The sequence below is a fragment of the Pelodiscus sinensis genome, chromosome 2 (assembly GCF_049634645.1).
Source record: "Pelodiscus sinensis isolate JC-2024 chromosome 2, ASM4963464v1, whole genome shotgun sequence".
NCBI classification, from domain to species: domain Eukaryota; kingdom Metazoa; phylum Chordata; order Testudines; family Trionychidae; genus Pelodiscus; species Pelodiscus sinensis.
The window spans coordinates 255226295-255353065 of record NC_134712.1 but is presented as its reverse complement, the minus strand read 5'-3'; the positions used below and the strand labels follow the sequence as shown (position 1 = coordinate 255353065).

Sequence of the window (126771 nt, the reverse complement as noted above, 5' to 3'; positions counted from 1 at the left end):
TAGCAGAACAGGGCCCTGGGCTCAGCCGGAGTCTCTGGGCCGCTGCCCCACAACGAACAGGAATCTGAAAACTCTGGGCCTGGCTTCAAAGGCCCCATGGTGCTATCTCCCGCTGCAGCGTAGGCATATCCTGAGGCAGAGAGGACCAAGCGGGTGAGCTGAGCATGTCTAAATGAGGAGCCTTAAGAGCAGCGAAGCCTTAGAAGTCGGGCCACACGTTGGCTACGTCCACACAGCTTCCCTCTTCCGCAAAAGCTTATGCAAATGAAGTGCAGATTAGCATAGTGCCACGCTTCATTTGCATAATTCATTAGGAGCGGTGTTTGCGCAAGAGGTTTTTGCGCAAAAACCGTTCTTCCTCATTTTTTCAGGAAGAACGGCTTTTGCGCAAGAGGGGGGTTTTGCGCAATAATGGATCCTAATTCATTATGCAAACGAAGCTTGGCAATATGCTAATTCACACTTCATTTGCATAGGCTTTTGCGGACCAGGGAAGCTATGTAGACATAGCCTTTGTGTTGTCTTGTGCGTTTGTTAACAGAGTCAGACCCCAGGAACTTTGACCCAACACAGCGCATATCGACTACACTTTGGAGCGGGGCATGGGGGAAAGTTAACTGTTCTCACAAACACTTTGGCTTTATCTAAATACCAGGAGGGTTTCATTGATTCAGCGTGTTTTGAGCAATGATTTTAATAACATCTGTTTGGTCCAATTACTCTCCACGCAGCATTACTGCCAGAAGAAAATGAACAGAATAAAATGCTGAGGCATCTACAACAGCTTTATAGCTTTGTATGTGTGTGTGTGTGTGTGTGGCGGGGGGAGAGGGAGATTGCAACTTGTACCCTGGATACTGTATTTTGAAGGCCGGCTTGTCAGCCAGAAAGTTCTCATGCATTTGTGCATGTGCAATTGTGTGCCTACTGCAGCTGTGTACTGTTGCATGAGCACGTGGGCAGTTTTGTGTATGCATAACCCAGTGGTGAGTGCACGTTACAGCCAACCTGTGCCAATCTGCAGAGGATAAAAGTCACAACAGTGACCTGTAACAGCTTGCCTCTTTAGCTCATGCTCCAGTTGTTCATATTTTTTGCTCTTAAAGTCCCTGGTTCAACCCATGGGGTGTTGGCCAGGAGGGCGGCTGTCACAGGTGGAAAGACTGGTGCTGGCCTAGATTTCTGTTTGTATAAATCTCCAGGCACAACGTGCGGTGGTGTAGGTGCAATTGTGCATGCCACCAGCAATACTGCCGTGCTAGCTGAATGCGGTATTGCAGCTGTCTTGGTCCCAGGCTGTATCCATTCATGAGTGTTCACCCGAGGATCTTAACAAATACTAATTAATTAACTGTTTTGCAGGTAGGTGTTAGCTCTGTTTTACAGGTGGAGAAAATGAGACGAGGAGCTGTGACTAAAATGAGGTGAGCTGGGAGTAGAAGCCAGGATCCTGGGCTCTCCGTCCCAGGGCAGTGGGGATTCCTACACAACAAATGAAATGGGATGAGAGATTAACAGAGACGTGTAGATTGCAACAATGAGAATACGGCTTTATTATCTTTACACGCCTGCAATATAGTGCCTGCAAAATCCCACGTCCATTTAAAACAATGCTGGTACTTCGACGGACCAAGTACACATTCTGAAAAGAACTATACGCGTCATCGCAAGCAAACATGTTTACAAAGGCATTTGATGAAATGTAAACTTCAAAATAGGTCTCCTCTCCTTCTGGCTATTTGCCAAAGATGTCTGAGCAGACAAGCAATATGCTAATGAGATGCGTCCGTTCCTGCCCTTCACCCATTCTGACACTGACCCGGCAGATCTTTTTGTCCGATGTCTTATTATGCATTTTCTTGCTGCTGACAGTGCTACTTCCATACGCTTGCCCTGATGGCTGCTTGACAGAACCGCTTCTCGAGTCTTGAAAGTGCAAACATCTGGTTTAAGCAAACCCCAGACGTGCGCACCGATCTTGCACAGGGGAGCGTTGCACGTTTTAGACATAATAATATACCTTATATCTATTTGGCGCCAACCTGTTCCCTTTGCACTGCTGGGTCAGAACAATAGACCCATCTAGTCTCATATCCTCCCCCCACTGCTTTTCATGCTGGGTCAGATGCCCACCCCCATTCCTTGTTCCACTCGGTCAGATCAATGGGCCAATCATCTAGCTTAGGGCTTGTCTACACTGCCACTTTACGGCACTGTAACTTCCTCAATAAGTGGTGTGAAAAAACATCCCCCTTCCCTGCCCACTACAGTGCTGTAAAGTGCCAGTGTAAATAGGCTCCCAACTCTTGTGGAAGTGGTTTACCTGGAGTACTGAGAGAACTCTCTCCCAATGCTGGAGCCAGGACCACACTGTTGTATTATGTTCTGAGTGTAGACAAAGCCTTAGTATCATCCCCAAGGCCTTTTATTGCTCACAACCAGCACCCTGATACCCGAATCTACCTACAGAGCCTCTAGCTTTGTTTATCTTTAGCCAGAAGCCATCTAAAATGTGGATTCAGGAGGCCTTAACATAACAATACTCAAAAGGAGAACCAGTTGTTTGTGTGGGATCTTTTCCCTTCCAAAACAGCCTGCCTCATATCTGTGGCCTGGGGCTCTAGGAAGTTCTAAACGTGTAATAGGCCATGTTTTGAACCGATTAATTCTTCTTTGATTTTGTCTTTAGCTATTTTTAACAGCAGGATTTCCTGTTAACTGATAGAAGCTGTTGTTGGGCTGATTTTCTCTTGAAAACAGCTAGTGACAATAACGCAATTTGGACAAGCCTAGAGGCGCATTCATGTTGTACATAAAGAAATACTAACACCTAACTTGAGAGAGGTGTTTTCTAGTGGCCTGATTACGGGTCTGTGAGTCAGGAACCCTGGAGCTCTCACTTGTCTGTTACAGTGACTCTCTGTATACCTTTGGGCACGTCACTTAACCATTCCATGTCTCAGTTTCTCCATCTGTAAAATGGGGATTATACTTTCCTTCCTGTTAATTTTAATAGGCAGTCGATCAGGGCTGAAAGCCGATGAGAATTTCTCTTAGTCAGACATAAGTGTCTGTCTGGGAACCTAGCCAACTATGCTTCTGTTCAGTCCGGCGGACAAGAAGTAAGAACAGCTGCCACCCGAGAAACGCAGAACTTGCAAATATGCGCTGTCATTAGCAGGCAAGGTAGCTTGCTGCACAAAGTCATATTCATTGCAGAGGCAGTGGGTGTATAAATGGTTGAGTTGAACCAGGGCTCTTCTCTGGGTTTGAAGATTGTGAGTCATCAGATCTGTTATTTGTGGTCCCAGTCATCCTATCTGATCTTTGCTCAGTGGATGGAGCTGTTAATGGTTCCCTCCCAAGTAACAAAAAAGTAAAGCAGCTTACCTTTGGTTGGCAGATGCCCTGGCAAGTTATTAATTAAAGGCTAAATTAAGTGAGTGTAACTTACTGGCTTCTAAAATGTTACTTTTTTACTGATGGGTTCTTTGGTGGAATAAATGTGGTGGTCTCAAATATCCACATCCCAGAGACCACTAGAATATTCAATACTAAGTGGGCTGACGGACCCATTCTTCCTGCTGTTGGCCTCATCAATACTAGTGGTCAGCGAAACAGACCTCTGGTCTGCCACGTTGCTGAAATACTGGGAGAGCTGCAGCCGGTGCAGAAATTGACTCCTTTGGTACAAACCCAACAGGAAGGCCCCTTTCATAAGGGGAATTCTCCTCTGGTTGTTTTTGCCCATGGCTGTCACTCTCAGCAGGGTCATGGAGACTCAGCTGACCTCTGGCGGGTTAGGATCCATCTAGACTCATAATCACACCTCTCTCTAGTTACTATCTCTGAAGACAGGGCTGAAAGAGGAGTTGTGTAAGCATTATCTTCTCTTTGCACTATACATTAGAAAATCCACCTGAGCCAATTATATTCCTGCCCTGCATCTGTTGGATCAGTTTAATGTGGGACACTTTTCTTTGCCTGTACTAAACTGTTGTACAGGGTTACAGATTCCTAGGGTCAGACTATCCTTCTCCTGTGGATGGAGACCTAGGGTGCAGGGGGAGTTACTTGGTGACAGGAATCCCAGGCAGCACACGGAGATGGAGAGACAGGATAGGAGCCTGGCAAGCCCAGACTATCACAGGAGAGGCCTGCTCCTGAAGGCAACAGTGCTGTCCTGTCTCCCACTCTCCCCTGCCACCTCCTCTTACCCTCCCTTCCATTTCCCACTCTCCACTCGGTCCTTCCTCCTTCTCAGTCCTTTTACCCCCCTCCTCCAGCCTCCACCCTCCACCCTCAACCTACTCATGCCTCCCGGCCCATCCACCCTGCTCGCCCCTCCTGCCCCACTCCCTCTGCTCCCCTCCCCCCTGCTCGCCCCTCCTGCCCCACTCCCTCTGCTCCCCTCCCCCACCCTGCTCATCCCTCCTGCCCCAGCCCCTCTGCTCCCCCCCTGCTCACCCCTCCTGCCCCAGTCCCTCTGATCCCCTCCCCCACCCTGCTCACCCTCCTGCCGCAGCCCCTCCCCCACCCTGCTCTCACCCCAGCCCCTCTTACAGTTGCCAGGTGTCCGGTTTTGAACTGGACAGTCCAGTATTTGAGCTTTCTGTTCGGGAAACAAATTGAGAAAATAGAAATGTCGGGTATTTTCTAAATCGGATGTGATGTAGATTGTGATGTCATGTCAAGTGTGTGCAGTATTTTTGTTGAAACCATCTGGTAACCCTAGCCCCTCTGCTCCCCTCCCCCACCCTCCTGCCCCAGCCCCCTCTGCTCCCCTCCCCCAGCCCCTCTGCTCCCCTCCCCCACCCTCCTGCCCCAGCCCCCTCTGCTCCCCTCCCCCACCCTCCTGCCCCAGCCCCCTCTGCTCCCCTCCCCCAGCCCCTCTGCTCCCCTCCCCCACCCTCCTGCCCCAGCCCCCTCTGCTCCCCTCCCCCAGCCCCCTCTGCTCCCCTCCCCCACCCTCCTGCCCCAGCCCCAGCCCCCTCTGCTCCCCTCCCCCACCCTCCTGCCCCAGCCCCCTCTGCTCCCCTCCCCCACCCTCCTGCCCCAGCCCCCTCTGCTCCCCTCCCCCACCCTCCTGCCCCAGCCTCCTCTGCTCCCCTCCCCCACCCTCTGTTCCCTTTCCCCACCCCCTCTGCTCCCCTCCCCCACCCTCCTGCCCCAGCCCCCTCTGCTCCCCTCCCCCACCCTCCTGCCCCGCCCCCTCTGTTCCCCTCCCCCACTCTCCTGCCCCACCCCCCTCTGCTCCCTCCTCCCGGCTCCATCGATGCGCTCGTGGCTCCTCCTGCCCCGCGGGGCCGCTCGATTGGCCGGGCCTGTCCCCCCGCGCGGTGGCTGCCGGGCCGTGGGGAAGATGGCGGCCCCCGTGAGCGGCGCGGGCCCGGGTCCCGGCGTGGGGCGGCTGCAGGAGGCGGCGCTGCGGCGCAGGGAGCGGCTCAAGGCCCTGCGCTGCCGGACCGCGCCGCACAAGGTGAGCCCGCCGCGCCGGGGGGAGGGGCTGGGGGCCCTGAGGGGGAGGGGCTGGGCTCTTTGTGGGGGAGGGGCTGGGCTGGGGCCCTGAGGGGGAGGAGCTGGGGGCCCTGAGGGGGAGGGGCTGGGCTCTTTGTGGGGGAGGGGAGGAGCTGGGGGCCCTGAGGGGGAGGGGCTGGGCTCTTTGTGGGGGAGGGGAGGAGCTGGGGGCCCTGAGGGGGAGGGGCTGGGCTCTTTGTGGGGGAGGGGAGGAGCTGGGGGCCCTGAGGGGGAGGGGCTGGGCTCTTTGTGGGGGAGGGGAGGAGCTGGGGGCCCTGAGGGGGAGGGGCTGGGCTCTTTGTGGGGGAGGGGAGGAGCTGGGGGCCCTGAGGGGGAGGGGCTGGGGGCCTGAGGGGGAGGGGCTGGGCTCTCTGAGGGGGAGGGGGAGGGGGAGGAGCTGGGCTCTTTGTGGGGGAGGGGAGGGGCTGGGGGCCTGAGGGGGAGGGGCTGGGCTCTCTGAGGGGGAGGGGCTGGGCTCTTTGTGGGGGAGGGGAGGAGCTGGGGGCCCTGAGGGGGAGGGGCCGGGCTCTTTGTGGGGGAGGGGCTGGGCTCTCTGAGGGGGAGGGGCTGGGCTCTCTGAGGGGGAGGGGCTGGGCTCTTTGTGGGGGAGGGGAGGAGCTGGGGGCCCTGAGGGGGAGGGGCTGGGCTCTTTGTGGGGGAGGGGAGGAGCTGGGGGCCCTGAGGGGGAGGGGCCGGGCTCTTTGTGGGGGAGGGGCTGGGCTCTCTGAGGGGGAGGGGCTGGGCTCTTTGTGGGGGAGGGGAGGAGCTGGGGGCCCTGAGGGGGAGGGGCTGGGCTCTTTGTGGGGGAGGGGAGGAGCTGGGGGCCCTGAGGGGGAGGGGCTGGGCTCTTTGTGGGGAAGGGGAGGAGCTGGGGGGCCTGAGGGGGAGGGGCTGGGCTCTTTGTGGGGGAGGGGAGGAGCTGGGGGCACTGAGGGGGAGGGGCTGGGCTCTTTGTGGGGGAGGGGAGGAGCTGGGGGCCCTGAGGGGGAGGGATCCTGGTAGGAGGCAGGAGGAGCCAGGCTGAGGAGGGAGCCCCGGGTGTAAGGGGGTGTGGGGAGCACTGCTGGTGACTCTGGGGTGGGAGCTGCCGGCGTTGGGGGAATGTGGAGGAGTTTCTGGGGTGGGGTGAGTGTCCCCTGGGGGTTGGAGTTGTGGGAGTGTCTGGGGTTGGGAGGGGGGGGGTTGAGGCCACACGGGAGAGAGGCGCTGAGGGAGGCAGGTGCTGTCAGCATGCGTATGGGGCACAGGAACGGGGGGGGGCACAGATGGCCTGGTGGGGATTGGGGTGGGCATAGGGGAGCAGGGTCTTGGGTAGTGTGGATGGGAGTTGGGAGAAGTTTGGGGGTGTCTGGGAAGTGGCAGGAAGGGCCCCAGCAGGACTTGAGCATGGCACTCAACCTACCAGTAACCTGCTGATTGTGCCCTGGTCTGTAACTGGATTTCTGTGGGAGTCATCTCCCTCTGTGTAGGGTTCCCATTGGCTTCATAAAAGCTCTACTATGGTTTCAGGGCATCCCTGTGTGGATCCAATTGCAGAATCAGGGCCCTGGTCTCCTACTTGATTTTTCATTGTTATTTTTGCTTCATTGTGCTGAGTAATCGCATAACCTTGTTGATGTTACCTTTGTTCTTCTCTCTCTACTCTTCTCTTGTGCTTGGTTGTGGTCTTGTCATCCAAATTGTTTGCCTTGTTACTTTAGTTTGTAAGCTCTGTACGGTCATGTCTGCTGTCTATATTGGATGGCATCTAGCACATATAGTTTTGCGCGATGTTAAAATAATAATAAGCTGTAAAATGAGGTGCACAAATGGGGATCAGAGTTAACTATAAACTGGGGATTAATACTGTCATATTCAAATATTTTGTATTTCATAGCAGTTTCTGACTTATTGGAGGTTAAAAATCTTAATTAATCCTCAAAGTACAGGCAGTCCCCGACTTACGCGGATCCGACTTACGTTGGATCCGCACTTACGAACGGGGCTTTCTCGCCCCGGAGGTCGAGGTGGCGGATTGCTACCTGCGAGCTCCGGGGTGAGAAAGCCCCCTTCGTAAGCTGCTCCGGTGCCCCTGGTCTGCTGGAGACCGTCTCCAGCAGACCAGGGGCACCGGGTGTGTTCCCGTGCTTCTGAGGCTTTGCTCTGGCAAAGCCTCAGAAGCGTGGGGAACCGCCGCTGCTGCCCCTTCAGTCCGGGTGCCTGTGGTCTGCTGGGGACCGTCCCCAGCAGACCACAGGCACCGGGACTGAAGCTGCAGCCACGGCGGGGTCCCGCACCTCTGAGACTTTGCCAGAGCAAAGCCTCAGAGGCGCGGCACCCCGCTGCCGCTGCGGCTCTGCTCCCCGTGTCCCTGGTCTGCTGGGGGAGGGGGGGCGCAGCTAGTGTGCCCCCCCCAGCAGACCAGGCTTTTGTTTTGGACCCTGGGGCAGAGCAGCTGGGGCGCTGCCGATTGGTCCTGCAGCGCCGCTCTGGGCACTACTGGACCAACCCAGCAGCACCCCAGCTGCTCTGCCCCAGGTCCTGATTCAGCCGCTGCTGGTCAGTTTCAGCAGCGGCTGAATCAGGACGCCTGGGGCAGAGCAGATGGGGTGCTGCTGGGTTGGTCCAGTAGCACCGAGGAGCGGCACTACTGGAGCAACCCAGCAGCACCCCAGCTGCTCTGCCCCAGGCGTCCCCAAGTCAGCGTCTGCTGAAACTGACCAGTGGCTGACTACAGGAAGCCCGAGGCAGAGTTGCTCTGCCCCCGGCTTCCTGGAATTAGCTGCTGATCAGTTTCAGCTGCAGCTGACTTGGGGACGCCTGGGGTTCTTAAGTTGATTCTGTATGTAAGTCAGAACTGGCGGTCAGTTTCAGCAGCGGCTGAATCTGGACGCCAGTTCCGACTTACATACAGATTCAACTTAAGAACAAACCTACAGTCCCTATCTTGTACGTAACCCGGGGACTGCCTGTAATCTATCTGGAGGCTGTTACCTCCATGATACTAATGAGGAAACTGAGACTCTGTGTCTGATTGGCTCAGACCATGCATATGTCAGCATCAGACCCATGATTATGACTTGGGAGTTTCACAGCTCTCAGTTCTGTGTTTATTGCCTGTCAACTTAGTTTCCTAACTTAGTGTTTTGTGATGGTAAATTTGCAATGATAAATGACAGACTACAAGTTCTACATCAGGTGCATGGACACATTTAGTATGAGGACAATAAAGAAAGGACGGGTTGGATAGGGTGAGTGGGGAAAGAGTCCTGTGAAGGAGGAGGAAAGATGGATACAAATTCTGTGGAGAGAGAAAAAGAGTGTGAGCTCCAGTGTGGAGCTGAGGATAAGAGCTTTGGGGTAAAGGAGGGGGCTTTGGTTTGGGGGGGGGGAGGGGTTCAGGGCTTGGGCTTACCTTGAGTGGCTCCTAGTAGGAATGTTAAATATGACCAGCAGCCAATGTGCTCAGGTCCCACTCCAGAGGAGCCCCCTGCCACTCCACGCTGCTGCCTCTGTACCGGCTGCTTGTCGCCCCACAGGGTGGCAGCAGCTCCTGTCTGGGAGGGGTGTGAGCTCCCAGACTTGGTGCAAGCCAGAACTGAGCAGGGCTGCCTACCCACCTGGCTCGTAATACATTTTAAATGCAGAGCGGCAGCAGGGGTAGGTCCCAGCCCCCAGCACAAGCCAGGACTTAGCCAGGCTGCTTGCCAGCCTGCTAAAAAATTTACTGGAGGGAAGGGGAAGAAGGCACATAGTCTACAGCATTAACCTATAAGCTTTTGCTTAATTGGTTAATTGACTACACTATTGACTACATCCCTAGCTCCTAGTCAGGGGTGCTAAGGCAGTTTCCTGCCTCTCCTATCACCACAGACCATGCTGGGCCCCAGAAGCAGCTTCCCAGACAATGGGGCTGTCTCTACATTGGCAAGATTTTGTGCAAAATCTTGCTGCCTGTCTACACTGGCCGCGAGTATTTGCACAAGAGCACTGATGTTCTACTGTATGAAATCAGTGCTTCTTGCGCAAATATTCTGACGCTCCCGCTCAGGGATAAGTTGCGCAAGAGGCCAGTGTAGACAGGTAACATCAATTTCTTGCTCAAGAAAGCCCGATGGCTAAAATGGTCATTGGAGCTTTCTTGCGCAAGAGAGCGTCTATACTGGCACGGATGCTTTTGTGCAAAAGCAAATCTTTTGCGCAAAGGCACATTCCAGTATAGATGCTCTCTTGCACAAATACTTTTAACGGAAAAACTTTCCCGTTAAAAGTATTTGCGCAAAATCATGCCAGTGTAGATGCAGCCTGGGAGTGTGGCGCTAGTACTCAGGGCAGGGGCAGTGCACGGAGCCCTGTGCTCTCTCCCTCCCCACTCCCCCCCAACCTAGAAGCCAGACCTGTTGCCAGCCACTTCTGAGATGCAGAGCAGTCTGCAGTGCCAGGACAGGCGGTGGTTTGCCTTAGCATCCCCCTGAATCCCCCTGCAGCAAGGAAACCCAGTGCCTGACATTCTATGACCCAGAACTGGTCCGCGACCCATAGTTTGAACACCACTGCCCTAACCCCCTTGTTGGAGATGGAAGTATTTTGTCAACAAAAGTGCCAATAAACAGCATTCACACACACTGACTTTTAATAGCAGGGCTGTGTTGACCCTTAGTTATCAGGAGACATTGATTACACTTTTGGAGTCTTGTCATGTCTCTAGGCATTGTTAGCTACAACTGTAGTGTTCACCTAGAGAGAAAGAGGCTAAATTTGAGACTTTCACTTTGTTTCCTCAGGGGTATTGAGTTCCTTCAGGATCTAGGGTCTTTGGAAGTCCAGAAGAAATTTATGCAGTTCAGAATTTGGGCTTTTCTTGGAAAACCTGTAATGCACTACACATCTACAGGGCTGTTGACAGCATAGGCTTTACACCAGGTGTGAACTTGGTGCACATTTTCATTCAGTTGCTGACTTAGACTTCAAGATGCAAATATATGTCTCAGGCAAACTGCAGAGCGAAAGCTTCCGTTGTTGTGCTGCTCAGGAACATACAAACTAAGTGTGCTGCTAACTTCTTTTGGGGTAGAAACAGCTGCTTCATGCTGGGGGACTGTGAAGTTGAGATGTTAAATATTGGTTACTTGAATAGTCGAGTAACCTCATGAATTCTTATTGGTTAGCCGCCTATTCTGTAGTCCCTGGGGGCGGGGCTGGCAGCCAGTGTGCTCCGACCCCACTCCCAAGGAGCTCTGTGCCACACTGCACTGCTGCCTCTGTATCAGAGGCAGCAGCACAGAGTGCCAGGCCGGAGCTGGTCCACGAGGGAAGCCAGTTTAAAAACCAGCTCCCCTTGTGGACTGGCTGCCTGTCACCCTGTGCTACTGTCTCTGATAAAGAGACAAGAGTGCAAGGTGACTGCAGCCCCTGTCTGGTGTTGGGGGTCTGAGTTCCCGGACCCGGCGTGAGCTGGAACTGAGCCGGCTTGCCTGCCTGCCGGCTCCTAATACACTTCAAATGCAGTGTCACAGCAGGGGTAGTTTCCGGACCTGGCGTGAGCCAGGACTGAGCCGGGCTGTTGGCAAGAGGGAGGGAGGGAAATGCCTGTAGTCTATATCAATAACCTGTAAGCTTTTGCTTATTGGTTATTCGGTTAATTGACTACACTATTACATCCCTACTGCGACGGGTGGCTTCCTTCGTTTCTTCATTTGGATAGATTTTAAAATTAAGTAAACAAATGCAATGCGTGACCAGATTACATTTTTGGCTTCCTGTTGGATCCCACTTAATTGTGGTGCTGCACCTCAACAAGAGATACATACGTTCCTTGAAAAATGAAGAGATGTATTTTTACGTTTTCTGTGTTGGTGGCCTTAAAGATTCCTCTGAGTTGGGTTATATCAGGGCTTGACTTAGTTTCTTCGGTTTGTTCGTAATAAGAGTGAACCAAATGATGACTTACCATTGTTGTCAGTATTGGGGCTTGACCAAAAGTTGACTGTGCATAGTAGCTCATAGGAGAATCAATGTCATCAGCCAGAGCTTGTTATTTGGCACTTGAAATTGTAGAATTGGAAAATATTCCAGAACAAACTCGCTCTTAAAGAAAGAACTAGCCTTTGTTGAGATTGGTGCAGTGCACAGGATAATCACCTGACGTAAACTCGGCCTGTACAACATTTGAAAAGCCCGCAATCATTACTGTGCAACTTGAATTTTGGTTTAAGTTCCTCGGACTCAATCCGTACCTGCTAAAATGTATTTTCTTCCCTGCGTGGCACTGTATTCTGTCCCAGATTCCTAGTGTACTATCTTACAAAGATAGTACAAGGTTTCCATCCTACACACAACTCATCTAGGCAGACGCTTGGCTTGGATACAGACCTGTCAGTGGATCCATCAGCAAGCACAGTAATAAAGTTTAGCTTTCTAAATGTATTTCTGAAAATCTTTTCCAAGAATGAAGACCCTGTATTTTGTCTTGGTACAGCATTTCCCTCCATGGATGTTAAATACAGGCAGTCCCCGGGTTACATGGATCCGACTTACATCGGATCCCTACTTACAAACAGGGTGAGGCAACCCCGCACTAGCTGCTTCCCCCGAGCAGACTAGGGAGACGCAAAGCTAGCGCCCCCCCCCCCCCCCCCCCAGCAGACTAGGGAGATGCAGAGCGGCTTTTCTCAGCAGACACCTCAGCTTGAGAATAAAGGACTGAGGGAAGTGAGATGTGGGAGAATAAAACTGAGCTCTGGAGAAATGTTTGGCTAGAGTTTCCCCTACAATATGTACCATTCCGACTTACGTACAAATTCAACTTAAGAACAAACCTACAGTCCCTATCTTGTACGTAACCTGGGGACTGCCTGTACAGCTTGCTCCCAAATTAAGGCAGTCTTTAGCTTGCAGGTTGGAAGCGTGTTTCAAAATCTCCAACTGAAGTCATGTTTAACAGCTTGATAGCAAGGGTCCAACAAGGTAGCCAACTTTAAGATCTTCTCATGGAGCATTTTTTGGAGCAATCAGTAATGGGAGCTTCTTGGGGACAAAGTGATACATTTCCTGGCTGCTTCCATGCCTTTTGCATGAACACCAGAGTGATTGTGCATGTTTAGGCAGCCAGTTCTGCTACAAGCAGTGTGTCCGGATGACACAGCTGCTCGTGCTTTCTGCAAAGCACATAATGTTTTATCTTTCTGACATAATCACAATAGCCACTTTCTGCCTGTGACCTTTAGCTTGGAAGCTTTATTCTCCCTCTTAAAATTCTGCCTGGCCAAAGCTTTAATATGTACTTCAATTTGGCTGGAAAATCAAACAGCTGCTGATCTTGGAACTACCCGACTGTAGCTCAAAAGCCTAAACCAGGGCTGGGGAATCTTTTTTGGGGTGGGGACCACTGATCCACAGAAAAATCTCTTGCAAGCCACACACAAGTGAGAAGCAAAGCAAAAAAACCCCAAACCAAACCCTCATGAACGTGGCCTCCAACTGAGGAGGAGAAAGATGCCCCCCATGTTCCCCTCGTGCACCAGAACCTGAGGGGGCACTGGCTAATACATTTTGTGCACTCCAGGCCTGCGATGGGGAGCTGGGGCGCCGATGCTGGCTCTCCAATGCTGAGGGAGCCCTGAGCCTCCGGGGTTGGATCCAGGCACGCCCAGGGCCGCATTCAGCTCCAGGGCTTTAAGTTCCCCACCTCGGCCTAAACCACATCTCTTGGTTCTCCATTCCCCACAAACCCCTGCTCAGTGCACTAACAAACATGTTCCAGCTGAGGCCCGGCAGAGGTTCTTTGGAGAGTGCTCGGCTCTGCCCCCCAGGCGTTGCATGTCATGGCACCAGCAAGGTCATTCGTCACCTCCCTGACTGGCAGCTCAAGGTCTGCTCTGCTCAGCCTCCCCTCCCTTCACCACAAAGTTTTTTGGTCCTCTGCCACGCAACCCTCTTCTCTAACTGGCAGCTGAGGATTGCTGTTCCTCAAATGCTGCAACCCTCCTCCCCAGTTCTGTGGGCAGGAAGCCTGGTACTTTTATTTACTCAGATGTCGCTACTTCCCGGCTTGGGCTTGCAGAAAAGGGTTTTTTCCTCAGCTCGGCTGGAAGATTGCTTCCAGCTAAGTGACTAGCATGCAATGGAAGCCTCGGTCATGGACTAGGGATGTTAAAGGTGAACTGGTTAACCAGTTAACTGGTAAGCATCACCCTTACTGGTTCTAGTTAACCGGTGGGGACTGGAGCAGCTCCCTGCCTGCTGCAGGCAGGGGTGCTCTAGCCCAGCCGGAGCAGTCTCTGTCTGCAGTGAGCACGCCTGGAGCAGCCTCTGGCCATGGCGGCCTGGGAGTGATGCAGGCAGGGGCTGCTCCAGCTGGGCGGGGAAGAGCATTCTAGTCCAGCTGGGCTGGACCAGTTCCTCTGCTCTCTGCCTTTAATCAGTTGAACAGGCGTTTACATCCCTTTCATAGGCCGGGACCTGATTGTACTGTTAGAATACTCCACCTCATTTTCCTCCAAATGTATGGACTTGTGAGTAAATGGAGACGGTGCAAAACTGGCAAAAGTTCCAATTGCCTTTTACGTGGTACCCATCAGAAATCCGTCTGAAAGGCCAACCGGGGAGCAGTGCTTTCTGAAGAACCAACTTCCCTCTTCCTGTTTCTTTCTAGAAGAGGAAGTGTGCTTGGCAGTGTTGTAATGTTTAACATGGCCTTACCCATTTTTCTGCAGGCTTTGGACAGTTACATAGCTTGGAAAGAGGTTGGCTCTGTAATTGGCACGTAGCTGGTGTTTTTGGTACCACCTCCAGTTAAAAGGAAAGCAGCACGGTTTCTCTGATGCCAGCCTTGGTGACATTCATCTAATGACGTCGAGTGTTCTTTTCAATGTCAAGAATTTTAATTTTGAAACAGGGAAGGAGAAGTTGTTCCAGTTCTTGGGAGCCTGGGATGGAAAAAGCAAGGGTAGTTTTCTCATAAATAACCAAGTGTATGTCCTGTGATAGATGCAGGCCTCTTCCAAAGTGTGCACGTGAGACAGAGCAGTTGGGGAGAAGTTTAGCACTTCGTCATTCTGCACAGCGGTAGGGTGGAAGAACCTGACATTTCATGCATTATGTACACAAGTGTAAAGCCACATGCTAAGTACTAGAAGCAGCAGCTGCATTTGTAGTTTAATTGCATCATAATTTTCTCAGTTCGCTGAAAGCTTATTGTGTTGCTAGCAGATGTACCCAGCGTAGCTCAGGTCTTTAACTGAAGTCTTTTTTTTTTTTTCCCAAATAAATGACAAATTTACATGCCATATTTCAATGATTGTGTTTTTTTTAAAAAATGAAGGAAAATGAAGGCTGGAGTGAGGGTTTGGGGTACAGAGAGGCAGAGGATGGGTGGCGTAGGGTGGAGGTTTGGGAAGTGTGGAGGGCTCAAGGCAGGGGGTAGGGGCCTCAGGGTGGGGGGAAGGAGGTTGGAGGTGTGTGTGCAGAAGTTCATGCTGGTGGGGGGTGCACGATTCAGAGCAAGGGGCTCAGGATAGGGGATTGGGAAGTGGAGGGGGAGGAGCTGCCTGTGGTGGTGAGGATGGTGCAGCTCCAGTGGCGGTTCCTCCCAGGGGACTGTGGTAATGCTCCCCGGATAGCAACCCCTCCTGAGGACCCATGGGTGCGCTGCCCAGAGGGCGGCTCCTCTCAGGAGTAGGAGAGGATCCGGGTCTGTGTGCTTGTCAGGTGGGGGTTGGGATCTGTGGGCTGGCCCTGGCCTCCAGCTGACCCCCTGCCCTGCAGCAGGTCAAGGCGGGGTGGTGCTTCAGGGGCTACCCCTGGCCTCCAGTACCCTCCTCCATCCTGCAGCCTGTTTTGGAGAGGTGCTCTGGGAAGCTGGCCAGGCTCTGTGGGCTGCCCCCGGCCTTCAGGGCCACCCCGTGCCTGTAGACTGGGGGGGGGGAGTCTAGGCTCTGGGGACTGCCCCCCTCCAGTTGCCTTTGTCCAGTGGCCTGCTGTGGCCTTCAGGCTGTCTGGGGGAGTGTGGCTCCGGTGGCTGCCCTTGGTCTCCAGAGGCTCCCCTGTGGCCTGTAGGCTTTTGGGGGGGGCGAGGCTCTGAGGGCTGCCCCCCTCCAGCAGTCTCCCCATGACTTGTAAGCTGTCTGGGGAGAGGCCAGGCTCTGGGTACTGCCCCCTCCTCCACCTCCCCCGCCACTCCCCACATCCTGTAGGCTCTTCAAGTGGGGGGGCAGGCTCTGGGTTTGGGGCTGTGGGGCTACTTAATTGGTTTGGTGTCAGGCAAGTGGTGGTTTTTGATGTTGCGATGGAAACCAGGCCTGGTTGTTTTTAGTGGTCATCAATTAGTGCAGCATCACGAAATAAATAATAACAAATATCCTGGAGCACAATTTAAGAATGTGGTCTCTTCAATTTATTTAAAGCTTTCAATTTATGATTAAAATGATGACCTGACTTTTAGTGACTCCTAGCTTGCTTAGGCTTTGATCCTTCCAACACTTAAACACAAGCTTATCGTCGTGCGCTTTTAGCGATCTCATCCGTGGACTACGTGCCTCTAAGTGTTTGCAAGATTGGGACCATAAAGCATAAGCCTCAACATCATTTGTTTACAGTAAATTAAAAGAAAATGGAGAGTAATTGCATCATCCCACATGGAAAACTCGTAACTCCGGTCATCTGAAGAAGTGGGCTGTGCCCCCGAAAGCTCATGACACCATCTACATGTTTTGTTAGTCTACCAGACCATTTGTTATTTTTTCTGTAACAGACTAACTCTGCTACCCCCTGGAGCACATGGAAAACTGAAAACCAGCCTGCTCTATAGGCCTCAGTTGACTCTTAGATCCCAGTATTGCAACTCCTGGTTTATGTTTCTGGGGAGCTTTGCCTACATAAGGAGTGCAGGGTTGAGGTAACAGTTCTCTTGGTGTGGTTATGATCTCTGTCCGGATAGGTGTGGTGATCTGGAGGTTTCTTGTTGTATAGTTGTTTGCAGGGCTTGCCGAACCGCGGCGAGCCCCGCTCGCCAGCCGCACTTCCCAGCGATCTGTGCATGCGCAGATCACCCGAAGCTGGCTCTTCCGTGTTGCATTCTACTCGCCACAGGTGAGTAGATTGCATTATTTGTCGAACCCTGGTTGGTTGTAAGGTTCTGTTGTTAAGGCTGATCACGCTGCCCAGGAACTTAGTGCTAATGTGGGAGTGTTTTGGGGAGCTTCACCGATAAGTGGTGGTTCTTGAAGTTGTGGTGGAAACTTATAAGGGAGTTTTAGTTGTTTGTCTACAGCATGAAACTATCATTGGTGGGTCTCAATTATATCATTGGTTTGGGATGCATTCCTCAAGGTGGCCCATGAAGAGGTTGGCATACTGGGGAGCCATGGTTTGGTTCCCAGGGTTTGGACAAGGTGTGTGTGGTTGAATGTACAAATGTAATGGGTGAGGATGAAGTGGATGAGTTGGACCATGTGTTTGGGGAGGATATCTGAAGGTTACTCATCTGTTCTCTCGTAAATATTTGAGTTAGGCAATGCTGCCCTCTTTGTAAAGGAGGGGAATTCCATAGTGGTGAAGGATAGTGTCCAAGAGTTTTGCTCTTGAGGAGACCACCTTATTGGTTCCTCTGAATTTGACTGTTTTAGGATTTTGACCTCCCGTCCATCACTGGAATAGTTTTTCTTTGTGAAACATAGCGTTTCAAAACCAGGAAAAGTCGTGTGATATGGATTCTGCAAAGAGATATGTTACGGGCATGGTCTCTGGTACATAGGTAAATAAATGAAAACACCAGCAGGGCGGACAGATGCTGTGGGCCCCAGGGCACCGGGGGGGGGGGGGGGAGAGATAGCTGTGTAGCCCCTGAAGGGGCGGGGCTTCAGGTGGAAGGGTGTGGACCTGTGGACAGTCAGCCCTTAGTACTGCCCATACCGTGACACACCTCCAGCTCTTAGAGCTAACCCAGAATTCAAAGTGGCCAGCTCCAGCTGCTTCAGGAGAAGCGGTGGTGGCTGGAAGCTCCGGGCCCCTTTCGATCACTGCGCCCTGGGGCAATTTCTCTCTTTGCCCCCTTGTCAGCAGGCTTGGAAAAAAACACCATATAACTTGGAGCGTGCATTGGTTAAAATTGCTGAGGCCTCAGTGTATTCCATGCAGAGTCTTTGGAATCCATCTATCATGCACTGTTTTAAAAACCAAGCATGTAAAGTGGGGGAAAACCTAGTTTTCCTCAGTTGCTGTTGGATACCACAAATGTCACAATGCGTGACCCAAATAGTTAGTTTCACTGTCGGGAGGCATTTTGGTTTTAATTAAAAAAAACATAGCAAAGTATTCTTTAGCTCCTTCCTCACGGCTAATACCATAGCGAAGCAGTTCCTCTGTGAATTATCTACATAAAAGAATTCTTGTGAGCTGAGTCCTTTTCACACCATCAGTAATATTTTTAGCAGTCTGTTTTCGAACAGTGCTGTTGTCTTAAATGCTGCTTTGTTACCTGGAATTTGATTCTTCAGCTCTAATGTTGCCATAAAGTTGTGTGCAACTTTTAAGTGTTGAAATGAGGGAAGAAATGTTCATTGGTTGCCGCTGGTGTGGTAAAGTCTGTGCCTTTCTCTTGCTAGAGGAAGAAACTATACCATATTGTTAATTCAGACTACTTGAGAGAGGGAGGATGTTTATTTAACAACAAAATGTGAGCATTAAAATTGAGCATAGAAAACCATGATGCCTCACTGTGTGGTGAATTACTGAGCATTTTCATCTGCTTTCTGTTTTCCAAATCTCTTAGAAGGAAGCTGACAGCAGGGTTGGAATAGAGGCCAAACACTTTATTAGTGGAGAGGTCAGAGTCGCCATACAAATGTACAGAAACACAGCATGTGCAGTGCAGTGCAAATGCTAAGCACGGAAGTAGTACGTCTGTTTTTAAAGGATACTGTTAATTTATAAGCGGATCTGTTTAAAACAAAGTTAAAACCAGTCTTAGGTCCTACACCGCTTCAGTTTCCCCTGCCGGTCCTTGTGGTTTTGCATCTTTTTTTCCATTTTCTAAACTGAGTCACACACTGCCATCGCTGTGTGAAAGACCCACACAAAAGGGAAAATGACTATACAGGGGAACGAGTGAAAATGACTAGATGAGATGCTCCTCAGTGCACAAAGTAAATAAACAGGGAATATTTTGCAGTGGCCTGTCAATTTATACTATTCTTGGGTGTTACTTTAATAATTGTAGGTAAAATGTCAGATGTTAGTGGGTTTTTTTGTTTTGATCTGTATTTACCTGTTTCTTTGTGTAGCTTGTATGGTGTGTTTTCCACATGGGAAGACATAGTCAAACTAGGTCAAGGAAGAGGTGGGGCTTTATCACTTCCTTTGGGCGACTAATGCGGTGTACAAATGTGTCTCTTGGAAAACCAAAGAGAGGCAAGTTCGTACCCTCTTCTCCTATTGATGGGCAAAACTGAAGCTGAGAGCTTAAGTCACTTGCTAGTGATCATGTGACAAGTGAGTGGAGAACTGAGAAGTCCCTGGTGCCTAGTTCTGTGTTTCAACTGCAATTCCATGCTTCTCCAAGATGGCTGTCTAATTTCCTTATGCATGGCAGCACGTGACCACATTTCATTCCCATTTCTTGCGCCTGATGTTTCCACAATCTTGGCTTTTTAATTTTTAAAGCAGCGTTGTTGTTAGTTGAGGTGAACATGACTAGATCTAGGTCGGGTACAAATAGATGCTAAGTGCAAACTAGGCATGACTGGCACTTCTCCTGCGTTGTTGCTTTTTCCATTTTCCTTAAGATGCTAATTTGCTTTGCTGCTTTATGCAAAAATGCAAATCAACACACTAGTATTTGGAGGTAAATCTTGGAAAACTGCTGCAAACTCACTTGGGCTCCTTCTATTTCCCTGTATAAAAACATTGTAATAATATAATAAAACCCTGGTGAAATCCCATATTTATCTTAGAAATACGGATTGATTTTCACATGAGAAACTGGCATTACATTTATGAGTTCTGGTTTTCATGATTCTCATTAACTTGACTTATTTTTACATTGTCATGGCAATGAGCAGAGGGCTTTTACATAATTTTTCCTTTTTTCCATCTGTATCCATGAAAAAGATTAACGGCTCCTTTTCAACACAAACTGGTGCGCTAAAACCTTGGCTCCTTTAATCTGCTGCTTAGCGGTCCCAGCTGTGCAGTCTGACTCGTCTTTCTGCCGGATCTTTTGAGTGGGCTCCATGGAAATAGATGACTGACATGAAGCATCTTTTCATCCGTAGCTGGTCATATGCTTGTCTTGAATGGAGACAAGCTCCAGAGGGTAGTTCAAAGACAGACAAGTCATGATACTAAACATGGGGGCGAGGGGAGGAATGTGATAGCTCTCCTTGGGTCCACATCCTCCACTCCCTTTGCTTCCAATTAAACCGTGTATGTCACCTGCCTCCGCCCATCAGCAATTTTTGTTCCGTTTGTTTAAATGGTCCACCGTGGGAAAATCAGGGCATCTTTTTCCCACTGGAATTTGGGCAAGCATCAGTTGTTTGTGAAGGAAGTGAGCAATGAATCTGGAGGAGGCATCAATCTGGTCTTGATCTCTTGCTCTCCGTCGCCTGAAGTTGACTCACTTAAATTGAATAGTTTGCTGTGTGTTGGAGAAGAATCTGGCGAAAACGCGATCTGCGCCCCTCCCCTCCCACACACTTACTCAAGTCGCTTTTTCTCACACTTTATTTGAAACTTGAAAATCCGTTTGCCTGCCGATCGGGTTGTGTTCCGTTTGACAACCCACTCTCTCTTTTTACTGGGGCTTGAAATCTGTTTTCTGTAAGGTTTTAGTGCCCTAACTACAGCCAACCTACATCATTCTGCTTTTGAAAATGTCTCGCACACAGCGTGAACTGTTCAAAGGTGAAGCAAAATAAAATGAAACACAGGTATTCAGTGTCTGGCAGTGTTTCCCCCTTTTTTTTGCATCCATATGTAGAATACATTTTGTTATGTGCACTGGGGCATATGTGGGTGTGCACCACCAGTAGAAACACATGCTGTTGGCACCTGCCCAAGCGCTTAGCTTACAGGGAACACTGCATGGAAGGAGTGTGTGTGTGTGTGTGTGCGTGTAAGTGTGAGAGAGCGCGCGCGCGAGAGAGAGAGCTTTCAAAAGATTGTCAGTGTGAAAGAGCTACCAAAAACTGGGAACCAATACTAATTAGCCTAAGTGGTGAGTACTATCGAAATGGATTTAGGAATCTTATAGAGGGTGTTCCATAGAAAAATTATGCTTGTTGGATAAAGTGATGTGAGGTAGGTTAAGGGGGAGCAAAGCGATTTAACTAAGGGGTGTAATGGAGTAGGGATGTTAACTAACGGTTAAGTAGCTCGCCGAGTAGTCGATGGAATTTCTATGGATTGCTCAGTTAGTCGATAAGGGGCAGCACTTGCTACAGCTGCTGTGGCTCTGCATTTGAATTGTAGTAAGAGCTGCTGGCTTCTTACTACGGTTAAAGCACAGAGCTGCAGTGGGGTTAGCTTCCAGGGGCATTGAGAGCTGGGACTGAAGACTCACAGCTCATGCCAGCTCCGGACCTGCTGCAGCCCTGCCCTTTAAATGTAGTAAGAGCCCACCGGGGGTTAGCTCCTGGGACTGAACAGTGCCAGCTCTGGGACTGCTGCGGCTCTGCCTCGCCTACCCCCTCGCATCGTGGAGATGGTGCTGGGGGAAACTGGCTTTTAAGATGGCTCCCTCCAGCATCAGTGCCTGCTCCCTCCCCCTTACTGCCTCTGATACACAGGCCTGGGGGGAAGAGGGGGAGTGAGTAGTTGAGTAGTCACTTGACTAGTCACTTAGGGTACGTCTGCACTTGCTCCCTAGTTTGAACTAGGGATGCAAATGTAGCCAACCAAAATCGCTAATGAAGCGGGGATTTAAATATCCCGCGCTTCATTAGCATAATCTCGCCCACACGTTATTTCGCTGAACAGCTGATTCGAACCAGGAAGTGCGCTCCAGGACGCGTTAGTTCGAATCAAACCCCTTGGTTCGAACTAACGTTACTGTTCATTTTTTGAGGAGTAACGTTAGTTTGAACCAAGGGGTTTGATTCGAACCAAAGGGTTTGATTCAAACTGACGCGTCCCGGAGTGCACTTCCTGGTTCGAATCAGGAATAACGTGCAAGTGAGATTATGCTAATGAAGCACAGGATATTTAAATCCCCGCTTCATTAGCAATTTCGGTTGGCTAAATTTGCATCCCTAGCTCAAACTAGGGAGCAAGTGTAGACGTACCCTTACATCCCTATAATGGCGTGGCCACAGAGAAATCCAGTGGATATAGAGTGTATTTCGATTTCCAGAAAGCCGGCATTGGCCGCTGTTGGAAGACAGGATATTGGGCTAGATGGATCTTTGATTTGAACCAGTCTGGCTCTTCTTATGTAAATCCCATGAGAATGACATGAGATTCCTGACACCAGAGGCTGGGTCTTGAGATGTGGCACTTTGTACTGGGTTACAGTGGAAGGGACAATCTGGAATAGGAGGTTTCATTCTCTAAAAGTATAAGTTTATCTGCTGCTGTAACACAGGTGGTGTGGTACCTGTCTAGGCTGGCTTTTGCAGCAGTTAAGATGCATTGCTTTCATTCTTTTCTGTGTCATGGCCACTCATGGATTTTTCTTCTTGCAACTCCTCGGTGAGGCATTATCCCTCTTGTATGCATGAGGAATTGAGCTGGGAGACTCAGAGGTAAGTCACACAAGAAGTGTCTATGGCAGAGCTAATAAAACGTGGACCTCCTGAGTCCTAATTCAGTACTTTAACTCCTAGACCTTCCTTTTTCTAGTAAGATTTTTCTCTTGTTAAATACATCTTGTCTGACTAAACTCTGGGTGACTTGAGGCTGACTAGGAATGTCATGCTTGCAGTGTCAGAGGTGAAACAGCTGTCAGCCTCTAAGAAAAGATAAGGAAATAAGGCTGTTTGTCACCAGCCCTCAAAAGCACAGGCTAAGGATTCCTTTCCAGATATGTCCATTTCAGGGTCCTCTTCCACAGGCTTAGAGGATGTGCTCAGTGACAGAGACCAGAGCTGAGTTTAAGGAAGTCATGTGACAGGGGTACCGACAACTAGGAGAAAACAGAATGGGGGGGAGTTAATATCAGGAAAAAACCCCTTCTGTACAATGCAGTATTTTAAATATTTATAAGAGGTTGTTGCTTTGATACCTCTCCCCTGGCTGTGGAATCCTCTTCACTTGTCCCATCTGGTTTTAAATGTATCATGATAATAGTGGAAGTGGGAACAATTCTGGCCTGGCAGGGCACAGGGCTCGATAACTTATTACAGGAGTGTCCAACCTTTTGAAGCACAAGGTCACTTTTTGAATTGAAGTGCAATTCAAGATTTACCCCAAACCTAAATACTCTTGCCCCGCCTCCCTCCCACCCTTTCTCCAAGGCCCCGCCCACGCTTACTCCATCCTCCCTCGCTCCCCCACCCTCCCTCATTTTCACCAGGCAGGGGCAGTGGGTTGGGGCGCAGGCTCTGGTGTTGGATTAAGGGATTTGGAGTGTGAGAGGGGCTCTGAGCTGAGCCTGGGGTAGGCCGTTAGGTTGCTGGAGGGGGTTCATGCCTGGGGTAGGGTTTCGGGATGTGGGTTCCAGCTGGACACTGCTTACCTCAGGTGGCTCCTGGGTGGTGGTGCAGTGGGGCTAAGGCAAGCTTGCCCTGGCCTTGCACCACTCCCAAAAGCAGCCAGCAAACTCCATCCCAGTTCCTGCTGTGCCCGCTCTCTGCTCTGTGGAGATAGGGTACAGGGTGGGAGAGGGGGCATGCTGACATCAGCACCCTCCTTGCCCTCCTCTGCCCTGCACAGAAAGCAGAGGCTCCTGTGGGGACAGCTCCAAATCCGAGGGCAGGAGATGCGCAGCAGTCTTTGTGTGTGTGTGTGTGGGGGGGGGGGGGCTGGATAACCTCTTGGCCATACCAGTCAGGATCCCCTGTCAGAGGCTCCAAGATCTACCAGTAGGTCCCGATCGACTGGTTGGTGACCACTGACTTAATAGATCCCTTCCATCTGCAGCATGTGATTCAGTTTCCAAGTGAGTGCTGTGAGCGTATATACAATAGTATGCCTAGAGAGACACATTTTAAGTCCTGAGAGACGTGAGCTAGAGAACTATGCCTGTGAGCCGGGAGTTGCCGGGTTCAAATTCCAGCTCTGGCTTGCAGCAAACTGCCCAGCTCGTTTCCCCCACCAGTAAAATGGAGACGAGGCGGCTTTCTTCGTAGTCACTGAGCGTACGTTGGTGTGGAAGATGCTGTGTCAATGCTATGTCACTGACACAACAGGGTAGTGCATTCTAAAGGGACACTTCTCATGCAGGGAGATTCCAAATACAGCTTTTTTTTATTTACAGCACCAACACCGCTCCCATCCAACCCTCCTGGAGCCACGTTAAACTGTTCGTCACCAAGCTGGCTGAATACTAGAGTGCATAGTGTGTGCAGCAAACAAACCCCATGCTCTGAACTTGTTAGAGGTAGAAGGAGCTGGCTTATTGGGTAGAGAAGTCTCCCAGTTCCAGGCTAAAAGCTGTTGTGGCTGGTGTTGCAGACAGAGGTTTGATTATAAAGGTGGGGATCGAATCGCAGGAATATGTATGTTCTTTGTCTATTCTTCCCTTGGCGCTGGTCATGGTGTTACAGCTGGCGGAGCCGAATTCTCAGCACTGAGTGCTAGTAATGTAAGAATGCAAAGAACACACATGGGAGAAACATGGTACTAGCTAGCAGATTGGTGCTATCTTGTTTTTGTCTACAAAATACTAAACAGCAAAGGGAAGTAGGACCTGTCCATGTTCTGTGACAGGTTTCTCTAGCTACCTTTATTGAAGTATACCTCACTCACTGCAGTTCTAAACAGACAGCAAATCTGCCGGAGCTGCAAACCCTCACTCAGCCTGACCTGGGATCTCTCTACATTGAAGAGAGATGCATAGCACGGCGACTGGCAGCCTGCCTTCTTCAAATGGGTTTTTTCTCCTTCGTTTTATTTTCGAAGGATTGTAGCGGGAGCTTGTGTTCTTGAGAGCAGAGAACAAAGAGGCCGAGAAAACAGTTGCTGTGGTAACAACACTGCATAGTAAAGTTACGTTACATGGAGACAAAAATGTACTCTTAAGGGCTAGCCAAAGCTATTTCTAGTTAGGGCTTATCAAGAAAATAATATGCTCTTGCTGCAAAGCTCAAGTGTTTGGATGTGGAACCTGCAGACTAAATGATTTCACCCGCAATGTACAACATGACAGTTTGCAAGGAAAAATGGTTCGTCATCTAATCCATGAAGGAACGTTCCATCTCGCTAGTCAATTTAGATAACGCTATTTGCAGGCGTAGTGTTTATCGTTGTTAATCCTTTTCAAGACTGAGCATGTCTGCCAAAGCATTTATTTGACAGTTAAGCAAATGTCCATATTCCAAGAGTTCAAACACAACACAACCTGGCGCAAGAGCTAACTGAAAAAGGACTGTTCTAAGTAAATCATATTTTGCATGTCTGCAGCGCCTTTGACCTAAAGCTTTCAAAGTCCTTTGCAAATACTGCATTTCAGGACATCCTGGTGATGTAAGTGGCATTCCCAGTTATAGACTGGCAAACTGAGCCACGGGGAAGTTGTTCGATCTCTCCAAGGTCATGCTCTACCCGTGGCAGAATTGGGGGTAGAACCTCAAAGGCCTAACTCCAAGCCCCCTGGAGTAACCAGTAGACCAGTGGCTCTCAGCCTTTTCAAGCTTCTGTATCCTTTTCAGAAGTCTTTGGGTTGTGTACCCCCAGCCTTCATCTCATTTAAAAACAACTTGCTTACAAAATCGGATCTAAAAATACAAAAGTGTCTCAGCACACTACTACTGAAAAATGACATGCATCTGACGAAGTGGGTCTTTGCCCACGAAAGCTTATGCTCCAACACTTCAGCTAGTCTATAAGGTGCCACAGGACTCCTCGCCGCTTTTGCAGATTCAGACTAACACGGCTCCCCCTCTGATACTTGAAATATGGTTTGCAGTCTCATTTTTACCATATCATGATCAATCAATTGGAATATAATTATTGCGCTTACATTTCAGTGTTTAGTTGATAGAGCAGGGTATCAACAAGACATTGTGTGACATGTTAGGTTGGACTGACTTCGCTAGTGCTTTTTATGAATTCTGTCGTAAAACGAGGCAGATTATCTACAGGATTTGCTGTGCTGCCTGGAAAACCTCTGTGTACCCCTGGGGGTACATGTATCTCTGGTTGAGAACCCTACACTAGATTACACTCCAGCACTGGTGGCTTCATAACCATGCAGGTAAAGGTCTGTGAAATGGAACCAGATGAATAGAAGAGCACTACTTGATGAGCGTAAAGGGCTAAGGTGAACAGTGTTCCCTGTAAGCTGAGCGCTTGGGTGGCTGCCCAAGAGAGATTCAGGTGCCACCCAGCTGACTGGCAGAGTGCTCACAGCCAGCAGCATGTGTTCATATTGGTGGTGCACATCTGCACATGCCTTGGTGCACCTAACAAAATTTATTCTGTGCATGGATGAAAAAACTTGGAGGGAACACTGAAGGTGAAGTGAGGTTTTAAGAACATAAATACCAAAGGGGACCTAAACCTGGATAAAATCTCCCACATAATTCAGAGCTACCGACAAGAACCCCACAAAAGTAATTGAATCTTTAACCAGATGTTCTATTCTCTCCAGAAGACAGCAGTAAGCGGATGGCATAATTGTCGTCTGCAAAACTTAAACATTCCAGAATTTAAATTAACCAGTGATAGTTTTACTCTGGATGGAAGCTGGATTCTTCATTAATATGTCAGATTCTGTAAAATAATGGACTTTAAAAAACTTCCTTTAAATCTGTGTAACAGTTGTAATGGATGCCTGGTGAAGAAATCAATCAAATCTACTGCCACTTCCTTTTGAGAATACACTCATGCTATTTACTAATTCTTTCTGCTAAAATTCACTTTTAGATTCCTTTCCCATCTGCTTTAGCATTTGTAAAAACACAGTTATAAATCCTTTCCCCGTTCCTTCCTATTATAACGCTGCCATTTGTCTAGTTGGTCCAGAAGTTTTGCTAAAGATACGCATTTTCTGGGGTAGCCCTGTCTTATTACTTAAATTATTTCTTTTCACATGGGACCTGCACTACTTCATCTTCATTCAAAACAAAACTACGTTCAGATCTTCCCTCCTCAAGACTTACAATTGGTGAAATCCCCCCCCCCCAGTCTGAAGAAATTGAGGTCAGAGCTCTAGAGCCTTCACCCAAACCTAGATTTCTTCAGTCGATAAGGAAGCACTGTCAATGTAGGGCTATGTACACCCGCATTTTTGTTGGTGGAACTTATGTTGGTCAAGGGTTTGGTTTTCGTCATGCCCTTGACATAAGTTTTACCAACAGAAGTACAGTAAACTTCCAATAATCCGGCACCTGTAGGACCCAGGGGGTGCCAGATTATCAGATATGCCGGACTATCGGAAGGGGGGGCTATGACGGGTCTGGGGTGGGGTGGGGGGGATGCCACCCCAGACCCCTCATAGCCCCCCCTTCCAATAGTCCAGCTCTGCCCCAGGCATCCCCGATTCAGCCGCTGCTGGTCAGTTTCAGCAGCGGCTGAATCGGGGATGCCTGTGGCAGAGCAATCCGGCAGCATCCCAGCTGCTCTTGAGGGCACCTGGAACAGAGCAGCTGGGGTGCTGCCGGGTTGGTCCCGCAGCAACGAGGGGCGGCGCTATGGGACCAACCTGGCAGCACCCCAGCTGCTCTGTCCCAGGCGTCCCCAAGTCAGACGCTGCTGATACTGATCAGCGGCTGACTCCAGGAAGCCTGGGGCAGAGCTGCTCTGCCTCCGGCTTCCTGGAATCAGCTGCTGGTCAGTTTCAGCAGTGGCTGAATGGGGACGCCTGGGGCAGAGCAGCTGGGGTGCTGCTGGGTTGGTCCCGTAGCGCCGCCCCTTGGTGCTGCAGGATCAACCCGGCAGCACCCCAGCTGCTCTGCCCTAGGCGTCCCCAAGTCAGCTGCTGGTCAGTTTCCCAATTATCACCTCTAATACCATTAACTCACAAACATCCCACTCTCCCCACCTCTAATATCGTCAATTCACAGACACTTACCTTCCTTCCTCCCCCCCCCCCCCGCATCCCCCTCCTGTTCTGAAATGTGATTTGTCCTTTTCATGTGTGTTCATTTTTTTTAATTGTATCCTTTGGTATATATGGTTGTGACTATTTTCTTCCACTATTTGATCTGAGGAAGTGGGTCTGGCCCACGAAAGCTCATCATCTAATAAACCATCTTGTTAGTCTTTAAAGTGCTACATTGTCCTGCATTTTGCTTCAGTTGGTAAAGTGATTTGAGATTGGTTTTAGGGGTGTAATCGTGTAGTCGATTTACTGATTAATCAATAAGCAAAAGCTTATCGGTTAATGCTTTAGACTACGCGCATTCTCCCTTCCCCCACCCAGATTACTTGCCAGTACATTTTTTAGCAGGCTGGCCAGCAGCCCGGCTCAGTTCTGGCTTGCGCCAGGCCTAGGACCTACCAGCTCTGCATTTAATGTGTATTAGGAGCCAGGCAGGCAGGCATCCCAGCTCAGTTCCGGCTCATGCTGGGTCTGAGAGCCCAGGGACTGTATCAGAGGCAGCAGCGTGGGGCAACAGGCAGCTGATCCCACCTGGCACCTCTGATACAGAGGCAGCAGCGTGCGGTGGTAGGGGGCTCCTTGGAAGTGGGGCCGGAGCGCACTGGCTGCCAGCCCCACCCCCAGGGACTATGGAATCGTTTTGTAACCAATAAGAATTCATGAGGTTAATTGAGTATTCAATTTACTGATATTTAATATCCCTAGTTCATTTAGCTTGATAACTATTAGGTGGTTCTCATTATAGGCTTTTCAATTTCAGTTTAGTTCCTTCAGTGCTTACTGTCATTTATAGATAATGACAAGATGAGATGATCTTAGCTCTCTTTGTGAGCCAACAGGTTTCTCCAGGAATTTTCTGCCTGGAAGAAGAAAATGGAGAAATGTGAGTTTAAGGCAAAGAAAAACTCAGGGCTGAGTAGCCGGGGAAGTCAGCTCATGTTCTTGCATGGCTGACTGGTGCTGTCTTTCAGGAGACTTTTTTGTTTAATTTATGAAGGGAAAAAGAAACTCCAGAAAATAGGTTAATCATCAGCTCCAGAAACGCAGAATTAGATCTGTCTTGCACCCAAGTAGCACTGCTTAATTAGCATGTGCAAAGCTGTGAAACTCTCCTTCTTATAGCTTGAGACTAACCTGTTTGGTAAATACAGGGGTGGGAAGAGTAAAGTTCGTCTTGGGAGAGAAGTTTCTGCTTGCTTCTAGCTAAATATTTTACCTCTCAACAGGTCCTTGCATGTAAAAACAAACCTCCCTGGTTTTTTTTTCTGATGGGGAATTGAAACTGGCCATGTGTGGCATTTATTTTTGTTTTTGTCCTAAGATAGTAAAGGCAATAGTCTAGGTGAAATGATTATAAAAGTGGTACAGGCTGTCTAATCTTTTCCTCCGGCTCTAGGAAAGAACCGTTTTTAGTATTCAAGTTCATTTAAAAAGTTAAAATTTAGTTTAGTCAAATTTGCCAAGGGGTTCTTGGCTGGGGTATAACTGTTTCTTATGGCTTGTTTACTGAGTAAAACGCAAGGGAGAGTTTCTATTCTGGGTGAGAGAAAGGAAATGTGCAGCTGTCTGGTTGGTAGAAAGTGATCTGCGGCTACAGCAAGCAAATTGTTTCCAAATTCTTTAAAATGCAGCACTGAGGATTATTTCATGGTTTTATAAATTCTGCTGAAAGATTCAGAGATTGTCACAGCGCACGGTGTACTGTAATTTGGATACCGTATAGTGGAAGGGGTGCATCTTGCAAGTTATCAGTTTGTCAAACTCCCAGGAGAAGTCTTCACTTTCTGTATGACAAGCGACTTTCGTTTTTCCCTCCCACGGTGTCTGTGTGCCCCTTCCCCCCTCCTCTCCCCATCGGATAGAAGGTCAGGCCTGCTTAAATACGGGAACATGTTTCTAGTTAGTGGCTGCAGTCTATAGAGAACATACCACTTAGTACCTGTATTGCTATGCTAGCGTGAATGTATTTCAGGAGCCCATGCTGTTTGCATTTTTAGAGAGCTGATGCATCTTCTCAATTGCATATAAATCATTGTGAGATGATTGTTTCTACGTGCCAGATTCTCCTTTCATCCAGGGTTTATGAATGAAGGATAGTTTTCGGCTACTTGCGGATGTCAAGAGTATCAGGTAGTCCTTTATGGGTGTTTGTTTCGTTAAGGCATTAGCCATGACAGAGGGGATTTCCTTGGGGAAAATTTCCAGACTCAGATACAAGACAAATACCAATTTACCTCTCAAATATTACAAACTTATTTGTGATACTATTGCAAGTTGGAAACTGGGTTCATGTTCATGTGAGAGCATTCTCCTAACAACAAAGTTGAGGTTCCCTTCTTGCTCCTGCTGTGAAGGGCGCATCATATTTCTCAGGAGCAGTGTGTGTCAACCTGAAAAAAGGTGTTTCGCTACAGGACCGTGATTCCCCTCTGAAGATGTTGAACACCCTCCTGAGAACACTTTTTGCAGGAATAAGGAAAGAGCATACTACAAACACCTGCCGAAGAGATTCTGTTAATGAAAGTCCTCTCTCAACACACTTGAAAGAAGTGCCACATTCTAATGCCAGAGAATAATACATCAGTATTGATCAATAAAGTGAGAGCTATACAAATCACTTGCTGGAAAAGAGAACTGAGGCAGAGTTGCATCCAACACGTTCGGGAACTTTAGAGGTTCCGTACTAACTGGATCTGGGAGCTTGGCAGTTGGAAAAACATATTTTAAAAGAATTTAAACTACATAAAATAAAAAACTGTAAGGGGATCGTTAAGGACTTTGCTTAAGATGATAACGCCAGTTTGGAATTAAAATTGTGGATTGGTTCTCAACTAATCCATTATACCAAAATCTTAATCGATTACAGAGAGATTATAGCCTCTGTGTAGTTAAATTGGAACCATTATGATACCTTTTTTGCCTGCTACCCCTTTACAACTTTGGTTTGTCCTAGATTATGCCACCCTTTCTTGGAAGGTAAAGGATAATGTTTCTGGAGCATTCGTGTAAAGTTCATTAATGTATTGAAATAAAAGATCCCTAGTTTTAAATCTTCCCTTTTTTGTTTCTCTCCCTCTAGCTCAAAAGGGACTTGTTCTGCCCTATCAGTTTTTTTTCCACAGAGTTAAAGCTCTTTGAAATATCCTGTGAGTGGACCATGGCTTCTTTAGCTATAGCTATTAAATAAAGCCATTAAGCTCTGTGTATACTTTTGGTTTCTGTGTAGCTTCTATGATGCTAATTTAATTTGTGATAGCAACTGTATTGTCAGTTGCAAAATAATAGCCACTGATATTCAATAGTAGTTTCTGAAACAGTATACTTCGGTACTGACATTCAGATAATACAGGTATATTTAAAATAGCAAAACCATCAATCCAGGAATGTAAGGTTATTGTGACTGGAAAAAGTGTTGTTCTTTCTCTGCTAATATGTTCATGGTGATTAGATAGGAAGTGTAAGAATTGGTGCTTGTGGTTATTTGCTTAGGATTTTTGGAAGCATTGGTGTGAAAACAGGATATTTAGTTTTCAGAGCTTATTCCGATCCTTCTGATTGTTCCTTATGTGAAGTCACAATGTTCTGTCTGTGATTTAATCATTTCCATAGCAACCAACTGTGACTGAACAGGGTTTATGTCTTAAATAAGGAATATAAGCATCAGGAACACAGAGGTTCTTAAAAATAGTCATGTTTTCATACTCGAATAAGTAGGGTGGACATAAGCAAATTGTTTGTAAATAGTAGTTGTCACAAAATGTATGGGTCTGTAAGCCCTGAATATATATTTATGAATTTCTATGCTCTCCTGGCTCTCTTTTGTAAATAATACAATGAAGCTTTTTTGCTACTTGCTTTTATTCATATTAACTGCCCAGTTAGGGAAGTAAAACTCCTTGATCCTTTGGTAATTATGTAAAAATTATGGTCGCTAATGGAAACTCAGGTGCCTGATGATATCAAGTAGATGGCATTTAACAATCCTCTTGAGTTTTCTGTTCATGGTACTAAGAGAATTAAATGCTCCAAAATGTTTGTTAACACTGAGGTAAGCCCAGCCATGAAAACCAGGAAATACAAAGTTAAGAGTGCATGTCACCTCCTTCAATGCAAGCCCCATCATGCTGGTAATACATAGAGTACCGTTCTACCCTCATAAACAGCTGCAAAGCACTCTGGGAACAAGAGCCTGGAAGCCCTGTAGGACATAGTCTCATTGTAACACCTTCTCTTTGTTAAAGCAAAACGTGGGTCAGCTGTAGCACACAGGAGCTGCCTACACCCAGACTCTGGCCTACTCCATATAAACCCCACCCTAGTCCTGTTAATTGTTGTCAAATCTTCAACCTCAGCGAGAGATCTTCTGAGACATTACCTTCGCTATGCCCCAGACATCTGTCATCTGTGCCCCCAGATTGTGACTATTCCTATGGCAAGAAGAAACCCCCTCATACGCCTCCAGTGAGATGGCCTACAAAATTCAGACCAGAAACGAGGCATAGTTGCTCGAGCGGTACACATTCCCCTCTTCTCATATCACAGAGGCAGTTTTGCCACACTGTTCCAAGCAATCCTTCCTCCTTCCTCTCTTCAAGACAGCACCAGCTAACACAGTGAATGCAACTGGAATGCATGGAGAATTTGTGGAATTCAAATGATGACACATCCTCATAGCCCTTTATTATGGATTCATATATTCTAATACAAGAAGGGACCATTAGATCACGTAGTTTGCCCTCTCGTGTAACACAGGCCAGAGAATTTCACCTGGTTACTCCTCTATTGAGCATAATAACTTTTGATTGACTAAAGCATCTTCTGATAGGGCACCCGGTCTTGACAAGAAATGGAAAACCTGCCACTTTTCTTGGTCGTTTAATATTTGCACTGCACTTGCTGAACCGTTCCTAGCTCAAAGGGTCTGGTCTAGGGGCGCAGGAAATGTTGAATTGAAGAGCGGGCTTGTTGCTCTTGTTTACTTTGTATCTCTTAGTTTTTTGAGACTTAAAATTAGGCATGTGTTTTAATGAAGTTTTAGAGCATTTGATTTCCTTTGTTTGTTAAAAACAAAAAATTCTCTGCATCCCCATGAATAACTCACTGCTTGTGAATTACCATGTTCCTTTTTGCTTATGATCTTCCTTTTTGCTTATTCAGTTAAGAACCAAATTTTTATCTTAAGTTCCTCATTGAAACAGCTTCTTGAATGTATATTCCAGCAAGTTGCTCTTAGCCTTAAGCCAAAATAGTGAAATCTACATTGATTGCTGCTGGACAAATGGCTCTGCGCCCCTGTATACTCTTATGTTGGTGTATTTAAATAGATAATGCACCGTTTAAATTGGTGTCTGGTCACTAACAGAACTATGTAAGCAAAATTCTACCTGGGGGATTTGTGTTCTCCACCATTCCACTGAGACGCCAAGGAAAGGAAGTTCATATTGGTTTGGAGATGGAGGAGGTGCCATCTGCCCCGTTTTGAAGATGCTGTTGGAAAAGAAGTAGTTGTTTGTCTAGGGAACAGTGATTATGACCGGATTGCAATAGGATGGGCAAACAGAGGGTGGTCCCAACCAGTAATGCATAGTGGTGCTTCAAAAGTGCTGATTTATCAAAGCTAAAGAAAATTCTGAGTGGAATTGATTGGGAGGAAATATTTAGATGGAAAAATGTGAATGAAAATTCACAGTTTATTACAGGTTCAAAGAATCACGATTTCGCAGTTAAGAAAGAGGACAACTTTGGGTGAAGGCCCAGCTGGGTTTAGAAGGGAAGTAAAAGCTGCAATAAGGAAAAAAGGGAAACAAAAAAAAAAAAAAAAGGAAAAAATGGAAAAAAAGGAGTCTGACAAGTCAGCATAAATTATAAGTAGAAAAATTAATAAGGGAAGCTAAAGATATCATCAAAACTCTATGATTAGCAGAGCCAAAGATAAAAATGAGGTTTTTATTACGAACATAAAAATCCTAAAAATGGGGGAATGGTTAATGATGACACGGAAAAGGAAGACGTGCTCAATAATTCTATTTGGAAAGAAAAAAGGGGGTGGTTCTAGTTAGGGATGTTAAAATTAGATTGATCAACTAATCTAATAGTCGATGGAATTTGCATTGACTATTCGATTACTTGATAAGGGCGCTTCTGCTTTGTAACGTAGCAAGAGCCCGCCCGGCTGTTGCTACATTTCAAAGGTGGAAGTGCCGGGCTCTTGCACATTTCAAAGAATGAAACACTAGTGTGGAGCCCGGGGAACTCCCTGAGTCCCCCGCTGGCCCCACGCTCCATGGGCGCTTCCACTTTGAAATGTACAAGAGCCCCAGCTGGGACTCTTGTACATTTCAAAGTTGGAACACCACCACTGCGCCCTCTACCCCCTCCCACAGATCTGGAGCTGGGGGGAACCAGCTTTGCCTCCTCCTGATAGGTGTAGCAAGGCGGGGGGTGGGTGGGCAATGACTAGTCGACCAGTGTGTCGACTGTCTGATAAGCTTTTGCTTATCAGATAGTCGATTAGTCACTTACATCCCTAGTTCTAGTATTACATGAGAAGGAATTACTTTCCAGGCCATTAGTAGCTAAGGAGGATGTTAGACAACACTTATCAATGATAAACATTTTAAAATCTGAAGGCCCAGATGACTTGCATGCAAGTGTCTTCAGTGAGTTGATTGAACAGATCAGTGACCTGCTGAACTTAGATTTATTAAAATCTCGGAATACTGGGGAAATTCCAGAACACTGAGTGTGCTATTATTAATAATGAATAATCTTTTCATTATTCTAGAACGATAAGCAGGATGTCTTGGGTAATTGTAGTCTGTGATTAGTCTGGTGTTGATCAAAATGTCAGAAAAGCTGATCTAGTCAATAAAGAATCAAAGGATGGGAACATAATTGGTGCCAGTCATCATGGCTTTACAGAAAACAGGTCTTGTCAAACAAACCTGATATAATTGCTTAGTTGATAACATTAGCGGCGTAGATAGAACCAGCCAAGACTTTTGTGGAGCATTTGACATAGTACTGTACAACAGTCTCACTAGCAAATTAGCCCAATGCAATATCAAAGAAGTTAAATGAGCCTGAAAACTGGCTGACTGACAGATCTCAAAGTAGTTGTGGGGATTTATCAAACGGGCATATTTCTACTCGGGCTCTGCAACAATCAGTCCTGGCTCTGTCACTGTTGAATATTATCAGTGATTTGGTAGTAAATATAAAATCACTGCTGGTATTTAGAAAATTGTGGATAGCACAAGATCGGTGGGGTGGTCAATGAGTTCAGTCCTACAGAGTAATCTGGCTTGCTTGGTACAATGGGCCATTCAAACAAAATATATTTTAATACAGCCAAATGCAAAGTTACACATCCAGGAGCAAGGGATGCAGGCTGTATGTACAAAACATTGGACTATATCCTGGAAAGCAGGGACTCAAAGGATTTAGGAGTCCTAGTAGTTAAAGTCAGCATGACCTTGCCTTGGTAAAAAGGGCCCATTTGATCTTTGGATGTATAAATAGGGAGGGGTGAGAAAGAGGAGAGAGGTAAGTTTTTCTCTCTGTCTGGCACTGGTGGGATCAGTAATGCAGTACTGCCTCTGATTCTGGGGGGCCACCTTTTAAAATGGAGGTTGAAAAACTGGATAAGTGCCGAAAAGAGCACCACACAAATGATTCAAACGTGGAGAAAAAGCTTTGCAGCAAGGGACATAGAGCTGTGTCATCTTAGTTTATCAAAAAGAAGACGGAGAGGTGACTTAGAATCATAGAACCATAGAGCTGGAAGAGACCTCAGGAGGTCATCAAGTCCAGGCCCTGCTCTAGGCAGGACCAATTCCAACTAAATCCACCCGGCCAGGGCTTTGTCAAGCCGAGACTTAAACACCTCTAGGGATGGAGACTCCACTACTTCCCTTGGGAACCCATTCCAGTGCTTCACCACCCTCCTTGTGAAATACTTTTTCCTAATATCCAACCTGGACCTCTCCCACCACAACTTGACCGGGGGGAGAAAATACCAGACCCTTACATGCTCTTTACACTAACAGAGAAAGGTATATCAAGAAGTAATGGCTGGAAATTTAAACCAGACACATTGGCTACGTCTGCACTGGCCCCTTTTCCGGAAGGGGCATGTAAATTTCACTAGTCGTCGTAGGGAAATCCGTGGGGGATTTAAATATCCCCCGCGGCATTTAAATAAAAATGTCCGCCGCTTTTTTCCGGCTTTTAAAAAAGCCGGAAAAGAGCGTCTAGACTGGCCCCGATCCTCCAGAAAAAGTGCCCTTTTCCGGAGGCTTTTATTCCTACTTCAAAGTACTAAGGAATAAGAGCCTCCGGAAAAGGGCACTTTTTCCGGAGGATCGGGGCCAGTCTATAGACGCTCTTTTCCGGCTTTTTTAAAAGCCGGAAAAAAGCGGCGGACATTTTTATTTAAATGCCGCGGGGGATATTTAAATCCCCCGCGGATTTCCCTACGACGACTAGTGAAATTTACATGCCCCTTCCGGAAAAGGGGCCAGTGTAGACGTAGCCATTTAGATTAAAAAATTAAGCCCAAATTTTTACCAGGGTGGGTGATTAACCATTGGAACAAACTACCAAGAGAAGTGGTGGATTCTTCATTTCCTTGACACCTTTATATCAAGACTAGATGTCTTTCGGAAAGGTCTGCTTTAGTCCTACAGAAGCTATTGGGCTCAATTCAGGGGTATCCGGATGACATTCTGTGTTCTGTGACTGACAAGAGTGTCACACTACGTGATCTAATATAGGGTCCCCAAACTTCTTACCTTGCCACCCCTCTTACTCCTATGCGCGCACCCCCCCCCATTCACGGAGCTGAGGCTGGGAGAAGGCTGCAACTTTGGGAGGGAGGGACTCAAACAGGCCTAAGGGGATCAAGGCTGGGACCACAGCTTGGGGCTAGGTTAGGAACAGAGCCTTGGGAAGGGGCCAAGATTGGTGATCACGTGGCTGGCAGCCAGGGCATGGTGTGGAGTGCTGGGTATGGGACTGGCTGCTGGGGCCCGGAGTGTGGGATCGGGACCTGGAGTAGAGCTTCATGGCCTGCTCCTCTGAAGCCCTTGTAGATTGGGACCAGGACACTGAAATGCCTTGGTACTGAACAGTGACCCAGAGAAACACGTGGAGCCCGGTAGTGATGTGCTCTGTTACTCTGCCCTACTTGGAAGGTGCATGGCTGTGTACTGAACTAAATGGAGCTGGTGTGTAGCCTTCACCTCCTCCCAATTTTAGGATATTTCCATAATGCAGCCTGGAGGTGATAAACCCACAGATCATTGATGTGTCCGACAGGACTGGATTCAGCTGCGAATAGGGACCTGTGTTGTATGGTGCATGATCTCAGATGGCCCACTGCACTGTACAAAGGGGAAAACAAGGAAGCTGAAATACTTTCGGTAGCAACATTCCCTGCGGCTGCCCAACAGGGCTGACTCTTCCCTACCGTCCATGCTTGCATTCAGGATGCTGCTGTAGCACAGAACCTGGTGGTTTCCCCCAAAATGCTGTGGGCATTTATGGCACTGATACTGCGATGAAGGGTGTCAGATGGGGATGGAAGTGACTAGTTGACTATACGATAAGCAAAAGCTTATCGGAGAGTCGACTAGTCCCTTGACTAGTCACTTCCCCCTCGGCAGCAAGGGGGGGGGAGCAGGCACCGGTGCTGGGGGGGGGGGGGAGAGGGAGCTGGCTTAAAAGCCGGTTCCTCCCAGCACCATCTTGGCGGGGGGGCAGAGATGTTAGCAGGGACCTGGCGCAAGCCGGGAATCAGCTGATTCACGGCTTGCACCCAGTCCCAGACACTGTGGTTCTGCTTTTTAAATGTATTAAGAGCCTGCCAGCTCTTAATACATTTAAAAAGCAGAAGCGCAGTGGGGAACCCGGCGTGAGCTAGGACAGCTGATTCCCAGCTCACACAGGGTCCCCCTGCTGAGCTCCAGCCTTTTTACGTTTAAGGCTGGTGTGTAGTGGGGGGACCAGGCATGAGCTGGGAATCAGTTGACCTGGCTTGCATTGGTTCTCTCCCCCTCCCTCCCACTGTGCTTCAGTTCAGCTCTGCTGAACATTTAAAAGCCAGAGCTGCAGTGTGGTATCCTTGGTATCAGATGGAGGGTATCGACCTTGTGATCTGGAAAGGCAGCTCTTTGGGCATACAGGGGGAGTGGTGGGACAGCGATTGCTTACGGGCTGAAAGAAAAGCAGAAGGAGGTTTCTTGCTGACATTTGGCTATACCCACGATGTGTAGTTTTCTGCAGTGTCGCCATCTGGTATTTGCTTAGCTCATTGCGGCCAAATGTGTCTTTATTGCTCTCTGGCACTTTGTGAGAGACTAAGAAGGTACCACATGGACACTGACTGTACCTCGCTTGCAGCAAAGGGTTTGGAAGGGTCCACATTCTGCAGTCTTACGTGTCTGCACATATTCTGTTAATAACTTGGGCTATTGCCAGTTCATTGTGACTCTGCCACTGGCATTGCATAGCATCGGATGCCGGTTGTAGAATCACAGAAGATTAGGGTTGCAAGAGACCTCAGGAGATTGCCTAGTCCTGCCGCGAGCTGGAACCAGGACCAACCCCCAACTAAGTCATCTCAGCTGGAGCTGAGTCAAGTCTGGCCTTAAAAACCTCTGAGGATGGAGTTCCCACCACCTCCTCAGGTAACACAGTCCAGTGTGTCACCATCCTCCTGGTGAAATAGGTTTTCTTAATATCCAACCTAGATCCCCTTCCTCCCCCGCAACTTGAGACCATTGCTCCTCGTTCTGCTATCTGTCACTGCTGAGAATAGCCTCTCTCCATCCTCTTTGGAACCTCCCTTCAGGAAGTTGAAGGCTGCTCTCAAATCCCCCCTCACTCTTCTCTTCTGCAGACTAAATAAACCCAGTTCTCTCAGCCTCTCCTCATAAGTCATGTGCCTCAGCCCCCTCATAACTTTTGTTGCCTTCTGCTGGACTCTTTCCAGTGTGTGTCCACATCCTTTCTGGTGTGTGGGTGGGTGGGTGGGTGGGTGGGTGGAGGGGGGGGGGGGCAGAACTTTAGATGTGGCCTTACCAGTGCTGAGTAGAGCGGAATAATCACTTCTTTAGATCTGCTGGCAATGCTCCTCTTAATACACCTCAATGTGCCATTTAGCTTTCTTGGCTACAAGGGCACCCTGTTGACTCATGTCCAGCTTCTCATCCACTCATCCTCTGGTCCTTTTCTGTACAACTGTTGCTTAGCCATCGGTCCCCAGCCTGTAGCCATGCTTGGGATTCTTCTAGCCTAAGTGCAGGACTCTGAGCTTGTCCGTGTTGAATCTCACCAGATTTCTTTTAGCCCAGTCCTCCAATTTGTCTAGTCCTCTGAATAATTCCGTGTCAGCCTTTGGGGTATGGTGGGGGTGGGGTTGTATCCGCAACAGGAAATCGTCTAAGTCCTCTATAGCAATTCTGTAAAACAAAATTTTTATTTGAAACCTCTTTGCTTTAACTTCCTGCCTTCTCCTCCTCCCCCCCCAGTCATATTGGTGGCTTCAAGCCAAAAGCAATGGATGAGGTTTGCGATGGTTGAGACCTAAGTAACTCCCAGATTCTACATGAGCAGATCATGTGTTTCTGTGACAGTTCATCTGAGGGCTGTCTGGTCCCAGCAGGGTGAGAGATGGGAAAGACTTCAATTTGCAGGCAGCTGGCATGCGGTTTTGTAGGCCTTCGCTATACAGCTACCTTCAGTGACGTGACTTACTATTGCTAATAATCAGCAGGTCTGGAGTCTCAGAACACGGATGTGCTAGAACCGAGAGCAGGGCAAGTCAACGTTGTTTTCAGCTCCCCCTGCTGCTTTCAATTTAAATACAAGAAAACAAAGCTGGGAGCTGGCTGGGTAGAGCCTGGAATTGATTTACAGATCTGCAGACCTGTGGAAACTGACCAGCTCCAAAGAGGGAAAACCCCTGACGCGTATGAAGTGTGGAGCTGTTGCTAGACTCAGAAGCCAGTCCCTGGGCAGTGCAGGGTGGCAAAGGGAAATGTTTCCTCTCCTGGAGCTTGAGAAACGAAAGGTGTTGTCCATGGCCATGCAGCAGAAGTGGAGAAGATGTTGGCGGAAGGCAGCTTGCCAAGGAAGAAGTGGATGGGAAGGCAGAGTGGGGAAGGAGCAGAGAATCGAGCTATAATGAATGGTACGGTATTATTTCTAGGATAGCTGTGTTAGAAAGCGCACATGTGCAGTTAGCAAGCCCAGATGGCTGGCGGAACGCGCACTGTGCCGGAAAGGACAGAGACGTGGCTGCCAAAGCAAAACAGTATCATAAGCTGGGCTGAAATGACCCAGCGGAGGGTTCCTTTCTCAGTATCGCGAATGGGTCAGGATTGTGTGGGCTGGTGATTCTAGCTCAGCACTGCTGGGAGTGAACAGCCGCATTGGTCTCCTCCCTCCAGCTCGCTGCAGCCTGGCCGTGGGCTCTTTACGGGTAACGAAACTAGAGCACAGTGTGCGGCTATTGCCACCCACCCGACAAGCTCAGCTAGGCAAAGTATCATCACTGTAAACTCTCCATCCTCCATCCGGGTTCTGTCTTGCAGTGCATCCGATCCCTGCTGGAAAAGCTCACAGGAAAACTTTCTTCCACATTCCCGTGGTCTGCAGCAGACTCCAGCATTGCTACCTAGAAATACTGGTTAAGCAGCTCCTATTGGTACATAAGCAAAACCAAATGTTGTCAACGTTTAAAAAGACAGCGGCTCCCACCTTCAGAAATGTGAAAGACTCTTGCCGTTCCTGAAAGACTCTTCTGGTGTTTCACTTTCTCATAGAACCATGGAAGATAAGGCTTGGAAGAGATCTCGGGAGGCATATAGTCCAACCCACCCACTCAAAAGAAGGACCAGCCCCAACTCAATCACCCCAGCCAGGGCTTTGTTGAGCCTGGCCTTAAAAACTTTGAAAAATGGAGATTCCGCCACCTCCTAGGGAACCCATTCCAGTGCTTCACCATCCTCCTATTGATCTAGTTTTCCCTGATACCCAACCGAGACCTCCCTAACTGCACTTTGAGATGATTGGTCCTTGCTCCGTCATCTGCCACCAAAGAGAATAGCCTGGCTCCGTCCTCTTACGAACCCCCGACAGATTTTTGAAGCCTGCTATCATATCCTCCCCCCTCATCTCTCATGCAGAGTAAAAGCACCCAGTGCTCTCAACCTCAACTCGTAAATCATGACCTCAGCTGTTGTGTAGGTAGGTCCCAACTTGTCCTGCATGTGTGACGTGATTTTTCTGTATGGAAGGAGAGATGTCGTGTGAGGAACCGTGATGTGCTAAGAGGGTTCTGTATGCAGTTAAACACGACGACAGACACAAACACCTACAGGATCTATAGAGAGCATTCTTAAAACTGAAATATCCACCTGGAGAAGTGAAAAAACAGATGGACAGAGCCAGAAGAGTACCCAGACATGAACTACGTCAAGACAGGCCAAGACAAGAAAACAACAGTATTCTGCTTGTCATCACCTGCAGTCCGTGAGCTTTTGTGGGCACAACCCACTTCCTCAGATAACTGGAGTATTAAAAGTCCAGATCCAAAATAAACAGGGAATAGAGGGGAGAAGGAAGGGGAGAAAATAGTGAATTGGAGTGTTCATGTTACATGACGCGGCTAGAGAAGGTGCAAACTCTTCTTAAGTACCTATTGGTTAGTTTTTTAAGTCATTAGGATATGGAAAGTAGTGTGCTAGCCAGGTGATGTCCTTATTCATACTTATGTGATGGGTCCCAAACCTGTAAATGAAGTCAAGTTCCAACCCTTCCCTGTATATTTGGCTTGTGGAATTGTCCTGAAACAAGACCGTGACCTTGAGATCCATTAATGAGTATCTGGGCAAGTTAAAATGTTCTCCAACAGGTTTCTGTGTGTTGCCTTTTCAGATATCTGATTTGTGTCCGTTAATTCTTTCCCGTAGAGACTGTCCAGTTTGGCCAATATACATGGCAGAGCGGCATTGCTGGCATTTGAGGGCATAGATCACATTAGTGGATCTTAAGCCCCTCCAACACGTTATCAACAATTCACAATCTGTCTTGGAAAAGGACCTCTCAGATCCAGGGGGAAAGGCCAATCCTCACCCACAGACCTCAAACAAATTATTGCCAGTAACCACGCAGCACACCTCCATCATAATCATCCAGGAACCCACCCCTGCCATCAGCCCTGGTGCCAGCTCTGTCTACACACCTACACAAGTGATTTCATCGCTGGACCCAACCACATCAGCCACTACATCTGAGGCTCATTTAACTGCACATCCGCTAAAGAATGGCTCAGGTGTGGGAATCTCCCCAAAATCCTCAGCCAAGAAGACCGAAGCAAACAATTAATTTAGTTTCTTCGCAATGACCGTATCATCTCTGAGTGCTCCTTTAGCATCTCGATCATCCACTGGCCCCACTGGTTGTTTAACAGGCTTCCTGTTTCTGATGTACTTAAACACGTTTTTGCTATTTTTTAATTTTTGGCTAGCTGTTCTTCAGGTTCCTTTTTGGCCTTCCTAATCTTATTTTTACACTTCATTTGACAGAGTTTATGCTCCTTTCTATTTTCCTCTCTAGGGTTTCATGTCCACTTTTTAAACGACACCCTTTTATTTCGCTGCTTCTTTTACTTGGCTAAGCCAAGCCACGGTGGCACTTTTTTGTTTTGTTACTTGCAAAGATTTTTCTGTCACTCCCAAACTTCAGGGACACCCACTTTTACCCAATTCCTAGGGCACATGATATAACCCTGCTAATTTAAATACCCATCCTTACCCAATGCCTAGGATTTAGGGCAGGGGTGGGCAATAATTTTTGACGGAGGGCCACTCCAAGATTTTGGAAAGTGGTCGAGGGTCGTACTCTTCCATGATATTAATGGAGGAGGTGTGGGGTCTTTGATGGAGGTTGGGTGCAGAAGGGAGCTTAGGGTAAAGGTCTAAGGTGCAGGAGGGAGACTGGAGTCTGGGAGGGAGTTGGGATGAAGCAGGCGGTCGTGCCCTAGTGCTTGGGATCTGACTTAGGGTAGGAGGGGATTGTGATCTGATGCAGGAGATTGGGTTGCCAGATCTGGGAGCGGGAGTGGGTGTAAGAGGGGGACAGAGGGTTTGGGTATGTTGGGGGGGGGGCAGAGAGTTGGGGCAGGAAAGGTCTGGGTGCCAGAAGCAGGCTGTGGCCAAGAGACTGACTTACCAGCTGCTAAACTAGCCTGCCCGCCCGCAGAGCTAGAAATGTTTCCCAGCCAGCCTGCCTGCCTGGCTACGTGCTTCATGAATAACTGAGCCCAGGAGAGGGGGTGTGGTTCTTCTTGGCTGCCTGTTACTCCAACACGCAGCTCCCATTAGCTGGTTTCTGCCAGAAACCGGCCAATGAGAATGTGCTGGGGGTGGGATGGCTCCTAAAAAGTCCCCCCCCCCCAGTTTCAAAACGGAAACAGAGCTCTTCAGCCGTGTTTCTGCATGGGGCTCCCCACTGCCTCCGCGGGCTGGATCCGGTGACTTGGTGGGCCGGATCCAGCCCAAGTCTGGTTCAGGGCATAACTTCCTGTGGGTTCGCATGATCTTTTACCACTGAAGGAGCCTTACATAGTAATATACTACTTAATCTCTATTGATTAATTACCAAAACCAGAGTGCACACACCAGGCATATAGTGCTCGCCTCTCCCAATGAAACAGATCAACTTCTCTTGCTGGCTAGTCAGGAGCAGGTCCATCTGGGGGGCTCCAGTTTCAGCACAGTGTCATTGGTGCAGGGTTGAGGTCTGGCAGCTCTGATCTTGGAGCTGTGTCCTGGAGTTGGTTCCCTGGTTCTCTTACTGTGTTTTTGTTTTTTTTATTAATTTGGAGTATACATTTAAGTTGAGCCTCTACTATATGGTGTGTTTGAAGAGTTTCCATGCAGCTTGCGGGGAATTCACTTTTGGGACTATAGCTTTTAATTTCTGTTTAACTAGTCTCCTCATTTTGGTGTAGTTCCCCTTTCTGAAATTAAATGCCACAGTGTTGATTGGCAGCAGTTTTGCACAGCTTCACCATACCGCAAGGCTGGGGAAGGGATCCGAGCATGGACCCTGAGCTCCCCTGGCTAGGAGAGAAGGCAGAATTCTAGTTTGGCCAACAACTGAAGTGATGATGCCTGGATTTGGTTGACATGGAGAGTCTTATGACATCCATTTCCCTGTGAGTGCAGGATTATTCCCAGGCATATTTTCTTTACTCAGCGCACAGTCAACCTGTGGAACTCCTTGCCAGAGGATGTGGTGAAGCTAGGATTTTAACAGGGTTCAACAAAGAGCTAGATAGATTCATAAAGGTTAGGTCCATCAATGGCTATTAGCCAGGATGGGTAGGAATGGTGTCCCTAGCCTCTGTTTGTCTGGAGATGGGTGATGGGAGGGATCATGCGAGGATGTGATCCCTCCCTCTGGGGCATCTGGCATTGGCCCCTGTTGGCAGACAGGACACTGGGCTAAATGGACCTTTAGTCTGACCCAGTCTGGCTGTTCTTATGTTCATACAACCGGGTTATGTTTTACAGTAACTGACTTTCTGAAACACAACCCCTGGTTGCGAGCAGTGGTTCACCTACTAATATATGTCAGTCTTCATTGATGACTTTCCTAGCAAAGAATTATCCACATATGCATAAAGAAAAAAGGATTTGAGCAGACAAATTACCCCATTGGAATTGACTTTCATCTGGGGGAAAAAGTCAGCAGCCTGTTTGTAGCAAAATAAAACAAAATTCCTTCATATCTATGTCAGTGATGTCTCCCATAGTCAGGTTTAAAAAAGAGTGAGTGAGTGAATGGGGGATAAAAGTTGGTGGTGTTATGGTTAAAGAGGTATGGGACACCTGTCCAGTTATTATGGTTAAAGAGGTATGGATACCTGTCCGGTTATTAGAGAAGTTTGGAATATGCTTCATAATGAAATATTATATATGGTTGGCTATTTATTACCAAATGATCCTTTGATGATAATCCTGGCAGAATTGTCCAGGTTCAAAGGATTAATTTAATATTTGCTAATGGATGCTGGGTTGCTGACAGCGTCTCATTGGAGGGGGAAAACAGCCCCACATTAGCGGAAAGGCTCCAAAAATATGGGGTGTCGATACGGAAAGAATAATGCATCAGATACATGCTCAACAAAACAGAGGGCCGATAAATATTTAGATGTTGGTTACCATTTATTCATTATTCCAAGTACATTCACCTGCAAATTAGGGAAGTTAAATTGTGAGTAATTGGCTTATCAAATAGTCGATGCATTTTACATATTCGATGAGTCGATAGGGCGCCTCCACTTTTGAAGTGTAGCAACTGCCCTAGGGCTGTTTGTACGCTTCGAAGGCAAAAGCGCTGCGTGGAGCCTGCGGTCAGCTGGGGACTCGCCTGCGGTCAGCTGGGGACTCTCCCGCTGGCCTGGGCTCCTTGTGGTGCTGCCACTTTGAAACGCCGCAGGGACCCTGGCCTCAGGCACCACATGGCGTTTCAAAGCAGCAGCGCCACCTGGGGTCAGTGGGAAAATCCCCATCTGATTCTGGACTCCACGTGACGCTGCCTCTGAAACGCCACGTGTAGCCTGGTGACACCCCAGCGGCTTTCTGATAGAGGCAGCAAGGGGGAAGGGAAGCGACTAGTCCTTCACATCCCCACTGCAAATCAATCCTAGCCCATCTCGCCAACCTGTTGAATATTAAAGATTGCTGGACATGCCTGATTCGATACATCAGTAGTGTCAGGAGTTCAGCTCAGTACAAGCACCAGAAATAACCCAGCGTGGAGAGTGGGAAGTGGCTTGCCGTAATATGGTAACACCCTACTCGATAGAGGCTTAGATTATTCTATTACTGGGTTTGTTTCTCGGAGAAAAGATAAGCCCGGTGTTGTAATCCTGAGTGCCTTGTTTGGTGATTTCTGTAGCAATGATTTTCAGACCTGTTCAAACTTCCTATGTGGTTATTTGAAATGATGAAGAAGTCATTAGCTGCCCGGGGACCTTGGCTAAAAGCCGTGCACTCCCACTGTTGCTGGTGTAGCTGACCCATTGCTAGCAAACAGGAGCTGTGTTTCAGAAAGCAGTGTAAACTCAAACCGACTGTAAGCTTGGGAACAGTTCTGCACTCGCAGGGGCATGGGTGTCCTAGGACTCTCCATATTAACCCCATCCAGTCGTTATCACGTCAGTTATTGGCCAAACTAGAATTCTGCCTTCCCTCCTAGCCAGGGAAGCTCAGGGTCCAAGCTCGGATTCTTTCCCCAACTTAGTGACGCAGGGAAGCTGTACACAGCTGTCGCCAATCTACTGCGCTGTGCTCTGCCCTACAATGCCCTGCTATCCACAGCCCTCCGTCCTTTGAAACAAGGTGTAATTATTCTGCAGACCCGGCCTCTTAGCTTAGTTTTTTCCATGCTTCCCTCACTGAATTGGCTTGGACATCCAGAAATGAGGAGAATATTAGTTCCGGATGTGTCAGATGCCTTTAAGGAGAAGATGTAATTTTCCTTGTCATCGGTACAAGCGAGAAACCGTGAAAAGTGCAGCGATTTTTGCCTAAAAGCCAGTCACGTTTAAACTGTACAGAATCCCGGTTTCCCGGTGCCCCTTCGTTCTTCGTTTGCTCTGTATAACTCTGGAAAGTAGAGACCTGACAAACTTTTTCGATTTGCAGAATGAGGACAACGGGGAACCTGAGAATAAGCAGTTGAGAGAAGATGACGAAGAGGACGCCGTCAAGCACAAGTAATTTGTTTGATCTTCAGACGGATGTGACTGACCATGTGCTGCTTTCGTGCTACTTTCCATGGTTTGCTAATTGGGATCTTCTCTTGGCTTCCAGTGCCTGGATAGCTCAGTGAAGATGACCCACCCTAGAGGGAATACAGTGAAAAAACCACGGGCTGTTAAGTGGGCAAAAAGGGAAATAGTTAAGAAATGGTCCATTTCAGACATTTTAGGAAAGGCACACGGCCCTTCTGTTTGGGAAGGTGTACAATGCAAAGGCAAACCTGTTGCTGGCCAGTGTTTCCTGCTTATTTCATGGAGCTGGAGCTCTGGGACTTTCCCGCTTTTTAGGGACTTAGAGTCTTAGTACCAACCTGAGCCCAGACATCTGTCCAGCAGTGAAATAATGCCGCAGACCGAGCCTTATGGGTCCGAGTCAGCTAACCTGGGCCAGCCATGGGTGTCTCGTTTCTGGGTAGACCAGTGCTCACCAACCAGTCGATCGGGATCGACCGGTAGATCTTGGAGCCTCTGACGGGGATTCTAACTGGTTTGGCCAAGAGGTTATGAAGCCCAGCACTTCCCCCACTGCTGTGCATCTCCTGCCTTGGAGCTGTCCCCTCAGGAGCTTCCTGCTTTCTGTGCAGGGCAGGGGAGGAGAGGAGGGTGCTGATGTCAGGGTGCCCCCTTCTCCTCCTCTGTGTCCTATCTCCACAGAGCAGAGAGGGGGCACAGCAGGGCTTGGGATGGAGTTTGCTGGCTGCTTTTGGGAATGGTGCAGGGCCAGGGTAGAGGTGTCTGCCTTAGCCCCACTGCACCCCCACCCAGGAGCCACCTGAGGTCAGCAGTGCCCAGCTGGTGCCCACATCCCGAACCCCTACACCAGGCATGAACCCCCTCCTGCATCCTGAGCCCCTGCCCTAGCCCCGAGCCATCCTGTATCCAAACAACCTCCCAGAACCTGCACCTAGAACCCCCTCCAGCACCCCAACGGCCTGCCCCAGGCTCAGCTCAGAGCCCCTCTCACACTCCAAATCCCTTAAACTAAGACCAGAGCCCGCTGCCCCTGCCTGATGAAAGTGGGGGGAGGGGGGAGAGAGAGGACGTAGTGAGCATGGGCGGGGCCTTGGAGAAGGGGGCGGGGCCTCGGAGAAGGAGGCGGGGCAAGAGTATTTGGGTTGGAGGTAGATCTTGGATTGCACTTCAATTCAAATAGTGACCTCGTGCTTAAAAAGGTTGGCGATCACTGGTGTGTGGACATTCCCTTCAGCACCGACAAACAAGAGGAAGGCCACTCCAGGCACTGGATTATCGCAATCTACACGGAGTTTAGCCTTCTTCCAAATTGAAATCCAGCAGCTGTGGTTGTTAGAGCTTTGTCTCCTCCTGATGCTCCTTAAGCAGGGAGTTACTTTGGGCATCTCTGAACGATGGCTCAAAGACCTAACGGGGCTTCGGTTAATTGTGGCCAGATGCTGGGCTTCCCTTGTATCTGCAAGGTGTAAAGACAAAGGCGGGTTTTTCTTGCTGGCAGAACCAACCCTTTAGCTGATTTGGCCGCCAATAAATATTTGCAGGTCCTAAATACTCCCAGAGGACTTGGGGGCATTGAATTCCGTGTACGATCACAGGAATTTCACAGTCTCCCTCGCCATCTGGCAGCGTAGAAATCCCCCTGCCGGAGAGCTGCATTTGAGTGGCTGCTTCTGCACGAGCGCTCGCTCAGTGGTGCTGATCGGAGCAGAATGAAACTGTTGTGTCCCTGGTCTATTTCAATTCTGCTGTGCACAGGGACTGCCCATGTGGCATTCTGCGCTGGGGCTGAGGGCGGCTCTCGGGATGAAGCGTAAAGAGGCCAACTTGTGTCTCCCGCTGCCTGTTCTTGGGCCTGAAAGGGTAGGGAGGCCCCGCGGAAGAGAAGTGAGCCGAAATGCCAAGTATACAACGTGATAAATAAGGAATGAGCTGCTATTACATTCCAGCCCTCTGCCACTTGATATACTGAGTCAGCCACGAGGCAGTGCAGGGTAGCGCTGTGGGACGAGATGTGCCAGACCGGTGGCACCTCTGCCCTACCATGAGTGGCACTGATGTGCCATCAGTGATGTATTCTCATATCCACTCTAGAGATGTAATGGTGGAGTCGATTAACTGATAAGCAAAAGCTTATAGGTTAAGTCTATAGACTGCACACATCCTCCTTCCCCCCCTCCAGTACATTTTTAGCAGGCTGGCCAGCAGCCCAGCTCAGTCCTGGCTCATGCCGGGTCCAGGACCTACCCCCGCTGCTGCTCTGCATTTAAAGTGTATTAGGAACTAGGCAAGAAGGCAGCCCAGCTCAGTCCTGGCTCATGCTGGGTCCAGGACCTACCCCCGCTGCTGCTCTGCATTTAAAGTGTATTAGGAACTAGGCAAGCAGGCAGCCCGGCTCAGTCCTGGTCCATGCTGGGCCTGGAAGCTCAGACACCCCTGGGCAGGGGCTGCTGCCACCCCACGCTGCGCTGTCTATCAGAGGCAGCAGCGCAGGATGACAGGCAGCTGGTCCGCAAGGGGAGCTGGTTTTTAAACTGGCTCCCCTTGCGGACCAGCTCCCACCTGGCGCCCCATGCTGCTGCCCAGGATACAGAGGCAGCAGTGCAGGATGGCAGGGGGCTCCTCGGAGCTCCGGTGACTATCGAATAGTCGAGTAACCAACAAGAATTCATGTGGTTACTCGACTATTCAATTGACCAATATTTAACATCCCTACTCCACACCGTGGTTTATAACAATGGCGCTGGCCACGTTCTCTTTGGAGAGGCCTGATGGTGATGTGAAAACCCCTCTCTTGACTTTCAGCCTCATGGTTCCTTCTGGCTTGAACCGTGCCAGAAGTCACATTGTTTCATACCATGTCTTCAGCCTGTACGCTCTGGAGTCGGCCAATCACCCCCTTCTCCGGGACTGTTGGAAACTCATCATCTCCTGGCCTCTGGCAGCTGCCAGAAAGGCCAAAGGGTTTTCCACTTGTGTGCCGTCTCCTTGAAACATCACAGCAGCTGTATGAGAGCAGAAAGCTTTAAGCATGGCGCCAGCTGCTCCCTGTCAGAATTCAGGTTTGTATCCGTGGGGCTAACTCTGCCCACAGATGTAGGCTTAGGCCGTCTAGAGAGGCCTGTGGGAGCTGCATGCTTCTGGGTTCCTTGTAAAAAGAGTAAAGTTTGCTTTCAGTAGCAATTACTTCCCAGCAGCTTGCAAGACCCCTGAGTGCATCTGTCCAGCTACTCTCTGTGTTGTCAGGGTAACTTTGCAAGGCAAATCAGACTAGCCTCTCCTCTGTAGGGGATGTTTGAATTGCACATTCCCCTTTAACTGTTCAGCTGTTAGAGATATTCACATTGCACTTAAACATCTTTCATTTACTCAGGAGTTTTGCTTAGCAGCCCCCTCGCTTACGAGACAGATTATTCTTTTAAAAAGGGAGCGACTTACACCTACAGGACACTGACACTTTGCTTTGACACACCTGTTCTTAAATATCTCCAGAGTGGGAGATTTCACCACCTCCCTTGGCAATTTATTCCAATATTTGACCACCCTGACAGTTAGGAATTTTTTCCTAATGTCCAATCTAAACCTCCCCTGCTGCACTTTAAGCCCATTACTCCTTGTCCTGTCCTCAGAAACCAAGAGGAACAAATTTTCTCCTTCCTCCTTTAAAGCTTGTGGCATTGGTCACTGTTTGAAGCTGGAACGCTGGGCCGCATGGACCATTGATCTGACCAGCATGATTGTTCTTAAGTACCACACCTAATGTGATAATCACTTTTTGTTGAATAACTCAGGTTAAGATCCAGGGGATCGTGAGATAAGTTGCCTTAAAGAGAATTTTTCTATCCCATCAGATAACTGGTGCACAGAAATTCTCCCTGTCTGCCTGAATATGCTCCAAACCTTAGAGAGTCATTGGAAATGAGCAGACAGTTCTTGGGCCACAAGGAGCCTAGGATTTGGGTGATCCGAGTTCAAGTCCCCACTTTGCCACAGACTTCCTTCCTTGTGACCTTGAGCAAGTCACTTAGTTTTTGGGTCTCAGTTCCCTGTCTATAAACTTGGAGGTGGCAGCCACGCTCTACCTGATGGGTACTGTGCGGATAAAGACACTGAAGATACTGATGTGCTCAGAGGGCCTGGGGGTCAGATAAATTCCTAAGGGAAAGACATACTTCTGTCAGTCTACGACTCCCACGACGCAGACCCTCCTGGATTTGTCACCAGGGTTTAAACAGTATGCAAGACTTTTTTATATCTATCTAATCTGATCTAATCTAATCTAAAAAAGCTGCACATAGTAGCACTTGAAACCTTGGTGAATTTTTGCTGGGTTTTCTTTGTTAGTTGGGGGGCTGCTTTCCAAGAAGTTATGCCAGTGGCTGCAACTTCTGAGCCAGCCTGCGAATTGGCGCAGTTCTTTCTCTGTTATCGAACATCTGTTTAAACAGCTGTGCTTTAAAGCAGGGGTCTCAGACTCTTGGCCACAGGGCCATCTGCGGCCAGTTTCACAAACCGGCCCGCACATGCCTTGATGGCACCTGAGTCCTGGGGGGACAGCCCGTACCCTTCGCCTAAGTCCAGCTGCTCCTCCACCCCCTTCCCCTTGTTCCATCTCCCCCCCTCCTCCTGATACACACATCACACTCCTTCCTTCAAGTCCTCAAGAGATGTGGCCTCAAGGATTACCAGGGAGAGGGGCAGTTGGTGTGGGTTGGATCCACCTAGCGGTGGCAGAAGCCACGGACCCTGCTCTGCCGCTGCTCTCTCCCTGAGCTGCCCAGTCACGGCGCTTCACTGCAGCTGCAGGAATCGGAGCGCCCTAGACCCAACGTGGGCTGGCTTGGGAGATGGCAGCAGGATGGAACAGGCTGCTGCGTAGCTTTCCTTCCCCATGGCTCCCACTGCTGCGGTGAGTGTGTGGGGGAGGGACGTGGATGATCCCTGCAGCCAGCCCCAGCCCACTCAGGGCCCCACAGACTAGCCTGAGTTTGGGGGACTATCCCATCCATAGGGCAGTAGGGGTTGCCACTGCGGGGTCTCCCACAGTGCAATGGCAGCAAGGGGGTTAAATCGCCTGGAGGTGGCAGGCAGGGCTGGGGGATACAAAAGGAGGAGCACATGGGCCAGCAGATGCATGGGAGTGGGATCACATGGAGACCCTCTTCCCTCCCCATCCTCCCCGGACTCCTGCCAGGGAGGGGTGCCTGCTGGTCCACTAGGAGGATTTTAGGACTGGCACTGGCCCTAAGGTGAATTGAGTTTGTGGCAACCCTAAGCTTCAGAAATATTAGTGTCTGTAGCCAGGAAAGCATTCAAGACGCACTGTTCTGATGGTAGCTAGTTGTCCCTGGCCGTATCCATTGGGTGTTTCCCATTTTGCTGACCATCTCTCGCTTAAGAAACCTTCTCTTCGTCCCCTTTCCTCGAGCGTTTGTGCTGCCGACACACAAGTGAGTGCTGAGTAGGCCTCTCTACAAAGGTGTTAACCCCGGCGCGTCTTGCTCCCACCGAACCTGGCTTCTGGGAGGAATTTTCACTGTGGCCATAGCTGCAAGGAGCTTGTGTGTATGTTTATTTACCACTTTCCCCAGGCTATTGATCAGGAAGCAGCTGTTTGGCTCAGTTATGTGCTGTCACTCGCATGATCGATATCCTACCGTTGCAAAGGATGGGTGTGGGCGGACTTTGGTCTTGCCTATCTGTTCGTTTCTGCGATTTGGACAAAGTAGGTTACTTATGTGTTAAGTCTGTTCCTGCGGCTATTGATCTGATTCCCATAAAACCACCCCGCACCGATGATTTAAGCCTCCACCCCATGAAGGAAATGCTCTACATTGTAGGACTGCAGCCTGGGCTTTCGGTTTGCAGGGAATGTCAAAAACTGCATGGCAGGGGTGAGGGCGGGAGAAAGGAGTGACCTGTGACTTAACCAGCCATGCTAGCAATTACACTTCACAAGGCTGCAATTAATCCGCTGCTGGCATTTCAGCATTTAGTCATCCCGAAGAATTACAACACCCCACAGAGCCGCTTGAGCGAATTGTTTCCTGGGAGGAGCTGCTGGAAGCGGGGGCTGTGACATGCCCTCTCCCCTGGTTTATGGCAGGATGTGTCACGGATCAGGTTGAAACAACCCGTCTTCAGATCCTGTAGGCACAAAATAAGATGGCAAACCCGCCTGACAAGAGATTGAGAAGGTGAAACAGTGACGGCAGTGCCCAGAACATCATCTGTGCAGAGACGGTTGCTTTGCAAGGTGGGACCAGTTTCTTGTCTCTTGGGAGCACCTTTTCTACAGAGGCCACTGTACTAAACATCTGACCCATAGTGATGTGCGTGGGGGGACACGTTGGTAGCGGCCCATTGTCTTGGACATGAGAGTCGGGCCTCTTGATATCCTGGTGTAGGGTCCTGGATCCACTTTCTTCATCATTTTGTTGCCAGGCTCTGAGCATGTGCCTCTTCCGTGGTTGCCGCCACGCCCCCTTCTCTTCCTGGAAGCGAGTCTAAATCTCATTGATGCAGTTGCCCTAACACCTGTGGGGCTAGACAGGGGGATGAAAAGTAGCTGGCTCTGGTCAATCTGGGTAAAACCGAAGTGACGCTGGTAGAAAGGAGAAGCATTTCTAGGACCTGGCAGGAATTATTAGGAAAGGGATAGAAAATAAGACCCAGAATATCTTACTGCCCCTGTATAAAACTATGGTACGCCCACATCTGGAATACTGTGTACAGATGTGGTCTCCTCACCTCAAAAAAGATATTTTGGCCTTGGAAAGGGTTCAGAAAAGGGCAACTAAAATGATGAGGGGTTTGGAACGGGTCCCGTATGAGGAGAGGTTAAAGCGACTGGGACTTTTCAGTTTAGAAAAGAGGAGACTGGGGGGATATGATAGAGGTCTATAAAATCATGAGTGGTGTGAGGGTGAATAAAGAAAAGTTATTTATTAGTTCCCATAATAGAAGAACTAGAGGACACCAAATGAAATGAATGGGTAGCAGGTTTAAAACTAAAAAAAGAAAGTTCTTCACACAGCGTGTAGTCAACCTGTGGAACTCCTTGCCAGAGGAGGCTGTGAAGGCTAGGACTATAATAGAGTTTAAAGAGAAGCTGGATAATTTCATGGAGGTTAGGTCCATAAAAGGCTATTAGCCAGGGGATAAAATGGTGTCCTTGGCCTCTGTTTGTCAGAGGCTGGAGAGGGATGGCAGGAGACAAATCGCTTGATCATTGTCTTCGGTCCACCCTCTCTGGGGCACCTGGTGCTGGCCACTGTCGGCAGACAGGATACTGGGCTAGATGGACCTTTGGTCTGACCTAGTACGGCCGTTCTTATGTTCTTATGTTCAGGAGCTTTGATCGTTCCCACTAAGGACACCCATCCCCCTTCATGTCCTGCCGGAGTCAGCAGCGCTACTCCTTTTTGCTCCAGTAGCAGTAAGCAGTAGTGCTGCTGCACTTCCCAGACTAGCTGGGATGGTGTGTCCCCTTACTTCAGCTTGAGCACGGGGTCATAGCAATGCAGACCTGTGTCCAGGATACTATAGCAACAGGCTCTGCCTGGCTTTTGTGGGGAAGGCCTCATGGGTGTATTAGCCCGTACAACACCCCGTGGTTCTCCTGCTGAACAGTGCCGGAGCGCACATCACATTAGCTCCCCGTGCAATTCCAAACCTGCCCTCGTTGTGCCAAGACAGTCTGCCTTAGAGCCCTCTCGCCACTATCTACCACGGCGTCTGCCGGCCACGGGGCCGATGCACCTGAAAGGCCCGGGCGTGAAACCAGGGCAGCCAAGGCTGCAAATTCCTGACTCTGGGCTGTGGAGTTCCCCAGCGGCACAGTTCCTGAGCTGCCCGTCTTGCACAGCTCGGGTGCTACTCAAGCCCTCCTCAGGCAGTCGCTTTGCTCAACATTTCCCTCCCTCCCTGCAGAATATCTGGTAGCGTGTGGCTGAGACGGCCAAGCAAGGAAGCCATCGGAAGGGATGGAAAATATGTGGTCCTTTCAGGGGAGAATGGTGGCAGTTCATAACTGGGCAATATGGCCAGTGCGGAGGTGTGCTTTATCTAGGATCTGGTTTTGGATCATGTCTATCAGGGCAGCTCCTTAAGCTTACACTGCCGGGCGGGTCCCGTCCTGTGATTTTTTTGGGTAGTTCTGCATCTGCTTTGCATTTGGTGCTTAGCTTATTTGTAGCTGGTTGGATGATTATGCCACCCTGGAGCCCGTTGGGGTGCACCCCGGGGAATGAGGGGTGTCCCCCTTGGAGTCTGTAGGTGGCCTCTCCAACCCACAACAGGCTGCGGTCCCTGAGCAGTTAGGAGCCCGGCCCTAACACAGAGCAAGGGCTGCAGTCATTAAACAGTTAGGCTGTGTCCAGACTCAGGGGTTTTTTCGAAAAAAGTAGCCTTTTTTCGAAAAAACTTCCCCTGCGTCCAGACTCAAGCCGCGTTCTTTCGAAATTAATTCGAAAGAACGCGGCTTTTCTTTCGATGGCGGTAAACCTCAATTTACGAGGAAGAACGCCTTCTTTCGAAAGTTCCTCTTTCGAAAGAAGGCGTTCTTCAATGTAAATAGGGCTTCTTCGAAAGAGAGCATCCAGACTCACTGGATGCTTTCTTTCGAAAAAGCAAGCCGCTTTTTCGAAATTTCTCCGTGCAGTCTAGACGCTCTCTTTCGAAAGAGGCTCTTTCGAAAGATGCTTTCGAAAAAGGCTCTTGCGAAAGAAGCCTGCAGTCTAGACATAGCCTTAGGGAGCCAGGCCCCAATTGCAGGGGAGGCTAGCACATTTAAACAGTCAGTAATTAAACAGCTAGAGGCCCAGCCCTAGGGCAGGGCAAGATCCTCCCATTCACAACCAGTAAGCCCCGGTGCAGTCTGTCTCCTTGTTCAGGAGGGATTCAGGCACTTTGCCTGTGGCTGCAAACCGCAGGAGGGGAGACGGCCACCCAATCAAGGAGTGGCAGAGGGGCCATGGGCCCTCCTTACACCACCACATCCCAGCCCAGGGCCCTAACAGCAGCCGAGCAGTCGGCTACTGGGTCAGCAGAGATCCTGGTCCAAAACACACTGACTTGTTATGTCGGGGTCAGCGGGGGTTCACACCACAGCCCGCTGACCCTCGGCCAGACCAAGGTCGGCTATCCCTGGGCCGGCTCCATTTCTCCCCTCTCCGTATGGTACCGCTAGTAGGGGCAGGTCCTCAGGGCTGCACGGGTTGAAGTCCTTCGGCCAGATACGCAGGGCCTCTAGGTAATCATCCAGGAGAGGGCCCGGTGGCCCTGACTAGCCGTCTGCTTCCCCCAGGTGCGGTTCCTCGCTGGGTTGAACTGAGCAGGCTTCTGGCTCCCTGTCAGTCTGGGGCGAGAAGGCCGCTGGCTCCCTGGCTGGCTGGAGAGAGAAGGCTTCTGGCTACCTCCCTGGCAGGGCCCCCAACTAACCTTGCAGGCTGACCCTTTATATCCCTGGCCCCGCCCCTGGCTTCCTCCCAGGTGAGTCATCCAGGTGAGCCCACCATGGCTCAGGGAGGCGCGTTTCCCCCTCCGGGTCTGTGGGTGGTCACTCCAACCCACTACACATCCGATGCCACTTCTACCTCAGTCGTACTCAGCAGCATCTCGAAAGGGCCATCTCCCCCCTTGCTCACGTGGTCTCTGAGGAGTCCATCTGGAGAAGCCAGGCACCTCTCCAGTGTGGGCTGTTCAGACAGAGCAATGATGCGTGGATTTTTTTTGGGGAAGGGGCGACATTCCACAGGTGTCTGGAGAAAGCCCTAGGCAGATGCTTGGAGAAGAGGGAATGTGCTTCAGTTATTTAGTGAAAGCAGCCAAGCTACAGTGCTTGGCCACTAGGGTTGTAAAAAGTGGGTAATTGGGTAACCATATGACCACTGAAAATTTCAGCACTTACGTGGTTGCATGGGGTGTCAGCCAGCTCCTTAGGAGCCGGTGTGCACCAGGCGCCAGCTTTTAAGCTGGCTCCTGGTTCAAGCTGGATCTGCCAGCCCTGCTACCAGGGAGTTGGCGGCCACCCTGCGCTGCTGCCTCTGATACAGGCCGGCTTCTGCATGTCACCCCACTCCTGGTGAATTGGCTGCTTCCTGCGCTGCTGCCTCTGATCCAGAGGCAGCAGCATGCACTGGCTTCTGCCTGCCGGCCCCACTCCCAGGGAGCCTTCATGTAATCGTGCACGGTAATAATCGTTAACTGTGTAAACAGATAGGCTATGTCTGCACTGGCAGGTTGTTGTGGCAGAAGTATGCAAATGAGGCTAAGCATGGAAGATCGACGAGCCTCATTTGCATACCTAATGAGCCGCCATTTTTGCGGAAGAGGCTCTTGCGCTAAAAGGAGCTGTCTACACTGCCCCTTCCTGCACAAGAAAAACCCTCTTATGCAGTGCTGTTCTTCCTGAAAATAATCAGCGTAGCGGCATTGCGCAAGAGGGTTTTTCTTGCACAAGAAGGGGCAGTGTAGACAGCTCCTTCTAGCGCAAGAGCCTCTCCTGCAAAAATGGCAGCTCATTAGGTATGCAAATGAGGCTCGGCGATATTCCACACCTAGCCTCATTTGCATACTTCTGGTGCAACAACCCGCCAGTGTAGACATAGCCTTATCCTATTACATCCCTAGTGGCAACATGACAATTCTGAAGCTAACCTTTGTGAAGAAGGCAGTAGAGAGCTATTCCTCCTTCTCTGTGTTTCTCTTTCCTTTGCTTCCCCTCCTGGGGCAAGGCATCCAGGCATGTTGGAAAAGTACTGGATCATTTTAAGCAGACATAGTTTCTGGACTTTTGGGTTGGTAAGGCCTTCAGAGGTGCATCTGCCGCCTGCCCCAGGATGGAGTACTGTGGTATAGCTCTTCTTTCGGTGACTAGACAGAGAGGTGATCTCAGCTGAAATACCAGCTGAGAGATTTTTTTATTTTATTTTTAACAGCGGTGTGATACCCTCTTAGAAAACAATTCTCGGTTGCTATGTCAACCACAGAGCAAATACAGCAAATTCCCTGCATGAGGATATGAAGGATGAATAAATAAAGTAGCTTGAAAATGTTAAGAACCCTTCATTCCAAGTCATTTCACTGAGAACGAGGGTCAAGGAGAGATGGATGGCTGCTCGACCCAGAAATGCTGCAGGAAGTAGATGGTGGTAGATATGAAAGCATAATCTTGAAAACGATGTGGGAAATGAGTTATTAAATCAGGCTGAATACGAAAGTTCAACGGCAGGTAGAGTGGAAAATCTTAGCAACTTCCCTATGAGGACCTACAAATCTGTACAAATAATTTTAACAGAGTCCCAAGAGATAGGAACATAACATTCCGATTTGATATGTGGGTAAGCTGAACCAGAGAGAGGGAAATTGATTTGCCCAAGATTATTCAGCAACTTAGGGTACGGCTACACTGTGGGTTTGTTTTTTTCTGGAAGAGATATGCAATAGCGCTCGCATTTGCATACTTTTTTCCGTTTTTTTCCCAGAAGAAGCTTTTCTATCATTTGGCCCCATCTACACGGGGCCCAATGTCAGAAAACACCCTCTTTCAAAAGCCTCCTTCTTCCTTGTAAAATGAGGTTTACAGGGGCTTTCGAAAGAGGGGGCTTTTCCCTCGACATTTGGCCCCGTTTACACAGGACAAAATGGCAGAAAAGCGTCGTCTTCCATTTTTTCCCCCGGAAGGTATGCAAACGCCAGCGCTATTTGCATACCTTTTCCGAAACCCCCCCACCGTGTAGCCGTACCCTTAGTGGACTACGAATGGGATGCATCCAGCCCACTTAATTAGCCTCATTAACAGGGTCCTACACTTGACAGGTACTGCTTCTGCTGTTCTCTCTCTTGATTTCTGTTATTTCCACTCCAACTCCTCCAATGAAGTGGCTTTTGCTCACAAAAGCTCACGGTTCTATATATATTTTGTTTGTCTGTAAGGTGCCACAGGACTACTGGTTTTTTAAGTGACCGACTAATGCAGCTACCCCTCTGAGACAGAGATTGGTGGACATGGAAGTGGCAGAGGAATATTTCTATCGCTTTCTCGTTAGAGGACAATGAGGCGTTTCCATTTCAAGGGCATTTTTTCAAAAGCCCACTGGAGTCTTTCTAATAGAATTTGAAGGTGATGAAGCTGTGGAGTAGCTTGAGGAGTGAAAGTGCAGTGAATAATCAAAACCAGGTGGTATTTCTCTGAGGGAAATGGCCTGGAACAGCTGAGATACTTAAGAGGGCATGGAGGACTTGTTTAAGCATGGCAGTTGTTTCCCAAGAACAGAATCCACTAACATAGCCCCTGTGCTTCCAAATAGGAGCCAGTTGGAATCGTGAGCATCATGAACCACTGAGCTTTGGCTGGGGCTTGGGACAGACAGTGTACCATCTCATTCGGCATCTTCCGCTGGCATCTAGCGCAGGAAGACTTGAGGGAGTGACTGTGTGGATAGTATGTAGAACTGTCTAACGCTTGGGATCCTTCCGATTTGGAGGAGGATGGGTGACCTGGCAGGGAGACGAGCCTGTTGGGGAGGACTTCTGAATTCTGCAAGATTGGAGCCCTTGTAAGGTTTGGAAAGTCCATACAATTGCTACCTCCTACTGCAAGCTTTCCGCTGGCCGTCCCTCCAGTAAAATGCGCTTCAGCACCACATGCCTATGAAGAATTGCTCCTCACCTAGGAGAATGCTCTTGCGAGTTCTGGACGGTTGTTCCTTGGTACTAAGCTTCTCCTCCCCAAGACCGGAATGTCTTGCCTTTTTAAGCATTCTAGTTCATGCGCGTTCAAGTGGCTGCTCTGTAATAGCAACTGGAGCCGTGGTCGCTGCGTCTGGAGAAGTTGCTCTCCCGAGAGTTCCTGGCACCGTGAATTGTACTTCAGGCAGACACGAGGAGACCGTGTGCAAAAGACTTGGACGGCCCATTTATTAATATGGGGGGGGACACAACGTTCACGTCGTGACACACTCCACTCTCTTAGGGTACGTCTAGACTACAGGGTTTTGTCGACAGAAGTTTTGTCGACAGATACTGTCGACAAAGCTTCTGTCGACAAAGAGCGTCTAGACTACAGCTAGTTCTGTCGACAAAGCAAGCCGCTTTGTCGACATAACAGTGTGGATGCAAAGGACAGTGTAGATGCAATAATGCCTTCTATCGACAGAACTCTGTCAACAAAAGGCGTTATTCCTCGTAGAATGAGGTTTACATACGTCGACAAATCTGCTGAGTTTTGTCGACGTTATGTCAACATAACTCAAAGGCAGTGTGGACGCAGGTATAGTTTTGTCGACAAAAGTCCACTTTTGTCGACAAAACCCTGTAGTCTAGACACACCCTTAGTATGAAAAGCAAATGCGCGGAAGAAAGTTTAAAGCGCCTTAAGTATCCTGTTTTGCAGCAAGATAGTTCTTCACCTCTGTCGCGGTGCGTTGGGGGGTGGTCCCTGAGCCTACACCCCCATCCACAGCCAGATGATTCAGTCAGCAGGTAGAACCGACGGTTTTATTGGTTCCCAAGGTCACAGGGTAGCATAGGATATGTGTTCGCCCAGATCCCGAGAGCAGGCAGCATTATTCCTCTTGGGGGGGAAGAGGCTTCTGGGCCCCTCACCCCCTTTCCTGCTCCCAGCCTCCTCACTCCTCCTAGCCCAGACTGACACTTCTCACCAGCCCTGCCCCCCCAGTCTGGTGCAGCCCCGCCTATCCTGTCTCCCTTCCTGGCCAAGAGTTGTGATCTCCTGTGTCTGGGCCCAACACACATCTGCAGTGAGTCACGAGGAATTACACACCCCACCATACAGCAAAGAGCGAACACAGGATTATGGTAATTCTGGCCCCTGCATCTGCTCTCTCCAGCCCAAGAGAAAACCGGCTGAAGGCATATATTTACATTTCAGCGTTGTCTCCCATTGGTTCGTTTGGCTCCCTGCCAGCAATGCCCTTAGCTACCTGAGTTTAACCCTTTAGGAGGCCAGCACTCTTCCTATCCATCACATGCGTGATCACGTTTATTAAAGGCATCGCAGTGCCCGACATATGGGGAAACGGGGAAAGGTAAGGTGGTGCAGGCAGTCTGCACGTTCTTATTCTTGGACTTGGATTCCTTATGGCGGCAGCCGTAATGTTGCGTTGACAGGGTTTTTTGTTGTTTTTTTGTGACTGACTGAATGACTTTTGTCACATGTCAATGGTCAATGGACGGTGCTGGGGCAGGGGACAGAGTGCCAGTGGGGGCAGAGTGCTGGGGTGGGAACAGGGGGTAGGGGACCGGGTTCTGTGTCAGGGGACAGGGTGCCCGTGGGGACAGGGTGTTGGTGGGGACAGCAAGTGATGGAGAGGAGGAGAACAGAAATTAGACATGCTCTAATACCGTGGTCACCAACCCGTCGATCGTGATCGACTGGTCGATGGGGAGGGGCGTTCAGGGCCCCCAAGCCCCCAAGAAGCCCCACTACCTACCTCCAGCGACAATCCCAGTCTTCAAGGATGGGGTGGGGATTTGGGGGAAGGATGGGGCGATAGATCTTGGCTTGTTCTGACATTTAAAAAGTGATCTTGTAAAAAGGTTGGAGACCACTGCTCAAATATATATATATATGTATAGAGAGAGGGAGAGACAGACTGATTTATAGAGAATAAGATGGAGAATATCTTATTGCCCTTATATAAATCCATGGTATGCCCACATCTGGAATACTGCATACAGATGTGGTCTCCTGCTCCTCAAAAAAGATATACTGACATTAGAAAAGGTTCAGAAAAGGGCAACTAAAATGATCAGGGGTTTGGAACAGGTCCCAGTGAGGAGAGATTAAAGAGACTGGGACTTTTCAGCTTGGAAAAGAGGAGACTAAGGGGGATATGATAGAGGTCCATGAAATCATGAATGGGTGGAGAAAGTGAATAGGGAAAAGTTATTTACTTGTTCCCATAATATAAGAACTAGGAGCCACCAAATGAAACTAATGGGTAGCAGGTTTAAAACAAATAAAAGGAAGTTCTTCTTCACACTACACACAGGCAACCTGTGGAACTCCTTGCCTGAGGAGGTTGTGAAGGCTAGAACTTTTAACAGGGTTCAAAAGAGAACTAGATAAATTCATGGAGGTTAAGTCCCTCAATGGCTATTAGTAGGGTTTGCCAAGCGGCAGCAAGCCCCGCTTGCCAGCCGCATGGTTCTGCGAGCTGCGCATGCACAGATCGCGCTGTGCTGGTTTATAATCTACTTGCCATGGGCGAGTAGATTACATTATTTATTGAGCCCTGGCTATTAGCCAGGCTGGGTAAGGAATGGTGTCCCTAGCCTCTGTTTGTCAGAGGATGCAGATGGATGGCAGGAGAGAGGTCGCTTGATCATTGCCTGTTCTGTTCACTCCCTCTGGGACACCTGGCATTGGCCGCTGTCAGTAGACAGGGTACTGGGCTGGATTGGCCTTGTTCTGACCCAGTATGGCCATTCTTATGTTCTTATGACAGACAGAGACTACACTGCATCCCTGCCTGTTGGGGAATTGGATTTGAACCTGCCTCTCCATTGTGCTACAGCTTCATCCCTGCCTGGTCCACATGCTGCGTATCCCCAAATGGAGAGTGGCTTTAAGGGTGACAAAGCCTTACACTGCCAAAGGTTGCAGGAACAACGTGCCAGCGGCCCGAGTGGCTCTGCTTGTCTGCAGATCAACCCCACGGCCCAGGGATGCTAACGGTGTCATCCCCGAAGTGGCCAGTGTAAACTTCCCTAGCAGTAAAACCCTACTGGGTGACCATCTTGGCCCTCACTCTGTGCATACAAGTCATGGGGTAACTATAGGCCAAGCTGAGATGTTTCTGGGCATAATTGTGAACCACTAGCCGGCCAAAATACCTGTTTCCTCCAGGATTTTCCCTCTTACCTCAGGTATCAAACTCCTGTGTTGGAGAGGGCCAAGTTAGGGTTTTAACAGCCTTAAGTGGACTGTGTGCATGAGGGGTATGAAATCAGGGTCATGTAGGCCCCTTGAAATGTAGGGGTGAATAGGAGGATTGCACAAAGATCGTAGAACGTGGCCTTTGTGTAGCTTTTGTAAGTTGCTCCCTGTGCTGACCCCTGCGTTTGCCCGGAGAAGCTTGCAGAATCAGAGCCTTTGGACATGACGCACTGGGACTAATATGCTGTGTGCTTGTGGGAGGGCTGCTGCTCTCTGCCCTCTGGCTGTTTGTCCAAGCCAGAGCACCCACATACACAAGGAGGCACATAATGGTTATCTGGCTTGTCAAGTTTCACAGTTAAGCTTCACGGTAACACCCGCTTGGCTTGTTTGCTCGGCGCTATTGTTTCGGAGCGGCTGCGCTCCGGAAGTCTGTGCTAGGTTACAGTCATTAACAGGAAAACCTCCTTGACATGACCTCCAGCCCCTAGAAACTTTGAAAGGAAAGCTTCCATCCCGCAGAGTCCGACTGCACTGTGTGAGTCCGATAAACCCCTTCAGCAGGCCAGATCCGGCCTGCCGGCCAAGTATCTAGCAGCACTGCCTGACAGGCTGTTTGTTACCTTCTCTTTTCTCCAGGCTGGCAACCAAACTCTGCTTTGTGGGGACTGTTAATAAAAACATAGAGACCCCTGTCAGGTTTGTGTGGGGCCCGGTTCTGTAAAACCCAATGGTGGATCAGTCATTTGGGATCCGAAGGAATGAAAGGAGCGTGCCAGCTAGCAGTTGGCTCTCTTGGTAGCATTCAGTGGTAGTAAATTAACCTCCCTTGGTTAAATTCTTCCTCCCACTTTTCCGTAGAGGGTGATGGGGCTCCGTGGGCTGCGAATAAGATTGGAAGCGAGGTGCTGTTGGTTCCTGTTCCGATGTCTGACACCACCTCTGTGACCTTGGTTTCACCTCTGCCTCGGTTTCCCCGCCTAGACACACTCCATCTGAACCTAGGCATTGTTCGAATCTCTGCACCCCCCCCAAACCTCTGCCTGTGTGCCCCCCGCCCAGCGACGGGCATGGAACCCCCAGGGAGCCCTCTGCTGTTTGTGCAAGCACATCTCGGCTGGCTGCCCCCTCGCCTCCTCCCCGCACTTTTGCCAGGGAGTTACTTCACCCTAGCGCTGGCCTTAGCTGATGCAGCACCGAGTCCATGCTTAGCCCTGCTGGTGGGGGAAGGGCAGGTGCTCCAGAGCCCAGTGTTTCAAAGGGGCTTGTAGCTCCTGTGGAGCCCCAGGCCTCTTTGAATTGCCACAGGAGTCGGCTCTGCCGCTCCACACGGCTCTGTGGAATTGGGGGGCAGCGCTGTGTTCTGCATGGCTCTGAAGACTGACTGCCCATGGCCCTTCTGTGGTGACTGTCAGCCCCGCTGTCCATGCTGCTCCAGAGGACCAATATTGGGCCACACACGAGCCGATCAGCTGCAGAGGCCGGGTGTAGGGGGGCCTGCTGCCGTGCTCTCACTGTGCATGCCTAATGGCTACCACTGCGTCTGCATCCTGCTCAGCCGCAAGGGAGAGGACGTGGGTGAGAGGATCCCTCCTCGAGTATCCGAACAGGATCCAAGCTCCCGGTGCTGTTTGGAGAAATAGAAACCTGCTGTCGCGGGGGCAGCAGAAGGCTGGAAAGGCCTCTGGGAGGCGACCAGTGTTGCTGTACTGTGGTGGTAACTCTGCAGAATGAACGGCTGGCTCTTGTGAGACTTGGCACGCTTGGCGACTCGCTGATTTCATTCAGTACTGAGTGGTCTGAGCATTCTGTCCCAGAGTGGTCAGCCACACGGCTTTCCTTTTAACCCTAGAAATCTTGGCAAGTCCACTCACGGCCCTGGGACAACACCCTTTGGCTCAGAAAGCATTCCCGGAGGGGCAGTTCCTGTCCACAGACAATCAGTTGCTTCCGATCCCCCCCTCCGCTGAGTGAAAGATTTCTCTCCAGCGCCAAGAGCAGGCTGTGCAAGGAGCACAGCAGTCATGCTGAAAGGCGAATTCCATAACCTCCGACCTGTCCTGGACACAGGGAGAAATGTTTGACCTCCGCTTGTAGTTCAGTCCCAAGCTAAGCTCCACCGGAATCTGTTTCTTTTAATCAGCCTCGATCCAACCGCTTCTGCCCACTGGTGGGAAACGTGGCCTGTTCCTTGGTGTTATGTTTGGGTGGGGAGGGACACCACCTGGGATCTGTCCCAAGCTCTGACACAAAGTTCTCGGGCAAGTCACCACAGCTGTGTCTAGACTACACCTCTCTGTCGACAGAGAGATGTAGATTAGACACGTCGAAATTGCTAATGAAGCAGGAATTTAAATATCCCACGCTTCATTAGCATAAACATGGCCGCCGCTTTTTTCGACATGGAGTTTTTTCGGAAGAAAAAAGCAGCAGTCTAGACAGGGATCTGTCGAAAAGTAAACCCTTTTTCGACAGATCCTCATTTTTTGAGGAATACAGGATCTGTTGAAAAAGGGTTTATTTTTCAACAGATTCCCATCTAGACTACTGGAGTTTTTTCGAAAAAGCTCCATGTCGAAAAAAGTGGCAGCCATATTAATCCTAATGAGGTGCAGGATATTTAAATCCCTGCTTCATTAGCAATTTCGACATGTCTAATCTACATCTCTCTGTCGACAGAGAGGTGTAGTCTAGATGTACCCTAAGTCACTCTGGGACTGGGTTCCCACTCTTCCGCTTCTGTTATATTAGCTGTTTCTGTGGCCCCATGGTCATAATATCTGAGCACCACAAGCTTTAATTTAGCCCCCCAATCTCCTTGCAAGTACAGGGGAAACAGAGGCACGAAAACCTAGCAACACCCATGATGTCTGTGACAGAGCAAGGGATTGAGCTGCAGTCTCCTACATCTCAGGCTCGCACCCTAAATCCTGGGCCATCTTTCCTGTAGCGGGGTGGGTAACACTGCACCCCTTTCTCTTGCCTTCTTCCTGCTGTCTTTACATGGACTGTAAACTCTTTGGGGGCAGAGACTGGCTTTCACGATATGTACTGTCCCCAATGCTGCCAGGCCTTGATCTCGATAGAGGGCTCCCGGTGCTACCAAAATATGAACAAAAGTAGAAGTGAGATTGCAAAGAGCTAATGCTTTGAATCTGGGCAGTGCCACTAATTTAGTGGGACTTGATTTGTTTCTACTAAACACACAGGCAAACCAGTGTCAGGACTGACAGCCCAGTGCTGTTGACTGTTAGCGGGGTGGAGGAATTGGTACAGTATCAAGTGAAATGCTGCCCCTTGTTTTTGTGACCAGGATGACTTTGGATTCAGACGGACAGCGGTGTCATACTTCACACACCACTTACCCTTTGTCCAGGGGCCATTAAAAATGGAAACATGTCAAATTACAGGTTGTCCCTCTATAAACTGGGACTCTCTTCCAAATAAAAGGAAGTTCTTCACACAGCGCATAGTCAATCTGTGGAACTCCTTGCCTGAGGAAGTTGTGAAGGTTAGGACTATAACAGGGTTTAAAAGAGAACTAGATAAATTCATGGAGGTTAAGTCCATCAATGGCTATTAGCCAGGATGGGTAAGGAATGGTGTCCCTGGCTTCTGTTTGACAGAGGGTAGAGGTGGATGGCAGGAGAGAGATCGCTTGATGATTACCTGTTCGATTCACTCCCTCTGGGGCACCTGGCATTGGCCACTGTCGGCAGATAGGACACTGGGCTGGATGGACCTTTGGTCTGACCCAGTCTGGCCGTTCTTAAGTTCTTTGGTCCGGTAACATCCGTGGTCCAGGAGGGCCATGGACAATCCAGGGTCCGGGCTCGCTGCAGAGGTGGGAACCCCCCGTGCTGCAGAAGGGTGAGAGCCTGGCACAATGCAGCTGAACTGCCCCGGGAAGGGGAGGGGGGCAGGAGCCCAGTGTGCAGCCCAGCTGGGCAGGTGGGGGTAGAAGCTGAACTGGGCCACCCAGGGGAGCCAGGAAGCTTGGTGGGGAGGCCCGCAGCAGGGGGACCAGACATGGTCCAGCAAAATCCCTCATTTGGGCCGAGTCCAGAGCTCCAACCTGTATTCTGTCACGGATTTTTTTTTTAAAGGGAAAACCCCAGTTTTCAGTGTTTACGTAGGATCTCGATGAAAATGTTTTGTCGTCCGATGTGCTGCACAGCAGCAGTCCAACGCTGTTTCAGGGCAGTTCTGACAGTTGATGCAAGTGCAAAACCAAAACGGGAGTTAATTTCAAGGTCCATTACAAGCAGAAGCGCCTGCAGCCCTTTTGGCATCGCAGGGGAAGTGCGAATGTCTAGGTTTGAATGACCCTCCGGTGCATCATTTAAGAAATGGGTTTTAGAACAATGTGATTGGTTCCCCCTTGGCTTTGTCTTCACCCCTCGTGTCCGTCTCTGCCCTCCCCCTCTCATTTGTAATGTATTTTGCATTAAACTGAGAGCCTTACAGATGCATTAACAGCTTAACCAATTGAAAGCTTTGGAGCATCTTGAGCGCATAAACCAATCTAAAGTGTTAGATTGGTTTAATCTTCTTTAATTTGCCTTATGGGCTACAATACTATTAGATTGCACCAGCTGTTACTTAGCATTGTTTACAGGCACAGGAGACAAGCTCCCTGCTCTGAGATCTTGCCATCCAAGGCCTCGATCTCGCAAAAGCATTTGCAGATGCTTCTTTTTGATTATTATTTGCCTGACTCTGGCACCAGGGAGCCCTAGTCCTGGATCCCTGCTGTGTGAGGTGATGTACAGTGAGCCCGCTGAAGTAATAAAGTTACAAGTCAAGTTACGTATGTGCAGAGTCAGGCTTATAAGAGACTTAAACTTGGGGGGAGGGGAGGCTTATACAAAGAACAAAAAAAGGCCCCAACAGGAGAGGGGTTCATCAGCATCTCTGGAATTCATCACGCCCTGGCCTGGAAAGAACTGGGAAGGGGTTCAGGAATGCTTGGCCTATGCTGAAGGTGGTCTCTCTCCTCCCCTGCAGCTTGTTGAGTGGATGAGCTCTGCCCAGAAACCCACACTGCGTTCTCCTTGCTTTGCCGTTTGCCTTCCGTAAGCCGCTGGGTCTGAACCCCTTGGCTATGAGGCCGACAAGGGCTGTTCGGCTCTAATTCACCTTTCACTTCTCTCGACTTGAAAAACACCCTTCCCGTCTGCACCTTGACCGGACGCCAGAGTTTCCGCTCTGGGGGGCCCTTCGTTGGCTTCAGTCCCATCAGCACTCGAGTGAATGGGACCCTGCATTAGGGACGTTGAATGGCGTTTAAGCAGCTGATCAATGAGGCGATGGAATTTCCATCGACTAGTCGCTTCGTCGATAAGAGGGGGAACGCGGAGCTATAGCGGGGGGAGCTCCTGGCCCCGGGAGCTAACCCCGCTGCGGCTCTGCCTTTTAAATGTAGTAAGAGCCTGGCGGCTCCTGATATGTTTAAAAAGCACAAGCCGCAGCAGGGGGACTGGGCGCGAGCCGGGAATCAGCTGATGCCCGGCTCAAGCCTGGTCCCCTGCTACGCCTCTTGGCTCCCCGCAGAGATAATGCTGGGGGAGAACCAGCTCCTGTCGTCCCCCCCCGCCTCTCTCTGATAAAGGCAGCAAGGTGGGGGAGGAGCAACTTGTCAAGTCAGTAGTCAACTATTCAATAAGCAAATGCTTCACGTGGAGGAGCAAGCAGCCTGGGTTGTGCCTGCTTAGTTCAGAATCTCCCCCTAATGTATTGAGGGGAGGAGGTGGGAACTGGGGCGGCCGCCTCTCTGTCCCGTTCCTGCGCATGTCCGGTACGGCGCTGGCGGCCTGGCGAGAGGAACGGGCACGTGCTTACACTCGTCTCGCCTTCTCCCCTTGCTTTCTAGGGAGCTCAAGTTGCGAAACTATGTTCCTGAGGATGAAGAGCTCAAGAAAAGGAAGGTGCCTCAGGCCAAGCCAGCCTCAGGTAGGTGCTAGAGCAGGGGAGGGGAAGCTTTTGTGGGTCGGGTGCTGCTGACTCCCAGAAAAATCAGTCGGGGGCCGAACACAAATACATAAGAACGGCCGTACTGGGTCAGACCAAAGGTCCATCTAGCCCAGTAGCCTGTCTGCCGACGGTGGCCAGCATCAGATGCCTCGGAGGGGGTGGACCAAAGACAATGGTCAAGCAATTTGTCTCCTGCCATCTGTCCCCAGCCTCTGACAAACAGAGGCCAGGGAAACCATTCCTACCTCCTGGCTAATAACCTTTTATGGACCTAACCTCCATGAATTTATCTAACTTCTCTTTAAACTCTGTTATAGTTCTAGCTTTCACAGCCTCCTCTGGCAGGGAGTTCCACAGGTTGACTACACGCTGTGTGAAGAAGAACTTTTGCTTATTAGTTTGAAACCTGCTACCCAGTAGTTTCATTTGGTGTCCTCTAGTCCTTATATTATGGGAACTAATGAATAACTTTTCTTTATGCACCCTCTCCACACCAGTCATGATTGTATAGACCTCTATCCTATCCCCCCTCAGTCTCCTCTTTTCCAAACTGAAATGTCCCAGTCGCTTTGAAAAGCAAAACCACGGCAACAACAAAACCCTGATATGGTCCCTGACTGAGGAGGGGAAAGAGACTCCCCACGTTCCCCCCCGCTCCTCAGAGCCTAGGGAGGCTCAGGCTAGTAGAGTTTGTGTGATCCAACCCCGCACTAGGGTGGAGGGGAGGCTGGAGCGCCCCCAATGCTGGAGGGGAGCCCTAAGCCTGGGGGGCCGGATCCAGGCAAGCCGGGCCCCTGGGCCTGAGGTTCCCCACCTCCGTGCTAGAGAGAGAGCTTTTGAGAAGCAGGGAAGGTCAAAATCATTCCCACCCCCTTTCAAAACAAAAAAGAACAAGGAGGAAGACAGCATGAAAGTAGCTAGACTGAACATCCTGGAGAGTGAAGTCCTCTGCCTCTAGTACAGGGTCAGCAGCAGGCCCCATTGCCTCCATGTTGCCCTGTTTGGAGAGATGGCTTTGGCTAGGACTGTAACAGGAACATCTTAATCATGGTCTATTAAATCACGACTGGTGTGGAGAAAGTGACTAAGGGAAAAGTTTTTTACTTGCTCCCATAACACTAGGACTAGGGGTCAACAAATTAAATGAATAGGTCGTGGGTTCAAAACAAACCAAAGGAAATTTTTCTTCATGCAGCGCAGTCAACCTGTGGAACTCCTTGCCAGAGGATGTTGTGAAGGCCAGGGTTTTAACAGGGTTCAAAAAAGAGCTAGATACATTCACGGAGGGTAGGTCCATCAGTGGCTATTAGCCAGGATGGGATGGGATGGTGTCCCTAGCCTGTGTTTGTCAGAAGCTGGGAATGGGCAGTAGGGGATGGATCACTTTCGAATGGGTGGGTGCCCCAGCCAAGGAACCGCCTGTCTGCGTCAGCGAGGCCAGGCAGGGCTGGGGAATCCCCAATGGCAGAGTGGCTATGCGGGGCCGGGTGGCCCTGGCTTGGGAACCCCCTGGAGGCAGCTGGGACAGGCAGCAACTGGGAAGCCCCGGGGAACCCCCAGCGGCAGCAGGCCAGGCTGGTGGCGGCTGGGCAGCTTGGTAGGGGAACCCCAGGGAACTGTGGTGGCAGAGGGGTGGGAGCCAAGGAGCGGGGCATGGACCTCTCTTGGTCTGGCAAACTCCCTGCTTTGGGACAGCTCAGATCTCCTGGGTGCCGGACCAGAGAGGTCCAACCCGTAGTTTTGTGTCATCTTCAAATGTGGCCACCTCACCAGGCCTGCTGACGGGAACGGAGGGCGGGAGCGCTGCCCCAGATCCAGTGATCCCAAAGGGCCTGGGGTTCCCGGCTGCCACCAGATGCTGCTATAGTTGCTGGAGCCAGGGGTCCTTTAAATAACAGCGGGAGCCCCATGCGGCGTGCTCCGGAACCTGGGCGGTGCTGAAGGGCTGGTGGGGGGAGGCTAGCCCTGCCCCTTCCGGGACTGCGGAGCTCCCCCCCACCTGGCAATCAGTCTGCCCTCTGCATCTTACTGTCTACCTCGTTTTCCAGATCACAGGTTGACTAGGAGATGTCCCAGAACAAACCCCTCCCACCATTCTAGAAACTAGTTAGACCTATCCTTTGTTTTCTATCTTTTAACCACCTGCCACACCACGAGAGGATCTTCCCCCTTATCCCCAGGGTACTTTGCTTCTGAGCCTCCGGTGAAAGACCTTGTCAAAGACTTTCTGGAAATCGAAGTACAACAGATCCACTGGATTCCTCTTGTCCCCATACATGTTGACCCACACTTGGGGGGCCTCTAGTTTGGCCTGGAAAGCCATATTCAGGCCCCTGTGTTCATCTCTTGGACGTCAGTGGAAACCGTAGGCACTTAGCACCTCTGAAAACCAAGCCACTTTTACTTTTTATTAACTTTAAGCAGCCACATTAGAACATGTTACCCACAAATTCAGGGCTTTCTATCAGGCACCATTCTGCGGCTGGAAAATTCACTTATACTTAAATAATGTAAAGCAAAAATCTTTAAAATGTGTGCTAAGGATCAGGAGTGGCAGAAATTAGTTTTGAAAGTTTGCAGAAAAAATACCCTGTAGTACAGGAACGGTGGCTTTGATTAGAAAGTTGCGGGGGCTCCGTGGATCTCATCTGTGTGTAGAATCTCGTGGTTTGCCCTCCTGTGAAGCGTGAATGGCGTTTTCCCTCCGTTGCAATGATGGGAAGCGGACACAGCTGCCTCGAGTGATTGGTCAATGATTTAGACCAATTGGTGCTCCGTGGAATTCTCCCACCCTCCTCTTAAAGAGACAGAAGGTTTGGGGGGGGGGGCTTTTTTTTCCCGACAAATCACAAGGCAACCCTACGGTCAACCCCACGAGGTTCCATGGTCAAATAAAATTGGCAAACACTGATCTAGATAGTGGCATGATGAGTACCTCATAAAGTTAGTGGATGATGGCAAGCTGGGAGGGGTGGCAAGTTCTTTGGAGGAGAGGGTCACCATTCAAAATATTCTGGACAAACTGGAGAAATAGTCTGAGGTAAACAGGATGAAATTCAATAAGGAGAAATGCAAAGTACTCCACTTAGGAAGAATCAATCTGTTGTGCACACACAGAATGGGAAACGGCTGCCTAGGAAGGAGAACTGGGAGTGACTGTGGACCACAAGCGAAATACGAGTGAATGGTGTAATGCTCTTGCAAAAAAAAGAGAACGTTCTGTGATGTTTTTGCAGAAGTGTCATCAGCAGTACACAAGAAGTAATTATTCTGCTGAACTCGGTGCTGACGTATAGGCATCAACTAGAATATTGTGTCCAGTTCTGGGCACCACATTTCAGGAAAGATGTGGAGAAAGTCCAGAGACGAGCAACCTAAGTGATAAAAGGTCTAGAAAACATGAACTATGAGGGAAGGATGAAGGAATCAGGCTTGTTTATTGTGGAAAAGAGAAGACTGAGAGGAGACACGATAGCAGCTTTCAAGAAACTAAAAGGGTGCTTTAAGGCTGAGGGAGGAAAATTGTTCTCCTTGGCCTCTGCTGATAGCACAAGAAGCAATGGGTTTAACTTGCAGCAAGGGAGGTTTAGGTTGGACATTAGGGAAAAATTCCTACCTGTCAGGGTGGTTAAACACTGGGATAAATTGCCTAGAGAGGTTGTGGAATCTCCATCCCTGGAGATATTTAAGAGCAGGTTAGACAGACATCTATTAGGGGGCGATCTAAATCAGTGTTTCTCAACCAGAGAGAAGTTTGGGGGGATACGTCAACACAACTGAAATTTGGAGAAAATGGAATTTTTGTTTTAAGTTTTACAGCGCTTGATTATTTTTATAATACCAAAAATACACCCAAAAATTTCATCGCTTGCCTGGCTACGATTAAGTTGTTTAAACACATGTGTTGCAATGGTAGAAAAAAAATTGTGTCTGAAAACTGTAGGTACTGGGGGTACTTATAATTATTTTATTTTTTTTGAAAAAGGGGTCCTTGATTTAAAAAAAAAAAAGGTTGAGAAACACTAATCTACATGGTGCTTGGTCCTGCCATAAGGGCAGGGACTGGACTTGATGACTTCTTGTGGTCCTTTACAGTCTTATGATTCTATGATAATGTTCAGTGATGTCCAAGAACTGGTTTTCTTTGTAGCTCTATCATCTCCTTTAAAGAGAACGCCAGTGGCTTGTCCTAGCCCAATTCTGCTGCCATGAGGAGCCTGGCCTCTGGCTGTGTTGTGTGCTACTCTCTGCCTTGGGAGAGGAGTTGCTCTGTAGCTGAATCCTGGCAGTGTTGGGTGTAGGCTTGTTTAAAATCAGCGACGGGGGCAGGGGGAAGAGGAGAGACAAGTCAGGAAGCCTCATATGTATCAAACCGGGGTGTATTAACTCACAGCCTCATAGGAAGTAAAATAGTTTGACGTAGAGGCCAGGTAAGAAAATGCAGATCTCGCCCTTTTGATCTTGCGAGAGAGAGAGTGACTTCCCTTCTGTATCTACAACTGAACCACACTCTAAGCAGAATTTGGGACTAACCATATTATCCTAGCCTGGACTGAGTTTCCATGGAAGTGGACCAGGCTGTGTCCTGCCTGTGGTTCCACCACTCAGCTCCGTTTTCCTAACCACAGTGCATCTTTTCCTTGTCTCTGAGTTTTTATTTCCATCATTCAAAGCCATTTCCTCCCCCAGGGAAGCACAAAACAGACCCGAATTAAACCAAAAGGGTAATGTGTTTCCCACTCTGCAGCGGTTATCTGCAGTAGGGCATTTCTAACACCGGGGGAGGGGGCTGTGTGTGATAGAAATAGTGCACTCAAGCGCAGAATCGGGTCCGCTGGTCAGTACTGCTTTGCTCAGCCTCCCCTCGTTGCAATGTCTGGGCAGACAGTAAGAGGGAACTCCACCACTGTCTCTTGTTCCATTTGGAGCTTTACATTAGTTTTCATGTAGGGATTTTAATAGCGTTCAGGTACTTCTCTGAATGCAGAGATCTTCCAGTCAGAGTGACCATCACAGGAAGGAAGGAGCTAGCATATGCTGTGTGGAAGTCTGAATTCTGGGGTGGCTAATGTAAGGAGAGATTAGAACATTAAAAGTAATTTGCCACAGAACTGCAGAGTGGGAAGTCTCCCATGAATACAGCAATCACAGGGAACCATGTTTACCAATCATCCTTTCAGTGCTTCTGCTTGTGGGACTTTGTCCTAGCTCTCAGACAGTGTTTCTTTGGGACCAGTCTGTGGACTGGTGCCTGTCCCTGAGATCTTCCTGATGGAGGTTTGGAAGGCAGCAAGCCCGTGCCGGATATCGAAATGATCAAGAACCACTGTTGTAGGAAATACTGCTCCTTCAGGAAAACTCAGTCCTCTGCATCGTTGCTTGCTTTGAATTAACATTGCCAACTTAAGTCATGTACTATAAGCAAATCCAAGTTCCTTTCCAGTGGTACAGCAGCAGAGGTTAACATGTAGAGTCCAGCTGACTTCAGTTCTGCCGCTGCTCCCTTCTTGCATTTCTCTCCATTCAGACAATGGATGTCCGTTCCACTTCTGGGCTATGTCTACACTGGCAGCTTCTTGCACAAGAACATCTTGCACAAGAAAACGTCCACACTGCCGTGTGCGAGCTGTGCTTTTGCGCAAGAGCATCCATGGCCGTGTGGACACTCTCTCGTGCAAGAAAGCTCTGATGGCCATTTTAGCCATAGGGCTTTCTTGCACAAGAAATCCCTGCCAAGTGTCCACACTGCCCTCTTGTGCAAGAGCTCCTGTGCAAGAGAGCTTACACCTGTTAAAAAAGAGCGTAGCTCTTGCGCAAGAAGCCCTCTCTTACCACGCACTACAGGCAGTCCCCGGGTTACGTACAAGATAGGGACTGTAGGTTTGTTCTTAAGTTGAATTTGTATGTAAGTCGGAACTGGTACATATTGTAGGGGAAACTCTAGCCAAACATTTCTCCAGAGCTCAGTTTTATTCTCCCACACCTCACTTCCCTCAGTCCTTTATTCTCAAGCTGAGGTGTCTGCTGAGAAAAGCCGCTCCGCGTCTCCCTGGTCTGCTGGGGGGGGGGGGGGGCGCTAGCTTCGCGTCTCCCTGGTCTGCTTGGGGGAAGCAGCTAGTGCGGGGTTGCCTCACCCCGTTTGTAAGTAGGGATCCAATGTAAGTCGGATCCATGTAACCCGGGGACTGCCTGTACTGTAAATTTCCTTGCGCAAGAGCAGGCGGGCAGTGTGGATGCTCTGCGGATTCTTGCGCAAGAACCGCCATACTCGCGCAAGGAGCCGCGAGTGTAGACATAGCCCTGGAGTGCCATGTTTGAGCATGGGAATGGTTCTGTACTGAAGTAGTTGCTAAAGCATGTCTGTTAGGGTTAGCATTTGTACACGCCCCAGAAGGACCAGTTGCCAGTACCCCTTCAAAGTGAAGCACCCGTCAGCTCTGTCCTCACGCTGGCTTTCTTGTAAGAGCCACTCGGTCCACACATCCACACAAGTGGCGCCATCACAAGACTGACCACATACGCCACAACATCAGGGACTCATACCACTGCACGTCCTGTAATGTGATGTGTGCCGGCAATGCCCCTTGGCCTTGGAGAATGGCCAAACTGGACAGTCTCGACAACAAAGGGGTAAATGGATGCAAATCAGACATCAGAAATGGTATCACACGGAAACCCGGAGGGGAGCATTTTAACCTGCCTGGTCACTCAAACATGGATTTAAAAGTAGCCATTCTTCTACAAAGGAATTTCACAAGCCAATTAGAGAGAGAGTACGGAACTGGAATTCATCTGTAGATTTGACACCATTACCCTGGGCTTGAATAAAGACATTAACAGGGTTGGTACATTACAAAGCCAATTTCTATCGCCTTTAATAGCTGCATTTCCACATCAAAAGCTATGCATGGGACACAATCAGCCCACTTAATTAGCCTCATTAACACGAGCCTGCAATTGACAGGTACTACTTCTACTGTTATAGCTCTCTCTTGGTTTCTGTTATTTCCGCTCTAGTTCAGCTGAGGAAGTGGATTTTGCCCACGAAAGCGCACGATTCTGTATATTTTGGTTAGTCTCTACGGCGCCACAGGACCGCTCGTTTTTTCGCTAACATTTGTTCTGTTGCTCCCTCTAGTGGAAGATAAAGTAAAAGACCAACTACAAGCAGCGAAACCAGAGCCTATCATTGAAGAAGTGGTACGTGTCTGCTTTGCAATACCCGGTTTGAAATAGAATTGTGCTCGCTGGTAAATGCCCTGTTTCCCATTTGTATTACTTTAGCTCCTTTTAATGAGAATCCCTTTGTTCCTTTCCTCTAGGATTTGGCAAACCTCGCCCCCAGGAAACCAGATTGGTAAGTGTGATCTTAGGATCACACACCGCTTTCGTGTGTTTCCATGGTAGCCGGGTCACTCTCTAGCAATTTCCATAACTTTAACCCTGGTACGGTTACACTAGCTGGGATAGGACAAGAAGTTGGGAAACGCATGTTGAATGTCGAGGGAAACTTCCCAGCAGTGAGAGCTGAGTGTAGAACAATCTCCAAGGGGGAGAACTAAAATCCCCACAGCACCACGAACGCTAGACTGCAGCAAATCTCCATAAACGTCCTGTAGAAGAGTATGAACAGGCTCTGGCTCTTGGGATTGGCTACGTGGGCGGTGGTGCTAAACTCCACTTTTTGAGAATTTCTAGGACGGGGCACACTTTGGCTTGCTTATCATTTGCCCAGTGACAAAGGGCTCTGGTGATGCTTGTACTGGGGTCGAGGCCCTAGTGTGCTAGGCACTGTACAAACGCATGATGAGCAATGGTCCCACAGCATCTTCAGTTCAGGACGTGGGCAGGTGTGGGCATCCGTGCGACACACCCCCAGCAGGGAACGGCGTGCGCAGGATAATAAGCAAAAGAACGTGTTACTGCCGGGCCTCCGAAGCTAAGGAGAGAGACGTTTCTGATGGAAATGAGGGGCATGGAAGTGCTCCTCCACCTCCTGTTCTGAACCTCGATAGATACATCACAAATCGCACAGGCCTGCAGGTGGAGCAGTAGACCTTTACTGCCCCAGGCTCCCGGTGGGTTGGGTGTTTTGTGCTTGCTTGGGGAGTTGGCTTCTCTGTGAGTTTGACTATCGCCGTGCCACACGGGTCCCTGGGTGCGGGTGTGGGGGAGGGACTAGTGGGAGTTGTGGGGTTCACGTGTCAGGAGGCAGATCAGAAGGAGTATCATGGAGCCCTTGGTGTCACTGAGGGTGCTGCTGTTCTCAAACTACAGGGAGGGCAAGGATTGCTGGGTGGGGAGGGGCAGAGGCGGAGGGTTTCTTCATTCCCCTTCCTCCCCCAAGGAAGTGACACGCACCCTCCCCCATGAAGCTGGCACTTCCTGTACCCTCCCCATCCAATTCCAGTTTGAAGGGAATGCTGCTCCGCCCCCACTCCGGGGGTGGTGTGTGGGTTCAAGGGATGGTTTGTGGTGGTTCCCCCGAGCCCCGTATGTCAGTGGGACATGGGGGCCTGGTTGATGCAGGGGCTGGCATCAGCATGACTGGCCCCTCTTCACCCCACCATCGTTTGGGAGAGGAGGAGCTGGGGGCTTTAAGGAAGGGTTGTAATGGATGCAGAGCAGGGCCAGAAAGAGGTGGGGTGGGGCAGAGCCTGGGGGGGGAGGAGAAGCTGTCCCACACCCTGCACTCTGTCTAGGGATGGCCCTGTGTCTAGGGAATGCAAGTGGCAGGGATATCCCCATAAGACTGGCCTGCAAGGTCCCTTTGCCCTGGCTCTGAGGATGGTGAGGATGACGGTGCCAGTCTCTGCCCCAAGGAGCTTACAAGGCAGAGGCCGTGCGTCTGTGGCTGGACTTCCTCTGAGGCCCCAGGCTGGCTCTGAATAGACCCCTGGCCCCTTTCATCTGAGCTCCTTGGCTGCCCGTGCGGGTCTGTGTGCTGGTGTGTTGGGCTTTCCCGCTAATTACCATCCTCTCCCCCAGGGATTTAAAGCGAGACGTGGCCAAGAAGCTGGAAAAGCTGGAGAAGAGAACGCAAAGGGCAATTGCTGAATTGATAAGTAAGTGCCCGGCCGCCGTTGGCCTGCCCGGCAGGAGAATATTACCGACTTGGAAGGAGTGAGGCCAAGATTTTCCAAAGGCAGGAGACAAAAGTTAGGCTCTAACCTGCTAGCTATGCACCCGCCTCGGGGCTCCCAGCAGCTGTGCCGGAGGGATCTGTGGGGAGCTCAGCCCTTTGAGAAGCAGACAATGTAGTTAGGCACCTCCATATTTATCTTTGAAAGTCATGGCCGTGTTGATGAGCAGCGACGTGCTTCGGGCTGCCACACAGACACCCCGGGCAGAGGCTGTAACGGTGTCCTGTTCCATGATGGAGCTGGACTTCTCCCGCCATCGGACAGCTCAGGGATCCCAGTGCGAGCTCGGGGGCGCTCGGTAGCACTTTGTACACGGGAAAGCCTTGGCAGAGTGTCAGGAATCAGCTGTCCCAGCTGCCCCCTCTCTAGGGGCGCCTTCTGGAGTGAAGGCCAAGACTACAACAGGGCTCAAAAAGGAACAAGATCTGTTCATGGAGGTTAAGTCCATCAATGGCTAATAGCCAGGATGGGTGGGAACGGTGTCCCTGGCCTCTGTTTGTCTGGGGCTGGGAATGGGCGACGGGATGATTCCCTGTTGTGTTCACCCCCCCTGGGGCATCTGGCATTGGCCACAGTCGGCAGACGGGACACTGGGCAAGATGGACCTTTGGTCTGACCCAGTCTGGCTGCTCTGATGAGTGATGCTGCCCCCTTCTGGCAGCCAGCCACTGATCCCCAGAGCCTGGTCTAAGTAGGGCTCTTCCTTCCAGCCAAGAATTTACAGGGTAGCGCTAAACCCTGGAGGAGAGGGATAGCTCGGTGGTTTGAGCATTGGCCTGCTCAACCCAGGGTTGTGAGTTCAACCTTTGAGGGGGCCATTTAGGGATCTGAGGTAAATCTCTCAGGGATGGTACCGGGTCCTGCCGTGACATGTTGTACAGTAGAAGCCAGATTGGCCTAGCCATTTGGGTGACAGCCACTCTAGAAATAACTGGATGGAGCCAATCCAGGGTCAGTGGAGCAGGTGGACGTGCTGGCCGTTTGGGTAGCCTGGTTCAGATCACGCCCTCTTCCCGTGCCGTTCTGAACTCCAGTTACACAGTGATGGCTTTTCTCTTCCCGCGCAGGGGAGCGGCTGAGAGGCCAAGAGGAAGAGCTGGCATCAGCTGTTGGATTGGCAAAGCAGGAAGGAAGTGATTCTGACTAAGGAGGTCTGGCGGGCTGCCCTGGCACAGAGACTCGCTACCGTCTTGTCCCTCTGCTCGCAGAATCCGTCCCTCCCTCCGACTTCGGGAGAAGGGAATCTCTCTCGGAGCCCTGAACATTTCCGCCACAGCACAGCAACTCCCACGAGGGCAGATGTGGGGCAGCCCCATAGACCCTTCTAGAACCACGTGCATGTGGCTTGCCCTTTGGGAGCATTTCCCACGGGGGACGTCTGTGCCAGGCGCATGCTGTGTCCTGCCTTCTCGTCCCCTGCAGAGCATGCCCAGCAGTATGTGGGTTGGGATTGCGGGTGGGGGGGCGTTCGGTGAAGCTTTTTGATCAAATAAAAAGCCTTTGGATAAAGCACCGGAGCAGGTTAAAGGAGCACGTGGCTTTGAGCAACACGCAGAACCCCACGGAGCCTGAAGCAAAGCCTTCCCTGGGAATTGCAGCCACTCCCCACACTGGCCAGGATGGGGCATCTTGTGGCTTCAGAGTGGTACCAACGCTTGCCTGGGCCAGCGTGTTTCCCTGCAGAGTGGGGAGGAGCGTAGAGGCCCAACTCCTTTGCTGACCCCTCTTGTGTCTTGGTACAACGGAGCACAGGACGTAACTAATATGCAAGAGCGGGTGCACATGGGAGGGGCTGGTGAGCTTTTGACCCTTAAACAGATGAGGGGCGGCACCTGTCGTGGTGTGGAGACTTTGCTGGAGGCCAGCGAGAATCCCGGAATGGCCTTGCAGCTCGAGAGTTTTCTCTAGGGCAGCGGTTCTTAAGCTTTTTGTTCCACGGACCACCCCGCTGAACACAGAGCTTTCGGGAGATCACCAGCCAAGCACCCATGATGACAACATGGGTGCAGGAGGGAATGGAGGTGTGGGGTCTGGCCAGAAGGTAGGGTGCAGGAGTGGGCTGCGGGTGGGAAGTCTGGGAGGGAGGGTGCAGAAGCGGGTGAGGGTCTGGGTGGGAGGGTGTCTCCTTGAGGGGCTTGAAGGCACAGGGACAGGGCATGAAGGTGATGGGGCATTTGTCTATCTCCATGCCTTCCACCACTCCCAGACACCGCCCCCTGCTGCTCCCATTGGCCATGATTGTGGCCAATGGGAGCAGCAGGGAAAGCCTTTGGGCGAGCGGTTTCCTGCGCTGCAATTGCCTCAGCTGGGGGAAAGGGAAACGAGAGCGCACAGAGCCAATTCCTTCCCCTGCAAGCCGGATCCAGCTCATGAGGTTCCCCCCATCTCTCCTACCATGGGAAGCTAGTATTGGTGTTCCAACCTCGCAGGGGTGGGGCACGAGTGCAGCCTCCGTGCGCCGAGGGAGGGAGCGAACCCAGCCCACCTGCAAAATGATCACGAACCACTAGTGGCCCATAAACCACCCTTTGAGAACCACTGGTCTAGCATCACTAAAAGTGGCCTTGCCTGCGTTCTAGCAGAGATTCATGCCAGAGTCGTGTTGTTCCCTGTTGCTGTCTGATCTCCTCCTCATGTGGGAGGGTGCGGAGCATGTGCTGTATCAGTGGGTTTTGTGCTGTATCAGTGGGCAACAAGTATTCCTGTCCCTACTCAAATGATCCAGCAATTGGTTTCACACACACAGAATGGGAAGCGACTGCCTAGAAAGGAGCACTGCAGGAAGGGATCTAGGGGTCAGAGTGGACCACAAGCTAAATATGAGTCAACACTGTGACACTTGCAAAAAAAGCAAACATGATTCTGGGATGCATTAACAGGTGTGCTGTGAGCAAGACAGGAGAAGTCTTTCTTCCACTCTGCTCTGATTAGGCCTCAGTAGGAGTCTTGTGTTCAGTTCTGGGCACCACGTTTCAAGAAAGATGTGGAGAAATTGGAGACGGTCCAGAGAAGAGCAACGAAAATGATTAAAGGTCTAGAGAACGTGAGCTATGAGGGAAGATTGGAAACAAATGGGGTGGTTTAGTTTGGAAAGGAGAAGACTGAGAGGGGACATGAGAGTGGTTTTCAGTGTCACAGGGAGGAGTGGGGGAAATAGTTTTCCTTGGCCTCTGAGGATAGGACAAGAAGCAATGGGCTTAAACTGCAGCAAAGGAGGTTTAAGTTGGACATTTACAAAAACTTCCTACCTGTCAGGGTGGTGAAACACTGGAATACATTGCCTAGGGGCGTGTGGAACCATCACTGGAGATATTTAAGAGCAGGTTAGACAGACATCAGTCAGGGATGATCTAGCCAGTGCTTGGTCCTGCCGTGAGAGCAGGGGACAGGACTTGATGACCTCTCGAGGTCCCTTCCAGTTCTAGTGTTCTGTGATTTTTGTGGTGCAAAATGTCCCCTTCTGGGGGCACATCACTTCAGGGGAAGTCCATGAGAACGGGTCCTGAAGAGGTAGTTAATTTCACATCTGGTTTAGTCTGTGGGCCAGCTGCATCCATTTCAGGGGGGCATTCGAGGAGTGGGGAGGCAATGGTGCTTGGGCGGCATGAGCTCAGGAGCACGTAGGGAAACAGCAGCAGCAGTGAACACACCTTGTTCAACATCAGATGATTATTGTGGCTTTCTAAAACCCCTGTCAATATACGCAGCTCTGAAAGAGCTTGGGCATTTGGTTCTTTCTGATTCATGAATTCTTTTCAGTGGCCCCCTCAACCCCATAGAGTCAGAACTTCGAGAACATCAGGGTCTGTTCCTTGGTCCTATTCGTGGGGTCCCATTTGTGCTTTGATCTGAGCCAGGCTAGCCAGCTCCTGGTTGAATCACAGCGGTGGTAGCAACATTCCCATAACTTAGGTGGGGGGAAGCGACTAGTCCGGGAACTAGTCGACTAGGGGTTTACATCCCTCGTCAGATTCTACTGGTTTCCAGCTGCACAGATTTTTCCCCCCCCACCGGTATGATGCCAAAGCGTCAGACTTCCTGTTTCAACACCTGCGACCCAACTCCATGGTTGGTTAATCCATGAAGCAAACAACCTAATGCCCACTCAGCCCCATGCAATAAGGTTTAGCAAGATGGACTCGTTCTTGCTGATGTAACTGTTTAGAACTGCAGATGAACAAACTATTCCGGCCAAATATGATTGTATGATGGATGGGAAATTGAGAGCATTTCTGGAACATTTACTCATAGAATCATAGAATCATAGGACTGGAAGGGACCTCAAGAGGTCATCGAGTCCAGCCCCCTGCCCTCAAGGCAGGACCAAGCTCCGTCTACACCATCCCTGACAGATGTCTATCTAACCTGTTCTTAAATATCTCCAGAGAGGGAGATTCCACCACCTCCCTTGGCAATTTATTCCAATATTTGACCACCTGACAGTTAGGAATTTTTTCCTAATGTCCAATCTAAACCTCCCTTGCTGCACTTTAAGCCCATTACTCCTTGTCCTGTCCTCAGAAACCAAGAGGAACAAATTTTCTTCTTCCTCCTTGTGACACCCTTTTAGATATTTGAAAACCGCTATCAGGTCCCCCCTTAATCTTCTTTTTTCCAAACTAAACAAGCCCAGTTCATGAAGCCTGGCTTCATAGGTCATGTTCTCTAGACCTTTAATCATTCTTGTCGCTCTTCTCTGGACCCTCTCCAATTTCTCCACATCTTTCTTGAAATGTGGCGCCCAGAACTGGACACAGTACTCCAGCTGAGGCCTAACTAGTGCAGAGTAGAGCGGCAGAATGACTTCACGAGTCCATGTTAAATGAATTTGTGTCACCCCCCCCCTCACTGCCCTGGGTCGCTTCCTCCCCCCTTCTCACCAGACTCCTTGCCCTCCTGGGGTTCCTTCAAGGCGTTCGTGGTCCTCAATGCCCTTCCCCCCTGCAGGCTCCTTCCCCCTGTCTCTTTCTCCTCTGTGCCTCTTTTCCACTCCGCGTCCCTTTGGTTCCTTCTCTCTCCTCTCCTCCGTCCTCCACTCCTCTCCCATGTCTCCTCTGAACCCCACGTGCCCTTATTTACCTCCGGGTCCTCTGCCCCGACCCAATCCCCAAGCCCGCTGCCTGTAGGACCCCGCTCTCTCCCAGCTGGGGAAGCATTCGATCGCCCGGCAACCGTGTCCCGGCCGGCCCCTCATGCATCCGCTCCTGCACCGGCCTCACTCTCCCGCCTCCTGCTGCAGCTGAGCCCCACTCCTGGAGTCCCGTGGCTCCGACCACGCTGCGTGGCTTGCCAGCGGCTGCCTTCCACCACCCTGCCGCTCTTCGCAGCCCGGGGGAGAGGGGTTGCAAGTGAAAAACCAAATCCAGCTGTGACCCCCCCTCTAAGTTGCTCACAACCCATGTGGGCGTCGTGACCCATAGTTTGAGAAATACTGAGGTAAACAAATACTCGGTTTGCTCATCTGCTGATGCATAGATTCCTTAAGGGTGCTGGGAATCTTCCCACCTGTGACACCAGCCGCTACTGTCTGGGATGTCAGGACTTTGACTAGGCCTCCCTTTGAGTCCATGGCAACTTGTTTTCTCGTACATGCATCCTTGAAGATACATGTACGAGTAATGCTCAAGTCCCCTTTTTAAGTATCTGTAGGGTCATAGCTCAAGTTTCTCCCTACTGCCTCTGCATTTTCCATATGAATCAACAGATCTAGCTGCCTGTTTTCTCCCGAACACACTTTGTGACAACAGGAGAATGGTTCTGCATATGCTACGTGTTAGAAGAACATTAGCTTGCTACTTGGAGAGGACTAAGGATGTTAGGAGATCCCCCTAAACTCTTCCTCTTATTCGCAGAAAGATCCCAAAGCTCTGTGATACTGCTTCGAAGACTATCCTGATGGGTTTCTGGTTGCATTAATCATTATCAAGGGCACAATGCGCTGCTGTCCAGAGTGCATATGAACTTCATGAGGTCAATTTCCACTTTGGTCACATTCCTTACAGATATTCCTAACATGCTTGAGGGGCGAGGAGTCCTGTGGCACCTTATAGACTAACTGAAGTGTTGGAGCATAAGCTTTCGTGGGCAAAGACCCACTTCGTCAGATGCATGTAGTGGAAATTTCCAGAGGCAGGTATAAATATGCAGGCCAGAATCAGGCTAGAGATGACGAGGTGGATCCAATCAGGGAGGATGAGGCCCACTTCTAGTGGCTTCTTGACGCCTTTAATACCTCCAGATCAGCTGCTAGAAGTGGGCTTCATCCTCCCTGATTTAATCCATCTCTAGCCTGATCCTGGCCTGCATATTTATTCCTGCCTCTGGAAATTTCCACTACATGCATCTGACGAAGTGGGTCTTTGCCCACGAAAGCTTATACTCCTACACTTCAGTTAGTCTATAAGGTGCCACAGGACTCCTCGCCGCATTTGCAGATTCAGACTAACACGGCTACCCCTCTGATACTAACATGCTTGTTCACTCAATCGTGGATTTAAAAGTAGCCATTCTACTACAAAGGAATTTCACTAACTAATTAGCAAGATTCTGCATTACTGGAATTCATCCACAGATTTGACACCATTATCCTGGGCTTGAAGAAAGACATTAACTGGTTGGCACATTACAAAGCCAATTTCTACCACCTTTAATATCTGCATTTCCACATCAGAAGCTATGTATGGGACACATCCAGCCCACTTAATTAGCCTCATTAACATGGGTCCTACAATTGACAGGCATTTCTGCTGTTCTCTCTCTCTCTCTCTCTCTTGGTTTCTGTTATTTCCACTCCAATTCATCTGAGGAAGTGGGTTTTGCCTGTGAACCCGCATGATTCCATACATTTTGGTTAGTCTCTAAAGTGCCACAGGACCGCTTGTTTTTAAAGTTAAGGACTAACACGGTGACCCCTCTGAGATTCAGTAATTTGTAGAGCAGCGACTTGGGCCTCTACCCGTGCGCACTCAGAATATTATCATAGAACCATAGAGCTGGAAGAGACCTCAGAAGGTCATCAAATCCAGCCCCCTGCTCTAGGCAAGACCAATCCCAACTAAATCAACCCGGCCAGGGTTTTGTCAAGCCGAGACTTAAACACCTCTAGGGATGGAGACTCCACTACTTCCCTAGGGAACCCATTCCAGTGCTTCACCACCCACCTAGGGAAATAGTTTTTCCTAATATCCAACCTGGACCTCTCCCACCACAACTTGAGACCATTGCTCCTTGTTCTGCCATCTGTCACTACTGAGAACAGCCTCTGTCCATCCTCTTTGGAACCTCCCTTCAGGAAGTTGAAGGCTGCTCTCAAATCCCCCCTCGCTCTTTGCTTCTGCAGACTAAACAGACCCAACTCCCTCAGTCTGTCCTCACAGGTCATGTGCTCCAGCCCCGAATCATTTTCATCACCCTCCGCTGGACCCTCTCCAATGTGTCCACATCCTTTCTGTAGTGGGGGGCCCAGAACTGGACACAATACTCCAGATGTGGCCTCACCAAAGCCGAATAAAGGGGAATAATGACGTCAAATAATGATATACGATCACCAAAGATTTGGCCCCCAATGCCAACTTCAACTTGATAGGTCTCCATGTAGTGACAGACTCCACTCCGAAGTCCCAGCCTCCAGTGGAGAATATTGCATGGGAGTCACTACAGTAGCACACCTATAGGGAGACACATCTCGAACGACCATCGTTACTGCACAATGTGAGTAACTTCCTCTTTGCATCCTGGCTGGAACCAGCCCCCTGATGCTCAGCACAGGGGCCGGTTCCATACTGGGAGATGTCACCCGCCTTGCTGTTGTTTTGAGGGTTGAATTTGTAAAACACTGAGGCATTTCTTGGGGCCTTTAATACAGGGATCTCAAAGGACTTTTGCCCCTGCTGACATCAGGGTGGAGCGGTAGCACCTGTCTGGGGCCTTGCAGGTTGGCTTCCCACTGAAAAAAACAGTAACAATTTGGATATATTCTAAGTGTGACACACATGCACCAGTCATGGAATGAGAAAGGAACTGGCCAAAGAGCCTGTAGAGCAATCCCTTCTCCCAGAATTTCAGCCTGGTGCTTGGGGAGCAACTCTACTCTGAGGCTATGTCTACACTCGCGGCTTCTTGCGCAAGTAATATGCAAATGAGGCTAAGCGTGGAATATCACCGAGCCTCATTTGCATACCTAATGAGCCACCATTTTTTTCAGAAGAGGCTCTTGCGCAAGAAGGAGCTGTCTACACTACCCCTTCTTGCGCAAGAAAAACCCTCTTGCGCAATGCTGTTACACCTATTACTTTTCAGGAAGAACGGCATTGTGCAAGAGGGTTTTTCTTGCGCAAGAAGGGGCAGTGTAGACGTTCCTTGCGCAAGAGCCTCTTCTGAAAAAAATGGTGGCTCATTAGGTATGCAAATGAGGCTCAGCGATATTCCACGCTTAGCCTCATTTGCATATTACTTGTGCAAGAAGCCACGAGTGTAGACATAGCCTCAGAGTTGACGCTAATCAGCATCCAGAGAGCAAACTCTCCTGCTGCTCCTTTAATACCAAAGCCTAGCATGGCATTAAACCCACACACAGCTGTCTTCCTAAGGCTGAAAACTTGCTTGCACAGACTGTGTGATAGCGCTACCCGGTGACACCTGGCCAACAGAATTAACCAGAGTGTCATTGGGATAAGGCCGTTTGTTCTTAGGGAAACTGGACTGTGCCCTTCCTTCCTCAACTTGGTTCCCTTAGATCAGTGGTTCTCAACTCGTTTTAGTCCATGGACCACCAGGCCAATCAAAAAATGTTCGTGGACCACCTCCAGCACATGTAGCACAGGACGAACGACACAGCAACTGCTCAGCACGCTGGCGGCAGCTATGCTGACGCTCAGAGCCTCAGACGGAAGTTAGCAGCAACACAACATGGTTGTGTCCTAGGATGACGCACCGCGTGCTTGTGAACACGGCGTAAAACAGCCTCATGGCAGTGCCTGCTCACGCCGTGTGACTTTGGACGATGTTCCCGTGGACCCCCGAAAAAGTCACCATGGACCACCAGTTGAGAACCACAGCCTTAGACGGTCTCACAGTCATCCATCCACCTGCTGGTAACTTCTAGTCACTTGAGTTTAGCCATGCTTGGGCGGGTGGTGTGGGTATAAAAGGCCCGTGTCCCAGTCTCAAGCTGCATCTTAAAGGTTGTCCCCATTTTTTTTGGCTAGGGTGTAAAAGCTCAACTGTTGAAATGGTTAGCCAGTAAGCCTAAGCTTATTGGTTTCGGTGATGGTTACATGCTGGCTCCCCAGGAGTGGGGCTACAGGCGCTGCCGGCTGTGCTCCTGGGGAGCTGGCTGTCACCCCATGCTGTGGGCTCTGGAGTACTGCAGAGCCCTCAGTGAAGCCGGCTCCCCAGGAGCAGGGCTGGAAGCCGGTGCATGCTGGGAGCCAGCATATAAGCCGGCTCCCGATGTGCACTGGCTCCCGGCTGCCAGCCCCGCTCCTGGTCACCTGGCTGTGCTGCAGGCTCTGCATTCTTAAACAATAGTTGTACATCTCTGGACACAGGCCAGTTGGAAAGGCAGGGCCCCAAATGCCACGAGGGTCTGACTGTGGCCCCTTCGTGTCCCTCCTGTGCGATGCACAAACGCCCCAGAGGACGGTTCCTGGCTGGGGTCTGGCTCAGTGCCGGTAACTATTGCTCCGGGCAGGGTTCTGCGTGATGAGGAAACCGAGGAGATTTCAGCATCTTGCACCACGGCCCTTCCTGTTTCCTGGGCGAGGGAGGAGACTGAGCAGAGAAGGGCTGGTCAAAATCCCACTCGCACAATCCCCAGCCCCACTGGCGGCCGAGATCCCTCTGCCAGGGGCGCAGGTGGGAGAGTCCCCCGAGGAGAAGCGGCCTGGGAGGACGATGAGGCGTCGGGGGCTGGCGCTGCTGCTGGTTCTGGCGCTGGCCGGGGCTGCCCTGGCTGGGCCCGTCCTGCAGCAGCCGCTGGGCGCGGAGGATCCCGGTGCAGTGGCAGCCCCTGAAGGGGCATTGGCCCAGGCGGATGGTGCCCGACAGCAGCCACTGGTGAGTCCTGCCCCTGAGCCCAGCCCAGCAGGGGGGCTCTGTCCTGGTGCCCCGTCGTGGGGATCCAGGCGGGGTGGGATCAGATACACGGGTGCTCTGGCAGGATCCAGGCTAGGGACCCTCCCTCCCCTGTTCCTCTCTGGGGAATGACACCTCCGGGGCCCCCCGGCCTCCCCGGGAATGACCCTGCCCAGACCTGTTGTATGGGGGGCAGCCCCTGCCCGCAGCCTTCTCCCCCCCCTTGAGGGGGCAGCTGTAGCCGGGGCGGGGGAAGCTGGTGAATTAGCCACCAGTTGCTCACTAGCTCTGGGCAAAGGGGCTGGGAGTCGGGGCTGAGCGGGAGGGGCAGGAGGCAAGGGGAGAGCAAGGGGGGGAACCTGCCCAGCCCCTGCCTAGGGGAGCGAGAAACGTCCCGGCTGCAGAGCGCCCCCTGCTGGGCGTGCGGCAGGTGTCACCCCACTCTCAGTCCCTGCGGCGCCTCCCCACCTGCTCAGCCAGTGAGCCGTTGCCGTAGCGAGGAACTGGCCCCGCGCCTCTTCCTGCAGCAAGGGGCCAGCCCCACGTTGCCCCCCACTGCCACCCAGACAGGGCCGACCCCTCTCGTGGGGAGGGGCAGGAGCCTGGCTGGGTGGGGACCCTCCCCGGGGTCTCCGCCTGGAGCGGGCAGCCAGGGAGAGGGCTGGTGCCGTCCCGCTGCTCCGGCCCCAGCTCTGTGCCTGTGTTTCAGGGAGCGCGAGTGAGACGGACCCTGCGGCCCAAGCGCAGACGGAAGCACAAGCCGTGGTGGGCAGGCTGGACCTCGGTCGTCGGCGTCGCCCTGCCTTTCCCCCGCCGAGGCTGAACCCACGTCTCCGCCGGGGCAGGGACCCCGCCGCCCCTCCCTTGGCCCTGGCCGGTCCCCGGGCGCTGCTGGGCTTTCGGCAGGAGCGAGCCTGCTGCAGGCTGCAGGAGCAGGTGCTCCCGGCCTCACCGGAGTGGCGCCGGCAGAGCACAGGACTGAGCCGGGCGATGTGAGGACGGCACCTTCCCTCCGCCGGGCGATGCCGCTGGACCGTCCCGTGTGTTTGCACCAATAAAAGCAGTGAGCTCTGAGCCGGGCACCTGGCCGGGGTGTATCTCGACAGCAGCGCTGTGCCTGGCGCAGGGGGGACGGACCCGCTTTTAGGTCCGGGGGCCGCTGACCCCCAGAAAAATCTCACACGCGTGAGAAGCAAAACAGCCCTCCCCTCACGGAGGTGGGCCCGACTGAGCCGCGGAAAGACCCTCCTCCCGTTCCCCACATCACAGCCTGGGGGGCCTCCCCCTAGTAGATTTTGTGAGCTCCCGGGGCAGTGGGGGGTATGTGGAGCACCAGCGCAGGCTCCTCAATGTTGGGGGAGACCCCTGAACCGCGGGGGCCAGATCCAGGCAAGCCGGGGGCCCCATCCATCCCCGGCCTCAGCTTCCCTGCCGCTGGCCCTGTTCATCTGCGATTTCTGCTCTCGCAGGCCCTGAGCGGCGCCCCCGGCTCTCGCTGGCTCCCAGGCAGAGGGGTCTAAACCCTGGGAGGAGACGCTCCCATGGGGTCTGGGACGCTCCAGGCGGCGGCCGTGCCCCCAGGCAGGAGCTCTGGTCACTCCCTAGAAGCCGGGGGGGCTCTGCTCTCACTCCGTCCCCCCATCTCCAGGGCCCCCCCCACTCTAAACACTGCCTGGCGCTGGGCTGCACGGGGCCCCTCCTGCCCCACTGCGCCTCCTTCCCCCTCAGCCCCTCGCTCTTGGAACCGCCCCCCCACGCCCGTCCTCTGACCCCAGTGGGGCCCCCACACACATTGGGGCCAGGCCCTGGCGAGAGCAGGCGGCCCCGTCCCCAGCGGGCAGCAGGCTGAAGGCGGAGGGGGCGGCTGCATTGGGCAGGGCTGCCAGGAGATGTCTGAGCCTGCTGCACCGTAGCCAGGGGTGCGGTTCAAAGGGGGGGGGGGTGAAGTCCTCAGCCCCAGGGGCCAGGCAGCTGAGTGCTGTAGGGGCCCATTTTAAACTGTGTCCCTGTGGCTCTTCCCTGCCCCTCCTCCCCCCTCCAGGGCAGCCTGCAGCCGGAGGCAAGTGCAGGGTGGGGGGCGAGGAAGAGGGCTCCATGGGGCAGTCTGGCTCAGAGGGGGACCTGGAGGCACAGGAGATCGGTGGCGGGGCCCCAGGTGCAGGACTCTGCAGGGGGGACCAAGGGAAGGTGGGGGGATGCTCGGGGGGGGGTGCAGGGGCAGTGGGGTTCCTTGGGCGGGGTCCCAGGTGGTTGGGGCTCATTGGGGTGGTGAGGGGAGGGGAGGCTTCCCAGGCTGGGGGTTCGATCGATCCATGTAACAGGAGGCCCAGCTGCTGCCCAGGGACACCCCACCCTGGGCTCTTGCTGACCCTATCCCCATCCCATGCCCCTTCCCTGCGGCTCCATCTCCTCCCCAGCCCACCCCTTCCTTGCCCCCTGCCTCCTCCCCCTGCCCTAGCCTGCCCCTGCCCGCCCCTGGCCCACAACACACAAAGGGAGCACGACCAACCCCGGGACCCGCAAGGCGGCTGCCGCAGGGCGGGGGCAGCGGTATATGAGCTCATACCCATGTGCCCCCCCTTGACTCTATTTTGGGGGCAGGGTCACCCCCAAACGGCCCCCCTGAGGCGTGGGCGCAAGAGCCAACGGCTGCGAACTGGCCATCCGCTTAGGCTGGACATGAGGGGAAGGTGTCTCACCCTGGGAGGGGTGAAGTGGAGCCTTCCCCGGGGTGCAGCGGGACCGGCGGCAAGGCTGGAGCGATGGAGGCGCAGGGACGGCGGGACTGCCTGCCGTGGGCTGGAGACGTGGGCGCAGCCCTTCAGCAAAACCCCCCAAGCAGCTGTGGGACAGCAGGGGGTGCTGAGGGGAGGGGGGCAGGCGGAGCGAGGGGGGGCTTCGGGGGAAGAGGCAGGGCCTCAGGCCTGGCGCAGGTGGGGTGTGCAGCACCCAGTCAGAAAAAGGAAGGTCGGCAGCCGTGCGAGATGGAGAGGGCTCTGAGGGGCCACGGAGCCTTCTCTCCCAGGGGTCCGGCTGGTGGGGCTCGCCCACACGCTCGGGGTTTAACTCGGGGGTGGGGAACCTTTTGTGGGTGGGGGGCTGCTGACCCACAGAAAAATCAGTTGGGGGCCTGCACGCTTGGGAGAAGGGGACTGGTAGAGACCCAAAGAACGGCCGTTTTGGGCCAGACCAAATCTCCATCTAGCCTCGAGTCCTGTCTGCCGATGGTGGCTAATACCGGGTGCTCCACAGGGAGTGAACCGGACAGGGAATCATCCCGTGATCCCTCCCCTGTCGACAAACAGAGGCAGGGACACCACCGAGCGCCCTATCTTCCAGGCATTGATCTCGCTCCTTTTTGACCTTTGTTCAAGTCATAAGAACGGCCGTACTGGGTCAGACCAAAGGTCCATCTAGCCCAGTATCCTGTCTGCCGACAGTGGCCAGCACCAGGTGCCCCAGAGAGGGTGGACCGAAGACAACGATCAAGCGATTTGTCTCCTGCCGTCCCTCTCCAGCCTCTGACACCATGTCCTGGGACACCTGCACATCAGGGCCTGGTTCTGAAGCCAGCAAAAGGCTTCCTCCTTCCCTCCCGCTTCTCTGTACAGACTCTGGCGTAATTGGGGCCAGAAGCCCCGGAGACTCGGTACTGAGCGTGCTAAGCAGAGTCCAGTCTGTGCGCTGCATGGGGGAGGCCTGCGAGGCCTTCTCCTCTGGCCGGCGGTTGCTGCCTTCGCTTCCTCGTGTGTGTCCCACCCTGTCCCGCCGCGCCAAGGCAAGAGAGCCCGCGACGCCAGGAGCTCTGATTCTGCCGGGTTGTTTTAGCCCAACGGGTGCTAGAGGGGCAGTGGGTGCGTCAGCACGACAGATGATTTCACATGCCCCTCATCACAACGCCACCCGCCAGGTGCCTCTGCAAATCTGTGTCCTCTCTCCAGCCTCCTGTGCCTGCTAAGCCCCTGGAAGATAATCTGCCAGACCTCAGGGGTGAAGGTCTTGGTCTTGCTTTGTGTTTCGCATTGCCCAATGCACCTCGTGCAGGCGGATGGGTCAGACGGAGCCTGGCGGGGAGGCGTTCGTGAGAGATTGCGTGTGAAGAAACCCTTTCAGCTAGACCCCTCTGTGCAAACAACCCCCCACCCGGTTACAGCCAGCAGAAGAGACGCCTGTTGTCTCCCAGACCAGCTGAGATCGCAAGCTGAGAGCCTGTGCCTTCCCCACGGGGAGACCTACAACATGCAGAGAAGCCTGCTGGTTCTGTTGGCTTTTGCGGTGCTGGTGGCAGCCACCTGGGCCGGGCCTGGCCCGCAGGAGTTGCTGGATCTGGGCGCAGCCGGACCACGGGCCAAGGCGATGCTCCAGAAGAATGAATTCCAGCCCCAGCCGAGGGTATGTTCTGCAGGAGGGCTCGCTGTTTGCATCGGGTCTCTCCTTCCTTTGGAGGTGCAGGACGGGGCCACCCAGGCTCAGATCCTCGCTGACGAACAAGTGAGCTTGGAGAAAGGTGCCTGGGTTCATTCCCTGCTCCTGTCCTTGCTGGGGATGGGGGTGGCTGAGTTCCTGGCTCTGCACTGTCTTGCTCTGTGACCGTGGGTCAGTCACTGTGCCGCTCGGTGCCTCAGTTTCCCCCTCTATACAACAGGGAGAACGACTGGGGCTTGCCTCGGGGCGGTCAGGCGGCTACATGGCTCCTGTCTGCGAAGGGCTATTGTGAAACGCTCGTGAACCTTTCCCCCCCACCTCGGGGAGGAGGCCTGGGTTGCCCAGCGGAACGCCGATGGGCACAATCGAACCTGGGACCTCCGGAGCGCAGGGCAGTGGTTCTCAAACTCGTTTCCTCCTGACCCAGTTGAAGAAAATCGTGGGTGCCGCGACCCAACAGCATTTGACTGGAGTGCAGGCTGGGGGCTGAGGAGGGGAGCTTTGGGGTGCAGGAGGGGGCTCCGGCTTTAGGGGGGGCAGGGCGGACATACCTTGAGCCTCCCGGGTAGTGGTGCAGCGGGGGGCTAAGGCAGCTTCCTGCCTCTCCTGGCCCCACAGACCAGGCTGTGCCCCGGAAGCAGCCGACGGCAGGTTCCCAGACGGTGGGAAGACAGAGCTAGTGTTTGGGGCAGGACAGTACGCGGAGCCCTGTGCGCTGCTCCCTCCTCTTCCCCCGGAGCCAGGCCTGCTGCCGGCTGCTTCTGGGGTGCAGCACAGTCTGTGATGCCAGGACAGGCAGGGAGCTGCCTTAGCCCCCCTGCTGCTCACCTGCTCCCCCTGCAGCCACGAGCCCCAGGGCCTGCCATCCCCCCCACTCCAGTGCTGGGCTGCGAGCCGTGGTTGGAAAAGCACTGGCTTAGTGCAGGAGAATCTCAAAGGCAGCTGGCTCTCAGCTAAGGCTGCAGAGCAAACTCATTCTCTCTCTAAGTGGTGTGGGTGCCGCTCCATGGGGCAGGCCCCCCCCCAGCAGGGGTGTGGGTGACAGCAGCGTGGCCCTCTGCGCCTGCGCCCACAGGGAACGAGCACCGGGCTCCTCGCACAGAGGCGGGGGGGCTCTCGCTGGGCGGAAGTCGGGATCTGTTGTCAGACGTGCTCCCCTCTTCCCAGACCGAGCTCTGGAGCACGGGGGCTGCTGCCGCCCGGCTGGCCCGCCTGCCCCAGAGGTGGCCCCCACAGGCTGCTTCTCCCCTGGGGGCAGCGCCAGGCCTGCACCCGCGCTGCACCGAGCCCAGCGCGCTCCTCTTGCTAGGCACTGCCCGGTGCTAAAGACAAGGGGAGAAGGAGTCTGGCTGCGTGGGTTCTGTTCCCACCTCGGCCTGGCTGCAGTACCGTGGTCCGCGTCACCGCTCTGGGCCTCAGTTTACGGCCGGGTGGAGGGGGCAATGCAGGTGGGCCCTCCAAAACCTGGGACTCTGGTCCAGCGAGGACCATGGATGTGGCTGGCCAGAGAGTCCCGGCAGCTGGGAACGGGGCCTGCTGGGAGCCCAGCTGCAGGAGAGCTGGCGGCTGGACTGCAGCGAGGCCTGTGCCAGGAGGCTGGTAGCAGCCGGGAAGCCCCCAGACCAGCTGCAAAGGGGGCAGTGGAAGCTCCTGCCCCGATCAGCTGCAGGGGAGCCCTGGTCAGGATGGGGGTAGGGTTGCCAGATGGTTGAAAGAAAAATACAGAATCCCCCCCGTTCCCCCCCAAAAAACGGGAAAAAATTCTGTTGAAGGGGGGGAAACCAAAGTTTTGCTGAGCAAAAAAAAAAAGGACTCAAAAAATTCTACCCTGCCCCCAAATCCAGCCTTGGGGAACCAGGTAAGCATGGGGGGTAGAGTCGGGGGGCTGGGGGTGTTGGGAGCCAGGGGGGGCTTGAGGGGAGGGAGGCCAGGCACTGAGTGTTTGTAGGGTTGCTAGGTGCCCGGCATTTTCACCTCCTGGCTGGGGAAAAATTCAGAGGATACTGGACATTTCAGGTGTCCAGGAGTCTCTGAATTTTTTAACCAGACAGGAGCCAAAAATACCAGACTGTCCAGGTGAATACCGGACGCCTGGCAACCCTAGATGGGGAATAGGGGGCGGTGGCCGGGAAGCTGCAGCCGGGAGCCCCAGCCGGTGGGAAGGTGCTGTGGAGGTGCAGAGGAGGCAGTGGCTGTGAGCCCTGCTGGACAGGGGCAGAGCTCACAGTGGGGCTAATGGCCCCCCTGATCCAGCAATCTCTCTGGTTTGGGACCACTCAGGAACCCATGGGGCCGGACCAGGGAGGGGCCGCCTGTATCAATTGTCTACCGCAGGGGGGGGGTTGAAGCTGAATTCTTGTGGGTTGGGCTGAATAATGCTTTGACTAGCTGACCTCTTGAGGTTCCTTCCAGTCCGATGAGTGTGTTTGTAAAGAGCTTTGAGATCCCTGGCTACCCGGCGCCCTAGAATGTCGGGGCAGGGATTGCATAGAGCTGTTGGTGCAGCCGCTCCAGACCCACGGAAAGCCCTATACGAACACAGGCCTCACCTCGGTTTCGTCTTTGCTAGGGCTCTTCTGGTTCAGCCCAGCCACCAGGAGGCAAGAAGGAGGCAGATAAAGCTGGTGATGCAAACTGGGGGACATCTCAGCCATCAATAGGCAGTCCCTTGGCTCCGGTCTTATCTCCTGTGCAAACATTTCATGCTGAGTGGGCTGCTAATTAAGCCATTAAGGGTCAAGCAGCTTCTAATGTATATTTCAAATGTAAAGATCCTGTTAGTCCGGATCTGCAAAAGCAACCAGGGGTCCTGGCAAGGTAGAGACTAACCGATTTATGTGGGGGTAAGCTTTCATGGCTCAGCACCCACCCCTGACAAAAGTTTACCCACGAAAGTTTACCCCAAATATATCTGTTGGTCTCCAAGGCTGTGTCTACACTGGCGCCCTTTTCCAGAAAAGGGATGCTAATGAGACACTTGGGAATTGCAAATGCCGTGGGGGGTTATTTTCCGCAAGATCCCTGTCTAGACTGGCGCTTTTCTCTGGCAAAGCCCCGAGCCGGAAAAAAGCGGCAGCCATGTTCATGCAAATGCCGCAGGGAAAATTTAAATCCCCGCAGCATTTGCAATTCCGAAGTGTCTCATTAGCATCCCTTTTCCGGAAAAGGGCGCCAGTGTAGACACAGCCCCCGGGTATGTCTACACTAGAGAGGGTTTTTTTTGGAAAAACGGCCGTTTTTCTGAAAAACCTTCAATTACGTCCACACTGCAATCGCGTTCGTTCGAAAGAAAATCAAAACAACGGAGGGATTTTTCCAACATTCGCAATCCCCTTTTTAAGAGGAAGAAGCCTTTTCCTGAAGAGCTCTTTCGCAAAAAGGCATGTGTGGATGGGGAAGAGGGAGTTCTTTCAGAAGCAGAGGAAAACAGAAAAAGCACAGGAGCCCTGGTGGCCATTTCATCCATAGCAATCCCAGCTGAAATGCGAGAAAGCGTCCATTCAGTGTGGATGCTCTCTTTTGAAAAAGATCGCCTTTTCGATGTGCTTTGGCAGTGTGGATGCTCTCTTCCGGAAAAGCTTCTTCCCAAAGAAGCCTGCAGTCTAGACTCTGTCTAGACTGGCCACTTTTTCCGGAAAAGCAGCTGCTTTTCCGGAAAAACTTGCCAGCTGTCTACACTGGTTGCTTGAATTTCCACAAAAGCACTGACGATCTCATGTAAGAAATCAGTGCTTTTTGCATAAATACTATGCTGCTCCCGTTTGGGCAAAAGTCTTTTTCCGAAAAACTTTTGCGCAAAAGGGCCAGTGTAGACAGCAGAGATTTGTTTTCCGCAAAAAAGCCCCGATGGCGAAAATGGCGATCGGGGCTTTTTTATGGAAAAGCACGTCTAGATTGGCCACGGATGCTTTTCCACAAAAAGTGTTTTTGCAGAAAAGCGTCCTGCCAATCTAGACACGCTTTTCCGAAAATGCTTTTAACGGAAAACTTTTCCATTAATAGCATTTCTGGAAAATCATGCCAGTGTAGACACAGCCTTGGGCTCCTCGTTGCTAATGTAAAGTCATTTATCATATGCTGAGATTCACGGCTATTAACGAAGCCTGTGAAATAGGTCCATGCCGCTCTTTTACCGGTAGAGAAACTGAGGCAAGCAGGAACGACGTGACTTGCCCGTGGTGCCTGAGGAAAGCAGTGCCCCAGGCTTCGAACAGGCTCCAGCGTTGGCCTGGATCCACGACCTGCGCATTTGAAATGTGAAAGAGGAGGGGTGAGAATGGGCAAGCGGGCTGCGCTATGGCCTAGCAGCCAGGGCGCCTGCGTTCCAAGCTCATAGAATCCTAGAGCTGGAGGAGACCTCAGAAAGCCGTCAAGTCCAGCCCCCTGCCCTAGGCAGGACCAATTCCAACTGGGCTGCTCTGGGTTCTGTTCAGCTGGGGGTGTCCTTCCAGCGCCTACAGCCAGCAATTCTGGGACCTGCTCCCTTGCTGCGGCCCAGGAGTCCTTGATCTGCCTCTGTTTAGGTGGGAGAGCCGCTAGGTTTTATACCACACTCAGCCCACAGCCAGGCACTCCTCAGTGCGTCCTACCCGCGGCCCAGTGCAAAGGCCAAGTCAGACCCCTGCAGGCACTGACCCAGATTCCCCCCTTTTCTCCACCTCTCCATGGCTCCTGCTTCTCTGTTTCAGGGAGGCAGAGCGCGGCGCTCCGGGGCGGAGAAGAAGAAGGGCAGGTGGAACGTGGGTTCTTTTACCATCCTCGGAGCAGCCATACCCAAAAGCCGGAGAGCATGAGACCGCATGCTGGCCAAGCAGAGCATCTTCTAGCCACTCCGGTGTGGTCTGGCAAGCTCCGGCCGGTGACGGGGGGCAGAGCCCCTGCTACTCACAGCTGCCCCAGGTGGAAGTGGAAGGTGTCACGGCTCAAGTGACCGCCTGATGCCGGCTACGTGGCAAAGAGGATGCCTGCTGTCGGATGCCGGCTGCCTGGCACACGAGAGAACCATTCCCCCCCCCGTAATAGAATAAAACCAGTCGAAAGCTGCCTGTGCCTGGTGCGTTTGTCCCCTGGCATTAGCACGGAGAGGAACGCTCGGTGGGGCATAGTGCAGCTGGGCCTAGAAGTGTTGGGCAGGAAAGGGGCCCGGCAGGTTTGGGGGCTGGGGGCATACGAGGGATGTCGGAGGTGAACCAGTGAATCGAGTCTCGGTTAACCGTCCTCGGGAGCCGGGCGGGCAGGGAAGCTTCCTTCATGGGGATGGAGCCGGCAGGGGGTGGTGGCCCTGCTCCTGGGGGGCCTTTGCGGCGTCTCAGCTGCATGAAGCGAAGCTTTGCTGCCGAGCTAGTGCATGCACGTCACGAGGGACAGCGCCTGCCCCAAAGCGCTTGCCACGCGAGGACGTCCAGAGTGCAGCGCGGGCGTGCAGGGCCTTTGCTGGCCTTTCTCTAGCTGGCAGGGCTGAAAGTAGCCGGGAAGACACTGGCACGGGAGGGCTGTACAAACCTGCCTGGGACCCTGGCTATGTCCTCACGCCGCTCGCCAGGGCTGAAAGGTGTGTTGCGGCCTCGTCGCTGCGCTCTTCAGCCTGGCCGGGCGGGTGACGATAGCCCAGGGACGCACGTGCCAGCAGCCACACGGAGCAAGTGGCAAGACGTGGCTCTATTCCCACGGCGCTGCTGGTGGTGGTGTCGGGGGCTCCTAGGCCTTTAAGTCGCCTGGGGCAGCAGGCAGGGCTGGGGATGCACCAGGTGGGGGAAAAGCACAAGGGTGGCAGGCCAGGTCGGGAGAGAGCCCCAGCCCTGGACTTTGCTGGAGCCGGCACCCTTGGCCAGGGATATTCCTGTTGCCGGGCAACACGGGCCCTTAGACCTCACCGCCGGTGGTAGGAGGCGTGTCTGGCTCAAAGTGCCCCAGAGGAGGTAAAGCAGAACAACTCTGGTGTGTACAAAAGCTCTAATTTTTAAAAAATCCAGACGTAACCACTAGGTGTCACTAACATGCTGTCTTATAGCTTCAGAGGGGGAGCCGAGTTAGTCTGTAACAGGGAAAACTTCAAAAACAACGAATAGTCTAGCAGCACCTTAAAGACTAACAGAACATGTAGATCAGTGTTTCCTGAACTTTTAAAGACCGAGCAACACCAAACAATAATTTTTTTTATGTGGAACACCAAGGATTTTTGGTTGAGAAAAAAAAAAAGTCTGGGAAAACGGGTTGGGGGGGAGTTATCGAGAAAAAAGTAATTGAGGAAAAAAGGGTTGGGGGAAAGTTATTGAGAAAAAAAAAGTCACCTGCCCCTTTAAGGGCAGCCATTTTGAATTCTGTTGTTCTCCACGACACACCTCCTACTGCTTCCATCGTGGCACACGAGTGTGCCGTGGAACACAGTTTAAGAGACACTGATGTAGATTGTATCACGAGCTTTTGTACAACGTGAGTTGGTAGATACCGATACAGATACACTCCCTCTCAGAAGAATCCTCTTTTTTGAAACTTCAGATATGGTAACTCTAGTCTACACTGCACACTTATTTCGAAATAAGCGATTCCAGAATAGTTATTCCGAAATAGCACGTCTATACTGCAGGGAAGCCTCAAAATGAGTCCAAGGCCGGCTTTCCTAACGTAGACGTGCTATCTCGATTTAGAGCCCCAGGAAGCACTGGGGAGGAATAATTTAGAATGGCCGTGGGGAGGGACCATTATGAAATAGCAGCAATGGAGCATGTACACACTTCTTATTTCAAAATAGCTATTTCAGAAGAAGTGTTATTCCTCGTAGAATGAGGTTTACAGAAGTCGGAATAAGCCAGAATGGCAGTGTCGACGCTCGTATTGTTATATCGAAATAACGCTCGTTATCTCGACATAACGGTGCAGTGTAGACGCACTCTAAGACGTTGTGGAATAAGAGGAAAAGTCTTCTGGTGGATCAGTAAGGGTATGTCTTCACTGCACCTTTAGCTCGGAATAAGCTCTGCAATTTGAGCTACCGTATTTTCCGGCGTATAGGGCGACTGGGCGTATAAGACGACCCCCTATCTTTTTAATTAAAAGATAGGGTTTCATCTTATACCCCAGCACCCCTCCGCCTCCTTTGCTCCCGGTGTCCCTGGTCTGCTGGGGCTCCGGCGGCGGGGCATCCCAGGCACGCCTGGGATGTATACCCGGCGTACAAGACGACCCCCGATTTTTGGGGGATGTTTTTTAACATCAGAGGTCATCTTGTACGCCGGAATATACGGTACGCAAATTGCAGACCTTATTTTGAGTTAATTTCAAAATAAAGCGCTATTCCGAAACATCCCTTAATCCGTATGGAATGAGGTTTGCAGGGACATCGGAATAGCGTGCCCATTATTTCGAAAGATATTTCAAAATAATGGATGCACTGTCAAGACGCGGAATGGCTATTTCGGGAGACTGGAGGTATCCAGATGCATCCTAAGGCTACGTCTACACTCATGGCTTCTTGCGCGAGTAATATGCAAATGAGGCTAAGTGTGGAATATCGCCGAGCCTCGTCTGCATACCTAATGAGCCACCATTGTTGCAGAAGAGGCTCTTGTGCTAGAAGAAGCTGTCTACACTGCCCCTTCTTGCGCAAGAAAAACCCTCTTGCGCAATGCCGTTACACCTATTACTTTTCAGGAAGAACGGCGTTGAGCAAGAGGGTTTTTCTTGCGCAAGAAAGGGCAGTGTAGACAGCTCCTTCTAGCGCAAGAGCCTCTTCTGAAAAAAATGGTGGCTCATTAGGTATGCAAATGAGGCTCGGCGATATTCCACGCTTAGCCTCATTTGCATATTACTTGCGCAAGAAGTCACGAGTGTAGACATAGCCTAAGTAGCTGAAAAACAGGAATCAGAGGGTAGGAATAAACAGTCAGTTTTCAGAATGTAAAGAGGTCAAATGTGGCGTCACCCAGGGATACTGGGACAGGGCCGGCTTTAGGAAGTGCGGGGCCCGATTCGCAGGGGTGGGGCTGCTCATGCGCCACGTGCCCGGGAGCGGGGCCCTCTTAGGCGCGGGGCCCGATTCGGGGGAATCGTCCTAAAGCCGGCCTGCTGGGACCAGTCCTATACAACATATTCATAAGCTAGAGAAAGGGGTAAACAGCGAGGTGGCAAATTTGCAGATGATACTTAAATGGCTCAAGATAGCTAAGACCAAAGACTGTGAAGAGCTTCAAAAGGATCTCACAAATTTGCATAGCGCGTATCTTATTTCGCGCTAAGGGCGCGGTGTAGATGCAGCCCTAGTATGGGCACCCGTCTGTAAACTACCATCTTCAGACACTAAGAAAAGGATCTGGGCTCTTACATGTATTCATTGTATACCTCTCCTGCGCTGACGTAGACCATCCCAGAGATGTCGCCAGTCCTGTGCGTGGAAGACTGAGTTCTGAAAAGCAGCAGCTAGGGGGAATTTGGAATCTTTCCCCTGGCTGTCAGATCATGATGAACATTTCTATGCTCCGATAAACCAATTTTTTCACTCGATGATTACAGCGGAAGCACCCTCCTTTTCTGTCCAGCGAAAACCTGCCACTTCGTGAGCTGATAGCCACAGGCTTTTAAAGACACTCATACAAATATAATAAAAAACCACCTTTGAAAATGCAAATTCAACAAGCACATGCGTGCAGAAGGCTAAACCCACCACATACTCGCTGGTTATCTTTGACCATGGAGGGCAAAGTGTTTGCTGTTGTGTAGATGAGAGAAAAATATAGCCCTTGATTTACAAAAGGTTAGATTAATACACTGCAATTCCCATTGGCTCTTAAAAGTATCTAAAAAGCTTCGTATTCTGCACATCTGTTCCTCGCATGTATTTACAGTCACACATACATTACTGTAGGGACAAAAATAAAGTGTTTTTGTTTTTGTTTTTTTTTAAACAAAGTCATACTCCGATCCACCTTACAGAGCTCTGAGCAAGGGAGATAGATTCTCTTCTGTGTGAGGATCAGCAGACGTGTTACTTGAGTTATGGAGTCAGGGCCTGTCTCGGCTGCAAATTCATTCTCTCTGATTGGTTTGCCCAGTTGTCACTGTGGGTTTAATCTGCCCTGAGTAATCTTTATTGCTGGAGCAGATGCTGAGTCACTCGGGGATGGCAAATGTAGGGTCTACATTTTTATTAGACTATGCCCCCTTTTTTATTTTTGAGAAACCCTCAGCCCCCCCAATAGCAGCAAAACTTGTTGAGTTAAAAAAAAAAGAAAAAAGGAAGGAACCGAAAGCCAAAAATAGCTTTTTTAGCTTTTTTTTTTGGGGGGGGGGGGCATGGTCTAGACTCTAGAGCTTGTCAGTTCGGGGCAAAAAGGTCTCATCGGAAGAGATCGGGGATTGCTACTTCGGAAGAGAAATGCCTAAGAGGGGATGTGATAAGAGTCTATAAAATAAAGGGCAAGAGATAGAGACTCAGGAACCTCTGGTCTCCCTCCCCAAGGGCAGGGAGACTAAGTGGCAGAAGAAGCACGTGGTTAGACTGTGGAACTCATGGCCACATGATGTCACTGAGAGAAGCATGTAGGAAGATGCTACAAGGGGTGGGACATACATAGACATGAAGAATAGCCCAGCTTGTTATCAATAATAACAGAACTTTGGAAGGGCCAGGGGGTTGGATTGTGACCTAGGGCAGGGAATGGGGGTACAGAAGGGGTACAGGGGATTGGGTTGTAAGCTAGGGCAGGAGGGGACTGTGATCTGGGGCAAGGGATTGGGGTGCCAGATCTGGGAGGGGACATAGGTACAAGAGGGGGGCAGAGGATTTGGGTGTGTGGAATAGGGGGCAGGAGTGGGGGGCAGAGGGTTGGGAAGTGAGGGACTGGGGTGCCAGAGACAGGCTCTTCCAGGAGACTTACCAGCCAGCAGCCATTCCTGAATCAGCCTCTCTGCCTGCCCCGCCCTGACACAGGCTGCAGCCATGCGCTCTGGAACCCCTTGTGTTTCATGGCTGCCTGTTATTGAAACAGGCAGTTCCCATTGGCCAGTTACTGGCCAGAAACTAGCCAATGGGATTGTGCTGGGGGCAGGAACAGCTCTTAAAGCTTCCCCCCCTCTTCCAAACTCACAATTTTTAAAACAAAACCGCTCCACAGCCGTGTTTCTGAGCAGTGTGCGGATGGAGTGCGGCAAATGGAGAGCATCCACGGGTCAGATTCGGTGGCTTGGTGAGCTGGATTCGGCCTGCGGGCCATATTTTGCTCAGTCCTGCTTTAAGGGCTTGGCTGTAGGGGAAGGTTATCTGTATAACTATACCAGTACAGTAAAACCACCTTAGTGATACCGGTATAACTCCCCATGTGGATTCTCTCATTCTGGGATAAGCATGGTCTTTTCTGGCTTAGTTTCATAGTGACATAAGCTGAAACGGTAAAGGGCCGTTTAATAGCAGGACAAGAATGTTCACCCAGTTTATATCAGTCTCTAGCATAACACAGACTAGAGACTATCTTCACAGTAATTCCCAGGGCCGATCTTTTAGAAAAACAGCCAAATGTGATTGAAAAATAGTCAGTGATAGAAACTCCCCCGCAACCCATGGAACATTGTTCCAAGGGTTAATTACTTTGACACCTTATTTCCAGTCTGATTTTCTCTCGCTCCATCTCCAGGCCTGTCACAGTGTCTGGAGTGCCGAAAGTGTCTTCGACTTATGCATATTCATAAGCCCAATTTGCATATCGCCTCGGGAGGGGGGGCTCAGTGACACATCTGTTTATGTATCCCAGGATCACATTAGCCCGTTTGGCCACAGCGGGAGCTTGAGTTCAGCTGGTTAGCACCAGCTGATAAAGAAAAGTTATTTATTAGTTCCCATAATAGAAGAACTAGAGGACACCAAATGAAATTAATGGGTAGCAGGTTTAAAACTAATAAAAGAAAGTTCTTCACACAGCGTGTAGTCAACCTGTGGAACTCCTTGCCAGAGGAGGCTGTGAAGGCTAGGACTATAATAGAGTTTAAAGAGAAGCTAAATAATTTCATGGAGGTTAGGTCCATAAAAGGCTATTAGCCAGGGGATAAAATGGTGTTCTTGGCCTCTGTTTGTCAGAGGCTGGAGAGGGATGGCAGGAGACAAATCGCTTGATCGTTGTCTTCGGTCCACCCTCTCTGGGGCACCTGGTGCTGGCCACTGTTGGCAGACAGGATACTGGGCTAGATGGACCTTTGGTCTGACCCAGTACGGCCGTTCTTATGTTCTTATGTTCTTATGTGGAGCTCCCCTTCCACACCCACAACGTCACCGCGTGGGCCTCCTTCCAATCCCTCCTCAAAATTTGGCTTTGCCAAAGAAGCCTACATGTACAGCGCCTGGCACAACATGGCTCCGAGGTGCTGTGGAAATAATAAAGGCAGTAATAATAATAATTAAAAAAATCAAAAGAATTTTGCATCCCTCTGATGCAATGTGGCAAAACAGAGGTAGGCAGAACTCCTGGGTGCCTGGCAGATCCACTTTATGAACAATGCCATTTACATACTTTTATGCTGTCATTGATTAAGGATCGCGCCGCGATACTTTTATGTAGAAACACACGTGGTAGGGAGAAAAGTGCACAGCTCAGGTATTTAGGCACCAAACTCTCACTGGTTCCAAAGGGAGTCGGGCACATACGTTCCTTTGAGGCTCTTGGATCGTGGCTAGAGTTTCTTGTCAGCTGAGCCATTTGGGCAGCTGCCCAGGAGAGAATCAGAGCAGCCACAGCCGCCCAGAGCAGGCAACATGTGGTTCTAATGGTGGTGCACATCTGCACTTGCCTTGGTGCATGTAACAAAATTTATTCTGCACATGGATGGAAAAAAATTAGGGGGAAGACTGGTCACGGTCCTTCATGATGAGGGAGGAGGAAGCCACCTTTTCTAGTGCAGATCCTGATTTCCCAGCATGCTTTTTGACAGCTGGCCCTGTGCATTCGACAGAGCCAAACCGCAAGACCAATTTGCAACCGAGTGCGTCTCTGTGTAACGGCTGGGAGGTACAGGCCGTAGCCTCCTTTGCAGCTTCTTTGGCTTCCCTTCGTGCTGAGATCAGCCACGCTCAGGGTTACTCGCTTGCATTTGGGTTTGATTTGTGTGGCTTTTATTTTTCTGTTCAATGCTCTAGGGATGCATTTCTGCAGGGCTAAAATAACACACGCTCTTGGCTTCGCCTGCCGCTTCTGTTCCCCCGTGGAAGAAAAGCCGCTCTGAGCGTATTTCAGCCCCGCCACGGACTCCCCGTGGTCCAACCGCCAGGAAAGCCACAATTCGACTGATTCATGCTGGTAAAGGCTGGCAGGCCACCCATGTCAGGCTGAGCCATAAAGAACAAAACATTGTGTGCCCGGCTCCCGGTGCCACCTTCCCTCGGTGGTGTGGCTGATTGCTGGGAAGTGTGAGAGGAATAGAAGCGTCCCGCTCCTTCCGAACTCGGCGAGGAGAACAGAACCTTAAAATGGGGCTCAGCCTATGACCACCACAGCCCGATCCCAGGGCTGGGAGAGTGGGAAAGAAAGCAGTCAGATGACCACAGGTAGGCCCAGGCTGGACACGAGAGAGAGGCCCGGTGAGCAGGGCTGGTTGGCTAAGATTCAGCCACAGCCCTAGGACAGAACAGGGGGGAAGTACTTGAGTCTAAGTCTACCCTGACACCTTACTGGGCTGCAACCTTCTGGCACAGGGGTGTGAAAAAACACTCCCCTCCCCCCGAGCAGAGCAAGTTCACAGTGCCCGTGTGAACTGGGCTCCAGCACCGTTAGTGACTTCCCTCACAGGTAGGGTTGCCAGATGGTCGAAACAAAAATACCGAACACCCCTCTGGCCCCCCCCAAAAAAACCTGGAAAAATTTCTGTTGAAGGGGAAAAAAAGAGGGGGGGGGAGAGACCAAAGTCGCTGAGCAAAAAAAAAGAAAGGACTCCAAAAAAATTAAAATAAAACAGCATTAAAACATTAAAATGGCATTTCCCCTTTAAGAGTGAGTGCAGGGATAGAAACAAGGGAGTGGTTGAACACTAAGACCCAGGGGAAAGCATTGCTTCCCCTTGGTCTTTTGGCCAGCAGCCTTGGGGAGCCAGGTAAGCATGGGGGCTGGGGGTGTGGGGAGGCCAGGCGCTGAGTGTTTATAGGGTTGCCAGGTGCCTGGCATTTTTGCCTCCTGGCTGGGGAAAAATTCAAAAAATACCTGACATTTTAGGTGTCTGGTATTCTCTTAATTTTTTTACCAGACAGGAGCTGAAAATACCGGACTGTCCGGGTGAACACCGGACACCTGGCACCCTGCTCACAGGGGTAGTTTACACGGAGCACTGGGAGATCTCTCTCCCGGTGCTGCTGCCACACTGCCACGTTACAGCGCTCCACTGTTCTGGGTGCAGACGAAGCCTTACTACGGCCCAGCCTCCAAGGAACCCGGCCAGGACAGGCCTGGAGTCGGCAGACAGGTCTAGGGGTAGCATGGAGCTGGGTAGCAGGCCAGGGAGGTGAGTGAGCATGGCTTTGGCCGGTGCCACATCCGCTACAGCCCCTGCTGAGAGGAATCCCTGAATGGTCCACTGACCCCACAGATGGGCTGTGAATAGGGTTGCCAGATACTTTCACAAAAAATCCCGAACATGGCAGGGACCAAACTTGTTGAGTCAAAAAAAAAAAAAAAAGGACACTGTGTCTTTAAATCTCCCCCGCGCCCTCCGCGCCCCCCCCCCAATGCCAGACTTGGCAGGGGACTTTGGACGGGTTAGTTCAGAGTTTTTATGCCAGGGAGGCCTGGGGACTGCATTGCTGTGCTCGCTGCAGTAATACTGCAAGGGTCAACCAGGGTGTGCATGTGTGTGTTGTGTATGTTTGTTGTGCTGTGCATGTTCTGTTGTATTTTGTGCGTGTATGTTTGTGTTGTGCTTGTGTGTGTTTTGTGTTTGTGTGTGTTTTGTGTGTGTTCTGTTGTATTTTGTGCGTGTATGTTTGTGTTGTGCTTGTGTGTTTTGTGTTTGTGTGTGTTGTGTTCTGTTGTTTTGTGTATGTTTGTGTTTTGTGTGTGTATGTTTGTGTGTGTATTGTGCTTGTTGTGTGTTTTGTGTGTTCTGTTGTGTTGTGTATGTTTGTGTTTTGTGTGTGTATTGTGCTTGTTGTGTGTTTTGTGTGTTGTGTTGTGTGTGTATTGTGTTTGTTGTGTTTGTGTGTGTTTTGTGTGTGTTCTGTTGTGTTTTGTGTGTGTATGTTTGTGTGTGTATTGTGCTTGTGTGTGTTTTGTGTGTTCTGTTGTGTTGTGTGTGGGTTTGTGTGTTGTTTGTGTGTGTTGTTGGGTGTGTGCGTGAAAAAGAGACTCCTTATGTGAGTCTTTAATAAGAATTTGATTCTGTCCCTGCCCTCTAGCTGGCTGGAGATGCCTCCCCAGGACTTGTCCATCCCAAGGCAACCAGGATAGGAATTTGGCACAAAGGAATGGAAAGACACCCTTGCCCAGCCACACTGGGTCAGGATATAACTAGTGTAGATGGGGTCTGCAGGGGAGATCTTCAAGCCCCAAAGGAGAAGGCCCGTTGACTGTCGCCTGGGGTTAAGCACCTACCTGGAGCTTGTGCCTTCGAAAGCCTGCCCCAAAAGCTATCGTCTGGCTGCCACCGGAATTGAGCCAGGGAACTCCCTTGGCCTGGCTTAGGTGGGTGATTGGAGTAGACCAATGTTTCTCAACCTTTTCTTATAAGTACCCCTTTAAAAAAATTATAAGTACCCCTAGTACCTACAGTTTTCAGACACACCATTTTTTTTCTACCATTGCAACACATGTGTTTAAACAACTTAACCGTAGCTGGGCGGGCGATGAAATTTTTGGGTGCAAGAAGTACAAAAATAATCAAGCGCTGTAAAACTTATAACAAAAATTCCATTTTCTCCAACTTTCAGTCATGTTGATGTACACCCCAGACTTTCCTTGAGTACCCCTAAGGGGGTGCCTACCACTGGTTTTTGGCCTTTTGGGAACTTTTGGCCTTATAAGCTACGCCTCTGGTGTCTGTCTCTCCACGCATAGCCTCTTTGAAAGTGGCGGACGGCAGAGCTCGGTGCCAGGATCTGAGCAGCTGTGAAAGATGCCTGGGAGTACTTGGATGGGATGAGTGTGGAGGGAGGCGTCTGGCAGGTCCGGGCCAAAAGATGAAATGTTTGTAAACATCCTGCGAGAGCCAACTCCGGAGCATCTGGCCATAACGAGGCCCAGCACCGTGCAAACAACGTTTATGGGCTCAAAGAAAGAGGGCCACGCTCGGTTGCATTTCATTCCCATCTGGGTGGGAGCGCCTCCCTGCCAGTCGCCTGTCTGCGCCACATTTAATAGCTCCAGCTGGTACCGTCAGGGGCAAAAACCCAGCATCTCTTCCGAGCCAAACCAGCCCACGCAGCAAGTGCTCTGGAAGCGGCGTGCGCTTTCTGCAGATGACCTGCCGCGTCGAGGAGTTTAATTTGACACTGTGTTTTACGAGGGGTTCTGTGCACGACTAGGCTGTAAATTCAGGCCTTGTCCGATGGCTTTGCTGAAGGGTCCTCCGTGTCGAGCAGGGTGGTTGACCCGCCCTGCAACGTGGCTTGCGTCTCCTTGCGAGCTGCCTCTCTGGTGCACTGGTGAGAGCCTGAATTTTGTTTCCTGCTGGCAGTCACCGGACAGGTCCTCTAGGGAACCACTGGCCCTGGGACTTGGAAATAGAACTCAGGACTCCCAGTTTCGACATAGGCCTTTTATGTGACCCTGGGCAAGTTACTTAACCTCTCATTGACTAGAGGCTGGAACTAGCAGTCTGTGAGGTGTGTGTGGGGGGGCGGCTGTACCCCATGGCTTGAAGTGGTTTCCATTATATCCAGGGTTTTACAGTTTGGTTCAATGGCTCGCAGCACCCCCAGTGCAAAAATTGCTCCAGCGTCCCTGCCTCCGTGTCTCAGTTCTCCATCTGTAAAATGGGGGTAAGACCACTTGTGCAAAGAAGGGAAGCTGTTTGGGGCAGGGACCATCACTTGCTGCATGCCCAGCACCTGATCTTGGCAGGAGATGCCTGGCGCTATGGTAATGCAAATAATAATAAAGAGGTCGTTAGCCACAGACTCCGGGGCTGCTGATGTAGGATCCATGCTGAATGTGCCCCTTGAGACCTCGAAGATCTAACGTTGGAAGCAAATAGCAGTTTCAAGTGGCCAGACCAGCGTGAGTGACCTGCGGCCCATCAGGGTTCTGTGTGAGGCCCAGGGGACATTTTGTTGACTTCTGCCCATGTGCAGTGTGGCCAGATTCTGCTCATTAGAATGGCAATACAGGGTCAGACCAAAGGTCCATCTAGCCCAAGGTCCTGTCTGACAACAGTGGCCAGCACCAGATGCCCCAGAGGGAGGATCACAACAGGTAATCCACACGTGATCCCTCCCCTGTCACCCACGGAAAAACATAGGCTGGGGACACCATTCCTACCCATCCTGGCTAATAGCCACCGATGGACCTAACCTCCATGAATCTATCTAGCTCTTTTTAGAACATTGTTATAGTCCTAGCCTTCACTGCATCCTCTGGCAAGGAGTTCCACAGGTTGACTGTGCACCGAGTGAAGAAAAACGTCCTTTTGTTTGTTTTCAACCTGCTTCCTATTCATTTTGTTTGGTGACCCCTAGTTCCTATATTGTGGGAACAAGTAAATAACTTTTCCTTATTCGCTTTTTCCACACCACTCATGATTTTATAGACTATCCTATCCCCCCTTTGTCTCCTCTTTTCTAAGCTGAAAAGTCCAAGTCTTTTTAATCTCCCTTCATATGGGACCCGTTCCCAACCCTAATAATGTTGGTTGCCCTTTTCTGATCCTTTTGCAATGCCAAGATCTCTTTTTTGCGATGAGACACCCACATCGGTACGCAGTATTTAAGATGTGGGCGTACTGTGGATTTATACAGAGGCAGCGAGGTATTTTCTGTCTTATTCTCTATTCCTTTTTTAATGACTCCTCGCCTTCTGTTTGCTTTTGTGACGGCCGCTGCCCACGGAGTGGATGTTTTCAGAGAACTCTCCACAATCCTGCCAGGATTACTAAAGTGACACGCACGAAAAGCCAGGGCACGTGTGGTGAGGTGGGTGCGGACTGCTCACAACCGTGTGGGAGCCGGGCGCTCCCTCGGCACCCAATCCCAGTGCTGCTACGGTTCCATCGGCACCCCCTGCACATTCTAGGGATGCCAGCGCATGAGCAAAACTGCCCTGTCCCGGGAGACCGTCTTGGTTACAACAATCTTGCGGCCCATGCAGATGAAGGAGCGCCAGTCCCACCTCGGTTGTCCCTTACTCCTCTAAGAACATAAGAACGGCCGTACTGGGTCAGACCAAAGGTCCATCCAGCCCAGTATCCTGTCTGCCAACAGTGGCCAGCACCAGGTGCCACAGAGAGGGTGGACCGAAGACAATGATCAAGCGATTTGTCTCGTGCCATCCCTCTCCAGCCTCTGACAAACAGAGGCCAGAGACACCATTCCTATCCCCTGGCTAATAGCCTTTTATGGACCTAACCTCTATGAAATTATCTAGCTTCTCTTTAAACTCTGTTAGAGTTCTAGCCTTCATAGCCTCCTCTGGCAAGGAGTTCCACAGGTTGACTACACGCTGTATGAAGAAGAACTTCCTTTTATTAGTTTTCAACCTGCTACCCATTAATTTCATTTGGTGTCCTCTAGTTCTTCTATTATGGGAACTACTACATACCTTTTCTTTATTCACCCTCTCACACCACTCATGATTTTATAGGCCTCGATGCTAGAACTCTCTATTATAGAACTCTGAGCTCGTAGACAGCTGCTCGCTGGTCCAGACTGAAGGCGACCCCCCTGGCTTTTGTTGTGGAATCCACCGCTGAACACAGCCCATAAGAACATAAGAACGGCCGTACTGGGTCAGACCAAAGGTCCATCTAGCCCAGTATCCTGTCTGCCGACAGTGGCCAGCACCAGGTGCCCTAGAGAGGGTGGACCGAAGACAATGATCAAGTGATTTGTCTCCTGCCATCCCTCTCCAGCCTCTGAGAAACAGAGGCCAAGGACACCATTTTATCCCCTGGCTAATAGCCTTTTATGGACCTAACCTCCATGAAATTATCTAGCTTCTCTTTAAACTCTGTTATAGTCCTAGCCTTCATAGCCTCCTCTGGCAAGGAGTTCCACAGGTTGACTACACGCTGTGTGAAGAAGAACTTTCTTTTATTAGTTTTAAACCTGCTACCCATTAATTTCATTTGGTGTCCTCTAGTTCTTCTATTTAGGGAACTAATAAATAACTTTTCTTTATCCGCCCTCTCCACACCACCATAGGGTCAGGCAGGGGCAGAGGGACAAGGAGGGGCCATGTTGCTGGTTGAAGTCTTGGGACCTGTGACTGCTCCCTGGCACGTGACCTTCTGCTGTCCTGTCCTTCTAAACTGAGGCCATTTCAGGTGTCTAAATGTGGAGGAAGGTGCCTCACCGGAAGCACTCGAGCTGGGAATCGTGGGTTTTGCCTCCCGAAAACGATGTGCCCCGCTGGGATAGGACACAGCCCAGGGCGGCTTTGCTCTTTGTCCAAACAGAGCAGAACGAGGGAGAGAATGTACCAGGTGCCCCCCTGTGTTGCCCAAGCTGGGAGCCACGCAGGAAAGGAGCTGGGGGTTACTGCGGGTCCTAGATTGAATAGGAGCTGACGATGTGGGGCAGCTGCCAAAAAGCCGGTTGTATTCCCAGGAGTGTTGGATGCAAGACCTAAGAGGGGAGCCAATTCTACTCAGCCCTGGGGGAGGGGGACCCTGATGAAAAGTTGCATCCACCTCTGGGCACTGCACTTCCCCAAAGATGAGGACAAATTGGAGAAAGTCTAGAGATAAGCAACAAGAATGGCCATGCAGGGTCAGACCAATGGTCCAGAGATGTCATTATTCCCCTTTATTCAGCTCTGGTGAGGCCACATCTGGAGTATTGTGTCCAGTTCAGGGCCCCCCACTACAGAAAGGATGTGGACGCATTGGAGAGGGTCCAGCGGAGGGCGACCAAAATGATGAGGGGGCTGGAGCACATGACCTATGAGGAGAGGCTGAGGGATTTGGGTCTGTTTAGTCTGCAGAAGCGAAGAGTGAGGAGGGATTTGAGAGCAGCCTTCAACTTCCTGAAGGGAGGTTCCAAAGAGGATGGAGAGAGGCTGTTCTTAGTAGTGACAGATGGCAGAACAAGGAGCAATGGTCCCTAGTTGTGGTGCGAGAGGTCCAGGTTGGATATTAGGAAAAACTATTTCACTAGGGGTACGTCTAAACTACACGGCTCCATCGATGGAGCCATGTAGATTTGTTTTTTTGGCAAAGGTAAATGAAGCCGCGATTTAAATAATTGCGGCTTCATTTACATTTAAATGGCTGCCGCGCTGAGCCGACAAACAGCTGATCAGCTGTTTGTCCGCTCAGCGCGCTAGTCTGGACTCTCCCCTGCCGACATCAAAGCCCTTTGTCGGCAGCCCCGGTAAACTTCATCCCACGAGGAATAACGGTGCTGCCGACAAAGGGCTTTGATGTCGGCTGGGGAGCGTCCAGACTAGCGCGCTGAGCCGACAAACAGCTGATCAGCTGTTTGTCGGCTCAGCGCGGCAGCCATGTAAATTTAAATGAAGCCGCGATCATTTAAATCACGGCTTCATTTGCCTTTGCCAAAAAAACAAATCTACATGGCTCCGTCGATGGAGCCATGTAGTCTAGACACAGCCTATGATACTGAAGTTCAAAAAACAGTGGACAAATTTCTAACACTTTTTAGAAATTAAAGACTAATAAATAAAGAATGGAGGGAGCTGACAATGCAAGATCAACCTCCTAATGCTGAAAAAATGCCTGAAAATTTTTGGTTGAACATATCTGAAGAAAAAAGCGGTGACGAATATCGCACACAACTGCTCTTTGAATTTATAATTGCATGGAGGCGTTTTTTAACAGTAATGAAATCTCCTTTAAAAACCTAATAGGATTTGCCAGCGATAATGCTAGTGTTATGATGGGAAGCAAAGGAGGAGTCCAGCATCTCTTAAAACAGAAAAATCCTCATATCTTCATACAACCTTGTGTTTGCCATTCATGGCACTTGTGTGCTTCTAAAGCCTGCATTGCACTGCCACATTATTTAGAGGAGTTTGCCAGAAATATTTTTTCATATTTGAGCAATAGTCCTAAGCGCCTAAATGAATATAAAGAATTTCAAACATTTACAAATACCAATCCTCAAAAAATTCTCCACATTAGTTGCACAAGATGGCTTTCCCTTGAGACAGTGGTGAAAAGAATTTTAGAACAATGGCCTGCATTTTTATTGTTCTTTACATCTGCTGCATTAGAAGAGGGCATTCCTATGGCTTCAAGAATTCTAGAGGGATTACAAAATCCCATTACAAAAATGTATTATGCATTCTTAGCTTACGTTTTGCCTGACATCAATAAGCTCAATTTGGAGTATCAAGCAGAAACATTTAGAATTCATAAGTTAAGGAATTCTATTAATACTAGTGTTAAAGGGATTCTCAGTAATTTCATCAAGCGAGAAATTTTGAAACCTAATGATATAAGTAAAATCAATATTAATGATCCTTCAACATATCTCAGGATAGATGATATTTATTGTGGTGCCACTGTAGAAAGCATTTACCTGGATAATTCAACAAAAAATTCCTGGAAAGAATTGCAAGAATTTCTAATAAAAATTTTAAATTTCTATGTTTGCCTTACAAAGCAGATGTTTCAGCGCTTTTTATCTTGTGAATTGTTTGCAAAATTGGAGTTGCTTGAGGCATTGGACCCAGCTAATGTTATTGAGAAAAGGCCTAAATCAATTATCCCACTAGTTATGAAATTTTCTAACCTAGTCGATGAAGAACATTATGAACAAATAAATAAAGAATGGAGGGAGCTGACAATGCAAGATCAACCTCCTAATGCTGAAAAAATGCCTGAAAATTTTTGGTTTAACATATCTCAAGAAAAATGCGGTGACGAATATCGCTTCTCTCTGTTGTCAAAATTTATGATCAATCTTCTTTCATTGTCTCACTCTTCAGCAGCTGCTGAAAGAGTTTTCTCCTTACTCAACAACATTAAAGTTAAAAATTGTGCATCTCTGAAAATGTCCACCTTAGATGCGTTAATAAGATCTAAATCTTTACTTCAAGACATTAACTGCATGATGTGTAATCCACCAAAAGAGCTTTGTGATAGAATGCAACAAAAAAGATGGTATAGTAATGAAGCAGTTGACGAAAAAGTTCTCTTTTAACAAAATATAAGGTAAGTTGATGTATTTCCTCCATTTCAATGTTTTAGTAAGATGTAATATAAGTTAAATGTATTTTTTCCCATTTAAGATATTTTATAGGGTTTATATATTGATGTTTAAAATTTGGTACGTTTTTGTGTGTTTTGGTACCTTTTCGTGAAAAGTTTGGTACTATTACAAAATAAATTTTGGCAGCCCTGGTGTAGACGTGCCCTTGAAGTAGTTAACTATTGGGTACTTTTTCTGACTCATTGTGATTCTGGTAGGTTAGGGGGAGAAGACCGAGGTTATGTCCACCCCTTTAGAGAATGTCTCTACCCTTTGTTTACCTGAAGTGTTGTCCGGTTATAACATGGTTGTTCCTCCTGAAGAGAAAGGAAACAGGCCTGTTTAGGCAGACTGTCATTTGCTGAGAATAACAGTAGAGGCAGAGAACAGTTTGACCTGGAAATGTCCTGGTCAGGAGGAGGAGAGATGTTGGTCTACACCCAAGAAACGCAATTGTTAAGGTCCTGGAAGACTTGAGAATGGATACCCTTGTTGAGGAGAGACAAAGGCGCTGTTGTATCGTGACATGGGCAAGTGAATGAGGCAGTAATAGGAAGTTTGCACCTCTGGTACCAGTTCTGTGGCTAAACAGAGGACTTCATTCTGCAGCGCTTCTCAAACCCGCCATGTTTTCCTCGGCACTAAATTCACTTTACGAAATGTGCCGTTCATAGGCCTTAAGCAGTGTTCTTTTATGACTCCGCTCTCCATCTTCACCGCCACTTTTTCCCTTCCCAAATTGGTGTCTCCGCAGAGCCTAAATTGCTACATAAATTTTGGCTGCAAATGGAAAAGAAGAAAATTAAACTCCTGTGCTAGAGGAGGTGTGAAAAAAAATGTTTCCTCACATCCCAGGTCTGGAAGCTAAAGAATTAAGACTCAGCAACACGGTCCATCTTGCTTGTAGTCGCTCTCTCAATCAGGGTTTAATATTTTATTACCCTCTATATTTTAAGGAAAATAAGTGGCAAGCCGCGAAGAAGGATGGAGTTAATGAAGTGACTGCTGAGTTTCTTTTCAGACCTGCATCAGCAGCTAATAATATTTTTTGAAGGATTGTGCTCGGGCAAAACTTCAGCTGATGCCAGCTCCCACCCTGCTGCTGAGGTAGGCGGCTTGCTTCAGGGGTTGCACCAAGGCCTGATCTACATCCCTTGAGGAATTGAACTGCATGTGGTCCTGCAGCTCCTTTGGGGCCTATACCATTATTGGACCTAACCAAGTGAGTTATAAGATCAAGAACACATATTCCTGCGCATCCAGAAATAAAATCTATGCTATCATGTGCCGAAAGTGTCCGTCTGCTACGTACATTGGACAAACATCTCAGACACTTCGCCAAAGGATCAATGCCCACAAAACAGACATTAGACAGGATCACAAAGAAAAAACAGTTTCTTGCCATTTCAACCAGAAAGGACACTGTCTCAACGACTTAACTACCTGCATTCTGCTACAAAGACCTTTTACATCTGCACTTGAAAGGGAATCCTCTGAACTGTCATTCATGCTAAAATTTGACACTCTCCGCGGGGGGTTGAACAAAGACACCAACTACCTTACCCATTACCAAGATAGTTTCCCCAATTATCACCTCTAATACCATTAGCTCACAGACATCTACCCTTCCCCACCTCTAATATCATTAACTCACAGATATTTACCTTCCTTCCTCCCCCCCCCCCCGCATCCTCCTTCTGTTTTGAAATGTGATTTGTCCTTTTCATATGTGTTCATTTTTTTAATTGTATCCTTTGGTATATATGGTTGTGACTATTTTCTTCCACTATTTGATCCGAGGAAGTGGGTCTGGCCCACGAAAGCTCATCACCTAATAAACCATCTTGTTAGTCTTTAGAGTGCTACATAGTCCTGCATTTGGGGCCTATGTGATTGAAAACCAAATTGTTTAGGTGCTATTGTAGGATCGTATGTTACTTTTCTAGGAACCAGGCAACAGGGTCGGCCGACAACATTTTGGCACCTGAGGCGGGGAGCTCAAATGATGCCCCCTTACTTGGACCAAAAGTTTGGAAAGTTTCAATGCTGCCTCCTTCCTGTTCTACGCCTCTCTTGGGACTGCTCTGCTACCTACATAGGCACCAGAAGCAGACACAATTTTCTACACTCTGGGTCCTAGTGCCTCCCTCCCCAGTTTGGCGTCAGAGGCGGCTGCCTCATTTTGCCTCATGTCAAGGCCAGCCCTGCCAGGCAACCACCAGCAGCTTCCTCAGGATCTGACATCATCTGAAGGTAGGGAGGGTGTGTCTTCCTAGTATAACACTTAGCCAAATTAAGGAGTATATAGGTTCTAATACTGGGTCAAGCCAAAAATTAATCTATCCCAGTATCCTGTCTTCTGCCAAGGAGTTGTCCCAGAGGGAGGGAACAGATCAGGGAATCATCAAGTGATCCATCCCCTGTCACCCATTCCCAGTTTCTGGCAAACAGAGGCTAGGGATACCAGTCCTACCCAGCCTGGCTAATAGCCACTGATGGACCTATCCGCCATGAATTTATCTAGTTCTTTTTTCAACCCTGTTAACATCCTGGCCTTCACAACATCCTCTGGCAAGGAGTTCCACAGGTTGACTATGCACTGTGTGAAGAAATGCTTTCTTTGGTTTGTTTTGAACTGGCTACGTGTTAATTTCATTTAGTGGCCCCTAGTTCTTGTGTGATGGGAACATGTAAATAACTTTTCTTTATTCACTTTCTCCACACCAGTCATGATTTTACAGACCTCTGTCATGTTCCCCCTGAGTTGCCTCTTTTCTAGGCTGAAAAGTCCCCGTCTTTTTAATCTCTCTCCACATGACAGGTTCTACCTGTGGTGTGTGTTGGGAGATGCCTCCCTTGAAGCGAGCAGGAGCGTGAGTGTGTGTGTGTGTGTGTGTGTTTGGTGGGGGGAGTTCTGCATGTCACTGGAGCTGGGCGCACTGTTGGGGTGCGTCTACACTGCACGCTTATTTCGAAATAAGCTATTCTGGAAGAGTGATTCCAAAACAGCTTATTTTGAAATAGCACATCCACACTACTGGGAAGCCTCGAAATTAGTCTGAGGCTGGCTTCCCTAATGTAGACACACTCGATTTAGAGTCCCAGGAGGAATAACTTAGAATGGTCCTGAGGAGGGGCCATTTCGAAAAAGCAGCAGTGGACCATTTACATAGGCTTTATTTTGAAATAGCTCTTTTGGAAGAGGCGTTCTTCCTTGTAGAATGTGGTTTACAAATGTTGGAATAAGCTGTCTGTTATTTCGAAATGATTTTGAAATAACGGAATGGCTGTGTCGACACTCGCATTGTTATTTCAAAGCGTGTAGTCAACCTGTGGAACTCCTTGCCATAGGAGGCTATGAAGGCTAGGACTATAATAGAGTTTAAAGAGAAGCTAGATAATTTCATGGAGGTTAGGTCCATAAAAGGCTATTAGCCAGGGGATAAAATGGTGTCCTTGGCCTCTGTTTGTCAGAGGCTGGAGAGGGATGGCAGGAGACAAATCGCTTGATCATTGTCTTCGGTCCACCCTCTCTGGGGCACCTGGTGCTGGCCACTGTCGGCAGACAGGATACTGGGCTAGATGGACCTTTGGTCTGACCCAGTACGGCTGTTCTTATGTTCTTATGCTCTCGAAATAACGGTGCCATGTAGACGCACCCTTAGGGTTTAGGGTTGCCAGGTGTTCAGTTTTGATCTGGACTGTCCAGTATTTGAGCTTTCTGTTCAGGAAACAAATTGAGAAAATAGAAATGTCCGATATTTTCTAAATAAGATGTAATGTAGATTGTGATGTAATGTCAAGTGTGTCCGGTATTTTTGTTGAAACCATCTGGCAACCCTAGGGTTTGAAAAAAACCAAAACCCCCCCATTTTTAAAAAACAATCTAAATCTTGTGCGTGAAATCCCAGTCACCTTTCACACATCAGGTGCTGGGGAGGTGTCGGCAAGGAGCGGAATTCTGATTCGGATGAAATGGGAGTAAATCGATGAGTTAAAGTTGATGGAACGGGTCCAGAATTGTTGTTTTCTTCCCCTGAGATAGAGCCTGGGCTCTTGCCAGCAATGAAGGGATGGCGGTGGAATGTGTTCTCGATGGCAGGAAGCCTTTACATATGGTTCAAATCCTGATATTCCCGGCACGTTCGCATTGCATGACTGCTAACAGTACAGTTCGCTTTCACCTCCTCCGTCCAGCCCCGTATTTTTGTAAGAACAGGGCGTGTGATGAGGACCAGTTAGGGGCTTATCTTCGCTGTGTCTGGGGCAGAAAGCCTTAATCTCCAGGGTCTGTTGCTGAACTGAGCATGGGGGAGAAAAGAAATGAAGACGAAGACAGTGTTTCTTAAACTTTTTAAGATGGAGGAACACCAAACAATATTTTTTTTATGAGGAACACCAAGGATTTTTTGTTGAGAGAAAAAAAAACGGGTCGGGGGGAAAGTTATTGAGCAAAAAAAAAAAAAAAAATAACCTGCCCCTTTAAAGGTGGCCATTTTGAATTCTGTTGTTCTCCACAGCCCACCTCCAACTGCTTCACAGCACACTAGTGTGCTGCGGAACACAGTTTAAGAAACACTGCTCTAGGATTTCCATTAAGACCACATCTGCACCACCGAGCTGGTGCTTGCATAGCTCCCTGGTCGTGTAAGAAGCGGAATAGGCCGACAGATCTTCCGCTGGCATAATAATACCCCCTCCCCAAACACATTAGCTCAGCCAGAAGCACTCTTTTCTCTTGCCATAACAGCCTCTGCTTGGCGGGTTTGGCTTGCAGGGTTCTGTGGATTAGCACGTGTGATTTTTATGCTGGGATAGCTTCCCAGTGAGGACGTGGCCTAAGGATCTCGCTATAGTAATCCCGATTGATGGGGAAGGTGCCCTGATAATACAGGATTCAACACAAAACACCCCAAAACAGAGTTTGCATAGGTGGGAGTGCACAAGGAAATCCATCTTCCCCCTTTTAAAGTCCTTTTCTCTCTGAACAGCTCTTTATAGTGTGTAGCTATTAGTGGAGTTAGAGGGGTTGATTCTCATTTCTATCAAGGCCCCTTCACACTGCTGTGACCTGAGGGGTAGAGCATTGGGCTAGACTCCAGTAACCTGGGTTCTCACCCTGATGACTAGGGGAAAGTCTTTTTTGCCTCAGTTTCCCCAAATAGAATCCAAACGGAAGGATTTGTTCAGTCCTGAAGGCAAGATGCAAAAAGCACAACTACCCAGGTGAGCAAAGAGGAATCTATTGTCAGAGGGTTTGCTTCTCCCTTAGAGCATGTCTACACTAGGACATGATTCTGAAATAACAAAAGTCAATTTAATAACTCCAAAAAGTAACATCAAAACAGCTGTCTATACTAGGATGTTATTTCAAAATAACAAAAGTCGATTGAACAACTCCCGAAATAACAACATCAAAATAGCTGTCTACACTAGGACATTATTTTCAAATAACAAAAGTCGATTTAATAACTCCCGAAATAACAACATCAAAATAGCTGTCTATACTAGGACGTTATTTCGAAATAATTAAAGTCGATTTAATAACTCCCGAAGTAACATCAAAATAGCTGTCTACACTAGGACATTATTTTGAAATAACAAAAGTCGATTTAATAACTCCTAAAATAACAACATTGAAATAGCCTGGCCAAATTAGTCTGAGGCAGGCTGCTTTAATGTGGACACGCTACCTCATCTTAGAACCCCAGGAAGCCCTGGGGAGTAATTACTTTGAATGACTCTGGGGAGTCGTTATTTCGAAATGGCAACAGCGGAGCGTCCACACGACCACTATTTTGAAATTAGCGTTATTGCCCGAGGACAGCAGGAGTACAGATTTCGAACTAACCAGCCCATTATTTTGAAATAACGGGCTTGGTAGTGTGGATGCGCTGCTTATTAATTCAAAATAAGGGGGGGTTATTTCGAAATCACTCCTTACTGTAGGGAGTCAAAGAGCATCCGGTGTTCTGCAACTGCTGCGCATTGACGACGGGAGAGACACAGCCCTGGGCTCTGACTCCACAGGGCTCTAATTATTAGGCACGTGTGCCTGGGAAGAGCGATATCACAAGCTGCCCCTTGGATTGTCCTGCTTGGTGCAAAGCCGTGCCAGTGCCAACAGCACCTGCCAAAGGACACGGCGTTCGTGAAAATGGGCTGGCCGTGTCATAGAATACTAGGAATAGAATAGTAGGAATAGTAGTCGGGCTGCCCTATGGCTTCTCTTAGGGATGTGTATGAATGGGTGGCCAGAATCCCACATCTTGCACCCCTCTTGCTGGCCCTTCATGGTTTCACCCTTGGACTGAGGAATTCTGGGAGCTGTAGTTTGCAAGGCTAAGGGAACGTTTTGGCCCCCCAGCAGCGTATGCTGGGAAAGAGACCAGGGAAACAAGAAACTCCCAGCTGCAAGACCCAGAACGCTCATGAGCCCTGGGAATTATTGGGCATCTTCCTCCAGCCCTTTCTGGACAGAAGACCTGTTCTTAACGGGACAGCAAGCCCTGGAGTGGTGGCCTTATTCCGCCTTCCTACACGGCACGGATACATTTCAGACTCATCGAGGAAGGATTCTAACGGCCCATCCACAACCTGTAAATCTGCCAGCCCAAGGAGCAGGCGTGTGGACAGGAAATCAATCTCTGCAGGCCTCAACCCCCAGAACAGGAACAGTTCACGGGGCACTAATAATTGGCTGCCAGTGAGTGAATTTCATGAAAGAATAAGCCAGTGGCCCCATGGGGAAGAGTCCAGGCCTGCGAAGGCCGTTCTCTTTCTGAGTGAAATACTGACGTGTCGAAGGCTGAGGTTCCTTAATTATAAAACATCCATAGCAGAGTGAGCCACAGTTAGGGTAGATGATCAATGTGTTGCTCTCGTTATGCTCCTGCTGGAGGTCTGTGCTACTATCCAGGTGGTGCTACAGAATAGTTAAGAAATAAATTCTCTCCAAACATATCGAACAAGAGCAATGGTGCCTTTGTGCTATTTATCGTCCGCACTATTTATTATTGTTGGTAATGTAGTGGCACCTCCGAGCACCCGTTAAGATTGGGACCCCATTTTGTGAGGTGATAAATGAGCCCGTGAAAAAATCGTTCCTGCCCCAGGGAGCTTACGAACGAAATAGGCAAGGCATGTGATAGGCCAGGGTCTAGGCAGCGTGGCCTAGTGGTCAAAGCAGGAGTCATAGCTAGTGGTTAGAGCCAGAGAATGAAGGTTGGGGGTTTGAAACAAAGGATCAGCAGCAGAGACAGCAGCCAGTTACCCAGCCAAGGGTCGAACTGGAGTCAGAAGCAGGAATCCAAGTGGAGGCTGGAGTCCGAGCTATGACTGGAGGTGAGATGTAAGGCCAGGAACTGGAGGAGAGGCATGGAGCAGGAGTGTGTGTAGGAGGTCGACATGAGTAGAGTCTAATACAGTCAGTGGGAAATCCCTATAAGAATGGCCATACTGGGTCAGCTCAAAGGTCCATCTAGCCCAACAGTAGCCAATGCCAAGTACCCCTGAAGGAGTGAACAGAATAGGGAATCATCAGCTGATCCATTCCCAGCTTCTGGCAAAGAGACTAGGGACACCATTCCTGCCCATTTCGGCTAACAGCCATTGATGGACCTGTCCTCCATGAATTTCTCTAGCTCTTTTTGAACCCTGTTAAAGTCTTGGACTACACAACGTCCTCTGGCAAGGAGTTCCACAGGTTGTTCAGACAAACTTCCTGTGCCGCCTTCTAGTTTAAATAGTGCAGCTGGACCAAGAGATGGAACGAGCGATCCCCCAGTCAAGGCTCCTGAGGTTGGTGGTGTCTTGTTTCAGACTATGGTCCTACTAGTTCCTCGGCCTACCTCCGAGTTTTGGCAGACCGAGGGGGAGACCAGGATGCAGCAGCTGCATGGGGAATAGAACTGATTTCTCCTGGGCTTTCGTCTTGCCTGGGAACCCCTTCGTGTTCCCACAGTGTCTGTTCTTCCAAGAAGATGCTGAACCTCGTTACCATGGTGACCGGCAGCGCTCATAACAGGAAGTGGGAGAACACTTTCCACAACATGTTGTGGGACCAGAGGGAACACTCTGTACATCAGCTGAACACCCAAGAACGACCCATCTGGCCACGTGGAGCAGAAGAAATCACCCTAAGTTGGCTGGAGTGTGGAGGGTGGGTCTGTGTCTTTAAGCCCTGTGTGGTCCCGTCATGCCACAAGGTAGCCAGAACAAAGGAGGGAGGCCATGCTCTCACTGAAGTTAGTGGTCAAACTCCCATAGAGTTGAACAGAAGCAAAAACAGAGAGACCAGCAAACTTGCCTGCATAAATCACCTCATACATTTCTATAGGACCATCATAGCGCGTCAGGAAGTAAAAGCAGGAGAGTGAGAAAAATCAACTTTGTTTCTGGGATTTTTCTTTTTAACGTTACCACCCCCGAAGGTCGCGATTTTGGCTAACTCCATCGGGGCTCACTGCAATTCCTGTACATTCAGAACAAGCGCTTTAAGGCTTGTCTCCAGTATGGGGTGGATCGACATTGCAGCCATCAATCCACCAGCGGTGGATTTATCATGTCTGCTTAGACATGATAAGTCAACCTTTGAGAGCCCCCATCGACTCCAGAACACCTCTGGAATGAGAAGAGTAGCCGGAATTGATGGGAGAGCACATGGAAGATGCCGCGTTGCATAGGGTAGATCGGCAGAGGAGGTGGGTTAGGCTACATCTACATTATGAGTTTTCTCGGCAAAAACTATGCTAATGAGGGACTCATTTGCATGATTCGTGATCTCATTTCCATATTTTTTGCAGATCCGTTTTTGCGCTGGGGTTTTTGTGCAAAAACAAGCCATGCGGACATTTTGCGCAAAAACCCCTTTTTCTGCAAGATCGGTAAACCTCCCTTTTCGGGGCATAAGGATCTTGCGGAAAAAGGGGTTTTTGCGCAAAAAGAAAATGTCCACACTGCTTGCTTTTGCGCAAAAACCACAGTGCAAAAACGAATCAGCAGAAAATATGCAAATGAGATCGTGACTCATGCAATTGAGGCCCTCATTAGCATAGTTTTTGCCGAGAAAACTCACAGGCTGTGTCAACACTGGCATGAATTTCCGGAAATGCTTAAAACGGAATACTATTCCGTTTTCAGTTTTTCCGGAAAAGGAGCGTCTACATTGGCAGGCTGCTTTTCCGGAAAAGCCCTTTTTCCGGAAAAGCGTCTGTGGCCAATGTAAACGCGCTTTTCCGGAAAAAAGCCCCGATCGCCATTTTCGCCATCTGGGCTTTTTTCCGGAAAAGACTACTGGGCTGTCTACACTGGCCCTTTTCCGGAACAGTGTTCCGGAATAAGGACTTATGCCCAAGCGGGAGCAGAATAGTTTTTCCGGAATAGCGGCTGATTTTGTACAGTAGAGTGTCGTTGCTTTTCCGGAAATTCAAGGGCCAGTGTAGACAGCTCGCAGCTTATTCTGGAAAAGCGGCTGATTTTCTGGAATAAGTAGCCCAGTGTAGACACAGCCATAGTGTAGACTTAGTGTGGAGAAGGCCTCAAGCAACATTTATGGCACAGAACATGAAAGATTACAGTCTATTGCAACCTGCTAGCTCAGGTGAAGCTTGTCCAGTCCCTATCTATTCAGGCATCTGTAACTTCCAGCAGCAATTCTTTCAAGTCACCTCCTGGGGAGAAAGATGAAAGACATGGGCAAAAATAGAGAGTGCCCCATATAATTGTATTGCCTGGAAGTTCATTAGCATCTGTTTGATGGGCACAGCTGTCATTATTTTTGGTCACATTGCACTGACACGACAGTCATGTATATACGGTATTTCAGACAGAAAGAAAGGCACCGCAGGGAACTGGACTGAAATAGCCAGGGGTTGGGGGTGATGCAAGTCGGGCTTAGCGACAAAGCTGGATAGGAAGCATAGGACTGGAATGACTAAGGAGACGACTTGGGTCAGGTCTGAGGCACCTGACTAGAATGAAGTCCCCAAGGCAGAAGTGATTGGGATAGGAAGGGCGCAAGAAAAGGACAGACAAGTCGGCTCGCGCTTAAATTACTTTTCAACTCACATAAGTCCGCTGACGTCAATGGATTTGCTTCTGATTTGCACCAGCCGAAAGCAGGAGCAAAATCAGACCCCGTAATTCAGCTTTTAACGGAAACACATTTCATGGTTTATTAATCGTGACCAATGCTGCTTCTTTTGTGTGCTGTCTGTGACGTCTGGCCCGAGCAAAATACATACCGATTTCCTTTACGTTATTCCAGCAGATAATATAACTGGTTTTCAATTTCATTATGGTTCTGCGAAGGAAGAAAATAAAATCAGGTCATAAAATTAATGCCAGTCATTAAGGTTATGGAATAAGGTGGCAAAAAGTTTTATGGTAGGTTTCCAGGTAAAAACGAATTTTCCTCAGCAGCTAGCATTTGCAAAGTAGCAAGCAAATAGAAGCAGTAAATAAAGAAGGAAGTTTAATTAATGTTTGAGCAAAGTAAATGTTAAGAGATGATGGTTTGCTGGTTAAGAGACTGGATGGGATGCAGGGAACATGGGTTGTAGACTGAGTTCTTTTATAAGCTTCTTGTATAATCTTGGGCTAGTCCACTACCGTGGGATTTTCAAAGAAATGGGAGTGGGGCCCTCTCTCCCTTAGCTCTTTTAACTATCCCAGACCAAAGCTCCCTGAAACAGGTGCCGGGAAGAGCTGCTAGGATGATGAGGGAAAGAGAGAGCCTGTTTTATGAGAGAAGACTAGAAAAGTGTAGCTGGTTTAGCTTGGCAACAAGCAGGCCGAGAGGGGATATCATAGCTCTGTAAATCCGTGTTTCTTAGACTTTTTAAGACCGAGGAACACCAAACTATATTTTTTTTATGAGGAAAAGCAAGGATTTTTTGTTGAGAGAGGAAAAAAAAAGGAGCCGGGGAAAAGTTATTGAGGGGAAAAAAAAAGTCGCCTGCCTCTTTAAGGGTGGCCATTTTGAACTCTGTTGTTCTCCGCGGCACACCTCTGATTGCTTCCCGGCACACCGGTGTACCACGGGACACAGTTTAAGAAACGCTGCTGTAAATGCACCAGAAAGCGGGAAGAACTACTGAAGCTAAAGGACAGTGCTGGCGTGAGAACAAATTAGGGATGTAAATGATGAACCGGTAGGCTTACCAATTCCGGTTAACGGGTAGGCATTGGAGTAGATCTCCACCCTCCCCAGGCAGGGGGCTGCTCCAGCTCTGAGGGGCCCTCCGGGGCAGACCCTGTCACCGCGGTATGGCGGGAAGGCTGCAGCTACAGCCAGACTCTCAGGGTGTGGCTTGCATGCTGCCTTCAGGACGGTCCTGAACAGGGAGCTGTTGTTGAGGGAGAAGTACCCCTGTCCTAGCCAGGCAGCACCGCGCGCGAGTCCTGAGCCCCTGGCTGGGCGGGGCTCATTAAGCAGCTGCGTGGCCGTGCTACTGCGCAGCTTAGAGGGAACCTTGCCGATTAAAGGGGATCCGGGTGGGAGACCTCTCCAGCCCTGGTTGGAGCAGTTCCAGACCGGGGGGCTCCTGCTTCCAGTCCCATGTCCAATCTGTGGCGGGTCCCCTGCAGGGAGCTGCTCCAGCCCCCACAGATTACTGGTTAACCTTTCACACACACCCCTACTGAAACACGGAGAGGTGAGCACTGCGCTCCAGGCCAAACAGGATACCTACTGCCCTGGCCTCACAGAGCTCTGACTACCATGTCCAAAAGAACTGCATAGACACTTTTAAATTGTGGGTCGGGTCCTTTGCCTATGCATGAGATCTAGGAGGCGCTACCTCAGTGTTTCTTAAACATCAGTGAGGCAGTCGGAGGTGTGCCATGGAGAGCAGAGTTCAAACTGGCCACCCTTAAAGGGGCAGGTGACCTTTTTTTTTTCCCTCAATAACTTTCCCCTGACCTTTTTTTTTTTTTTTTTTTTTGGTCAATAGCTTTTCCCCAGCCCCTCCCCCCCTTTTTTAACACCCTGGTGTTCCTCATTAAAAAAAAAATTGTTTGGTGTTTCTCGGTCTTAAAAAGTTCAAGAAACTCTGCGCTACCACATCCACCAAAGTATTTTTAGTGCAACTCTGTGGACCTGGGCTTGGAGGCTAGTAGCCTCGGAGTGTGTAGACATACTTACAGTGAGCCAGAAGCAGGGGTGCAAATAAAATCGAGGTGCCCAGTCCCCTTGGCACCACCTTCTAGACTTCTTATTTCAGCATCTTTCAAAAAGCACTAAATACATTTACGTTGAAACTCTGCCCCCCCAACCCTACATGCTGGTCCCTTTCAGTTTCCCACTCGTGCACACCTTGAACCCAAAAGGAGCTATAATTACCGTCCATAAACATCACACCTCTGCTCATTTGTGCCTAGAGCCTCATTTTCCTAGGGCAATCTTTGCATGCTTGGCCGCGGTCCAGATGAAATCCCACCAAGTCCTAAGCAATGATCGTAGACACATTTTCCCGGCTGTTTACAATTATGCGGAGCACTAATGCAATCAGGCTGTTGATCCCCCTCCTGCCGGATTTTATTTATTTCAGCATCCCCGCTCTCCTCACCTTTTTTACTTCCGGGAAGAGCGGAGGATTTCAGAGCTAGTGACACCGGGACGAGTGCAGACCTCATGCTTGGGTCCCCAGGAGAGAGGTCACTGTGAAGAAAGCAGGCAGCCTGCGGTCAGTGTTGTGACAGTTGAGACACACTCACTCAGGGTATGTCTACACTAGCTCGTTAGTTCGAGCTAGGTAGGCTACAGAGGGCAACCGGAGTTGCAAATGAAGCCCGGGATTTAAATATCTCAGGCTTCATTTGCATCTTGCCGGGCGCCGCCATTTTTAAATCCCCCTTAGTCCGAACTAACTGCCCACGGCTAGACACGGCAGTTAAACGTTAATTCGAACTAACTCCTTAGTTCGAATTAACTGTTACTCCTCCATGAGTAATGTTCGAATTAACGTTTAACTGCCGCGTCTAGCCGCGGGCAGTTAGTTCGGACTAAGGGGGATTTAAAAATGGCAGCGCCCGGGAACATGCAAATGAAGCCCGGGATATTTAAATCCTGGGCTTCGTTTGCAACTCCGGTTGCCCTCATTTGCCTACCTAGCTCGAACTAACGACCTAGTGTAGACATACCCTCAGTTCTTTGCAGTAGCGTAAGCCGTATGGGCCAGTGCTTAATGCCAGAGGCCGGCTGGCGTTTTACTGGTGCTAGTATGGCCATGGGGCTCGGGCGCTGATTTTTGGTTTTGCCGGTGGCTGCTTTGGAAAAGGGGAGTGTGTTTGCAGGGTGGGGTTCTCGGCCAGTTTTCAGGGGGAAGCTCTTTTCAGCTCCTTTATAGGCTATTTTCATATGCTGAGTATTGAGTCTGTGTTGCTGCTTGGTATCTTAACAATGGAACCGTTGCAAAC

At 50.2% G+C, this 126771-nt stretch overlaps 1 protein-coding gene and 1 long non-coding RNA gene across 2 annotated transcripts; one reads left to right on the top strand and one right to left on the bottom strand.

Moving 5' to 3' along the window:
• Window positions 1-5315: 5315 nt before the first annotated feature.
• Window positions 5316-79031, top strand: CCDC12 (coiled-coil domain containing 12). The gene is made up of 7 exons (XM_075922978.1): window positions 5316-5479; window positions 46417-46487; window positions 68279-68358; window positions 75518-75579; window positions 75702-75736; window positions 77368-77444; window positions 78590-79031. The coding sequence occupies exons 1-7, from the start codon at window positions 5363-5365 to the stop codon at window positions 78667-78669; spliced, it is 522 nt and encodes a 173-aa protein (XP_075779093.1). The 5' UTR covers window positions 5316-5362; the 3' UTR covers window positions 78670-79031.
• Window positions 28419-34408, bottom strand: LOC142827412 (uncharacterized). Its single transcript, XR_012902147.1, has 3 exons — window positions 34339-34408; window positions 33079-33181; window positions 28419-28554 (listed from the first exon to the last, which is right to left on the bottom strand). It is a non-coding gene; the product is annotated as an uncharacterized LOC142827412 (long non-coding RNA).
• Window positions 79032-126771: the final 47740 nt, after the last annotated feature.

Excerpts from the sequence above, each read along its gene's own strand:
- CCDC12 (XM_075922978.1), top strand. The coding sequence starts at position 5,363 with ATGGCGGCCCCCGTGAGCGGCGCGGGCCCGGGTCCCGGCGTGGGGCGG. Across the intron at positions 5,480-46,416 it reads GCCGGACCGCGCCGCACAAG|AATGAGGACAACGGGGAACC; the intron begins GTGAGCCCGCCG and ends TTCGATTTGCAG. Across the intron at positions 46,488-68,278 it reads GAGGACGCCGTCAAGCACAA|GGAGCTCAAGTTGCGAAACT; the intron begins GTAATTTGTTTG and ends CTTGCTTTCTAG.